This window comes from Bos indicus x Bos taurus, chromosome 19, assembly GCF_003369695.1.
Source record: "Bos indicus x Bos taurus breed Angus x Brahman F1 hybrid chromosome 19, Bos_hybrid_MaternalHap_v2.0, whole genome shotgun sequence".
Taxonomy (NCBI): Eukaryota; Metazoa; Chordata; class Mammalia; order Artiodactyla; family Bovidae; genus Bos; species Bos indicus x Bos taurus.
In genome coordinates this window covers 56,368,299-56,476,156 of record NC_040094.1, presented here as the reverse complement: position 1 = coordinate 56,476,156, position 107,858 = coordinate 56,368,299, and the positions used below count along the sequence as shown (strand labels likewise).

Here is a 107,858-nt window from a genome sequence, read left to right as displayed (position 1 = left end):
GTCAAAGCGTTCTTGGCAGTCTTTGCTCTCGGTCAGAAAAGCCTTTCTCTGTGCCCGTGGCCCTCGAAGACCCACTCACGTGACATCTGCTCCACTGGGTCTTTCTAGATACTTGAGCCACAGTAAGCCACCCTCGCCCGCTGGACGGTACTATGCATGGCACCGTGTATAGTTGCTTCTATTTTAGTTTTGTGAGTGTCTGACTTTCCAACCAGGATGTAAGTACTCTTAGGGAAAGACCCTGTACCAGTTAGTGCTTTTGTCTTTCCCAGTGTCTGGGGCGGTGTTACGAGTTCCAGAGGCACACAATCCATCCCTGTCAATTAAGATCCAAGAAGAAAGTTAAAGGATGAGGAAACATTTGAGTCACTGTTTATCAGTTGCCCCGGGATTGGGGAGGAAGGCTGATCTCCTGTTTCTTCTTATTCTGAGGACTCTCCCTGTTGTGACATTAAGCCTGAGGGAGCAGTTGATAGTGCTTCTCGTGAAGCCTCCCAAGCCTCAAGCTTCAAGATTTGGAAACTTAACTGCCCCAGGGCCTGTTAGCAGCCTGACCCACATTCCAGCTGCCTCTGCAGAATTACTGACACATTTTTCTCTTCTTTTTTTTAAGCAATATATATTTGTAAATATTTATTTTGGCTGCACTGAGTCACAGTTGCACACTTGGGATCTTTAGTTGTGGCATGCGAACTCTTAGCTGAGGCATGTGGGATCAAGTTCTCTGACCCTGGAGTGAACCCAGGCCCCCTGTATTGGGAGTGTGGAGTCTTAGCCACTGGACCAGCAGGGAAGTCCCTCAGGTCATGCTGCTAAGTCGCTTCAGTTGTGTCCGACTCTGTTCGACCCCAGAGACGGCAGCCCACCAGGCTCCCCCGTCCCTGGGATTCTCCAGGCAAGAACACTGGAGTGGGGTGCCATTTCCTTCTCCAATGCATGAAAGTGAAAAGTGAAAGTGAAGTCGCTCAGTTGTGTCCAACTCCTAGCGACCCCATGGACTGCAGCCTACCAGGCTCCTCCGTCCATGGGATTTTCCAGGCAAGAGTACTGGAGTGGGGTGCCATCGCATATCTATCTATTTATATCTCCCCTCAAACCTCAAACTAAACCCATCTTTATTTTCTTGATTCTCTCCAAACTGACCTGCTCCTCTCTTCCTTCTGTGAGTAAACATAACATGAGGTTCCCAGTCAATAAAGCTCCAGAGAAGCCTCCACATTTTCCTTTCCTTCACTTTCTATATCCATTTATCCATATATTAACATTGACTGACCATCTGCTGTTTGCCAGGCCCATTTTAAGTAGTTTGGGATTCTTTAGAGATAAAAAAAAAAAGACAAAAATTCCTACCCTGGAGAGGAACATCTCTCAGGGGGAGAGAAATTGAAAAGTAAACATAATAATTGAGTAAATTATATAGTATGTTAGAAGTTGTATTTATTTCCTATTGCAGCGGTAATAAATTACCACAAAGGGGCTTAAAAGTAAAACAGTAAAGTGTCAGTCACTCAGTTGTGTCCGACTCTGCAACCCCATAGACTCTAGCCCACCAGGCTCCTCTGTTCATGGGATTTTCCAGGCAGGAATACTGGAGTGGGTTGTCATTCCCTTCTCCAGGGGATCTTCTCAACCCAGGGATCAAACCCGGGTCTCCTGCACTGCAGGTGGATTCTTTACCATCTGAGCCATGAAGTGGCTTAAAATGACACAAACTTACACAATCTTACAGTTCTGGAGGTCAAAGGTCCTACAATGGAGGTGTTGGCAAGCTGATTTCCTTCTGAAGGTTCTGGAAGAAAATGCATTTCCTTGCCTTTTCCACTCTCTAGAGACCACTTCTCTCCTTGGCTAGTGGTCCCCATCTTCAAAACCAACAACCTATCTTCTTCAAATCTCTCTCTTTCATCTTTGCTTCCATTCACATATCTTTACCCACTCTGACATCCCTGCCCCCATCTTATGGACTTTTGTGATGACATTGCATCCAATTGGAGAATCCAGTAAAACGTCCCCATGTCAAGGATCTAATCTCTCATCTGTGAAGTCACTTGTACTGTGTAAGTAATCGACTCGCTGGTTCGGGATGATAAATTTTCACATATTGAGGTATGGGAAGTCATTCTGGCTTATACATGAGTTAACTTGAATTTTATACTAACTATAACAGTCTGTTAGTGGCTTATGAAAATTACAGTGTACATCTGTTTTAATTATTAAGGAAAAGGGCACACTGACCAGAAGTAAAGAATGAAAGTAAAAGTGTTAGTCGCTCAGTCGTGTCCGACTTTTTTCGACCCCATAGACTGTAGCCAGCCAGGCTCCTGTCCATAGGGTTCTCCAGGCAAGAATACTGGAGTGGGTTGCCATTTCCTTCTCCAGGGGCTCTTCTGGAACCAGGGATCGAACCCGGGCCTCCCACGGTGCAGATTCTTTATCGGGGCAAAGTAAAGAATGTACACGTTAAAAATAAAGATTGAATGCCTCCCTCTGGGAAGCCACTGTTGCTTACTCTCAATGATAAGACTCCCTTCCCAGGCACAAGGCCGTGAGTCACTGTGTTCCTGCTGATCTGTTTTGTTTTTGTTTTTTTTTTCAATTTTGAAAGAATGTCTTGATGACTTGTTTAATGTTCTTTGTCCTCAGTTCAGTTCAGTTCAGTCGCTCAGTCGTGTCCGACTCTTTGCGACCCCGTGAATCGCAGCACGCCAGGCCTCCCTGTCCATCACCAACTCCCGGAGTTCACTCAGACTCAAGTCCATCGAGTCAGTGATGCCATCCAGCCATCTCATCCTCTGTCATCCCCTTCTCCTCCTGCCTCCAATCCCTCCCAGCATCAGAATCTTTTCCAATAAGTCAACTCTTCACATGAGGTGGCCAAAGTACTGGAGTTTCAGCTTCAGCATCATTCCCTCCAAAGAAATCCCAGGGCTGATCTCCTTAAGAATGGACTGGTTGGATCTCCTTGCAGTCCAAGGGACTCTCAAGAGTCTACTCCAACACCACAGTTCAAAAGCGTCAATTCTTTGGCACTCTTTGTCCTAATAAGACATAAAACTGTGCTGAAAACCATGCTTCTCTGGAGCAGTTCCTCAGAGTTATCTGGGAGGCTGTCTTCCAGCCTACGCTGCTGCTAAGTCACTTCAGTCGTGTCCGACTCTGTGCAACCCCATAGACAGCAGCCCACCAGGCTCCCCCCGTCCCTGGGATTCTCCAGGCAAGAACACTGGAGTGGGTTGCCATTTCCTTCTCCAATGCATGAAAGTGAAAAGTGAAATCGAAAGTGCTCAGTCGTGTCTGACCCTCAGTGACCCCATGGACTGCAGCCCACCAGGCTCCTCCATCCATGGGACTTTCCAGGCAAGAGTACTGGAGTGGGGTGCCATTGCCTATAGTTTGTCTCAAATAATACTATTTTCTTTTCCTATTTTTTTCTTTCTTTTTTTTCTTTTCTTTTCCTATTACAGTTTTTTGTTGTTGTTTTGTTTTGTTCCGAGGCATATGGAACTTCCCTGACCAGGGATCAAACCGCTGTGGAAATGCAGAGTCTTAAACACTGGATCACCAGGAAAGTCCCTTAGATTGTTTATTGATTGTTTTCATCGACAAGGGGATCCAGATGTCAACATCTTTGGAGGATTGTTATCCTTGCTACCACAGAAGAAAAAAATAGGAAAAAGAGCAGAAGAAGAGGGTTCTGGAGTGGGGTACCAACCAAGTTTTGTGTTTTCTACTTTCCAAAACTTCTGGAAGCCCTCCCACCTTCTTAGCCCTGTGATAGGTGTCTCACTAGGGTAGCCAGCTCCTCCCTACTTGGTTCCATTCATAATGACCTCTTCTTTACATTCACCTGTTCTCCACATAAGCCAGCCTGGGATTTACATATACAGATCTGATAGTGACTCCTCCCAAAAGGTATCAGAGGTTCCCTGTCACTTTTAGAATAAAGCCAAAGCTTAAGGTCTGATCCCTGCCTGTGTCTTCAGTTTCATGCCTTGTATTCTTCCCTTTGGCATCAGTAGTAGATATAATGGTCATCTGAGTTAAATTCACCCATTCTAGTCCATCTTAGTTCGCTAATTCCTAGACTGTCCACATTCATTCTTGCCGTCTCCTATTTGACCACTTCCAATTTGCCTTGATTCATGGACCTAACATTCCAGGTTCCTATGCAATATTGCTCTTTACAGCATTGGACCTTGCTTCTATCACCAGTCACATCCACAGCTGGGTGTTGTTTTTGCTTTGGTTCTGTCCTGTCATTCTTCCTGCTTTACTGACTATGCCAAAGCCTTTGACTGTGTGGATCACAATAAACTGTGGAAAATTCTTAAAGAAATGGGAATACCAGACCACCTGACCTGCCTCTTGAGAAATCTGTATGCAGGTCAGGAAGAAACAGTTAGAACTGGACATGGAACAACAGACTGGTTCCAAATAGGAAAAGGAGTACATCGAGGCTGTATATTGTCACCCTGCTTATTTAACTTATATGCACAGTACATCATGAGAAACACTGGGCTGGATGAAGCACAAGCTGGAATCAAGATTGCTGGGAGAAATACCAATAACCTCAGATATGCAGATGATACCACCCTTATGGCAGAACATGAAGAGGAACTAAAGAGCTTCTTGATGAAAGTAAAAGAGGAGAGTGAAAAAGTTGGCTTAAAGTTCAACATTCAGAAAACTAAGATCATGGCACCCCGTCCCATCACTTCATGGCAAATAGATGGGGAAACAGTGGAAAAAGTGGCTGACTTTATTTGGGGGAGCTCCAAAATCACTGCAGATGGTGATTACAGCCATGAAATCAAAAGACACTTACTCCTTAGAAGGAAGTTTATGATCAAACTAGACAGCATATTAAAAAGCAGAGACATTACTTTGTCAACAAAGGTCTCTCTAGTCAAGGCTATGGTTTTTCCAGTAGTCATGTATGGATGTGAGAGTTGGACTATAAAGAAAGCTGAGCACAGAAGAATTGATACTTTTGAACTGTGGTGTTGAAGACTCTTGAGAGTCCCTTGGACTGCACGGAGATCCAACCAGTCCATCCTGAAGGAGATCAGTCCTGGGCGTTCATTGGAAGGACTGATGTTGAAGCTGAAACTCCCAATACTTTGGCCACCTGATGCGAAGAGCTGACTCATTTGAAAAGACCCTGATGCTGGGAAAGATTGAGGGCGGGAGGAGAAGGGGACAACAGAAGATGAGATGGTTGGATGGCATCACCAACTCAATGGACATGAGTTTGGGTAGACTCCAGAAGTTGATGATGGACAAGGAAGCCTGGCGTGCTGTGGTTCATGGGGTCACAAAGAGTTGGTCACGACTGAGCAACTGAACTCACACTCAAAGATGTGTATATTGTGAGGATCACCAATCACGAGATTGTACCCAATCTCCCTTCTTCCTTTCAGTGTTAGAACCAGCCCAGCTAGTGTCAGGTCCCAGCCTCCCTTGCAGCTAGGGTGGCCACGTGAACACATGTGGCCAAGGGAATGAGAATAGAAGTGATGTGTGCAATGTGCAGGCATCTGGTGCCCCTGGTCTGTCATTTCACTACTGGGAAATGACAATCACTGGAGCAAGCCCTGTGGACCTGGAGGTGGAGGCCATGTGTTGAGGACAGCAGCGTCAGCTTATCACCTGAGTTGCTGGGTGACCTCAGGAAGCAGAGCTGCCCTGCCAGTTCCGGACCACCCGCCTCTGCTTGGTCACAGAGGACAGGAGATCCCCATCTATCTGATTTAAAGCACATTATGCTGGGAGCTTTCTCTTAGAGCCTTTTAGCCTGTCCCCACTGGTCCCCATTTTTGGGTGATTATCTCCCCACCAGACTGTTAGCCCCAAAGGTGTGGGTGACTCTGTGTTCTTTCATCCTTGTGTCTCTGGACCAGAGAGACCATGTTTAGCCAGCGCATCTCATGTTTAGAAGTCTCTGATGAAAATAAATGTACAAAATTTGAGATTGGAAGTCCTCATCTTCACAAAACCTCAATGTCTAAATTCCTACAAACTTCTTATTTCTCCAGTGATAGGCTGGAAGGGCCACAACAGATGAATTAGGGGGAATTCCCTGGTGGTCCAGCAGTTAAGACTTCATCTTCCAGCACAGGGGGTATAGGTTCGATCCCTAGTTGGGGTGCTGGGGTTCCACATGCCTCATGGCCAAAAAACCAAGACATGGAGCAGAAGCAGTGTTGTGACAAATTCAGTAAAGACTTTAAAAATGGTCTACACCAAAAACAGACTTCAAAAAAAGAGATGGATTTGTAATAACTATTTGGGGGGCTACTGATGAGAAGCAGCTGCCCTCCCAAACTGCCTCAGGCGTGGAGGGAGGAGGCTGGGCTTTAGGTACAGAATGTCTTTGGAAGTGCCGTCAAGCTAGGCATTTAATCTTAGCCTGGCATCAAGAACTACGTGCTCTGTTTTAATGTGACGCTTCATAAAGAATGAACATTTCGGTTACGCTGCTGGAAGTGTTCCCAGTTAACAATCTGCGTGTGACAATCTACGTGGCGCCAAGACGGTTCACACACTGTGCTTGGAGCAGGGATCGGTAGTGCCTTTCGGGTGCCCGGCACATAGTAAGGGCTCTGCTTGTATATACGGACCTGACCCATGACACGGCAAATAGCTATTGATCTCTGATGTTGGGCAGAGGTCTCGCAGTTGGCCTCATGCTTTCACATTCTGTCCTTCCTTCCCTCCAATGGCTCTAGCCCACCCTCCACACACACAGCAGATTTCCTGGTAAAAAGCCTTCAGGGCTGTCCACTGCCTACAAGGCCGAACTCCCTAGCCGGACAGGGTCTGAGCCTCCCTCCCCATCTCCTGCTTTCCCCTCCCCCTCCCCCCAGAGGCCACGCCCTGGGTCTGTGGCTTTCTCAACTCTTTGCCATTTGCTGACAATGATGTGGTTTTTTTTACGTCTGAGAATCTTTGGAATGTTCACTATGATTTCTTCTTTGTCATGTGAATTGTTAGCAGTATGTTGCTTGATTTTTAAACTTTGAGAAACTTCTAGAGATTTATGACTGATTTCTAATTTAATTCCACTTGGTAAGAGGACACACTCTAAGTGAACTCAGTCTTCTGCCATGTGTTGAGACTCTCTTGGTGGTTCGGCACGTGATCTATGTAGGTAAATGTCCTACCTGCATCCGAAAAGAATAGGTGTTCCATGGTTTGGAAGTGCATGTCCTACATCTGTTGGTTAGATCAAGTTTGTTAGTTGTATTCAAATTCTTTATTACCTTAATTATTTTTCATCTGCTTGTTCTCTGATTGTGGAGTTTTTTTATATTTCCATTTGGTTCTTTAATATTTGCTTTCTAGGGACTTCCCTGGTGGTCTAGTGGCTAGGACTCTGCTCTCCCAATGCAGGGAGCCTGGGTTCGTTCCCTGATCAGGGAACTGTAATAGAGCCCATATGCTGAAACTAAGTCTTGGCCAAGCCAAATAAATAAATATTAAAATTTTTTTTGCTTTTTAGATAGATAGATAATCATATCAATTCTGTTTCTTCTCTGGAGAACCCTGACCAATACAAGGTCTGAACCGAGGGAAAAAATACCTCTGCTCATTTTGTAAATAATTTTTCTTTTTTCTTTTTTTTGCATTTTGAAATGAGACTTTTCTTGCCCCGTTCTTTTTTTTTAAAGTTTTCTCTATAAGAACAGGCTGATCTTCCAGATGTGCTGGACATTTCCTACAAAAACAAAACAAAACAAAAACAGCTTTCTCTGCTCAGTGCAAGAGGACATTTTCCACATTCAACTCAATTTCGGTTTTCAAGTTAAAAAAAAAAAAAAAAAACCTGTTGTTAACTGGGCTGCAGGTTCAGCATAAATTATGGAAACATAATCTCATCTATTCTAAAAACTGGGAGAGAAAGCACAGGTTCAGATTTGACACAAAGAATTGTCCGAGAGAACAAGCAGACAAAGAGGGGTGTGTTTCAAGAGACTCAGCCTTGTCCCCGGGGAATGAACCCTTTGGAAGACAAGGTCAGTCTCTGCGACAAAGGAAAACGTTTTAGGCAGTGATTCAGAAATGTTGCCTCCAGGTCGCACTACTCTGACTTGAACTTTGAAAAAAATATGAGATTTTTCCCTGCTTTCATTTCCTGAACAGGACTAAGCAAGCTGAGACCAAATGATCTTTAGTTCTAAAAATAATACCGATTTGGATCTCTTAGCTGATTCTCTCCATAGGACACCAGAAACCACGCTGGGGACGAGAGCAAAATACTGGGTAGACAGAGCCAAGCGCACCGGGAGTGACCCTTCCCAACTCGAGCAAGGGCAGTGATAGAGAGCAGCTGCCCTGACGGCCACTGGAAAGTCTGAAATGGAATCCAGTGTGGAGTCTCAGTAGGACAGAACCGGTCTGTTGTGAGGTTTCCAGGAACTCTTGGTGAAGGCCTTTGGCGATATGTGCTAAGTAGCTTCGGTCGTGTCCAACTCTCTGTGACCACACGGACTGTAGCCCACCAAGCTCCTCTGTCCATGGGATTTTGCAGGCAAGGATACCGCAGTGGGCTGCCATTTCCTCCTCCAAGCTATCTTCCCCACCCAGGGATCGAACCTGTGAAGATATAAGTGTCTCTTATGTTTCCTGCATTGGTAGGTGGGTTCTTTACCACTAGCTCCACCTGGGAAGTCAGAGACATTTCAGGGCATCACCAATACCCATACTTGCTGAAGACTTTGGTTCAAGGTGAGACCATAGTGCCTTCTAGAGTTCTGCCAAACGAGATGTTTCCTTGCCCATATCTCCAGATTTATAGCAGCACTGGCAAGGGGGTGAGGGAGCTCATAGGGAAAGACATGAAGGGAGGAAAAAGGTCAATAGGGGCTGATAAGATAGAAGATAAACATTAAGGAGACAAGGGACTCTCCTGGTGGTCAATGGCTAAGACTCAGAGCTCCCAGTGCAGGGGACCTGGGTTCAATTCCTGGTCAGGGAACTAGATCCCACATCAATGAAGATTGAAGATCCCATGTTCCAGGACTAAGACCTGGCACAACCAAATAAATAAACAAAAACAACCTTATTAAAAACAAACAAACATTAAGGAGGTTCAGTTCAGTTCAGTCACTCAGCCGTGTCCGACTCTTTGCGACCCCATGAATTACAGCACGCCAGGCCTCCCTGTCCATCACCATCTCCTGGAGTTCACTCACACTCACGTCCATCGAGTCAGTGATGCCATCCAGCCATCTCATCCTCTGTCGTCCCCTTTTCCTGCTGCCCCCAATCCCTCCCAGCATCAGTCTTTTCCAATGAGTCAACTCTTCGCATGAGGTGGCCAAAGGACTGGAGTTTCAGCTTTAGCATCATTCCTTCCAAAGAACACCTAGGGCTGATCTCTTTTAGAATGGACTGGTTGGATCTCCTTGCAGTCCAAGGGACTCTCAAGAGTCTTCTCCAACACCACAGTTCAAAAGCATCAATTCTTCTGTGCTCAGCTTTCTTCACAGTACAACTCTCACATCCATATATGACCACTGGAAAAACCATAGCCTTGACGAGACGGACCTTTGTTGGCAAAGCAATGTCTCTGCTTTTGAATATGCTATCTAGGTTGGTCATAACTTTCCCTTCAAGGAGTAAGCGTCTTTTAATTTCATGGCTGCAATCACCATCTGCAGTGATTTTGGAGCCCCAAAATGATAAAGTCTGACACTGTTTCCACTGTTTTCCCATCTATTTCCCGTGAAGTGACGGGACCAAATGCCATGATCTTCGTTTTCTGAATGTTGAGCTTTAAGCCAACTTTTTCATTCTCCTCTTTCACTTTCATCAAGAGGCTTTTGAGTTCCTCTTCACTTTCTGCCATAAGGGTGGTGTCATCTGCATATCTGAGGTTATTGATATTTCTCCCAGCAATCTTGATTCCAGCTTGTGCTTCTTCCAGCCCAGCGTTTCTCATGATGTACTCTGCATATAAATTAAATAAGCAGGGTGACAATATACAGCCTTGATGTACCCTTTTCCTATTTGGAACCAGTCTGTTGTTCCATGTCCAGTTCTAACTGTTTCTTCCTGACCTGCATACAGATTTCTCAAGAGGCAGGTCAGGTGGTCTGGTATTCCCGTCTCTTTAAGAATTTTCCACAGTTTACTGTGATCCACACGGTCAAAGGCTTTGGCATAGTCAATAAAGCAGAAATAGATGATTTTCTGGAACTCTCTTGCTTTTTCCATGATCCAGCAGATGTTGGCAATTTGATCTCTGGTTCCTCTGCCTTTTTTAAAACCAGCTTGAACATCTGGAAGTTCACGGTTCATGTATTGCTGAAGCCTGGCTTGGAGAATTTTGAGCATTACTTTACTAGCGGGTGGATGAGTGCAATTGTGCGGTAGTTTGAGCATTCTTTGGCATTGCCTTTCTTTCGGATTGGAATGAAAACTGACCTTTTCCAGTCCTGTGGCCACTGTTGAGTTTTCCAAATTTGCTGGCATATTGAGTGCAGCACTTTCACAGCATCATCTTTCAGGATTTGAAATAGCTCAACTGGAATTCCATCACCTCCACTAGCTTTGTTCGTAGTGATGCTTCCTAAGGCCCACTTGACTTCACATTCCAGGATGTCTGGCTCTAGGTCAGTGATCACACCATCGTGATTATCTGGGTCATGAAGATCTTTTTTGTACAGTTCTTCTGTGTATTCTTGCCACCTCTTGTTAATATCTTTTGCTTCTATTAGGTCCATACCATTTCTGTCCTTTATTGAGCCCATCTTTGCATGAAATGTTCCCTTGGTATCTCTAATTTTCTTGAAGAGATCTCTAGTCTTCCCCATTCTGTTGTGTTCCTCTATTTCTTTGCATTGATCCCTGAAGAAGGCTTTCTTATCTCTTCTTGCTATTCTTTGGAACTCTGCATTCAGATGTTTATATCTTTCCTTTTCTCATTTGCTTTTCACTTCTCTTCTTTTCACAGCTATTTGTAAGCCCTCCCCAGGCAGCCATTTTGCTTTTTTGCATTTCTTTTCCATGGGGATGGTCTTGATCCCTGTCTGCTGTACAATGTCACGAACCTCCGTCCATAGTTCATCAGGCACTCTATCTATCAGAGCTGGTCCTTTAAATCTATTTCTCACTTCCACTGTATAATCATAAGGAATTTGATTTAGGTCATAGTTGAATGGTCTAGTGGTTTTCCCTATTTTCTTCAATTTAAGTCTAAATTTGGCAATAAGGAGTTCATGATCTGAGCCACAGTCAGCTCCTGGTCTTGTTTTTGCTGACTGTATAGAGCTTCTCCACCTTTGGCTGCAAAGAATATAATCAATCTGATTTCGGTGTTGACCATCTGGTGATGTCCATGTGTAGAGTCTTCTCTTGTGTTGTTGGAAAAGGGTGTTTGCTATGACCAGTGTGTTCTCTTGGCAAAATTCTATTAGCCTTTGCCCTGCTTCATTCCGTATTCCAAGGCCAAATTTGCCTGTTACCCAGGTGTTTCTTGACTTCCTACTTTTGCATTCCAGTCCCCTATAATGAAAAGGACATCTTTTGGGGGTGTTAGTTCTAAAAGGTCTTGTAGGTCTTCATAGAATCATTCAACTTCAGGTTCTCCAGCATTACTGGTTGGGGCATAGACTTGGATTATTGTGATATTGAATGTTTTGCCTTGGAAACGAACAGAGATCATTCTGTCGTTTTTGAGATTGCATCCAAGTACTGCATTTCAGACTCTTTTGTTGACCATGATGGCTACTCCATTTCTTCTAAGGGATTCCTGCCCGCAGTAGTAGATATAATGGTCATGGTCATCTGAGTTAAATTCACCCATTTCAGTCCATTTTAGTTCGCTGACTCCTAGAATGTCGACGTCCACTCTTGCCATCTCTTGTTTGACCATTTCCAATTTGCCTTGATAAATCCCATGGATGGAGGAGCCTGGTGGGCTGCAGTCCATAGGGTCGCTGAGGGTCAGACACAACTGAGCGACCTCACTTTCACTTTTCACTTTCATGCATTGGAGAAGGAAATGACAACCCACTCCAGTGTTCTTGCCTGGAGACTCCCAGGGACGGAGGAGCCTAGTGGGCTGCCGTCTATGGGGTCACACAGAGTTGGACACGACTGAAGCGACTTAGCAGCAGCAGCAGCAGCAGCAGCAACATGGATCTAATATTCCAGGTTCCTATGCAATATTGCTCTTTACAGCATCAGACCTTGCTTCTATCACCAGTCAATCCACAGCTGGGTATTGTTTTTGCTTTGGCTCCATCCCTTCATTCTTTCTGGAGTTATTTCTCCACTGATCTCCAGTAGCATATTGGGCACTTACTGACCTGGGGAGTTCCTCTTTCAGTATCCTATCATTTTGCCTTTTCATACTGTTCATGGGGTTCTCAAGGCAAGAATACTGAAGTGGTTTGCCATTTCCCTTCTATACAGTCAGCAAAAACAAAACTGGGAGCAGACTGTGGCTCAGATCATAAGCTCCTTATTACCAAATTCAGACTTAAATTGAAGAAAATAGGGAAAACCACTAGACCATTCAGGTATGACCTAAATCAAATCCCTAAGGAGGTAGGTTGCAACAAATCATGGACCAAGTAATTCAGAAAGTTGCAAGATTCCTGGCTCAAGTAAACTAAATTTGTCAGGTTCAAGGTGATGCAGGCTCTCTAATAGCTAAAACCTCCACATGATATAAACATCCAAAAATAGCTCTAGTCCATCCATAAACTGGGAAACCATGTGTTCACTTAATGCCCCAGGGACACCCTGAGAGGGTGCATACATGTGTGCCATCTTGGGCCCAACTCTTACCAGCTGTGTGACCCTGAGCAAATAATTCTGTCTTCCTTTGCCCTTCAGTTTTCTCCCCTGTTGAAGTGGCTGCTGCTGCTAAGTCACTTCAGTCGTGTCCAACTCTGTGTGACCCCATAGACGGCAGCCCACCAGGCTCCCCCGTCCCTGGGATTCTCTAGGCAAGAACAGTGGAGTGGGTTGCCATTTCCTTCTCTGATGCATGAAAGTGAAATTGAAGTCGCTCAGTCGTGTCCAACCCTCAGTGACCCCATGGTCTGCAGCCTTCCAGGCTCTCCCGTCCATGGGATTTTCCAGGCAAGAGTACTGGAGTGGGGTGCCATTGCCTTCTCCGCTGTTGAAGTGGGGATAATAGTAATTGCTGTTTAGAAGGGTTTTGTGAGAGTTAAGTGAGTCCATACATGTCAAGCAGAACAGGGTCTGGCATGTTGGAGATAATTAGGTGAAAAGTGAAGTCTCTCAGTTGTGTCTGACTCTTTGCAACCCCATGGACTGCAGCCCGCCAGGCTCCTCTGTCCATGGGATTCTCCAGGCAAGAATACTGGAGTGGGCTGCCATGCCCTCCTCCAGGGGATCGTCCCAACCCAGGGATCGAACCTGGGTCTCCTGCACTGGTGGATTCTGAGCCCCCAGAGAAGGAAGAGGAGAAATGTTTATACATATTTATTAGTCACGGGCAACCAGGAAAACAAGCACATTCATTATTTTAACAAAGAATTTAGAACACAGAATTGGTTAAATGGGTATTGCAGGACAGAAGCAGCAGAAAGCAGGCTCTGGGGGAAGCACAGGAAGCAGCTACCCTACTCCCTTGGCTGGAGAACCAAGAGGACAGGTCAGGGTTATGGGATCCTTAGAAGCCGGGAAGAAGGGTCCCAGGGAGCTCTGCCGAGGGGTCACTGCCCAGCTGGTGCGGTATCTCTGTGAGGCACAGAGGCTGGTTTTCCGAGCACAGGGACTCTGGAGCCAGGAATCAAACATCAGGGTGATGATGCTCGGGAGCCCGACCAGGGAGCGGACTGGAAGCCACAGCCCTCCCGCTCCGCCGGCCGTGTGGGCCCGGCTAGCGCCCCTGGCGGCAGAGGCTGGAAGGGAGCCGTGGCCGAGGAGAAACGGGGGTTCGCAGAGTCCCGGCAGCATCACGGAGCCGCGTGTGCCCCCCACTGTAAACGCTGCCCCTCCTCCCCCTCCCCACAGCCTCAGGACGGCGGATCGGAGGAGCGAGAGGAGGTGCTCAAGGGTTTAAAGGCAGGCCTGAATGACAGCGCGGCTGCAGGAGGGAGAGAGCAGGACAGCCTGGCACGTGGACTTCAGCCCTGGAGAAGGGCTTGGTGGTCCGGGGGCGGCCGCGAGAGAGTCAAGGCTGAGGTCTGACGCGGATGGGAAGCACTCTAGATCGGAGAGAGATTATGGCAGGCGTCCAGCTCCCAGAACCTAATGTTCTGCATGTTCTCGGAATTGGAGTCAGGAAGATTGAGAGCAGAGGCCAGGGACATCCCAGACGAGGAGTGGGCGACCACAGGGGGAGGGTTCGGGGTGGTGAACCCCGTAGCAGAGGGTCAGGACACGGCTTTGCAGGAGGAAGGGAGGTGTTTTGGAGGCCATGAGGGGAGCTGCCATGACTACAGTGGGGCCAGGGGATAGGGGAGTTCGGGGGAAGCCAGAGCTCAGCTCCTCGTGAGTGGGCAGCTCTGGAGTCAGACAGACCTGGACTCAGTCCTGTTCTACTGGTTCACCTGGGGAGTCTCTCAGCCTGCACCTAGGTTTCTTCACCTGTGGAAGGGTGATCGCAGTAACACCTGCCTAGGGGCAGGGGTGTGGGAGACCCGCTGGACTAAATGAGCTGATGTATATGCGGCAAGATGGAGGTGGGCATCCTGCAGGATCTTTCCTGCTCTCCAAGAATTGCCAGAGCCTACTGCCAAGAGTAAAATGCACCCCACATTGTAAGTTCAGAGAACTAGCAGCCAGGGGCTGGTTGGGATATCCCATGCAGCACTGACTCTGTGAATCCTGTGTGTAACCCAGCATTTGGATGGTCTTTGTCTGGTTCCTGGGAGGCCACCTCTAAATCCTTGGAATTTTCTAAGTGATGGGAGTGTCAGTTATTCACAATGGACTCCTCCAACTCGACCTGTTGGTTTAGGATAAACCATGTGTTATCAGCTCACTTCCCTGGTGGCTCAGACAGTAAAGTATCTGCCTACAATGCGGGAGACCCGGGTTCAATCCCTGGGTTGGGAAGATCTCCTGGAGAAGGAAATGGCAACCCACTCCAGTATTCTTGCCTGGAAAATCCCATGGATGGAGGAACCTGGTGGGCTACAGTCCAAGGGGTCGAAAAGAGTGGGACAGGACTGAGCGACTTCACTTTCACTTTCTGGGGAAGGGAGAGGAACTGGAGATTGAATTCAGTCAATGGTGTACATATATAATGAAACTGCAATAAAAACTCTGGGAAAGACTGAAGGCAAAAGTAGAAGGGAGTAGCAAAGGATGAGATGGTCAGACAGCATCACCAACTCAATGGATATGAATTTGAGCCAAGCCCAGGAGATAGTGAAGGACAGGGGAGCCTGGCATGCTGCAGTCCATGGGGTTTCAGAGTCATATCTGACTTAGGGACTGAACAACAGTAACAGCAACAGCAATAGAAACTCCAGACACTTAAGCTTGGTGAGCTTCCTTGGTTGCCAATGCTCTGCATATTGTCACATACTGATGTGCCAAGACGGAAAAGGCAATGGCACCCACTCCAGTACTCTTGCCTGGAAAATCCCATGGACGGAGGAGCCTGGTAGGCTCCAGTCCATGGGGTCACGAAGAGTCGGACACCACTGAGCGACTTCACTTTCACTTTTCACTTTCATGCACTGGAGAAGGAAATGGCAACCCACTCCAGTGTTCTTGCCTGGAGAATCCCAGGGACAGCGGGGCCTGGTGGGCTGCCGTCTATGGGGTCGCACAGAGTCGGACACGACTGAAGCGACTTAGCAGCAGCAGCAGCAGACGTGCCAAGAGGGTAACATGTCCCTGAGGATGTCAGAAGCTTCAAGTTTGGGACCACCCCACCAGCAGACCTTGCTTGAGACTGGTTCAGCTTTGTATCCTTTTGCTATCATTAAACGGTAATGGCAAGCACACCACTTTTCTGAGAGTCACTCTAGTGAATTATTAAACCTGAGGGAGTAGGTGGAACCCCCAGGTTTGTAGCAAACTGGTAAAAAGTGAGTGTGGCCTGGGGACCCCCCAGACTTGGCGGCTGGTGGCTGAGTGAAGACAGTCTTTCAGAGGACGGAGCCCTTAACCTGTGAAGTTTGGCCCAACCCTGGGTAGTTGGTGCCTCCAGAGGAAAAGGGACGGGGAGGGGTGAGAGGTGGCATGAAGACTTGGCGGGCTTTTCTGGGAAACAGGTGGGAGTGAAGGGGGTTGGGGACACAGTGGAGTCATTGTAAAGTGGGTGGGACACCAGAGAGGAACACCTCGTCTCCCACTGGGTTGGCTACTTGGCCGTGGGCTGGTGGCTCTGTCCTGGGGCTCCTGAAGTTTGGAGAGTGTCCAGGGCAGTCAGCCAGGAGGCAAAGGACTGGGACCATCTCCACCCCCGCTCCCCTACAGCCCCAGAGCTGGATCCAGAGTACGGATGGAATTGCAGAGTCTTGGTGGTTTTTTGAGGCTTTTTAAAATTTTACTTTTTGTTGCACTGGGTCTTCATCGCTGCATGCAGGCTTTCTCTGGTCGCAGCCATCAGGGGCTACGGTTTATTCTGGCGCTCATGCTTGGCCTTCTCATTGCGGTGGCTTCTCTTGTTGCAGAGCCCGGGCTCTAGGCATGAGGGCTCAGTAGTTGTGGCACACAGGCTCTAGAGGGCCTGCTCAGTACTTGCAATCACAGGCTTAGTTGCTCTGTGGCATATGGGATCTTCCCAGACCAGGGATCGAACCCACGTCCCCTGCGTTGGGAGGTGGATTCTTTACCACCAGGGCAGTCTAGAATTGGATCCTGGGGTTTGGGGGCGGGGGAACACCTCAGAGCAATATGGCATGAGGCCAAGGGTCAACAAGAATATGTAACCAGGGGAGCCCCATGGAAGAGAGTCTCTGTCAGTAGGCCCATGGGGCACCCCCTTGGGCACACCAAGTCTAAGGAGCACTGGTTCTCAACCAGGGCATATTGGTAATGGCTGACACATTTCTGGTTGCATAACTTGAGGAGTGGTACAAGACTTAGGGCTGAACAACTGGCGTCCAGTAGCGTGAGGCCAGGGATACTGCCAAACAATGCACAGGACAGGGCCCCACCACAAAGGATGATCCAGCCCTAAACATCAGTAGTGCTGAGGATGAGAAACCCTGCTCCAGAGAATGAGCTGGGTCAGCAGTAAAGACCCAGGACACAGGACAGCCACATCATTGCCCCCAGCTGGTGACCACAGGAAACACCTCTGTTTTCCATTTCTCTCCCCAGTGCCCCAAGTAAGCAGAGAGGAGGGTGGTGTGAGAGGTATGCTTGGTCCCTGCTTCAGTGCTGAAACCTCAGGCCTGTGCTTCGGCAACGATAATTTGAGACAAGCTTGACTTCATTTATTTTTTTGGCCATACCACGTGGCTTTTGGGATCTTAGTTCCCTGACCAGGGATAGAAACTGTGGCCCTGGAAGTGAAAGTGAAGAGTCCTAACCACTGGACCACCAGGGAATTCCCGAGTTTGACTTTTATTTTTAGTCTTTAATTTTTGTTGGAGTATAGCTGCTTTACAATGTTCTGTTAGTTTCTGCAGTACAGCAAAATGCATCAGCTCTAAGTATACGTATGTGCGTGCTCAGTCATTTGGTTGTGTCCCACTCTTTGCAACTCTAAGGACCGTAGCCTTCCAGGCTGCTCTGTCCATGGGATTCTCTAGGCAAGAATACTGGAGTAAGTTGCCATTTCCTACATCAGGGGATCTTCCCGACCCGGCAATTGAACCACATTTCCTTTGTCTCCTGCATTGGCAGCGATTCTTCACCAATGAGCCACCTGGGAAGCTCATGTGTGCTAAGTCTCTTCGGTCCTGTCTGACTCTTTGCGACCATATGGACTGTAGCCCATGACGCTCCTCTGTCCAGGGGATTCTCCAGGCAAGAGTATTGGAGTGGATTGCCATGCCCTGCTCCAGGGGATCTTCCCAACCCAGGGACTGAGCCCGCGTGTCTTATGTCTCCTGCATTGGCAGGTGGGTTGTTTACCACTAGCACCATCTGGGAAGCCCTGGGAAGCTCATACATATACATATATTCCCTCTTTTTTTAGATTTCTTTCAGGTCACCATCATGCATTAAGCAGAGTTCCCTGTGCTAGACAGTAGGTTCGCCTTAGTTACGTTTTATAGCTGGTGTATACATATGTCGATCCCAAGCTCCCAGTTCATCTCCCCCTCCCTCACCTTGGTATCTGTAAGTTTGTTCTCTACATCTGAGTCCCAAGTTTAACTTTTTAAATGGACAAGCCTTAAACTCCCAAGTGGGGCTGCCTTAATAACAACAACAAAAACAAAATGACTGGAGAAGTGAAATCAGATTGAGGTGCCTTAACAGGGAGCCTTACACTCAAGTGACCAAGGGGGTTTGGACAGAACACAGCTGGTGGTAGTTACTGGAAACATACAAGCAAGCAAGCAACTCCTAACAGGCACTTCAACAAGACAAGTCTTCTCAATGGAACGGGTTAAGTGCATGCATTGCTCAGCACAGTCTCTGGCACAAATGAGAGCATGATGAATGTTAGCACTTGTATTAAGAAGGAAGTGGAAAATCAGCAGCTTCCAATGGAGAGAGAGGGCTTAAGGATGAATGCTGTCTGGTTGGGTAGCTGGTTCCAGTTAAAGCACGGACACCCAAGGAAGCTGGGGCTTTGATCAACCAGGCACTGGGGTTTCCTGAAAATACATTTGAAGGAGTCTGTTCTTAAACTGAAAAACAGTTTCCTTCAGGGTGAAGCAGTTCCCTAAATTTGTCCCAGTTCCCACTTCCTGAGATAAGTAACTGAGTCCCTAAATATGGCCTCCATAGACCCCTCCTCCCCCACCGAGGGAGAGGGGCCCTGGCTCCCTTCCCTGGAATCTGCCCTGGCCTTAGTGACTTGCTTGAGCTGTAGAATGTGACGAAAGTGACAGCCTGGAACTTCCAAAGCCAGGGCATGAGACGCCACACAGTTTCTGCTGGGCATCTTGGAATGATGCCCGTGAGACTGTCGCTCTGGGAACCCAGGCTCCATGTCACCTGGAGGGACCATGCAAGAGCTCTGGCTGCTGGCCCCAGCTGAACTAGCTGATAGCCCCCCTCAAGGGTCCCACAGGAGGGACCCATCTCAGATGTTCAGACCACTGACACTGCAACCACATGAGTCCTTAAGTGAGAACCACCCAACTGAGTCCAGTCATCCCTCAGTTCACTTCATTTCAGTCACTCAGTTGTGTCCAACTCTGCAATCCCATGAATTGCAGCACGCCAGGCCTTCCTGTCCATCACCAACTCCTGGAGTTCACTCAAACTCACATCCATCAAGTTGGTGAGGCCATCCAGCCATCTCATCCTCTGTTGTCCCCTTCCCCTCCTGCCCCCAATCCCTCCCAGCATCAGAGTCTTTTCCAATGAGTCAACTCTTTGCATGAGGTGGCCAAAGTACTGGAGTTTCAGCTTTAGCATCAGTCCTTCCAAAGAACACCCAGGACTGATCTCCTTTAGGATGTACTGGTTGGATCTCCTTGCAGTCCAAGGGACTCTCAAGAGTCTTCTCCAACACCACAGTTCAAAAGCATCAATTCTTCAGCACTCAGCTTTCTTCACAGTCCAACTCTCACATCCATACCGAAGCTGCTACTGCTGCTGCTAAGTCGCTTCAGTCGTGTCTGACTCTGTGCGACCCCATAGACAGGAGCCCACCAGGCTCTCCTGTCCCTGGGATTCTCCAGGCAAGAACACTGGAGTGGGTTGCCATTTCCTTCTCCAATGCATGAAAGTGAAAAGTGAAAGTGAAGTCGCTCAGTCGTGTCTGACCCTCAGTGACCCCATGGACTGCAGCCTACCAGGCTCCTCCATCCATGGGATTTTCCAGGCAAGAGTACTGGAGTGGGGTGCCATTGCCTTCTCCGCCATACCGCAGAGGACCCAGCAAATTATTGCTTCAAGCCACTACAGCTTAGGGTGATTTATCACTTGGAAGCAGGTAATTAGAACACTTCCCTAGGGAGTCAAGAACTCTCAGAAACATATGGTGCTTTCTTGGACGAAAAATTAATTGTCTTTCTAGTGACTGTCCAGGAAGGGTTTGCATAAGTGGCATATCCGGGCTGGTGGAAAGATATATGCCAAACACTCTTCCAATCCCAAGTTCTAGCTTAGGCACAGTATCAGCTCATAAGATGGGTAACATGAAAGCATTCCAGCCCTCCACCCCTTGATCTCCCCTTTCTGCCCATTTCTTCCTGCTGTCAAGCTGTTCCCATTCTTCCGTAAATTTTAAACCACTATTCCAAACAACCACTATAGACACACGGTCAGGTTCTTAGAAATCTGACCCATATCATGAAGGTACAGTGTGTCTAGGTGGGAGGAGCAGGAACATCAGAGGTTAACCTCCCCTCCCTCCGCCCCAGTGAGAACCCTCAGGGGTGGGGGGGTTGGAGGAGTTGGGGAGAGTAAGGCAATTTTATCTTCCTTTCAGGGAAAACAGAATCCCACCAGTAATTAAATACCAATTCAATACTAAGAAGGAGCACAGGGAAATAAGGTTTAATTGAGTTGTTTTTTTTTAAAGATATTCACAAGAGCGTCTGCTCGGGCGCCACCTAGTGGGAGTGACTGTAATAACAGCAGAGCCTCCCTTCCCCAGCCCCCTGCCCCCACGCCCCACTCTCCTGGAGCCTGGGTGGCAGCCAGCTTTGTCACTGTTCCCACATTCCCACGCCGGCGTCGGGGAGGATGTGGGGAGAGGCTGTAAGAGTATGTGTCACTTGTGTACTACAGCTGACTCATTTCCAGAAGTGAAATAGTCGCGGGGACCATGACAATTCATGATGCTCTTGAATAAGATGGATTTTTGTGGTAGTCACAGAATCTCTGGGAGGCTTTTGAGTCTGCCCACCTGCTTGGAAGGCAGGCTTCACATCCTCCTTGTAAGCTAAGTCAGTGGTTCCCAAATTTGTCTGTGTATTAGAATCACTCGAGGGCTTTGAAAAATTCTGAAGCCCAGACCAGTCAAATCACCATCTCTGCAGATGGAGCCCAGGCATCTGTAGTCCTGAAGCCCCGCTGTGGGGGGTTGCCAAAGTGCTGCCCAGTTGACCCAGGAAAGCGATGGGGCCATCAGTTGATCCCATGGCTACTGCCAGCTGCCTCCTCCTGCTTTCCCTTGGGAGCAACTTGAGGCCAAACTCACAGTTCTGTCTTTACCATGTCTAAGCCATTTGGAAGATCCTTCACAAATAAACTTCCCTGGTGGCTCAGACGGTAAAGCGTCTGCCTATAATTCGGGAGACCCAGGTTCCATCCCTGGGTTGGGAAGATCTCCTGGAGAAGGAAATAGCAACCCATTCCACTATTCTTGCCTGGAAAATCCCATGGACGGAGGAGCCTGGTAGGCTACAGTCCATGGGGTCACAAAGAGTCGGACACGACCGAGTGACTTCACTCACAAATAAAAAGTGCTGGATTAAAATTTTTTCCATCTCTAATATATTTTTGCTTTGTTTAAATTTAAAGTATTTTTTCCCCAATATAAAAATACACTGCACGAGTAGTTATTGTGGTTGGGGTGGGGAGGAGCTGGGAGGGAGCACCAGGGGTTTCTAGGATGTGTTCTTTTATTGATGCAGTGTGTTGGTTCGTAAATTCATAGTTTATAACATGTACTTTTCTGTACATATTTATACCTCAATAAAAATCCCACATAGCCAAGCGATTTAGTTATACAGATGTGTACATTCTTTAGAAAAAAAAACCCAACCCTGTTGGTCCAGTAGTTAAGACTCTGTGCTTCTGCTGCAGGGGGCACAAGTTTGATCCCTAGTCAGGGGTCTCGAATGCTGCACAGCAGGGGTCCAAAAAACCCTAAAAACTAAAATAAATAAAAACCCCACACATACTTCATAACTATGTAGGGAAATACAGAGAAATGGGAAAAAAAAAAAAAAAAAGAACCAGTGAAAACCAAGGATTGCCTTTTAGGGCCTCCACAAGGTGACACAACTTTTGAGACAAGGTAAGTCCCTCCAAATAAAGCCACCAAAGTGCTGGTGGCCTCCTCTCACCCCTGTGAGGAGAGGGAACGAGCCTCTGGGAGGTTCCATGAAGTTGACATACGGGACTCCATATAATTCAGTGCCAAGGAGCAGGAGTCTCTCTTTGATCTAATCTGGCTCACCTGAGCCCTCTTTTTGACCAGGTCTCAAACCCTGGGCCCTTTTGTCCTTCCATGCAAAGTCCAGTTGTAACAAGAATCTTGATAAGTCAGTTTAGCCTGAACCCCCATCCTCCAGGTCTGGTCACCTTCAAAATGTTTGGCTTCCCCATTGTCCAGCATCCTCAGGTGATGTCTGAGCCTCCTGGCCTGCCTTAGCAAGTTTTTTTTTTTTAATTAATTAATTAATTTGGCTGCACCGGGTCTTAGTTGAGGCATGTGGATTCTTTAGTTGTAGCATGCAAACTCTCAGTTGCGGTATGTGGGATCCAGTTCCTTAAACGGGGATCGAACCCAGTCCCCCTGCACTGGGAGTGTGGCATTCTAGCCACCGGAAATTCTGCCAGGCCGATTTAGTGAGAATCTCCCCTGATCCCTGACGTTTTCTTTTAGTAATCTTCCACCCACTGACCCCTACCCTACTCCTTGGCTTATATTCCCACTTGTCTTTGTATTCACAGTTGAACTCAATCTCTGCTCCCTCCCACCCATCTGCAAGACCCCAAGGTACTGGTCCCTGCCCCTATCACAGAGGTTCTGAATATAGCCCACCTTACCCTTCTTTAACAAGTGCCTGGAATGAATGTTTTCCTTTAACAGCAGTCAAATCATAATTTAAACTGCATCATTAGAAATGGACGTTTTTGTGCATCGCAGAAGAATGATCCTGAAAGGGACATTGCTGGTTCAAGTCCCTCATTAAAAAAAAAAAAAGGGAAGAAATGCATATAACAGGAAATAAACAAGTCAGTTAGCATATTCACGTCGTGCAACAATGAGCTCTGCTGCTGCTGCTAAGTCGATTCAGTAGTGTTCGACTCTGTGCGACCCCACAGATGGCAGCCCACCAGGCTCCGCCATCTCTGGGATCCTCCAGGCATGAACACTGGAGTGGGTTGCCATTTCCTTCTCCAATGCATGAAAGTGAAAAGTCAAAGTGAAGTCGCTCAGTCGTGTCCGACTCTCAGCGACCCCATGGACTGCAGCCTTCCAGGCTCCTCGGTCCATGGGATTTTCCAGGCAAGAGTACTGGAGTGGGGTGCCATTGCCTTCTCTGAGCTCTATCTGGTTTCAAAATAAAACCCGCAATAAAACTATCACCCAAAATAAAATCATCCCAAATAAAACCCATGTCCGTTAAGCACTGTCCTCCTGGCAACCACCAACCTGCTTTCTGTCTTGGTGAATTTATTTATTCTGGAGGTTTCATTTAAATGGAATCACACAATATATGGCCTTTTTGTCTGCCTTCTCTCACTTCTTTCACATGATGTTCTTGAAGTTCATTCACAGGGTAGCACAGATCAGGACTTCATTCCTTGTCATGGACAAACACTATTCCTTAATGTGGATAAGCCATGTTTCTTTTACCCGTTCATCTGCTGATGGACACTTGGGTTCTTTCTGCCTTTTGGGTATTGTAAACAGAGCTACTATAAGCATTCGTGTACAAGGTTTTATGTGGACACATGTTCTCAGTTCTCTTGGGTAAACACCTAGAAGTGAAATTATTGGGTCACATGGTAAATCCATGTCTAATTTTTTGAGGAACCTTGAGTTTCTCTTTTTTTTTTTTTTTGGCCACACTATGTGGCATGTGGGATCTTAGTTCCCTGAAACCCTGTCCCCTGCATTGGCAGTTCAGAATGTTAACCAATGAACTGCCAGGGAAGTCCCAGGTCTCTCCTTTTTAAAAGAGATTTTTTGGGACTTCCCTTGTGGTCCAGTGATTAGGACTCCAGGCTTCCACTGCTGAAGGTCTGGGATCCCATAACCCACCCGGCATGGCCAAAGCGGGGAACAAAGATATTTTTCTTGGGGCAGGGTTGTTGTTGGTCAGTCGCTAAGTTATGTCTGACTCTTGTGAGTCCATGCACTGTAGCCCACCAGGCTCCTCTGTCCATGGGATTTCCCAGGGCAAGAATATTGGAGTGGGTTGCTGTTTCCTTCTCCAGAGGATCTTCCCAACCCAGGGATTGAACCCACATCTCCTATATTGGCAGGTGGGTTCTTTACCACTGAGTCACCAGGGAAGCCCTGGGGCAGGGTGGGGAGGTTAAATCAGGAGCTTGGGATTAACAGATACACACCACTACCACTATATATACACAAAATAAACCTACTGTACAGCACAGGGAAATATATTCAATGTATTATAATAACCTATAATGGAAAAGAATCTGAAAAAGAAAACATGTATATGTATAGCTGAATCACTTTGTTATACACCTGAAACTAACACAGTATTGTAAATCAACTATACTTCAATAAAAACAATTTTAACATATGTTTTCCTCAAGGGCTGGCGGGGACTCCAGATTCGTTCTCCACATCTATTAGTAGTAGTGGTGTTAGTTGCTCAGTTCTATCTGACTCTTTGCAACCCCATGGACTGTAGCCTGCCAGGCTCCTCTGTCCATGGAATCCTCCAGACCAGAGTACTGGAGTGGGTAGCCATTCCCTTCTCCAGGGTTTCTTCTCGACCCGGGGATTGAACTCAGGTCTCCTGCATTGCAGGCAGATTCTTTACCATCTGAGCTACAGGGAAGACCCTGTTCCACATCTGTTAGGACCAGTTTTTCATGGGTGACCAGCCTGTCTTTGTTAAGTACACATAACATCCAAGTCTCAGTTTAGAATTAAAATGATGCTGCTGTTCTTTCATGTAGCTCAATGATAAAGAATCCACCTGCCAATGCAGGAGACACAGGAGGCGCAGGCTCCATTCCTTGGTCAGGAAGGTCCCCAGAGAGGAAATCGAAACCCACTCCAGTTTTCTTGCCTGGAAAATTCCATAGACAGAGGAGCCTGGCGGGCTACTGTCCATGTGGTTGAAAAGAGCCAGATACAACTGACTACAATGAAGCCTGAAGCCTGCGCTTCCACTTAGGGTCCTGCCTGAGACCTTAGTGTCCTAGGGTTTGCCTGACTCCTGGGGGCCAGCCAGCCTGCACCGCTAATGGCTGCAAATCGGGTTAACAGATCCACCCCCAAGGACTCAACATGCTTCTCCCCTTAGGAATAACACTTACTCCTGCCAAGAGATGCAGGTGGCAGATCTGATTCCATGCTAATCCTATTTTACAGTTAGATTGTCTTCCCTTCTTAAGTGCTCCAAGTCCTCAATTTGAGAACCAAGTGGTCACAGATACTTGTCACGTGGCAACTGGAATTCAGCCTAAGATGATAGGATCTTTGCGCTTGTTGGCAAATGCCAAGTTGATGCTGTGGATTTTTCTAGGTCATGCCGAGTCCGGAAGATGGATATGCCCTTTAAACTCTGCATCAGAGCCGTCTGTCTGTCCCTCCCTCCTGGGACCCATCAGCCTGCTGCGCAGAGCCAGGAGGAGGTGGGGTGTTTGACTGTGTCCTTCCTGGGCTCTCTGCATCACTGGAACAGCCACCTGGCGCCCAGATGGGGCTCCCTCCCCTGGATCCTCTGCTGCGGTTGGGAGGGGTCAGCCCACAGCCTTTCTCTCGAGGACTTCTGTGTACAGAACCATGCTTACGGCAGCTCTAGGAAGGAGACAGAAACAGAAAAGAAAGGATACTTTCTTCGTATATGCTTCCCATTATATGCTCCTCCCAAGCCCATTCCATCTTTTGTTTTAAAATTACTTCACTCCTTAGTCTGTAAGCTTTTACAGGTAATCACTCGGCTCCCTTTCTGTTTTGAGACAGGGAGTTTCAGAGGAGGCTGCTAGGATCATCTGATGGTGCCTTGAAGGAGAAATGACAGCTCGACTCATTTTCAAGAAGCTGGTCACGTTGCTGTGGTCAGCACTTTAGGGCAAGGAGCAAAAAGGACAACGAGCCGCTTTTGGAAGTGGCTCTCCTGTCGGATCGGCACAGCATCACTCCCTTGGCAGCACAAAGCTTCGGGGGCACACGTGTGGAATGAGGTTACCGTGTCCCTTGCCCCGGGGCCCCTCTCCTCAGCCCCAGCTGTCCAGCCCATCCTGTGCAATCATTACTTAAATGACCAGGGTTCTGTCTGGAAAGAATCGAAGGGTTTGACCTTCAGGAGGCCAGCCTCCAGGGAAGGGGAATTTCTATTTTCGGGATGTGGATAATGAGTGTCAGGGGCAGGCAAGCCCCACTCCAGGCGCCCATCTTTTTTTGCAGCTTGGCAAAGTAGGGCGCTGGCCCCTCTTTGGCCTCCAGTGAATCGGCTTCTGTGAAGGAGGCCTGAGAGGCGAGAGGGATGCAACCCCAGGTGCCCACCAGGGGCCAGCAGGGTGTCTTGAAAGGGTGTTCCCCATCTCTGGAGGGGGTGAGAGAGGATCTCACCTCTGCTCTGTGGAAGTGGTCCATTCCCAGGTAGGAGGAAACCACCCCAGACCATTAGCGCCAAAACGCTACATCCAGCCTGTTTGCTTTGGGAACAACCCAAGGACGAGGCTTAGCTTTGGAGCGACGTTAAAATGGAAAACACTGCACAACAAAAAACGCCCGGAAAACTGTGTACACACCCATCCCCTTGGCCTGGACGTGGGGACCAAATAAAAGCGGCTCAGCATTCCCGCTGCCTGGCTGCAGAGCGGCCAGGTCTCTCTTCCTGCTTTCCAGAAGCTCTCCTTTTGGGAATCACCCAAAGCAGTTTGACACGGCTGCTGGCTGCTCTTCCCTTGAAGGAGACGACCAGTCGCACAGTGTCTCTCGGAACCAATATGTGAAATGAAGTCGCTTCAGTCGTGTCCCACTCTTTGTGACTCCATGGACTGTAGCCGACCAGGCTCCTCACTCCATGGAATTTTCCAGGCAAGAGTACTGGAGTGGGTTGCCATTTCCTCCTGCAGGGGATCTTCCCGACCCAGGGATTAAACCTGGGTCTCCCTCAATGCAGGCAGATGCTTTACCGTCTGAGCCACCAGGGAAGTCGAACCAGTATAAACCAGTATAAATGAGTAACTGATTTCAAAGCACAGTTGAGGGCTTCCCGGGTGGCTCAGTGGTAAAGAGTCCGTCTGCCAATGCAGGAATCATGGGTTCAATCCCTGATCTGGAAAGACGCCAGATGCTGCGGGGCCCCTAAGCACATGCGCCACAACTATGGCGCCTGTGCTCTGGAGCCTGGGAGCTGTAGCGACTGAACCCACACGCCCAAACTACTGAAGCCAGTGTGTTCTAGAGCCTGTGCTCCACGACGAGAGAAGCCACGGCAATGAGAAGCCTGCACACGACTAGGAGTGGCAACTAGAGAAAGAAGTCCATGCACAGGAATAAAGATCCAGCACATTCAAAAATAAATAAAATTATTTCTTTAAAAAGAAAAACACAGTTGGGTAGGGCAGGGGCTGGCTGCAGCCTCAGAAGGGGACCTTCTCTCCCCTCACTAGTGTTCAGGATGTGGGACTGGGTGCTGGAGACAGGCCAGAGCCCACTGTAGAGAGCCCAAACCGGAGCTGATGTCAGCAAGAACCTATGAAATATTCCTAGCCACCGTTCTCCACGTGGCTGGCCTGGTCCAGCCTCACCACAAAGTATAAAAGTATCTGGACTGTCGGGCTTCATGACAGGAGCTGTGAGGACCACGTCTTTTGTGTGGTACCCAGTGGGCTGGGCCGGTGGCAAGCCCTTCCTGCAGAGTGGGGAATTCTGCCAAACTGGAAATGGATGGGCAGGTCTGTGCCCCACCATTTCCTCAGGTGAAAAGTTATTTGTTATCCTATAATTACTATGTTCAGTAAATATGCCAATTGCTCCTTCTCAGGCAATTTCTTTTTTTCCTCCTGTGCAGTTTTTAAAAATGGAAACCGGTGTTCTTTGCGGGGGCCTCTGTCTGATGAGTCAAAGACCACAAAGTCTACAGAATCACGTGTCAATGACCTCAGCAAGAATGTTTTCGGCCCCACCATGACGAATGCGAATTGAGGGAAACCAAGTTCCTGGTTTGTGTTCAGCTGGTACCACTAAGGAGATGCGGAATGCTAGAAAGAAGGTTCTGGCGCCAAGTAAGGACAGGATTCCCAGACATTCCCTGCCCCACTGTGGCTGGCAGAATAACAGCCCCCCCCAAAGATGTCTGTGTCATAGTTCCATGCGACCCATGACTATGTTACCTTATATGGCAAAAGCAATTTTGCAGTTGTGACTAAATTAAATTAAGGCTTTTGGACGGGGAGCTCAACCTGAGTTAGCCAGGTAGGGTCAATGTCATCACAGACGGGAGAACTTACAAGAGGGAGGCAGGAAGATCGGGGGGTTTCCCTGGTAGCTCAGCTGGTAAGGAATCTGCCTGCAATGCTGGAGACTCCAGTTCGATTCCTGGGTCAGGAAGATCCCCTGGAGCAGGGATAGGCTACCCACTCCAGTATTCTGGCCTGGAGAATTCCATGGACAGAGGAGCCTGGAAGGCTACAGTCCTTAGAGTCGCAAAGAGTCAGACACAACTGAAATGACTTAGCACAGCACAGGAAGGTCAGAGTCAGAGAAGATGTGACAACAGAAGCAAAAGTCAGACGGAGACTTGGAGATGCTAGACTGCCAGCACGGAGGTGAAAGAAGGGATCCGAGGCCAAGGAATGCAGGTGCTTCTAGACGCTAGAACAGGAAGGCAGCTCAGCCCTGCCAATCCATTCTAAACTTGTGACCTCCAGAACTGCAAGATGAGAAATTGGTGCAGCAACGAGAACCCAGGACACTAACACAAAACCCAGCTTTGTTCTTCTAAGGACTGTGGAAGAAACCCATCTGCTCAGAAAACCAGAGACGCCATAAGCCGAGGTGCAGGGTAAGATCGGAAAGTCGGGGGAGCGGGGGTGGTGTGCAAGCCTGGGGAAGGTCCCTCAACAGTGGGAGGCGGGCAGGGCCAGTTCCCGTCCCTTTCCTGTGGCACCCACAGGAGCCTGCACTGTTGTCCTCTCTGGAGACACCTAGGACTGTTCGATTTTTTTTTTTTAGTTTAAAAACTGATACATCCATTCACACTAGAGTCCTCATAACTAACTGGGTTTTCCTCCCAGAGTAATTTGCATTCAAAAAAGAACAGTCCCGCAGAAGATAATGTAGACCCTGAAACAACAAATTTCAGCCAGGTCTTTCACCAGGGAAGAGGGTCATGTGGTGGCCAAGGCAGAGTTGCGTGATGCATGCACAGGTTATGTGTGCATGCTCAGTCTTGTCCAATGTGTGACCCCATGGTCTGTAGCCCGCCAGGCTCCTCTGTCCATGGGATTTCCCAGGCAAGAATACTGGAGTGGGTTGGCATGTCCTCCTCCTGGGGACCTTCCAGACCCAGGGATCGAACCCACATCTCCTGGATTGACAGGTGGATTCTTTACCGTTGAGCCCCCTGGGAAGCCTGCACATACAGGTCAAGGAACACCTGTGGCCAGTCAACCACTAGTAGCTAGGGGAGAAGCCTGGAACAAGACGCTGCCTCACAGGCCTTGAAAGGAACCGACCCTGCTGACATCTTAATCTTGGATTTCTTAAGAACCGTGACACAGTAAATTTCTAAATCACCCAGTCTGTGGTACCTTGTTATGACAACTCAAGGAAACTAACACAGACGCCTTCAGATCCCAGACCAGCAGCTGAAATGAGTGGCAAGGGTGAGGCCTTTTAGGGGAGGCTGTGCTAGTGAACTTTCCTGAAAGGAATGTGTCCCTCTGAGCAGGCCTGCTCAGATGTGGGGTGTGTGGGAGGCAGAGTCCAGAGACCCAGAAGAGATGCTGGCTGGCAGCCTCGGCAAGGACACCTGTGAGGAGGAGGAGGCCACCTCCGAGATAAATCTAGGCTCACCCCACCACACCTGGAGCAGCTGAACCACCACAGAGACAGAAACTTGGAACACCGCCTGCAGGTCAGGAATCTCGTGTGACCAGTCTGGTCTCCTGCATGCCCATGTAGGACACACCTCTCCACCCACAGCCTGCCACCCTCAATGCGTGTCAGGGTCACTGGGATTTCAGAATGGGAAACCACATCTGGGTCCATCCCAGGAGACCAGTCTTAAAAACAGTCAGGCTGGACACCTCCCTTTCCCTGCCCTTGCAGCCTTCCAGGCAGAAAGCCCTTGAGGTCAAGGAAGGCTGCGGGGGTCCTGCAGTTCAGCCTGGGAGCTGGAACCTCAGGAACAGGTGAGATGGCAGGAATGAACAAATCAATGTTAGTTGCTGAGTCGTATCCAACTCTCTGCGACCCCATGGGCTGTCGCCCGCCAGGCTCTTCTGCCCATGGAATTCACTAGGCAAGAATGAATACTGGAGTGGGTAGCCAAGGAGATGGCAGGAAACCTCTCCTAATAAAAGCAAGTCATTTGCCATCTGGCAGCCTTGGCTCCAAGTTTCCAGAGAGCTGGGCCAGGCCCAGTGCATGCCTGCTTGCTTTTTTTTTTTTTGAAAAAGAACAGAAAAGGATCAGGTGTGTCCTGGGGAGGCTACCCTCAAGGAGGAGGGAGGGTGACTGGGGGAATTGGAACAGCAGTCTCTTTCACCTCTGAGACAGATGTACCTGATGGTTGGCGACCGGGACAGATCAAGTCTCATGCCAGGCCTGTGGCCACAGCAGCTAGTTGCTTAATCAGAACCTGGAGGATGAAGCCTGGAGAGGGCTTCCAGATGCTTCCTCTTTCTCAGAGCGATTGAGCAGCGGGGTGGATGAGGCAGCTCTGTGGCAAGCAACACGTGGAGCGGATGGATACTCAAACGCCAGCTAGAAGCCTGGGGTCAGCTGGGCCTCCCGGGCTGGGGGCTGGGATCTGGGTTTGCTTCTCAGCTCTGTAGGGAGCTGGTTCAGTGGCTTAGCTAGGCAAGACCCTTCACCTCTCAGGGTTTCACTTCCCCCAATTATCAAAAGGGGAAAAGCATCTTCCTCTTGCCCAATCCGGTCTCCTGGGCCATGGGTACTGACGAGGATCTCTGGAGATGAAATAACCCTCTTTAGAGAGGGGCTGGGGGCGGGGCGGGCTCGGAGGGAGGGAGGCTGGAGGAAGGAGGTGACGGACGAGAAAGAAGCAGGCGAAGCAGGGACCTTGGGGGTGGGGACGGGGGTTGGGGAGAGGCGGCCGGGAGGACAGAGGAGCCTTTGTGCGGACTGGAACCGGGGCCAGAGGGCTCTGCCCTTCACCTCCCTCCCACTGGGCTCCCGGAGGCCGGATAACAACCCAGCAGGCCGCCCCGCCTCCCTCGCCGCTGGGTTTCCAGTTAACCCCGCCCCCAAGCGGCCGCACGACCCCGGGGGCTCCAGCTAGGGAGGCGGAGGGACCCTGCGGCAGGTGGGCTTTCTCACTAGGCTCGTGTACGGCCACGTCCTCGCTTCCCGGGTCTGAGTCCCACCAGACTCCGAGGTTTAAGCAGCGGCTTCTCAGGACTGATGGAAGCGCTCGTGGGGAGAAGAGGGAGGCCGCCCCTCTCCAAGATCCGAGATCCCCTGGAGCATCACGCCGCGTCCCGCGTCCTCCAGGCGCCCAAAGCCCTGACTTTGACCGTCCTGGCTGGAGGAGCAGGCAGGCGAGGGAGGAGGGGGAGAGGAGAGCCGAGGGATCCAGTCCGGGCTCCCGCAAGGAGCCCCCTCCTCCCGCCGGCGCTGGCTTTCCCGCGTCGCGTGACCGCGGCACTGCGGCTGCAGCGCGGCGCTTGGCTCCTGGCGCTGGATTCCTGGGCGGGGGGTGGGGAGCCTGGAGGTTCAAGATCAGACCTCGGTGGATTCCGATCGCGGCGCTGCTAGAGGGTGATGACGCCCCGCCCCGCTCCCCACTCGGGTTCCTAGTTTCGCAGAGTTTCTCGACCCGTGAAAGCATCGCTGAGTCACCTTCCCGGAACGCGCTCGGGCCGCTCACGACCCAGCCAGGGCTGCCCCCAGAGCTGCGCAGGGCGGAGGTGGACACCACCCGGCCGCGTGCCAGGCCAACGGCCCCGGGACCCACGCGTCCCAGCCTGAGCCTCTCCCCTATCCCGGGCCCCGCCCCGCCAGGTGTTGGGGAACAGGGACGCCTGGGTCCTCTCGCAAAGCGGTACCTCGGAGCCGTGCCGAGACCTGCCTCTTGTCGACTTTCAGGGGCGATGGGAAGCGAGACGTGTGAATGGGTGTTGGGTGGGGGCAGGTGTGGGCGCGTGAGCACCCTGCAGCCGGGGCCTGCACCAGCTAAGCCTCCTACAGCGGTTTGGTCTTTTCTAACTTTGGTTAGGGAGTTAGAAACTTGGTAACTTGACCTTGGCAACTTCCTCCTCTGGGTCGCCGCACACTACCCCACAGGGAGCTTACTCGAGCGGGTCGTGGACACTTTCAGATCGGACACTTACTTGCCGGGGATGTGTTGATCACACCCCATTGACACCCGAGGCCCCGGGCCAGTTTGCAGCTCCCCGCTGAGCCAGCAGGGCGACGGAGGACACGCCCCCATGCTTGGCTCCCCAGTCCGGATGGGGTCGCCTAGGCCTGTTTACACCGCCAAGCTCCTTTCAGGTGGGTAAGGGGCGCGGGGCCTGGAGCGCCCGCTGGTTCAGGCGAGCATCGATGTTGTCCTCTGGGAAAAGCACCCAACTTCTGAGGTTCTTAACAAGGCCCCCTCCTCCGGACCGCGTACCCCCCGCGCTCCGGGCCCTCCCTCCCGGGATGGCTCCTCTGGCTGTCTCAGGCTCCGTGGCCGTGCGGTCCAGGAAGCTAAAAATAACTCTGGGGGAGGATGGGAGCGGCTGCAGAGACACCCCAGCACGAAATGAGGGGTACCTGGCAGGGCCTGGACCTCGAAATCCGGGTGGGATTGGGGGGCGCGGGCAGCGGGGCAGGTTCCGCCAGGAGACTATCCAGTGACAGGCAAGGGTCTAACCAGAGCCCTGAGCCACGCGCGCCCGGAGCCCCACCCGGGGGCCGCTCAGATTTTGTGCGCGGCGGCCTGTGATGCGCGTTCACCCTTGCGCGCCCGGGACGCTGCGCTCGCGGCGCGCCGCTCGTAGCCGGGCCTGGGGCTCCGCGCCTAGCCAGCAGCCTCCACGTCTCCCGCCCGGCCGCGTCGCTCGCCTTCCTACTGGGTCCGAGAGTCCCCGGACCCAGCCAAAGGGCTGAGCGCTTGGCCGAGCCGTGGGCGCGGGCCGGGCTGGGGCGGAGCGGCAAGGCCAGGGTCCCGCTTGCTTGCGCCGTGCGGGGCCTGGGTTCCACCCCTGCGAACGCCTGGGCCGCGGGGCGTGGCCAGGCCGGGAGGCTAGGCACGGCGCCCTCCCCGAAGTTGAGCGAAAAGTTTGAGGCTGGAGGCAGCGAGGCCGCGCAGTCAGCGTTTACTCGGCGCTCCGGTTGCTCCGCAGATGCGAGGCTGAGCCCGGGACTGGCTGTGTTCAGCCCTAGGCGATTGTGGGGAACGGAGGTAGCGCTTCCCCCAGGAAACTGGACCGACTGGGTAGGGCTGGCCGCCTGCCCTCCTCTCTTGCCCTTCTTGGCTTCCTGGGCGGCCGGGGGAGCTGCCGTGCAGCACATGGCCTCCGCGCCCACTCGGCTCTGGCTGAGGGAGGTGGTGGCTGGCGGCCCGGCTCCGGCTCAGCCTTCGCACGACTCCGGCGCCGTTTCCACGAGCGCTGCGCGCGGCGCCGCAGAGCCCGGCCCTTGGAAACGCGCGCGGCGATCCGGGCAGCTCCAGAGCTCGGGGTAGAGGACGCGGCGACCCGGCTGTTTCGGGCCGAGGATCACTCGCCCCGAACTTCGCGCGCGGCGATGGCCACTCACCTTCTGGGATTTTTTTACACAACTGGACTCCCCTCCCCCTGGCGGCCCCCGGGGAGGGGCTTGAAGACCCGATCCCACGGAGAGAGCCGGGGCTCTGACTCATCGTCGGGCCAGAACCCGAGGTCCTAGAAAAGACAGGCTCTCAGGAAAAGACCCTTTCCCCCTGGGGGTGGTGGTGGTGGGAGCTCAGTTCCAGGACCCGAACGCCCTTGGTGGCACTGGACCTCGGCTTTCTGGACCTCTTGGAAAAATAGGCGATGCCGGTGCGCGCGGCTCCCGGAGCGTGGTCCCAGAACCTAATGGGGCGCCCCCTACCTCAGGGGGCCGCTCCAGACTCCACCAGCGCGGTTTCCTCTCCCTCAGATCCGGCAACCGCAGGGAATGACGCGGGTGCCCCCACAGCCCCGGCAACGGGCGGGGAGGGCGAGCCCCATAGCCGTCACCGAGAGGCCCGCCTGGGCAGCACCGATAAGGAGCTGAAGTCAGGAGCCGCCGCGGCGGACAGCGTCCGGACGGCGCCGGGGACCCCTCGGCAGCGGGGCGAGGTCATGGATGCAGGTTTGTGGGGGCCTGGCGGGGAAGGCCTGTAGGGGGATTCCTATTCTCCCTGGTGAGGAAAGTTGGCCGGAGTCAACTGAACAAGAGGGGCTGGGTACCCTGGAGGCGAGCCCTTTTCCCCATGAGACTAGAAGCTGGTGGGAGTCTGAGCCCAGCCAAACTGGCTGGAGTGCCCCGCTGGAGGCCGCTGCCGCTGGCCAGGCTCAGCTGGATCAATTACCCGTGGATTTCAGGCGCCGCGTTTCCACCCGGGTGCCCGAGTTGTGATCCTCAGCCCCTAGTGGCGGTTCCGGTTTGTGTTTACAGCGGGCGGCTCCCGGAACACGCTCCCAAGGCCCTGCCACGTGCTGGTGTTGTTAAATCCGCGCGGGGGCAAGGGCAAAGCCCTGCAGCTCTTCAGGAGCCACGTACAGCCGCTGCTGGCCCAGGCCGACGTCTCCTTCACGCTGATGCTCACTGGTGAGTTTCTTCCCGGGAGCGGGCGTGGGGAGCATCCCCAGCCGGGGGACCCGCGACTCCAACCTCCCACGTTGATAGCCGCGCCCTCTGCACAGAGCGGCGGAACCACGCCCGGGAGCTGGTGCGTGCGGAGGACCTGAGACGCTGGGACGCGCTGGTGGTCATGTCCGGAGATGGGCTGATCCACGAGGTGAGGCCTTCCCAGGGGAGGCTGGGCCTGGGTCTGGGTTGTGGGGGCGCCGTGGCGGGTGGGGGGAGCTTCCCAGGCTGAGGCCTCCTGTGCTCCAACAGGTGGTGAACGGGCTCATGGAGCGGCCTGACTGGGAGACCGCCATCCAGAAGCCCCTGTGTAGCCTCCCGGCAGGCTCTGGCAATGCAGTGGCCGCTTCTTTGAACTATTACGCCGGGTGAGAGCCAGGGTCCAAGCGGGTTTATTTTCCCTCAGGTCCTGCCAGGCTTTCTTTTATGAGTGCCTGCGAGCTACCACTCGTCTCTGGAGCCCTGAGCCTCTGTTCCAGGGTCCTCTCTCTCTCTCTCTCTCAGTGACTCCAGTTGGCTGTCACCCGCTGTCAACTCCCCCAGGGGCTCAAGGTTACTTTGGCCTGCCCCAGCTCCTCATCCGACTCCCTCCCCTGCAGGTACGAGCAGGTGACTAAGGAAGACCTCCTGACCAACTGCACGCAGCTGCTGTGCCGCCGGCTGCTGGCGCCCATGGACCTGCTATCCCTGCAGACCGCCTGCGGGCAGCGCCTCTTCTCTGTGCTCAGCCTGGCGTGGGGTTTCATCGCCGACGTGGATCTGGAGAGCGAGAAGTTTCGGCGCCTGGGCGAGATGCGCTTCACTCTAGGCGCCTGCCTGCGCCTGGTGGCCCTGCGCACCTACCGGGGCAGCCTGGCCTACCTGCCCGCAGAAACGCTGGCTTCCAGGAGGGGCCCCTCCCCGGCTCTGGCCCCGCAGGACCCCGCGGACACCCATGTGGTGCCCCTGGAGCAGCCAGTGCCTCCTCACTGGACGGTGGTGCCGGAGCAGGACTTTGTGCTGGTGTTAGCACTCCTGCATTCCCACCTGGCCAGTGACCTTTTCACCGCCCCCATGGGCCGCTGTTCGGCTGGCGCCATGCATCTGTTCTACGTGCGTGCTGGCGTGTCCCGGGCCATGCTGCTGCGCCTCTTCCTGGCCATGGAGAAAGGCAGGCACATGGAGTGCCACTGCCCCCACCTGGTCTATGTGCCTGTGGTTGCCTTCCGCCTGGAGCCCAAGGATGGGAAGGGTGTGTTTACTGTGGATGGGGAACTGCTGATCAGCGAGGCTGTCCAGGGCCAGGTTCTCCCCAACTACTTCTGGATGGTCAGTGGCTACAGGGAGCCCCCACCCTCTCTGAAACCACAGCCCTCACCCCGCAGGAAGTCTCAGCAGACGCCGCCCCCATCAGAGCGTCCCTGACTCTGTGGGCCTTGCCCCTGCCTTTGTCTACTTGGTTCACTCTGTGCTCAGGCCCCGCCACCCCTCTCTCCCTCCTCCCCCAGGACTGGAGGGCCTGTCCACAGCCCACGTGGTGAGTTGGGAGGAGGAGGAGGAGAAGGAAGACTGGAGAAGGGTGGGAAGGACAGGCTCTGCCCACCGAAGGCCAGATGGAGTGTTGGGGTAGGAGCAGGGAAGCCACCCTTGAATCAGATCTGAATAAAGTGACATTCCCAGCCTGCTGGTCTTATCCTAGAGGGTGCGAAGAGTGGGGTCTTAATTCTGCCCGGGCTCCAGAATTTAACATGATGACCAACCCAGTGGTCCCTCCTGGATGGGGCAGCATGTGGTACCGGCCCCTGGGAAGTCATTTTGGTAGTGGGCACAGGACCAGAGCTGGTCCAGGCTGCTTTTGCAGGGGTTGGGGCCCTGCCCCAGTGATGATTATACCCCATCTGGTCTGGAGCCAACTGCCTCTTAGCACAGGTAGGAAGACTGAGGTTTAGAGCAAGTATGTCTTACCTAGGGCCATACAGCCAGCGCATCTCAGCCAAAAGGGAGATTGTCCCGGAGTTAGGGGCACTGGGGAAAACTGGCAAGGAGCAAGAGGTCAAAATGGCAGAGAGCTGTCCCCTTTTTACAAGGAGTCTGTCTGTCCAGGGCGGGCTCTGGGGCTCCCCTGCCCTCCTCGTCTGTCCTTGTCGGGGAGTGGTGGGCTGGGGTTTAAAAGGAAGCAGTGGTGAGGAGAGGCAGATTCCAGCCATCCAGAGTGGCTTCGAGCCCAGGCCAGCCCCCCCCAGCATCTGGAAGGAGCTGAACGGGTGGACCTGGTCAGAGGCCCCCGGGGAACAGAGCTGCTGCTGCTGCCCTGCTGAAAGGGGGCTCCAGGACCCAGGCCCTGCTCAGAGGCAAGAGCACCCACCCACTGAGCTTCTAGACCCTCACCTCCCGGCCCCGCCAAGTCCTTGACAGGAGATGAAGAGGCTTGGGAGCGGGCTGGGTGGGGAAGGGGCTGCTGCCTTGAGACGCCCCCCACCCCGCCCCAGCCACAGGGATCTTTCCTTCCCCTGGGGAGGGTGTGTGAGGTGCCCCCGAGGGAAAGAAAGGCGACAGAGCCAGATGAATGGCAGAGGCAGGTTTAATGGTGCCACCTTGTCTGTTTTGTACACTGTAATGAGCCAAACCAAAAAAAATGCAAGTAAAAAAAAAAAAAGTTTAATCACACAGCACTTTATACAGATATCTTAAGCAATAGGCATTCACATCTCCACGTGAACAACGCACCGGGAAGCACAGCCCCGCCAGTCACTCTGGGTGATCCTCAAACAAGACCCCGACTCCGGCCTCCAATCGCCGCAGCCCTGGTCTGGCCCCCGTCCTCCCCCGCGCTGCCGCCGGCCGCGTGCTCACGGCGGCCCAGGTGTGGAGCCAGCGTAAGGCGGACAAGACACATCATGCTTTGGCTTCTTATTTTGTCTCTTTTTTTTTCCTAGTAAGAGTTAATATTTTTTGATTTATTCTTTCAATCTTAAATATTACATTACATACACCAAAAATTACATAGCTGCGATGTGCTCAATGGCATCCCCTTCACCTGGAGCTTCACATTATCAAACGCTTAGAAAACTTGTAAACCTCTGGGCCCAGCTCTGCGAGGGAAAACCCTGCTGGCCGCCACTCTGCCACATCGAGCCTGCGGTTTTAAGCGCAGGGCTGACAGGCTGTGTTCTTGTCTGGGGCGGGGAGAGGGCTGGCCCACTCTGAGTTCCATGAGCTGCGTGCCACCCCTGCCGGCGTGAGCACTGGACACAGGAGGGGAGAGGGCCCGAGTCCACGGGAGAGGCCCTCGTCTGTGCTGCTGCTCCCGCCTCCGGGGACCTCAAAGCCAGAGCTGCGATCCCCCTCACCCCGAGGGGCAGGAAGGGCAAGGCACCTATAGCCGTGTCTTCCCAGCAGCAGCTCCCTGTCCTTACCCCGTGGCAGCGTGCGAGGGCCACCACCTCCCGGGCGTCGCCATGCACCCGGCCTGGTGCCCACCTCTCGCAGAGAGCAAGTTCAACAGGCCAGGGCCCAGCCGGGAGTCAGTGGCGGCGGCACCGCTCTGGGGAGGGTGGCCGAGCTGGGGGCGAGGGAAGACCTGGCAGGTGGTGGCGACGGGCGGGCCCGGGACACCAGGAAGCGTCAGCGGGACTCGAGAGGGCAGGCGGGACGGGGCAACCGCCGCGGCAACCCACATTTCATGCAAGGCACGTCCACGTGGCCTGTGTTCTCCTGTGTCAGACCCCAGGGAGAGCCCACCCCTGCCCTGAGGGTGAGACGGCGCGGGAGGAAGCGCAGGGGCACTCTGCCTGGGACTACAAGGGGAAAATCAGCTGCGCGGTTCTGATTTCCTTTGCCACAGGGCACCTGCCTGTTGGAAGATTGCTTCGGAATACAAATGGCAGCATCTCAAGAAACTTCCTGCACGTCAGCAGCAAACTCACCTTGGGAGGAGGGGGCAAAGGGCAGGGGGCGGGGCCTGCACTGGGACAGGGGAGGAGAGGGAAGGGGGGAGGCCTCTCCCTGTGGCCACCTACGTGCCTTCCTCCGGGGCTGCTGGCTACTTGTCCCCCGCGCTCTCGGGCATGCCCGCCTCCGTCAGGGCAGCCCGGAACTGCATCAGGACTCCCCGGATGCTCTTGACGAAGCCCTTGGAGAGCGGGAAGAGGGGGAAGCCGAGGTCAGGGTAGCCGCTCTTCTCGGGCAGGAAGCTCCGGTAGCTCTTTCTCCTCTTCTTTGGCTTGACGCTGGGCGGCACCGAGGCATCGGGCGGGGCCTCCGAGGCCTGCTCCGTGCGGTCCCTGGGGGCTGAGGCCGGGCCCTCCGAGTCTGAGCCCTGGGAGGCCTCCCCGGGGGCCAGCCCCCCGTCCTCAGGTTCCTCTCGGCCGAAGTCTGAGAGCTCGGCCACAGCCGGCGGCTCCGGCGAGCTGCTGTCCTTGGGGAGCCCGTTGGGCAGCGCCTGGGCCCTCTCCAGCAGGGCGTGGGTTTCCAGCCAGGACTCGATGCGGTTCACCAGCCGCCAGCCACCGGTGCTAAAGTGCTGCCGGATCTCCTGCTCAAAGACCTCGGGTGGCCGCCGGACCAGCTGGGTCATGGACTGCACCACGCGGATGAGGGCCATCTCGTTGTAGCAGCGGCTGTTCTCGTAGCCCTCTTGCAGGCCTCGGTCGCTGTCAAAGCCTGCCTCGTTGTAGTACGGTTCGTTCACCAGGATTAGACCTGCAAGAGGGAAGGGGAAGTCCCTCAGGGCTGGCCCAACCTCCACCCCTAGACGGGAGGTCAAGGGGCGCCATGGCCAGAGTGATGGTGCCCTCCAGCCGCACCCCGCCTACCTTGGATGGAGATAAGCACCTGGAGAAGGCTGGATTTGCTCGTCCACCTCTCTGTCCCCTGCAGCACACACACACACACACGGTGCACACTGATCAGTTGTGTCCCAGACGCCTGCCCGGACTGGCCCGCCCCCACCCTCACCGCGAGCCAGCGCTGACCCACCTTTCCAATCCAGGTGCCCAGGAGGCTGACGCACACCTTCCCGTTGTCATACAGGTTGGGGTTCAGGCGGCCACTGCACTGGGAGAGGTAGCAGAAGTGGGGGGGCACGGCCGGGTAGATGTTGGGGAGCTGGATGTCGAACAAGTAGAGGCCGTCCTCGTAGGGGGTGCGAGTGGGGCCCTTGATCAGGGCCGAGAAGAGGTCCTAGAGGGGGGTACAGGGAGAGAGTAGGGAGGTTGATGTGGGCATCGGGCACCCGCACATGGAGCCCACTTCCAGTCTTCCAGGGTGCCGTGCGGCTGCAGAGGGAGCAGGAGCGGCCCCAGGATCCACACACCCGCTGACAGCAACAGAGAAGCTGAATGCAGACAACTCTGTACAGACCCACTTGGCACCTCTTAACTCCTGGCATGAAAGGAATTTTCCAAACTGGTTTTTATCTTACTTTTTTTTTTTTTTTAATAAACTACTACTTGTAAGTTGCATTCCTCAAACACCACTGTGACCTCCCCCCGCACACCCCACCACCCCATGAAGGCAACAACAGTGACAGCCAACAAGAGGAAAGATCATTCCAGGATGGCACGGCTGCACTGGCTTCGAGGGATCTAGAGGGGTGAGAGGATCTGGACTCGAGGACAATGCTCTGTCAGTCATTAAGGAGGCTCTGCACACACATCAGAGACCCAGGCTGAGGGCCGGGGCAGGGGCACCATCACCAGGGCAACGCCACCAGCCGAGAGACCGCCAGGGCTGAGCGGACCGGCGGAGTGCCGGCAGGCCCGTTCCACAGCATCCCTCTTTGCGGTCCCTTTCCCATGGCCCCTTTCTCCAGGGCTGGGCCGGAGGTGAGCCTCCTAAAGTCACTGCCCCTGGGGCTGGGTCAAGGACCGGTCAAAGGATAATACAGCTTTTCCTGTAACGTTCTAATTTTTCAAAAAAAGAGAGAAGTCAAGTAACGTATTACATAATTTTAAACTAAGCTTTAAAAGGGCGGCTGTCTGGTCTAGACACAGCTGTGGGAGATTTGTTGGAGCCTCTCCTGCCCTGTGAGGAGGGGCTGCAGGCGGGCGGCCTTGCGGGTGTCCCCCAGGCCTGCAGGCCCAGGGCCTGAGGCTGCAGCCTCCGGAGTGCCCACCCGGACGCCTGTGCCTGCCCAAGCCCGCCTACTTGCCATTCTGTCCTCGAATGTCTTGACCATGATGCCATCAGGCAGTGAGGTGGCCAGCAGTGCCATCTCCTTCCGCACTGTGCTGAAGAACTTCTTGGCTTCTGGAGGCTGGAACTCAATTTTCTTAAAAGAGTGATTCGCTAGAGGGGGAAAGAGGGTGGTCAGTCCCTCAGGCGAGGCCTGGGAACGCCAACCGGAGGAGCAGCGGCGGCTGAATGTGCTCCCCAGACAGGTGGACAAAGCCCCCGCCTCCCCCGCCGCCCTCTCCTGGCATGGGGACTGGGGCCCACTCCAGGGACACGGCGCCCTGGCCCTGGAGTGAGGCCAGACGAACTCACAGGGTGCGAACTCCAGCACCGAGAAGACCTCGCCCTTGGCGCTGGTGAATGTGACTCCAGGCTTGCCGCCGCACTGCTGGCAGAGCACCGGGGTCTCACTGGGCCACTCGGCCTTCACTGGCGACTGCCCCTCGGGCTTGTCCTCCTTGCGCTCCGTCTCCGGCACCGCCTCCATCTTCTCTTCCTCGGCGATGGCCACATTGTCCAGGGTCTTCTTGAGGTTCTCCTGCAGCTTCTTGATGTCATCTAAGAACTTCTTCTCCCGCGTGGGTTTCTCAGGCTCTGCCGTGGGGGAGGTGGGCGAGCCTGTCAGCAGCTGCTCCACCGTCATGTTCTTGAGGCTCTCCAGGATCTTGATGGCTTCCTTCAGCTCCCGGAAGCTCTTCGGGGGCCCGTCCTTGCCCGCCTTCTCCATCAGCCCGGCCACGGGGGCGGCCATGGCCACGGCCCCCTGGATGGCGGCCGTGGCAGCCTCCTCGCTGATCACCACACCCTTGTCCTCCTCTGGGGCTGCTGGCTGCTCGGCGGTGGGGATGGGGGGCTCCTCTATCTTGGGGTGCTCATCCTCCACCAGCCCATTGTCTGTCTCCCAGCTGTCACTGTCGTCTTCCCACTCGTCTGAGGACGCTCCACTGGTGCTGCCTTCCACTGAGTCGTAGTCCGACTCCTCGATCTCAGACTCGATGTTGTACAGGTGCTGAGGGGAGATGGGGCGCGGGCTGGTCAGAGGCCCTCTGCCAGGGACCCCGAGCCTCAGAGCTGACACTGACCGGGCACCCTGAGGCCTCAGCAGCCCTGCCGCCCTTTCTCCCTTTCCTGCTCTGGCCTCGCGGTTGGGCCTCTGCGCTAGGTGGTCCCTAGGCCTCTGGGAGGCACCCCAGCCCAGCCCCTGGGTCCAGGGTACAGCAAATGCCAGTGCCAGCCTCCTCGTCACTGACCGCACTTGGTCCGCTGGACCGCGGCAGACTCTGTGACTCTGTTCCCATTCCTGGAATGGCCTCCTAGACGAAGGGGGAGCCACTCCTTCGTCCATCCTGTACTGGCACAGGGAGAGGGGAGCTGGGGTGTGAGCATCAGATCAAACGAGGGGCACAGAAATGGAGCTGCGAAAGCCTGTCCATTCCTGCCCCCCGATCTGTGACAGTTTCCTAGAAGTGGTGGGGGAAGGCTGCTTCTTACAGGGCGCAACCTGTGCATTCTCAGCGCAGTGAAATAGGGATCCAGGTAGATCTGTGAGAACCTAGACATGCCTGGCAACCAGGAGCCTGCCAGGTGGGGCGGGACGGTTGGGCCCACTGCAGGCAGCCTCTCTGCTCTCCCGACTCTCATCCGGGGCTCTGGGTGTAACACTGCCCTTCCTTTCCCCAAGACCCTGCTCCCCAAAAGAAGATTCCTTTTCCAGGAAGGCCCTGAGCCCTTGGCCTGGCTGTCACAGTCTGGAGCTGAGCCATGGGCTCCCGGGGGTCTCACCTGGGGCAGGATGATGGTCTTTGAGTTGTCAGCCCACACCACCTCCACTTTGCTGCTGACATCCACGCGGGCTACCTGGCCTACCGATGGCTGCAGTGGAAACAGGACGGGGTCAAGGGCAGCTCTCCGAGAGTGAGGGCACAGGCAGGGCCGTGAGAATGGAAGCGGTGTGGGCGCCGGCCAGAGACCAACGTGAGTACTTGAGAGCACAGCCCTCTGGCTGAAACACCGCCAATACTCGCTGTCCACTGAGCCTGGTCTCTCTGGATGCCCCCTGGATGAGGCTCCAGCCTTGGGGCTCTGGTACCCCTTTCTCCCCTGCCCAGAATCTGCCTGACCTCACCATATGTCCCCACTTGTTCCCTGGGGCCCAGCTCAGAGTCACCTCCCCAGGCCTCTCCTGTGCTCCTACGGCACCTGCCACCACGCTCACAGGACTGAGGACAGGGCTGGGCGCCCCTAAGAAACCACCCGTGGAGCCCGGGGAGCAGCTGTGTAGACCGGCAGGCGGGCCCTACAGGGGGCGGGGCGGGGCGGGGCGGGGCACCTCCTTCGCGGGGCGGGGCGCCCTCTGGCGGCATCGACAGGTACTGCAGCGGCCGTGCAGGACGCCCTACCTCGTCCTCCTTGTGCGGGGCTCCGTCCTCAGCGTTACCGATTCGGATGACGATGTCAGTTGTGCGGAACCGGAAATCAGGGTGATCGGCGATGTCGTAGACGCTCACGTCTTCCTCCTCTCCGATCAGCTAGGGCGGGATGGGCGGTCGTGAGCCTGGGGGCTCTATGCCCAGCTCACCAAAGCCCACCCTGAAGGAGACACGGGGGCGGCGGCCCCTGCTCACCTCCACGTCGTCACCGCTCGGCCGCAGCTTGAACCACTTCACCATGCACGTGCGGCCCACGTGGTCCCCAGACTGCACCACGCCATAGACAGCGGGGTCCGGACAGCTCTGGACTGTGGACCCAGAGCAGGCGAGGAGTGAGCTAAGGCACCCCGTTGGGGCCACCGGCTGCCCCCACAGCCGGCTGCAGGTAAAGCACAGGAGCCCAGGACCCACTGCTTCCCTGGCTTGGTCAGAGAAGGCCAGAAAGGCTGCCCCGTCCATAGCGGGAGCCACCTCCCAGGGGAGGCCTGATGCCAGACCTCCTGACCCTTCCTCCTGAGCCGCGCCCAGCACTACCTCGCTTGTCCACCACGAAGTCTCCGGGGCAGAACTCGTTGTTGTCCAGGTGGTGCACAGGGAAGAGGTCATTGGAGCGGATGTTGCACTCCACGGAGCCGTCCTGCCACATCACGTCCGCCGAGGTCATCGTGGTCACCACCTCCACAGCCACCCTGCAGGCGGGCCAGTGAGCAAAGGCCAGGGATGCTCCCTCCCCACCTGCCCTCCCTGTGGGCTTGGCAACTTGGAACTCAGCTTCAGGCAGGAGGGAGGAAACAGCGCTGCTCCCCTGCAGTCTCCATGCCCAGCATCTTCCAGAGAATCCCTCAACCCTGGTCTCACCCTCTCCCGTTCTCAGATCCTTCCATCCCACCTGGCCGACCCCAGGCACCCCTGAGCCCGCATGGGGCTTCATACCACATGTGCACCCATGAGCCCGCCTGCGTGCAGGTGCCAGGGAACGGTCTCGGGCTAGACACCCAGCCAGGAAAGAGGGTGCCCCTGAGTCTACCTGTCCCCCGGCTTGAAGTCGCGTGTGATTTTATTCTTCTTCCTCTTGTGTTTCCTCTTTAAATTCTTTATTGACAAGGGGATGCTCTTCTTGCGACTCGTGCCGCTGCCGCTCTGGGAGGAGGTGGTGGAGCTGGCGGAGGAGGTCACCGAGCTGGTGTCGTCTGTGTCGTCGGCGGCCTCATCGTCCGCGTCCTGCTCGGCCGAGTGCAGCCTGTCGTCCCCACCCTCCTTCAGCAGGAAGGGGGGCAGCTGCTCACCCGCCTCGTGGGCCTCCTCTGGGCCCTCGTCCTGCATCTCCACTGGGCTGGAGGACCCATCGGGCGTCTCCTCGGGGCTGGCGGAGCCCGTTTCGCTCTTGGCTTTGGCCGCCCCCTTCTTGCCTGCGTCCTCCATGGAATGGTCCCTGGAGCACTGGACGTCCGGGGAGCAAGATGTGATCCTCACAAGCTGTTTCTTCAGGAGGCGCTTCACCTGCCGGCAGAGCGGGAGGGCGGGCGCCATGGAGAGCTGACTCCAGGCAGCTCGGTCGAGGGGTGACGGCTGTATACACCTAACTGGCCTGCAAGGGTCATCAGGGCTGCCCCCCAAGGCCTAAGGCACAGACCTTCCTGCTGTGGAAATGGCTCAAGGCCAGTTCCTCAAACGCCCGCCAAGCCCCAACCCCGAGGACATACCTTCTTGGCCACAGAGCCCTCCCCCTGGGCGCAGTGTTTTTCTGGACATTCACAGGCAATCTTGGCCGGCTCTACCTTGGCTGGGAAGACATACAGACAGCGCTCCCCAAGCTGCCGCTGAGCATGGTCAAAGCATCCGAGACGCTTCACCCTGGGAGGCGAGAGGGAGAGGGGAAAGGCAGACGCTGGGCGAGGGGGTCCTCGGCAACACCCCCGGCATCTGTGCCTGTGGCCCAGAGACTTGCTTGGGGACCACCTCTGGGGCTGCTGGAGCAGGCAGGGGGCGTGCTGGGGCCGCTCACCTGCCTAGGTTTTCCTGGGTGATGACAGAGGGTGGGGGGCTGACGCTGTCCGTGCCCCCTGGACAGAAGCTCTTGGTGATCCAGGTGACCTTCAGCTCTACAACCTGCACCTGGGGAGGCGGGCGGACAGGCCCGGTCAGCAGACTAATGCCGCTCGCTCCCGCAGCCGTCCTCCAGAGCGGGAGGCAGGTCTACATCGTAGTTCAGACCCTCCCAGAGGTCACGGAGGCCTCCTCCCTCCAGAAGGGCCCAGCGGACCTGCCACTGGCCACCTCCTTCCTTCGCTCAGCCCGGGCTCCCCGTCCTCAGAGCAGCCCCCTTCCAGGCGAGGCAGGCTGGGCAGGAGTGCCCGGGCCTCACTCCCTGCCACGCCTCCTCCTTACCTCTTCGACCACCACGCGGAACTTGCTCTTGGTGCTGAGCACCGGCTTGACGCCCGACAGCCACTGGACGCTGGAGAAGATCTTGGCAGGGCCAATGAGCACCTGGCCCGGGTAGAAGCCATAGGAATCATCGAAGAAGAGACCCTGCAGGATTGGGGGCCAGAGGAGGGTCCCTGTGAGTGCTGCCTCTTAGGGGGCGGGGGCAGCAGTGTCCACACCTGCCGTCCACCCCAGGCCTCCATGCTCCACACCACCTAAGACTGCAGAGTAGCACCTCTCAGACCTCAGATGCACACAAACCGCCAGGGGTTTTACTCACTAAAAGGCACGGCTGGCCCATCCTGCTTATAACAAGCTCTCGGGCCACAACAATGCTGCTGGTCTGGGGGGACAAAGCTCTAAGAGCAGGGGTCCCCAAACCTGCTTGATCACACACACTCTCCTAGTATTACTTAAAAACTGTCATTTACCACTGCTCTAAAATGTCACATCACAGTAAAATACTGTGTACACTCCAAGAAAAAGGGAGATTTTAAAAGGATGAGATAAAAACAAAACGCAAAGAAAGTTCTATGCTTCCTGCAAACACCCAAGCTTTTACACCTTCTGATACACACCCCCTCCTTCCAGGAAAGCACTGGCTGAGACCACTGGTCGCCCCGGGCCAGACCCTGGCTCTCTGCCGAGAAGCCCCTAAGCTCCCTCCTGCAGAGCCCAGGGCTGAGGAACAGGAGACGCGCCCCCCACCCGCGGCCCCCCAGGCTCCTGGGGTGGAGCCAACGTACAGAGTCGCTGACGTGCGGGCAGACGTCGTAGAGCTTGGCGCCATCCTCCGTGTTCATGGAGCACCTGCAATAGGGGGCGGGGGCTTGGTGGGCACCGGACCCAGTCCCTGAGTCTCAGGGGAGGCGAGGCAGCCAGGACCCCGGAAGGAGCTGGTCAGTGTCTACAGGACTTGTGTGGAGGCGTCAGTGCCTCTGCAGGCCTTAAAATGGGTAATTCACCCTCCACCCACACCTTAGTCCCTGCACTGGAACAAGGAACTCTCTAAAACAAACAGGACTCAGCCAGCAGATTTCAGCGTTCACCCCCTTAAAGTGCCTAAAGGAGAGCATCAGCCCCTCTTGGGGGTCCTATGTGATGACGAGGGTCTCCCCAAGCCAGGGTAGAGCGAAGACCAGGAACTGAGCCGGAGAATCCAGCCAGGCTGACAAGGAGACCAGCCCAGGGTCGGGCCCTGAGACGCAAGGCCCGCAGCCCCTGGCATGGCCCTCGGGGGACCTAGGACGCACCCCTGCCCCTTCCCCAGCGGCCCCGCCCTGCGAGGGCTCCTGTGTGGTGGGGAGACCGCACCTGGCGCCGTTGGACAGTTTCAGGATGATCTGGTTCTTCAGGTCGTAGACCTTGCCCAGCCAGCAGTCGTAGGCGATGTAGTCCCCGTACATGAAGGGCTGCAGACCAGACAGACAGGCGGTGAGAGACGACGGAGGACTCTGGTGTCCAGAACCCTCGTTCCTCTTGGCCCCACAGACGGCAGGAAGGCTCCATGTGGGTCGGACCTAGTAACTGTGCAGCAAGCTTCCCCCAAGAGTCCCCAGCTGCTCGCCCCCACAGGGGCAGAGGCTGGACGGCCTTCTGAGGACACAGGACACGTGAGTGGGAGTGAGCTGGGGTGGGTGGTTACACAGTAAAGTGATTTAAATAAACAGATAACTATATGGAGGATATCAAGAGCCAAGTCTCCCTGCTGGGGACAGCAGCCACTAACACAGGAAGGGGAAGAGGGAGGAGCTGGACTGGGGTCAGAGGGATCAAGACGGGCTCACACATCTGAATACGTACACAAGATGGGCACAGGCACATTTAGACGTGCATGCTTATCCACCTACATACACATATAGATGTGTGCACTTATCCACCTAGATACACATACGTGGATTCCCTAGCGCTGCCCTGAATGGGGCCCAGGAGCAATCAGCACACCCAGTTTGCACTGAGATCATGGCTTTTGAAAGAAACTAGGGCTCGCTGAAGAAACGGCTGATTCTAGTCTGGATCAGAAATCAAACAATATGGAAAGTAAAGTGTTTTTTAAAAAAATGGTGGAGACATGTCAAAAGAGCACAGATGCCAGCTTGAAGGGGTTCCTACTGGCCAAATCTGGGTGGGATCACTGAAGCAACAGAACAAGTAACGGATTACAACCAATGAATAAAACAGGAGTCTCTGCATCTGATGTAAAAAATGAGGAAATAAATGGGACAGAAAGTACAGCTCTTCCATATGGTAGAATGCCAAACTCATAATAAAGCAGGCAGTGATGGTGTCATGAAATCACCATTTAGCAGCCATCAGGCTGCTGGCTGGGTCAGGTGGGAATTGTTAATGGAGGCTAAGGCTGGTGGATGGGAGTTGAGAACCACCAGTTTATTGACACAATCCCGGAATATCTCCCCACAAAACCAATATGATCGCTGGCCAAGGGGTGAAATCTGAGTTTGTTGGGAGGCAGCTCAGCAGAGCTCAACACGACTGGGGAGCAAAGAGAACGTCCCCACACTGCAGCCGAGGCACGTTCCAGGGCCAGGGAAGAGCTGAGCGGTATTTCTGGGGCAGTTCTGCCAGAAGCGCGGGGCCCGAGGCTGTCACGGGCACTGTCGGACGGCCCCATGCTCGGGGTCACCCAGGACAGGGAGACAAAGCAGGACTGGGAACTGCTCCAGCCTGGGGAGGTCAAAGCACTGACGACTGAGCGTGCGCTCCTGATGGAGGCCGGGTCAGAAGGGGAAAACGGAGATTGATGGAACAACTGAGTGGGTCTGTGGATGGACAGTAACGGGTCAAGGTCCCAATCTAGGGATTTGAATGGTGGTTAAATAGGAGAGTGTTTCTGTTTTGGGAAAATATACACTTAGTACTCGGGGGCAGATAGAATCATATCTGTAGCTTGCTTTCAGAAGTTTCAGAAAAGCAGGGACTTCCCTGGCCGTGCAGTTAACACGTGGCCAAGGCAGGGAGGGGGGTACGGGATCGTTCCCTAGTCAGGGAACTAAGATCCCACACGCTGCATGGTGTGGCCAAAAAAAAAAAAAGGTTAAAAACAAAGTTTCAGAAAAGAGGAGAAAAGAGAGGCGGGGAGAGAGGGGTGGGTAAGAGGGAGAACAGGCAGGAGCCAGTGCTGACACGGCACCAGGTGTGGCTCCCGAGGCTGCGGGAGACACGGCACCTACAACCTTCAGCAAGCTTGGAATCGGAAATGCATAAACTACTGGAAAAAATTGTTTCAAAAACGACGACACAAAGTCTTAGAAGAGAAAGGAAACCAGCCTTGTCTGCCAGAGACATAAAGCGCCACCTGACCTCAAGTCCGGATGGCTGACACGTGAGAAGCGCCACAGGCTGCAAGGAGAGGCTGAGCACTGGGCTTGGCCGCTCGACCTGGAAGATGCTTCGGAGAGAAGCAGAGCCCCGTGGGGGGAGGCCGGCAGGGGGCTCACCCAGATGTGCTGCAGGTCCTTGCTGTTGACGGGGTAGACGATGCAGTTGGTGCCGATGAGCTTGACGGCGCAGTCAATGTTCACGTCGATCACGGTGCCGCACTGGCTGTCCTGCGGGCGAGAAGGCATCCAGGCCCAGGGAAGGTGCCCTGGGGGCCACCCCAGACCTGCCCCGACCTGCCCCAGGGCCATGCCCGCCGGGTGGGACGGGGACTCACAGTGGAGCGCATGTGCCGGACCACATCGCGGGGCACCACGGAGCGGTCCTCGAGCTTCAGCTGGAACAGAGAGCAGAGAGTGAGAGCTCGGCCTCCAGTCACAGGGGGTACGGCCTCCTCCCAGCTACCAGCTCCTTAGTGCAGCAGCGCTTCACTACGTGCAGCCAAGCGCAAAAACCCCGAGTTCCCCGGGGCTTTCCCAAATCCCACACGCCCTTCCCCGGCACCTGGATCTGGGGACAGGACCGCACTCTGATCAGGGACAGACCAGGGGCAGCCTCCCCGGTCCACGGTGAAAGTCGGGCTCACTGGAGGGAACTGATCACACCGGAAAGGGTGGCTAAGCGACAGACCGTGGAAAGCCTCACTTAAATGAGAGCAAAACATTCTGCTACGAGCGGAGTCCTGCCTCCGCCTCTGCCTGCCCTGCGCCCCTGCCGCTGAGTGCTGGGGAGGGTGGGCTGGAGGAGGAGCATGACGCAGGGCTGGAGGGCACCCCGAGGCAGCTATCAGCCGCACCACCTTCTAATCTGGGCTATCCTGCCCAGCCAGCTGGAGCCTGCTCCTTATCGACAGTCCTGCGGAGCACTGTAGGCTGATGAGTAACTCAGGACGCCAACCTCTGTGCACAGCAAGTGCTGACCCCTTCCCTCCATGACTGTCCCCCCACCTGCCCCTGGGCACAGGATCCCCACAACAGCCCGATGGTTCTCCACTGAGCCAGCCCACCTTCTGCACTGGCCCCCCAAGCCTGGGGAGGCTCCTCTGGGGTTCTTCACTGTATCCTGGGAACAGGGGGGCTCTGGGACTGCCCACCTCCCTAGCGCAGAACCTCCAAGACCCCAAACGAGGAGGGGGGAGGAGCTGTTCCCACAGACACCCAGCTGAAGACCCTCAGGGTTACTCTCGCCACTGCAGAACCTGGGGCCTGGAAAGGCGACCTCCATGAGGTGGCCTGAGGTACTGAAAAGGGAGACACTCAAGGTCACCGAAACCCCTGCATCCGTGCAATGTGACTTATGAAACAAGGAAAGCGGAAGCAACGGGCCTGCCACCAACAGGCGACCGAGATGCTCCCACAGGGAGCGAGCCCCGGGTTAGGCACAGCGGACCTTCGCCGGAGACGAGACGGCGCAGCAGCCCTCGGGGGCGCAGAAGGTTCACAAGGCGGTGAAAGCACAGACGGCCCCCGGGCGCCTGGCTCACGGTCAGCGCTCAGCCAGTGCCCACTGGCTGGTGACCCCAAGTTCAGGCTCCGAGACCCCAGGAGGCTTCCAGGGGCCATGTGGAACTCTGCCAAGAAGGTACTGGAATGACGGTGCCGTTTTGCTAACTCAACCAACCTCCTGTCCTCTAACCCTCTGGGTCCAAATCCCCAGGTAGGACATGGTATTTTCAGTGTGCTGTCCCGCTCTATCTCAAACCTCTGCTCCCATTTTAGACTTCAAAAAGCCACAACTACAGGTCTTTCCAACTTGCCATGGAAACCAGGAGTTGCAGCGAGGGGAAGCCCTCTAGGAGAGGGGCTGTGCTGCGAGGGGTGGGAGGCGACCCTGCATCTGGCCGTGAGGTACAGCAGCCCCACCTCACGTTGGGGTCGGTCCCTGAGAGCGTCCTGGGGAAAGGATGGGAGCGGCCCGGGGCGGACCCTGAGTCGGTACAGTCCCGGCAGGGACACGGCCCAGCCCTGCTGCCCCCGTGGGCGGAGGGGATGCTGAGGCTGTTGCTCGGAGGCCCAAGAAAGAATGCCACAGCTCATGAAAGCTGGCATCGTGGCCAGGCCAGGGGTGGGCTTTCTCCTTCCTCCCCTTGCGCAAGTGCTGCCAGGATGTGGGACAGGCAGGTCACAGAGCTCCCGGGGGGTGGAGGGCGGGTGCTGGGGAGCCAATGTGTCCACGGGTGGGGCTCTCCTGACCTGCACTCGGCCTCCTGCCAGAGCCAGACTCCCTTCCACCGTGAAGCCAGGTCTCCAGATTCTAATGCTGCAGGACAATGACAATGACACAGTGCGTGCCGAGTGGGAGTGGCAGGGATGGCAGGGAGGAGCGAGGGGCGCCGGGGCCACGATTCTGTCCACGTGCCCTCCCCTGGGAATCCCAGAAGAAGAGCACAAAACGCCCGGGAGGGCAGGATGACTCGCCAGGCTCTCCTCTCCGCTCCACAGCGTTGCCTCCTGGGCGCCCGTGTGCCCCCACACCAGGCACGGCTCTCTGCACGTCTGCTGGGCGCCGCCCACGGACCAGGCCTTCCCCTCGCCCTCCTCACCTCTGCCTGCCCGGGGCACGAGCTCCCGGCATCTCACAGTCTCTGGAAGGAACCCCTGTTCTGGAGGCCTCTCCTCACAGCGACAGCACACCTGGTGTGTGTCACGCTCCACACGCACGCGGTCTTCAAGCAGTTCACGTGTTTCAACCTGAGAAATCCTCCACAACTTCGTGGAACCAGTACACCATCCTGGCCTTCAGAAAAGGAGACTGGGATGAAGAGCAGATGAAGTCACGTGGGCAGGGGCACACAGCTCCTAAGTGATGCAGCCTGGACTTGAACTCAGGCAGTCCAGCTCAAGTCCATTCTCTTAACCACAGAAAAAGCTCCTCCCTTCCCAGAGCTGTAGAGACAAGAACGGAGCAGACCACATTTCTGGCAGCTCCATGCACTCTGCAAGACAGCAATCCTTGTCCTGGTTGTAAAAGCAGTAACTGCTCTGTTCATTTCTGGAGCACATGGCAGGCAGCTGTCGTGGCTTCAGCTGGCGGACGTCATGAGGGCCCCCGAGCACCCGCCAAGGCCAAGGCCACAGGTGGGAGAAGCCTCCTGGTCTCTCTCAGCAGAGCACCCTCTGCTCCTCCCGCCCTCCAGAGATCCAGTACCCAGACCACAGGTGCTGGACACGGGGCCGACACCAGGGGGGCACTGCGCCTGCTCCAGGAAATGGCCAGGTTCACAGGGAGACTAAGCCAGACACAGTCTCATTCTTTGTTGGGTGCACTCTGATGTAGTTTTTATCATGATCAGCTTTAGAATTCTGAACAAGCTCTGAGGTGGTCAACTATGGTTTAACATTTCTGGAGGAGAATTGTAGCTGTCGGAGGTTTCTGAACAGAAAAAAAAAGACAACACAACACACCAAAATAACACAGTGTCTGAGTGAAGAGGGGCTACCGGTGGTTTCTAAAACGAACGTGCATTACTTTGGAAAGACTGAGGGGCAGGAGGAGAAGACAGCGACAGAGGATGAGATGGCTGGATGGCACCACCAATTCAATGGACATGAACTTGGGCAAACTCCAGGAGATGGTGGGGGCCAGGAAGGCCTGGCGCGCTGCAGTCCATGGGGTTGCAAAGGGTCGGCTACAACTTGGCGACTGAACAACCGTAACAGCAGCTGGTTTACAATCCTGTGTTAGTTTCAAGTGTATAGCATGAAGATTTGTTTCTGTGAGTTTTTTTCTTGGTACATTATTATAGCTTATTATAAGATCCTGGGTATAATAATTAATTCCCTGTGCTTAGACACTTTTGGGACATGTCTGAGGGATGTGCCTGGTGGGATCCAAGAACACATGTCCTTTGCCTCCACTGCCTCCTCTGGAAACGAGTAGCAAACAACATGCCCACCACCCATGGGGAGCGGGGAATTCCTGCACCTTTGGGGGTGGGGGAGCCAGGCTTCAGGAGAACAGGCACTGCTGAGACAGGTCCTGCTCTGACTCAGCTTCCATTCAGTGAAGCACAAGAAGAATTACTCGCACGCGCACACACACACACCCACCCACCCACACACACACACCCACCCACACACACCCACCCACCCACACACACACACACCCACCCACCAGGTAGTGCCATAGGCCGTACAGAAAATCAAGGCACTACCAGGCAATGTATGCGGGAGTGACTGGAAGTGGGAGGTGAGCACGAGTGAGTTATTTTAAGTGGGTGCTCAGGAAAGGCCATTCCAAAGTGACATGTGACCAGAGGTCTGGGTGTATTAAGGGAGGGAGCTTGCCAAGCAGACAAGAGAGCCGCCCCAAAGACCCGGGAGCCTGTGCCTGGAGTGTTCAATGGCCAGCAGAGGCTGTGACAGCAGCAGTGAGCAGGAGGCGAGGCCGGGTGTCTCAGGCCTCAGAGAAAGCACCGGGGAAGGACCCGAGAGTCCACCCTGAGTGAGGCGGAAGCTCCTGCAGCTCTCTGTGGCGGGGCATGCTGGGAGAATCACCTGGCGATTGGGCAGAGAAGATGCTGCAGAGCAGGCACTGGGACCAGGCAGCCCAGAGTTCTCAACTGCGCAACTGCGCCCCCAAGAGGACACATGCAATGTCTGTGGACACCTGGCTGTCAAGGCTGGGGGAAGGGGCTCCTGGTGGGTGGAGGCCAGGGATGCTGTTAAAACATCCAACAAACCACAGGACAGCCCACGGCGGAGAATGATCAGCCAAAGCATCACCGGTGTGGAGGCTGAGGAGCCCCGAGGCTGCTCCCAGGTGAGCCCAGTGGTGTGGACACCAGAGGTGGGTTAAGGGATCGCCCTCTGGCTGCTTCCTGAGATCAGAACTGACGGGGAGCTTCAAGCCGGAAAGCAATGTAGCGGCACAGGAGGGAGTGGGGACCCCGCGTGGGGGACGGCCACCTGCAGGGAGGCTGCACACGTCCATCCCGCCCCTTTCTAGGCTCCCAAGGGCTCTGCCCCTTGCCCCACGGGCCGCCCAAGGCGCACACAGCTCCCCTGCGCTGCGGCTCTGATGCTGGGCACTGATGGTGCCGCAGCTCAGGGTCTAGACCCTCAATCACAACACTGCTCCTGGCTGACCTGGGAGAACCTAAATCACTGAATAAAAATGTTCTAAGGAGAGAAAAAGACAAACTAAGGCTGATCAACTGGTTGAAAACACAAGGAAGCTGAAACAAGATGCTCCTTTCCAGTGGATCTGAACATCACATCCTGTAGGACTGGGTGGCCCTATGGGTTAGCATGCTCCGTGGGGGCCAAGCACATGCCCGAGGGATACAAGGGGCCTTTGTGCCTGGTCCCTAAGATCAGGACCCACTAACAAGGCCCCTAGCATGCGCGGGGAAGCAGTAGGAAGTTGGACAACAGGCAGAGGATGGCCCTGAAAGGAGCCTGAACGTCTGTGTTGAGGCTGGAAGCCACCCACCCACCACTGTCCTGTCAAACTCTGGAGGTCAAAACATGGGAGAGGAGGGGCCTGTGTCCTTCAGACCCAGAGCAAGAGAACCACGTGGGCTTCTCCGAGGGTTAGTGATATGGACCGCACCAGATCCTCAACTGATAATGGGAGGAGCTTCAAACTCGGGGCTCAAGGACCAGCTGTCTGCCAGCCCTACAAGGCACCCTTGGCGAGTGAGTGAAGACGTGGAAGACGGTGTGTGTGTTGGGGGGGGATGGGCCCTCTGTGACCCTGGTTGGGGTAGGGTGGTGTGGGGAAGTGGCAGGTCCAGCAGACACACTCAGACGATGAGGCTGTTTACCTAGGCCAGGACTCAAAGAACGATTCCTCAAAGAAATATGATGAGGTCAGACCAATGCTGGAAATTTCTAAAGGCCTGCTATTCCCAAGGGGTACAAACAATCGGAGAAACACGATCCCTCCTGCCCCTCGAGCCAGCACAGTGATCACTGCGGGGTGGGGGTGGGGTCGGGTGGGGGGACTTCGGGTCCCCTAACCAGTTCCCCTCGCTCCCTCAGCCGAGGTCACAGAGGCTGCAGTAGGTCCCAGTTCTGCTGCCCTTGAGTCCACTTGGCTCTGAGAACCCGGACTCACTGCGGAGGCTGCCCTGTGCACTGCAGAGCGAGACGGGGGCGGGGGCACGCTGGCCACTGGCTGAGAAGCCCAGCTCAGTTTGGGGGGTGAGACTAGAGGAAAACTATTCAATAGGAACTTCGCTAAAACCTAGGACTGAGGTAAGTGAAATTCTTTTTAGTGTTCCTACGGATTCAAGGCTTGATAAGATTACAAACTGCGAAACAAGGAATGTATACAGTCTTTTAAAAGGATGTAGAAGGATCTGGTGCAGAGATGGGTGGGGAAAGAAGGGCAGGCCCAGGGATACTGACCACCTCCTTCCAATACACATGCAGTCTGGAGGCCAGAGGAGCCGTGCTGGCAGGCTGGCAAGTTTACGCCTTGGTGCAGAATTCCGGAAAAGCCTTGCGAATCCTAGAATGGATGCTCCCTAGAGCAGAGATTTTTTTTTCTTTTGCCATGCAGTTTCGCCTGTGCCATCCCCATTCCTGAACCAGGCCCTTGGCAGTCAACGTGGGGAGTCCTAACCACTGGACCGCCAGGGAATTCCTGAGCAACACTGTTTCCAACCGAGGGCTCAGACCTGTTAGTGGGTTATGAAATCAATTTAGTGGGTCATGGCCAACACTGGGCTTATCACATACAGGAAGGGTGAGTACTATCTCCAGAAAACTTTTCCAGTTGCATAAATAACATACATGAGTTCTGGGTCACGACGTAAAAGGTGTAGTCAATGGTGGGTCACTTTCAAGGTGTCTGAGAGCCCCCACCCCACCCAGCTGCTCCACGGATCCTCTCTGGCTGGTCCTTTCTGGCTTGGGTTTCAGCCGGTTATATCAAGTGGAGGGAGACATTCTTCTAGTCAGAAGCTCGTCTAGAGCCAGAACCAAGCAAACGATCAAAAATCCTAGGATCCAAACGTTTACACGTAGACACCGTGGGTGGGGTTGGGGAAACTCTTAACTCTTTCTGACCTTACTTAAAATGTCAGTATGCTGGCTTTCAGAACAGTCCCACTGGGCGTGGCAGGAAACGGTACTAACTATGGGCTGGAGCTGGGCTCCTCTGTCAGCTTTCAGTTCTGAATGGATCTGGGGACCTGACTGGCCAGTGAGCCTAGTGAATGCCAGAGTAATGACTTTCTCACAGCAGTTGACCATCATGTGACTGAAAGTCCCTAAAAATCCAGCCATCAGCAAGCTGCCCACCTGAGGATCGAAGGTTTCACTAGCAAACACAAATGGCTGGAGGGCCTCACGTGCCTGCGGGAGAAGAGCTGGAAACGGCTGGGCAGTGGGAGAACAGACCAACGCTGGTGCCCCTCGCTGGAAAATTCTGTCAATCCCATGCTACAGAAACCACTCAACAGAAGCTCCGCTGAATTTGAAGACTGAGGTCAATCAATTCAATAGTTTTTTAGTGTTTTCTATAGATTTCAGAACGAGATAAGAGTACAAATACGAAGGTATGTGTCCCGGCTTTACAAAACTTAACATTTAGTTGGGGGGAGACAAAATGAAAATACCTGAAAACACTCACACGAGTAAATAACACAAAAACTTCTGTTGCCAAAGGGCAGGTGGGAAGGGCCAGGCTGCAGAGGAACACCCCCCCCACACACACACCCTTTCAGATGAAAGCTGTGCTGGCCAGGCGTCTACACTCTCACCCCCCAGGGTGGTGGCCCTGTCCCCAGGGCCCCCTTGCTCCGATGGCATGCCGCAGACCAGAAGCCTGCAATCAGGGCCAGGCAATACAGCATGGCTGCATCACTGCCTGGAAACTGCAGCTGCGGCCTGCCAGCTTGCAGAGACGGCCCAAGACTCAGCATGCCCAAGGGGACAGAAAGGGGACCGCGTCCCACTGCCTAAGTGGGAGGGAGGGCCGGGCAGCTGTGCCTGGCAGTGGACCAGCGGAAGCCCAGGCAGCAGAGCTGGGTCTGCAGACGCTACAGCGCTCAGGGGGAGGGCAGCGCCCGCCTTCAGGAACTCTGCACTGCACCCAGTGTCTGGCCCCAGCCTGATCAGCCTGGCTCCAAAAAGGACAAAAGAGCCCAGGATTCCTGGATTCGGAAGGAGGGTACGAGACGGGAAGCTTCAGAGTGAGAAGAACTCCCTCCTCAAGAGATAAAGGAGAAGTCAACAGTGTGGTTTCAGGCCTGTCCTTATGGCTGGGCTGCTGGGCATCCCTGAGTAGGCAGAGAGCAGGCCCAGAGAGGGCTCGGGGCTGCTCTCCAGACCCCTCCCTCTCCCCCACGAGTCTGATGTCAGCTTAGCTCGCAGAACGATGACCCAGGCTGGGAACCCCGCAGGCAGACCTTCACAGAGCTCACACTGTGCAGGAACAAGCCCTGCGTGGAGAGGTCGGAGGTACTGCTGTAGTCTCTCTCGCCCTACAGAGCAGGCTGGAGGCTCAGAGAGGTGAGGGGCCTGCCCCAGACCACCGGCACCAGGACTCCAGGGCCCTGGATCTGCTATCTCCTTCCTCATTTGGCAGGAGTGGCCCTCGTCATGGCCCTCGTCATCTTCCTGGATCTCACTGGAAATGCAGGCTCGGAGGCCCCCGCCAGCCCGGCCACCTTAGAGCCCACGGGGTAACAAGGTCTCCGGGTGACACATGGGCACATCACCATGTTCTCACTCAACAGCGGCTCAACAGAGGGGCCTCGGGGTGGAAGGAGGGACCCAGCCCAGGCTCCCTGCCCAGTCGGTCCCCTGGATGGTAATCTGAAAGCAGGCATTCTGAAGAGGTTCCTAATGCGATTGTGATACGTAGCCGCAAATCCTGGCTCTTCTGACTGGCATTTTAAAGGCAGCAGAGAGGAGGAGAAACAGCTAAAGGGGTCTGCGTCTGAGTCCAGCGGGGCAGCCAAGCCCTCCCTCAAGCGTCAGGACCCCACGTGGAGGAAGCACAGCCTCCCGGGATGTACACCAACCTCCGTCTGTGCCTCAGACACCTGCCGTCACTATTTCAAGGCGTGGAAGGGATACCCACCCTAGGGCACCGGGTGTCACTCAGGCACCAAGTGGCCTGATGACCCTGGCAGAGACTGAATGGCTCCTGGGGGCTGCTGTTAACCTCTTGGTTTGATTTTTAAGTCCTAAAACCCTGACTGACCTCAAAAGAGCAGACTCCCTGTAGCGGGGAGGAAGTGTCCCTCCAGCCTCGTTGGCACAGGGAGCGAGGTTGCCGTTGGCCACGCTGAGAGCCAGGGCCACGGAGGCCACAGCACCGCCACACCCCGGCTGCGGGGCTAACTAAGTCCCGACACCTCCCTGGGCTGTCCCGGGATGGGCAGCCCCTTCCAGAGGTCGTCCCCTCAGTGCCTGGGAGCCCTGGGGTCTACCTGCCCAGCTCCTGCCCTTGCTGAGGGGCCAGGTGGGGAGTCCATTGGGAATGTGCACCCCCAAAGCCCGCCCCCATCCCCCCGCCCCCGCCGGCCTGAGAAGGCCCTGTGACGGGAGCGCCAAGGCAGAGCGTGGACTGCACCCCTGAAGGTTTCTCCCCAGGAACTCAACCTCAGCTGGAGGAAACAAATACACGAAACTAACATCTACAAAGACAGAAACAGAAGCAAAAATTAACATACAGGTGCATCTTGATTTAGAAGGCATTTCTAAAAAGTCTTGTGTAAACTGAAAGGATCTCAGTATCAGGGAGCTCTTTCAAAGAAAATCCCAGGAAATCTTGGAGTCTGCCAGTCACCACCTTCTTGTTTATACGGTCACAATTCTCCTCCCCTTTTAATGAGAGCAGACACACCCACTTCCATGACCAAGAGTGAGGTGTATCATGAGACTCGGCCAAGAATGAATCAGAGCGCGCGGGAGATGGAGCGCTCAGCTGGTGGCACGGCGGCACTGAGGTGCCTACCCTGGGAGAGGTGTGATCCAGGGACCCGGTGAGGAGAAGATAGCACCGGGCCAGGGGTCAGCATGGGTGCTCTCAGGTCCGGGGGAGTGAGGTTGGGGGTGGGGGGGAAAGGAGTCCTCACGGCCCGCTCAGCAGCAAGGGCCTGGAGACGGCATGCAGGGGGTGGTCCCAGAGCTGGCACTCATGGAGCGAGCCTCGCCCCCGGCCCCCACCAGGACCAGGAGCCTTGAAGCCTCACGAAGCCCTTGTGCTGTCGGAGGAGAAGGGGTGACCAGTGAGCAGAGTCCAGCACACGAGACCCTGGCCTGATTTTCTGTCTGACTAAGCACGAAACTTCTTTCCTCTGAGCTCCTCTAGGTCTCACACAGGAAGAAGGACGTCTCAGCCAGAATTCATATTATCACAGGTCTGAAGGAGGACATGATTCTGAGAGTGAGGGATTCAAAATGCATCTCAACCACTGGACACCCACCTGCAGACGCCAAGCCCTAAAATCAGCAACAGCAAGGCAGTGTTTTGGCTGAACACCCACCACTGTGTTTGATCTCTGAAGGGCAACTGGTGGAAACGAACCAATGGCCCCATAAAAACAGAGTGGAGAAGGCTAGATATATTTAACCTAGCTGTGCTGAAATAGCAAAAGATTATGAAGAAAAACGGACGCCACCTCGGCAGGTCCCTTGGGAGGAGGACTAAGGTTTAAAGCAACTATCAGAATCCTCAGGGCGCTGTCAAAAATACAGATTCATGTATATATATAAAATCCCAAACCTACTGAATGAATCTCTAGGTGAAACCAGCAATCTATTTCTTAATGTTCCCTGGGTGAGTCTGATTACCAGCCTGGTTAAAATAGCTCTACTTTCTTCTAAAACAAAAGAGGGCCCTGACTACTCAGGGACATTTGTTTTTAATTTTTTTTTTGGCCGCACGCCATGGCCTGAGCAGGATCAAACCCTTGTTCCCTGTAGTTAACCCCTGGACCATCAGGGAGGTCCCTGTTATTAATTAAAAAAATTTTTTTAAAGATGAAAAACCTGGGGATCAAGATGCAAAAGTGAGGTGGATTACAATAACTAGCAAAGCAAGGCTGGGCTCACACCCGCCCCGCCCAAGTATACCTGACACACTCCAGCGGGTCAGCCCTTGAGCACACATAGGGACCAGGTTCTCTAAACGATGTGGCCCCAACTCTGACCTCTGTTCAGGTGGTCCAGACTCTGGCCTCCATCAGCTTCCAGACAGACGCCAAGAACAAAGCCCCAGACCCTGGGGGCCAAGAGTCCTGGGACCTGACCCAGGCGGGCTGCTGCCTAGGTGGCAAAGAGCAGAACTTGCCAGCACACGTCCCTGGACACCCGGGCGACTCGGTTTTCCCATGGTGGAGACCTCCAGGCAGGAAGGCAGCTCTGGGCCCCACACTGCGGCCACAAGAACCGCAGGGATTTTAGAGCTCGGTGGCCGGACGGGCAGGAGCTGGTGCATCGAACGCGGCTCTCCTTACGGGTAAGAACCCCGAGTCTGAGAAAGAACCACCCTGGCAGGAAGCTCAGTCTCTGCCTGGTCCAGTTCTCAGGGACGACCACTGGGACCTCGGCTCCCAAACGCTCCTGCTCCCTCCTCTTCACCTCCCCTCTTTCAAACCCGCAGAAAAGTGACATCACCTTCAAGATGACGTCATCGCTGGCCGGCAGAGCTGGGCCTGTTCCCGCAGTGGCAGGCTGGGGACGCCTCTCCCCAGGAGAGCCCACAGCTCCTGCAGTCCACACTCCAAAACGCTGAGAATTGCTGCTGATCAACAGCCATACTCCCTGCGAAATGCACCCTACCTTCTACAGCAGACTCAGACTGACAGGGATTCACTCAGCATTGCTATTTTTAAAAATGCAGATATGGGAGGAAAAGGCAGTAAAAATACACACCAGAGCCCTGGTCCAAGGCGGAGTCCTTCCTCCAGGGCCAGGTTCTCACTGAGGTGGGCTGGGCGGTGGAGTGGGGGTGGGGCTGACCTCCTGGGCAGTTCTGTCTTCACCATCCGTGAGGGCTCTGTGCCCCCATCCCACCCACCCCGAGCTGCCCCGTGGGCCGGTAAGGCGGATCCACACCGGGGGGGCAGGAGCTTCCAGGACTCACCCCGGAATAACTGTCATCCTCTGCTTTCCTCAATTACAAAACTCCATCTTTCTAACACAAACTGGGTGGGGGGCTGCAAACATGTCCTCTCCCCACCCCCTGCCCAGGAAGCAAGAGCTTTGGCCAAGGCACAGACAGGAGAGGAGGAAGCAAGGTGAGCACCTCCAGGATGGAAAGCGAGCCAGGGCCTCACATCCCTGAGCAACGGTCCTACAGCCAGCTGCTCCCAAAATGCTGATGGCCTTCTGAACCGGCCTGATGCCCTCGGTCCGCGGCACAGCCACCTGGAGCCCCACAGACAGGCTGGCCCCGCGGGGAGCAACTGACTGGCCTCACTACTCACCAGCGCCCACCTCGACAGTCACGTCTTCCTTTCTCAGCTACCCCATGTCACCAGAATTAGACCAGGGGAGGATCAGGTAGCCTGCCCTCTGAGCAAAAGATTTCTAACAGAACGAAGCACAAATGCTTACTGAGCAGCTGGCTTCTAGGCTGAGCGTGTGGTAACTGGCGTGGCTGGGAACAAGGAAAGGACTCGCCACCACCCACTGGAGAGAGGTGAGGAGAAAACACCTATAGGTACCAGAGACCCAGCTCAGTCCTGCAAGCTCACAACTCCTCCAAAGACAGAAAGGCCAGAGTCATTGTCATCTGAGCCTTCAAGGCATAGAAGGTGACTATCTTCTGTTCTCTAAAGGACCGTAGCAATCAGCATCGATGAAAATGCATTAACACATTTCGACGAACGCCCTGGAGCATCAGCACCCCTGCCTGAGAAGGGCTGGAGACGTATCGGGTACACGGTATATACCTTTTACGAGAAACATTTCAGCCTTGCTATCTCTCCAACCTGCACGCATGCTAAGTTGCTCAGGTGTGTCCAACTCTTTGCCCTCCCATGGACTGTACCCTGCCAGGCTCCTCTGTTCCATGGGATTTCCCAGGCAAGAATACCAGAGGAGGTTGCCATTTCCATCTCCAGAGGATCTTGCTGACCCAGGGATCGAACCCGCCATCTCCTGCATTGGCAGGATTCTTCATCACTGTGCCACCAGAAAAGCCCATCCCTCCGACCGGGGCTGGCCGTATTTCTCTTAATCTCTGGGCCCTCAGCACTGGCCAACAGGCTGCGGGACCGGAAGTGTGAAGAAGAACCAGAAGATGACCCCAGGCTGGCGTCTGAAGAATCCTCCCCACCTCCCGCAGGCGGCATCCAGCAGCCCCCATCAATCTAAGTGGAAGAAGACGGGACAAGCACTCTGCCACAATCCTTTCAAGGTCCAACTGAGTCACATGAGGGTGATGGCAGGTGGCAGGTCTGTGATGGTTCTGAGATGGAAGCCCCCAGGACATGAGTGGCATGTGGCGAGTAATAGAAATGGAATTCTCTTGCCCACCCCTGCTTATGCTCTGCCAACGACTGGAGGGCTTACTTCACTGGTCAGTTTGAACTGCCCTGAAACGGGAGGTGAAGCACAGAGCTGTGCAGTGAACCACACAGGGAGAGGGTGCGACGGGGCACCCAGCGTGAACCCCGCTTCCCTCGGGCCTGGGCTCCAGATCCGCCTCTCCTCTCCCAGCGGCCAGGCAGGGACAGAGCCTGCCCTGCAGAAGCCTGGGTTGGCTTCCCTTGACATCTGTCACAGGCTGCTCACGCGACTGTGGACCATCCATCCATCTATCCACACACTCACACGACAATCTGCACACCCACGAGGATGCCAGACGCTGCGTGTGCCTGGTGTTAATGAAACATCAGGCTGGGAAGAGCCGGGAGGAGGCGGGGGCACGGAAGTGCAATGAGCAGTCACACACGAGGTGCCGCCACGGTGACAATCACGGCTTTTACACGTGCCCAGACAGCTGACTCCAGTCTTTGCTTGGGCGTCATCCCATCAGGAAGGCCTCCTCTGACCGCCCCGCTTCCTTCTCCCGCAGCACCTGCCCTGCCTGGAAGCAGATGGCTTTGGGGGAACCCGTGGGAACTGGGCTGGGGACAGAGGCAGTGGTCAGCAGAACCCCCACCAGAGAGCCACTGGCCCCCCAAGGAAGCAGGCAGTGGAGGGTGGCAGCTCCTTCGGGAACTAGGCTGGAAGGAGGGACCAGGGAGGGGACATCGGCTGGGGAAGGGCCTCTCTTTAACATTTCGAAGACAGGTCTGATAGGAGCTGCCCAGGGAGGCTCTCAAGAGTGCGGCCTGTAAGGTAAGCAGGGCGGCGCCTCCGGTCTGGCCACCTCTACGAGGCTGGCGTCCTACAGGCCAGCCGAGCCTTGTGCCAGCTCGGGCAGGCTGCAGGGCTCGGCTTCAGCCTCATAAATGTCATGCATGGCCAGTGAGAGACCCTCTGATGGCTGCCACCTCTGAACATGTGAGTTGCTCCTCCAACTAGAACAGCCGCTGCTCAAGGGCAGGGTCCCGTCACACGTGGACTGCGGTCGTTGGCCCGGCCCAGGGGTCAGCCCTCCACCCCACCCTGGGGGGCCCGGTCTAACAGGACGGCTCTGGTCTTGCCCCTCTCTCTCCTGCAGCCTCCAGCCCCTCTGCAATGCCTGCCTGGGTGGGATCTCATGGCCTGGATCCCAGGACACCCCCTGGTCTAGGTGCAGCCCACCTCCCACCAGCTTCCGGAGGAAGGTCCGCGGGAGCACGTGCCTCCAGTCCTCGCGGGCCGGGCAGAAACGTCTGCCAGGCGACTGGCTGGTTGTGATGCTCTCACAGAGCGTCGAGGGCTCTGCTCGTCCAAACTGAGGGCCTCTAGTGTTACCTGGCGCTGTTGCTCCGATTATTCACTGTGATCCGTGTGGATTTCCTTCCATTTCCTTCCATTACCTGTCTTTCTGTCTACCACACTTTTTCTTTCCTCTTTTTTTCCAGTGAAATGACCTAGTTTTTATAATGCTGAACATTCTCCCTCTATTGGCTTGAAACCTTTCAATCCTGTTTCTACCGTGAACGTTTTAATGTGTCCAACTGACTCAGAAAGTCTAGAGGAAACCAGCTGCCCTCCCACTCTTCCCTAACAGTTCAAAGATCTTCATGTTGACTCCCATGACCCTCTCCCTCATCTCCACTGACCGTTTGTCAGCATTTTAGTTTCTAACCCTCCTCAAGTCAGTAACGACTCCAGTTTTACACGCTGGCCACGATTCAGCTTGACCACAAGTTTTTGCTGTCTCTGACCTGGGTTTAGTTTCCTTCTTCCTCAAGTCCGTGAAGAGTCTGTGAGTGAATAAACTTGGGTTTCTATTTCTGTGAAAATGCTTATATATTTTAAAAGTTAATTTATTTTTAACTGGAGGATAGTTGCTTTACAATGTTGTGTTGGTTTCTGCCGTACACCAACACGAATCGGCCGCAGGCATACACACGTCCCCTCTCTCCTGAACCTCGCTCCCACCCAGTACCTGTGCTCTGTTCTCGCGATAGAATGATATGCTGGTCTTATCGTCCTCGTGAAGATTTTCTTCCACCGTGGTCTGACCTCCCTATTACTATGTAGACACTTGCTGGGCTTCACTGTTGAGCCTTGGGAGCAATCTCTGTTTTCCTCTCAAGCTGCTTTTAAGATGCGCCCGAGCCCTCTGGGTACTCCACCAGAGCCGGCCTGGGTCCTCCTCACGCCCTCCCCTCTGCACCATCTCTCTGGATCTCTGTGCTAAGTCTACGTAACTTCTTCAGATCTCTTTTCTGGCTCATGCATAATTCTCTCCTGGGATGTGTCTATTTTGCCGGTTAACATCTCTATTGGGTTTTATATGCAACGGCTAGAGTTTTTATCGTAGAGATTGTATGTGGTCCTTAAAAAAAAACAGCTTCTTTAAATGTACTGTATCCTATTCTGTTCTTGATTTCTAATCTTTCTTTAACCCTCCGATCACCTTAAACATTATATTAAGATCTCTATCATCTGAAGTTGTAAAATGTTGGAAATCCTCCTGTTTTGTTGTGACACCTGATTCTTGCTTATGATTTCTATATGTTTAATAATTTATTGGCACGGGCTCGTAATTTGTAGAAATTGTAGGATTCCAGGTGGCCTGAGCTGTGCAAGGGTCATTCTACAAACTTTTTGCTTTTCTTTCTGCAAGTGGCTCCAGGAGTATCACCAGCCTGGTGCTGGCTTGGGGATTCCTAAAACACATAGGGATTATAATACAGACCTCAAACTCAAGATGTTTTGATCGCTCACAGGAGACTTCCCCCAGCACCTGAGTGCAGGATAGTGATAAACTTCTTCATCATTTCTCTGGCTCCATGGGGGAGATTTTCTCATGTCTGTTTTTTCCCGTTTTACCAGTTAATAGCCCTTTAATGGGGATTTCTATTTCAATTCTATATGTTTTTAAAAGAATCCCAAGTTATATTATTGTTGGGCCTGTTTCAGAGCCCAGTAAATATCCCCGGGGCTTTCCTGATGGCTCATGGGTAAAGAATCTGCCTGCAATGCAGGAGACACAGGAGATGTGGGTTCAATCTCTGGGTAAGGAAGGTCCCCTAGAGTAGGAACTGCCAATGAAGGTCCCTACAAGTCAAAGCTATGGCTTTTCCAGTAGTCATGTACAGATGTGAAAGTTGGATCATAAAGAAATCTGAGCACTGAAGATACTGATGCTTTTGAACTGTGGTGCTGGAGAAGACTCTCAAGAGTTCCTTGGACAGGAAGGCAATCAAACAAGTCAATCCTGAAGGAAATCAACCCTGAATATTCATTGGAAGGCCTGATGCTGAAGCTCCAATATTTTGGCCACCTGATGTGAAGAACTGAGTCACTGGAAAAGACCCTGATGCTGGGAAAGACTGAAAGCAGGAGAAGGGGATGACAGAGGATGAGATGGTTGGATGGTGTCACCAATTTGATGGACATGAGTTTGAGCAAGTTGGGAGTTGGTGATGGACAGGGAAGCCTGGTGTGCTGCAGTCCATGGGGTCACAAAGAGTCAGTCAGACACTACTAAGCAACTGAACTGAACTGACTGAGGAAATGGCAACGCAACGCCAGTATCCTTGCCTGGAAAAATTCCATGGACAGAGTAACCTGGCAGGCTATGGTCCATGGGGTCTCAAAGAGTCGGATGCGACTGAGCAACACACACACACACACCCCCCTCCACCAGAGCTGCCAGGACACTAGCAGCCTCCTCTGGTTTTAGGTTCCCTCTTTGATTCTGTGTCTTGTTATTTCATTTCTTTCTCATTTGTTCAGTTATATTTAACATCTTTGTTGTATTTCACATAGCACTTCTAAATGATCGCACTTAAGAGTGGTTCTATTGTGCACTAGCTTAATCTACCACGTCACACTGGAAATCTACTCCATGGCCTTCTGGCTTCCCATCAAGTTGAGAACTCGATGCATCTTCATTCCCAGACTTGTTTAGTGACTGTTTGGTCGCTTTGGAAGCTTTATCCCCAGTGTTCTGGAATTATACGAATGTGCCAGTTAGGACTTTTCCCATTCACCACCCTGGAACCTTGTGATCATCAATTCTGGAAACATTTCTCATTTCTTTGATACATTTCTGCCCTTTGTTTTCCCTCTCTTTAGATTGCCTAGATGTCAGATAATCTATTTCCTGGGAGTCTTTGTCAATGCTTTTTTTCCTTCTAATGTTGTGTTTTTAATTTCTAAGAATTATTTCCTCTTCTGACTTTTATAGCATCCTGTTTTATTTCATTGACAAAATCCTGACTCTTATTTCTCTGAGGCTATTCGCTATGTGTTTTGAGGGTTTTTCTGTTTGCAGTTATCAGCTGTTTCCTCTGATATATCATTGTCTTTGCTTGTTCTGGCCACGAAGGGTTGGGAAACAGGCAGTGATCCTTGCTGTCCATCCCTATTTTTAAATGAGTCATCAGGGAATTCTTTGTGATGATGGAACAGGCCTGTACTTTGACCGCTGTGGTGGTTACGTGAAGCTACATACACAAGCATCCGGGACATGTCAACTTCCTGGTTTTGTCCGGGTTACGTACGGTGTGACCGCCGGGGCAACCTGGGTGAAGGTGCAGGGCGCCTCTCTGGACCATTTTTTGCAACTTCTTAGGAATCTACCTTTATTTCAAAATAAAAAAATTGGAAAGCTGAGGCAATAAAAAGATGATGGAAGCTTTGTGCACACAAGCAAGCCTCTGGACTCACACTGAGCGTATTAGCTGAAGCATCCAGCTTCTGCTTTGAGGGCCTGCCCAACGCTAGCAACCACAGGTCTGTCTCTGACACCGTTTCTTCTTCCAGAGGGGAGTCCTCCAATCCCGGGCCCTGCCTGGACTCAGGCTTTGGGATTTCCCCTCAACTGGACAGACTTCCCTGAATCCCCTCTCAGGGTTTGGCTGCCCACTTTGCTCCACCTGAGGTGCCTCGTCCAGAGTGTCTGGTTTGAGGATTTCTCCAGAGCATCAGCCTCTGCTCTTGTGGGCAGAGGAGATAAGTATTCTCTGGTTGGTACAAGCAGACAGGTAACTCAGGGAAATGCATTTCCTCCCACGGAGACTCTCAGCGAATCGCCCCATCTTCAGGCCCAGACGGAGTCCCGGCACTGAGGGACCCCAGGCTTCCATACCGCTCCCCCGGGCAGGTCGCTGCGGCACCAACACTTCAGCTCCTGCTCTGCCGCCTTCCACCGACCACGTTCCACAGCTCAAAGCCTCCTGTCTATCGTCTTCTCTCCTATTCTCGGTCCTCGTGGGTTTAGACATTTTAAAAATTCCTTTCCTGTCATTTTAGAAGGGTTTCTGGAGGAAGCGGAAATAAATGAATGTGTTCAATCACCCGTGTGAACCCAAGCACCCTACGTCAACCAGAGCTCCTGAACTTGAACTCTGTGAAGTATTTACACACAACCACAGCCCTAAAGGGCCTTCCTGGTGGTTCAGATGGTAAACAGTCTGCCTGCAATGGGGGAGGCCCAGGGTTGATCCCTGGGCTGAGAAGATCTCCTGGAGAAGGGAATGGCTACTCACTCCAGTATTATTGCCTGGAGAATTTCATGGACAGAAGAGCCTGGCAAGCTACAGTCCATGGGGTCTCAAAGAGTTGGACACAACTGAGTGACTAACACTTTCACTTTTATAGTCCTAAAGAAATGAACCCTGAATATTCATTGGAAGGACTGATGCTGAAGTTGAAGCTCCAATACTTTGGCCACCTGATGCAAAGAACTGACTCATTGGAAAGGACCCTGATGCTAGAAAAGATTGAGGGCAGGAGGAGAAGAGGGTGACAGAGGATGAGATGGTTAGATGGCATCACCGACTCAACGGACACAAGGTTGAGCAAACTCTGGGAGAGAGTGAAGGACAGGGAGACCCGGCGTGCTGCAGTTCGTGGGGTCACAGAGTCAGACACGCCTTAGCGACTGAACGACGACAACAACAACGGGACATGTGTGCAGATGGGAGAGATGCTAACATGTCAGCAAAAACAAGAAATCACCAACTCAAATGAGAAATCTTCGGTTTCGACACTCGGCTACAAGTACGCGCACACTATCTGCTAGACATCAGGCGTCTGACGGGCTCTTCCAGTAATGGCAACTCCAAGATTTGAGATGGGGGACAGGAAGAGAAGCACAACTCCACTCCAAACTCCGTCAATGCTCTCAAAGGGCCACCTGTCTGCTCCTACAAATGGCTTTTGTTTCAAAGGTCAAAGAAACTTTAAATTCCATAGATGGCTGTGATTTCCAATCAGGACTGATACAGGACAAAGCTGGGCTCTGGGAGGGAGGGACCTGCGGTCATTGTCAGGCAACAGGCACGGGGAAAAAACACTTCACACACTTACAAAATGAGACCAGACTCTTACATGCTAACCTCAAAACAACCACTGAGAAAGTCGCAGGGCATGAATAGCAGCACATGTGCCCCTCGGCAGCTGGCCATGCTGCTTGAGGAGGGTGGATCTGTGAAGCGGCGGCAGCCAAGACACACTCGGAAAGCCCAGGGCCTCGCAGACAAAGCCCCGCGTCACACACAGGCATCCTTGCACCGTCTCAGCACGGCCACCTGCCAAACGGCTCCAGAAACGACGGTGACCAAAGCACACTCATGTCAAGCAACGAGCACTTCATCCCCACTGTTGTTACTGTTTAGTCGCTCAGTCGTGTCCAACTCTTTGTGACCCCAGGGACTGTAGCCCACCAGACTCCTCTGTCCATGGCATTCTCCAGGCAAGAAGACTGGAGTGGGCTGCCATTTCCTTCTCCAGGAGATCTTCCCAATGCAGGGATCAAACCTGCGTCTCCTGAATTGGCAGATGGATTCTTTACCCAGAGAACCCCATTTCATCACCTACCGCATAAGAAATATTACAATCTGTACTATGAGAGAGTCAAGGAGGAAAAAAGATGATACAGTCTATGCCTTTGAAAACCTTCAATTGTAAATGGCATACCATGCATATTTTAAGCAACTGGAACGTATGTGCAAGGTTGCCCCGCTGTCCAAGAAGCCCCATTCAACAACCTCATTCTCATTCTAGAGTGACTGTGCAGCGTCAGAGGTACAACAATCAGAACTTTGTTCTTAGAAAGATGTAGAACCTAAAGGTCTTTGAGACCCTTTAATAAGGGTCTCAAATCCCCTAAAGCTATAACAGGAAAGGGAGTTAGATCCCAGTGTAAAGCAAGACACCTCGCACAGACCCCAGGGACACAGACAGGGCCCACCTGCCAGGGTCTAAAGGATAGACAAGACCCAAATGCAGGGTCTCAGAGGCAAGTCAACACATCACCCGATCTAAAAAACGGGCAAAGGATGTATCTCAATAGACATGTCTCCCAAGAAAATACATCTATGGCGATCAAGGAGATGAAAAGACACTCAGCATCATTAGTCATAATGCACATGGCATCATAATGTGATACCACTGCACACCCACCAGGATGGCTATCATCCAAAGACTGATAAAAACAAGCCACCAGGGAAGCCCACAGTGGATGACTACCTGGCTGTAAATAGGAATGAAGCACTGCTCTGTGCTGTTTCCGGTGGCTCAGTGCTAAGGAATCTGCCTGCCAGTGCAGGAGATGTGGGTTTGATCCCTACGTCAGGAAGACCCCCTGGAGAAGGAAATGGCAACCCACTCTTAGTATTCCCGCCTGGAGAATCCCACGGACAGAGAAGCCTGGCAGGCTGCAGCCCATGGGGTTGTCAAGAGTCAGACGTGACTGAGCACGCACGCACTGTCATATGCTACAACGTGAAGGAAATTCGGAAACAGGCTAAGGGAGAGCAGTCAGACACAGAGGGCCACAGAGACATAGGAGGCCGACTCTTCATGTTCCCAACTATAGGAAACGTGCAGAACAAGCAAACCCAGGACGACACAAAGTGCTTACTCCCATCGGTTGATAGGAGTGGGGGATGTGGTGTAACTGCTGATGGGTTTAGGGTTTCTTTCTTGGGGGGTAATCAAAGTGTTCTAAATTTAGACCGTAATGGTGGGTGTACAAACCTCTGAATATACTAACAACCATTTGAACTGTCTTCCTTAAGAGAGTGAATTTTATGGTATGTGAGCTAAGTCGCTTGCTTCATCATATCCAACTCCCTGCGACCCCGTGGACTGCAGCCCGCCAGGCTTCTCTGTCCATGGGATTCTCCAGGCAAGAATACTGGAGTGGGTTGCCATGCCTTCCTCCAGGGGATCTTTCCAACCCAGGGATCAAACCCACATCTCTTATGTCTCCTGCATTGGCAGGCGGGTTCTTTACCACTAGTGCCACGTGGGCATATGAGTTATATCTCAATAAAGCTGGTGGCTGTTGCTGTTTTTTTTCCCCCAAGCTCAGGTTAAGCTGCCTGGTTGTATGTTCTTGAGTAGAAAGTTTTCTTGGAATATGTCTCTTGAGTCATGGTGTAAATCCCCTAAATCCTCTGTACTATAGATTTTCTTTTCCAAGTCAAAAACCAGAAACTGTCTCCACTACAATTAAAATCACCAGAAAACTAAAATCAACACCACTGACCCCCTCGACTTCTACTCAGAATTAGATGGGCGCCTCCCGTGGACTCCTCTGTCCTAAGGCTTAGTGTCGGGGTTCATTTGTAGCTTCCATCAACCTTAATCTCAACCACTTAGCCCCTCGGGGTCTTAGTTCCCCGATTACAAAATTAAGGAGTCAAACCAGATCTAATCACCCCCTCCAGTCCCTTCCCTGCTACCATGGACCTCGACACCCTAAAACATGGGATGCAGCCAATATCAACCATCTCCGGGCCTCAGCCGAAGACCTACCTGCACTGATCACGCCCTTATGGTCCAGGGTCACCAACACAGAAAAGGGGAACCTAAGGTGTGAGTGTCCATGGGAGGCGGGGAAGCTGGAAGCCCCTCTATGGAGGAAACACACGCCAACCTTGGGAACTACTGCCAAGGACACAGTCCCAGTGCTTCTGTGAGCTGCGCCACCTGGGAAGTGTCTCACTGGAGCCACAGGGAAGAGAGTCTGAGCGCTAGGTTCACGCCTGCCCTGGAGAAAGCAAGCAGCCCACTGCCCATGGCACAGTCTGCTCTGGGGCTGTGGAGGGTCCCCTCAAGAGTTTATTTAGCCTTGGCTTCTGGAAGGATTTCTGGGGTGGCCCCAGCCTGAACCTTCACGCCTCGTGAGCAAAATGCCAAGAGTGGGCACAAAAGGCACTAGGAAGTTTCTGGGAATGCTTTTTCGTTTAAACTTGAAAACAAACGAACAAACCAAACCACAACTGCCATTCCCCTCCCCGCTCCGCACCCACCCATCCTGGGCTCCACCACGGGTCTTTTGATTCAAGGACCGCCAACAGCCCCCACTCACATCAGTGGCACCTCTGGCTACTGAGAAGACCCTAGACAGAGGGCTTGGGGGCAGGTGCCAAGAGAAAATAAACGCTGGTCCTGCTGCCCCCAACAGCACAGTGGTCTCTCCCTATGTGGTACCCAACTCAACATGGCACACTGCCCGCGCAGAGAGGAGAAAGTGGGGAAGGACAGGCCAGGGACGGGACACTCTAAGTGCATCACTCAACGTCGCAAAGCTAACAGAGAGGGCAAAGCCCACCCAGGCCGGCCTGGAGTATGACCTGGCGAGTGCAGACAGCTGTCCAGAAAGCCATGGTATTAAAAAAAGGGGGGGAGGCGGAGGACAATATACACACGTGCAGTCAGAACAGGCAGAGAACAGCGGAGACCGTTTTGAAATGTACAAAAATACTGAAGCAGCACGCTGTGCACCAGGAACAGCGCCGCAGGTGAAACACACCTCAAAGACACACTCGCACAGACACAGGTCAGGTCTGCGGTTCCCAGGGGCAACACACCTCAAAGACACACTCGCACAGACACAGGTCAGGTCTGCGGTTCCCAGGGGCAACACACCTCAAAGACACACTCGCACAGACACAGGTCAGGTCTGCGGTTCCCAGGGGCAACCCGGAGGGGACTGGAGGAAGGCGGTCAAAGGTACAAACTTCCAGTTAAAAGTAAGTACTGTGGACGTGATGTACACCGTGACAGATGGGATTAACACGCCGTATGTTATATATGAGAGTTGAGAGTGAATCCTAAGGGTTCTCACCACAAGGAAAAGAATTTTCTTGTTTTATTTTGTATCTATGAGACTATGGATATTCACTAAATTTATTCTGGTCATCATGTCATGATATATTTAACTCAAACCATTATGCTGTATACCTTCAACTTATACAAAGCTGCACATCAATCGAATCTCAATAAAACGCAGGAGCAGGGAGAAAAAAAGTAGCAAATAGTTTTAAAAATCTAATTAGGGACCTCCAGTAGACCTTAGGTGGTCCAGTGGCTAAGATTCCACGCTCCCAATGTAGGGGGCCTGGGTTCAATCCCTGGTCAGGTAACTTTTTTATCCAAATGCTGCAACTAAGACCCCACTAAGACCCCACATAGCCAAATAAATACATATTGAAAAAAGAAAAAAAAAATCTAATTAATTCAGTCTTGCTGCAGAACCATCACAGAGACATTCTCAGCGGGGTGTTAATATATGCCTAGTCTTGTTAAATATATATGCTTAGAACAGACTAAGTCTGGTCATAGTGATGGTCTCTGGGGAGAAGAAATGTTAGAAAGGAAACAAACATTTCATGACATCCTCTTTAAGCCTTTTGAATGTTGTTCCATCTGCATATATTATCTATTTAAACACACACACAGGAGCATTAAGATTTCAATTTAAAGGGCAGACAAGCTAATTAGCAATATCCCCCCTTGGACCTGCAATCATATTTACTGTGTGGGCTCCCAAACATGACCAGGAAACTGAAGCAGAGCTAAATGACTCCCTGGCAGCGGCAGCTGCCAGCCAGCGCTATGCTGAGTGGTGCTCAGGGTGATCTCGTCCAGTCCCAGAAACCGTCCAAGATTCTGTCTACGGGGCGAGCTGTGGACGCGGAGCCATCACAGGTCTCCATGCCGACTCCAAGCCCCAGGGAGCACTTCCTGCACCCTCGTCTTACTCACGGCCCCCTCGTCCAGCCCTCTGCCTGCGGAAAATGCTCGCCGTGAGCTGAAGGCACGACAGACTGGCCCGCCCGGCCTGCAGAGCTCAGGGCCAACCGCTGGCACAAGAAGGGCTTATTTCTTGGCAACCGGGGCACAGTCAGCTGACTTGCGCTCTAGTCCCCTAGATGCTGCCAACTAGCCGGGTGCTCCTGCCTCAGTCACAAAAGGCTTCAGCATCGTGCTGGCAAACAGGCGTTCTAAGATGAAGTGTAAGTGGAGACCACTTGGGGGGAGGACAGTGTAGTAAAGTCAATCAAGTCTTAAAAATGTATTCCTACCCCTTGACCTGTAATTTCATTCAGGGATTTAACCTAAGAAACTTACAGAAATAGACAAAGATAGAGAAAAAGTATAAGATGTCAGTCCCATCATTTAAAACTGAAAACCTGGCAACAATTTAGCTGGTTGAAAGAGACGGATCAGAGAAACAGGTTCATCCATCGGATGGAATTACAGACATTAAGAATCATGTTATCAAAAATTTTTTGTGAAATGAAAATGTTACCAAAAAGAAACATATCTGCCTCTGAACACCCAACTTGGGAGACTATGAAGGCCCCAAGGTATGGGTGACAATTCTAATAGAGAGAATGCAGAAAAAGCAGGGGGAACTGCATCTGAATGTAGTTTATGGGATGAGCGATCAACAGAGGAGAGGACCCTGAAGGGCTGAACAAGCCCCTGTGAGGCGCCCACAGCGCACCAGCGTGACCGTGGGTTCCGCAGAAGGTTCGGAACTGAGACCCCAAGGCTGAAGCAAGGTAAAAGTGGCCAAAGTTTCTGTCACTGGTGGTGTTTCTAAAATACAATCTGGGGACTATCTTGGTGGCTCAGTGGATAGGAATCCGGCCTGCCGATGCTGGGGACACGGGTTTGGTCTCTGATGCAGGAAGATCCCACATGCTGTGAGGCAACGAAGCCCGTGAGCCACAAGTACCGAGTCCACGCATCTAGAGCCCCGCGCTCTGCAGCAAGAAGCCCCGCAGAGCCACTAGCGAGTAGCCCCCCTTGCTGCAACTGGAGAAAAGCCCACGTACAGCGAAAAGACCCAGGGCGGCGAAAAATAAAATAACTAAATAAATTTTAAAAATTCACTTCATAGAATACAACCTGGGAGTAAGTCTTTAGGTTCGAGCCCAAGAGAATCAGTGCACATCAAACGAAGCAGGTGGGGTAGCCCGCCCAGCAACAAACGTGACCGGGCTTCCACGCAGATGATACTGCCTGTCGTGGGAACGGTGTGTTCCAGAACACTAACCAGCAAAGAGAAGACGATTCTCTGGGTTTAAAGCTTCCACTGTTCGGTGGAAATACACAAGTACTGCAAACTTGGAACTCCCCTGGACATGTGCAAATGGTCCATTTACACGGTCCATTTTAAGTTTGTTAAGTGGTGTGGGGGCAGGATTAAGCACGGTATGTACTTTTGTAAACAAATACTGATACGCTGATAATAGACTAGAATAACCATCCACTGCAGTGATAAGCAGTAGTTATACCTGAGTGGTGGAATTATAGGTGACTTTTCTTAAACCAATTTTTCTATGTTCTTGCAACTGTGTACTAAGTGTGTATAAGTAACTCAAAATAACTTGAGCAATCAGAAAAAAGCAAAAAACAAACTACCATCTAAGACAAATAAGAGAATAATCCCACCGATTTTCTTCAGGGATGATCACAGAGACTGACAAGAGGCCACTGAGCCTGCGTCTTCCCCGCACACCTGACCTGGATGCTGCACTCCCACGCCCTTGCATTCACCTGTCCACCCCCTGCTGCCCTCTGCTCTCCTCCGGCGCCCTCCACGATTCGTGTGGCTCCCAACTGTCTCTTTCTAGAGAGCTTGACCCCTTCTCTCCAGCATCAAAAGCTGTTGAGCAAAATTCTTCAGTACAATGACTCTTAGGGCAAAGGATGGAGTGTGGATTAGATAAAGAGCAAGAGCAATTAGAACGGTTTTTCCAACATTCAAAAGGCAATTATGCTAAGTGCACTGTGGAGTCGTAGATTTGGATCCTGGAACAAAAGGAGGACATGAGTGGAAAACCAATCCAAACACAAGTGTGTGTTTCAGTTAATGGTGTGGAACCAGGACTAAGTTCTTGCTTTTGACAAATGTACCATATTACATAAAGATGTCAACCTTGGGGGAAGCTGGGAGAAGGGTATACCGTGGTCCTTACAACTTTCCTATAAACCTCAAGAGAGTTTATACTGCAGATATGAAATAGGACAATGATGAGAATAAAAGAAAGATGGGGGACAGGCTGAATACGCTTTTCCACGGCGGGTATCTCTCTTCATGTGGCTGCTTCCAGGCACCCGCGACACAGCACAACCAAGACTGAATGTCCTCACCCTCTGTCCCTGGTGCTATTACGGGAGGGGCATCACCTGCTTGAGCCCTTGGGAAACCCAGGTCTCTGCCACTTTAGGGAAAGAGAAAGATGACACGTTCAAAGCAACCATGATGCTGCCTGGCACAGAGCCAGCGAGCCATGGATACGGGCTGGACACAAGACGGCAATTTCAGCCCTTTTCCTCCTAGACTGGTTGCATTCTATTCATAACAACTGTCATGTATTTTCACCCTTAAAAGAAATTAAATCCAACGACACGTCTTGGAGACAGCTGCATATAAATACCGGTCAGTAGGCAAAAGGGAGTATGTCTGTGCTTAGTCACTCAGTTGGGTCTGACTCTTTGAGACCCAGGGACTGCAGCCCGCCAGGCTCTTCTGTCCATGTGATTCTCCAGGCAAGAATACTGGAGTGGTTTACCATTCCCTTCTCCAGGGGATCTTCCCGAATGCAGGGATCAAACCCAGGTCTCCTGAGTTGGCTGGCAGATTCTTTACCGTCTGAGGTACCAGGGAAGCCCAGGCAAAAGGGTAAAGGGGAAGAAAACAGGTTTTTCTGCTACTAGGACCCTTAAGCACTGCCTGCTTATCGAGGGCAACTCAATGTCCCTTCCCTCCTGTGGCCCATCTTTGGCCAATCTCTGGCATTAACACTGTTACTAGAAGACTAAGCAGAGGGGAGACAAGAACCCTAAATCAGATCTATGTGTGTATATATATATACACACACTTACAACTTGGGGTGCGGGGTAGATTAAAAACCTGAATCTACAACAACAGGGTTTTAAGCACCTATATATGTCAGTCCAACTCAAAGGGTAGTTAGTTCCAACCAGCAGACTCTGCATCACAGGGAGGACATTCCCCTCCAGGTCCTCGGGCCCGCCCACCCCAGTCTGACTGTGTCAGAAGAACCTGCGTTAACAGCAGCCAGCAGATTCCACGCCATCGGGTTTCGCAGGTGTGACTGGGGATCATTTACCATGCTCTCCCCGCTCCCCCTAGCCCCACAGGTAAACAGGGTGGTTAGATCCATTTTTAATTGAAGGAGTTACTCCTCCATGTGAGTCATTCGGAACGTAAGCTTTCACAGAAAGCCCTGTTTCTCAAGAAGCACCCCACGGAGAGAACACGGGGTGTGAGACGCAGGGAACAGCACAGGTGACCTGGGGTTCAAGTGAAGGGGCAGAGAGTAGGTGAGGAGCCCCGAAGACACGCAAAGGCAGGGCCGGAGGCTGGGGGTGGGGCGCTCGCCCGGGAGCTCAGCCTACCTGCTGGGCTGAAAAGGGGTCCGGAGGCCAGGAGGCAGTCCGGGCTGGGGCAGTCAGAGCCGGAACCAGTGCAGGAGCGAGGACATGCAGGGCAAGCAAGGGGCGTTTCCAACAAAGATCTGAAGACAGACGAGTCGGGGCCTGGCACCAAAGGCACAGGCAACAGAAGCAAACAAAACAGACAGTTGGGGCTTCAGGAAAATGAAAACAGTTTTATGCATCCAAAGACTGCCAGGAGAGTAAAGCGCAACACCCACGAAGGAGAAAATACCTGCAATCAGGTATCTGACAAAGGACTAACATCCAGAACAGACAGTGGTGGTTTAGTCGCTAAGTCGTGTCCGACTCTCTGCGACACCGTGGACTGTAGCCCACCAGGCTCCCTCTGTCCATGGGATTTCCCAGGCAAGAATACTGGAATGGGTTGCCACTTCCTTCTCCAGGGGATCTTCCTGACCCAGGGATCGAACCCAGGTCTCCCAAATTGCAGGCAGATTCTTCACTGACTGAGCTACCAGGGAATATAGAGAGAACTCCTAAATATAGAGAGAACTCCTAAAACTCAATAACAATAGAGAACAATTCAAGTCAAAGACGGGCAGATGATCTGAATAAATGTTTCTTCAAAGAAGACACACAAGTGATCAATAAGCACATGAAAAGATGCCCAACACCGCTAATCTAATCGTTAGGGAAATGCAAATCATAACTACAATGAGGTATCATCTCACACTCAGCGCGATGGCTACTATCAAAAAATAAATAAATAAGAATTACAAATGTAGGGTGTGGAGAAATTGGAACCCTTGTGACCTGTTGGTGGGAATGTAAAATGGTATCGCTGCAATGGAAAAACAGTTCGGCAGCTCTTCAAGAAAGTAAAAATAGAATTACCATATGATCCAGCAATCCCACTTCTGGGTGTATACCCAAAAGAACTGAAAAACAGGATCTCAAAGAGATATCTGTACACCCATTTTCCTAGCAGCATTATTTATAACAGGGAAAAAGGGTCAGAATGGGAGCCCAAAAAGGAGAATTTTAAGTGATCCTAAACGTTCTGATGTTTAGAAGATGTACACTTGAGTACTTGGAGGTGAGCGTCATGTCTGCTCCTGACTCACCAGGGGCTCTGGAGGAGCGTATTTACATACTCTTACAGACACAGATAAAGCAAACTTGGCACGAGGACGAGGTTAACTACTGACTCATGCTGGCTGGTAATTAGTAATCACTGGCCTAGTCGTTCAACTTCTCTCTGTTTAAAACTGTCTCATAATAAAAAGTTGGGAAAAGAAATGTTTACAATTCCACAGACTTGCAGGTGGAGAGGGCAGTTAACACTCGCAAAGTTGGAGGTTCTAGATGACAGGATGGAGCCATCAAGGAAGCAGCTGGGAATGTGCGAGTAAGGACGAACATGCAGGTACCAGCAGCCCTTCCCTGGTGGCTCAGTCTGCATTGTGGGAGACCTGGGTTCGATCCCTGGTTCGGGAAGATCCACTAGAGGAGGGCATGGCAACCCACTCCAGTATTCTTGCCTGGAGAATCCCCATGGACAGAGGAGCCTGGTGGGCTGCAGTCCAAGGGGCACCAGAGTTGAACACGACAAGCAACTAAGCACCGCACACAGCACAGCAGGCTGAAGAAAAGCCCAGAGGAGAGGGGAATCTTCAAAATTTCCTAAGAGGAAAGAAGGTAAGAGAGAGAAAAATTCACTACAGCCAGAAGAGTTGTAACTCAATGGAATAGAGTTTCCATTAAGAGGGTGATTGATGGACCATACTGACAAGGCTGGAGGGTCAACAGGGCAGGGACTGAGAAAAAGCTCTAAGTACCATGACCAGGAATTCCCTAGGCCTTTGTGACCTTCGGAAGAGCTGTTCACACCCTTCAGTGGGAGGCCAGAAGGAGAAAGGCTTTGGGGTGCTCCGGGCACGGGGAAATGGAGGCAAACAGCCCTTCTCACCCAGGGGTGGTGGGTGCCCCCAAAGCACGCTGGGGGAGGGTGAGACGCTTTTTCTCCCTTGTCCTGAAGATGACATCATCAGCCTTCAGGGCCCTCAAACTCCCTCAAGTAATTAAACAGTCAGAGCTGCTTTCAGCCCCGAGTATGTCAGGTCCTGATGCTCCTGGAAGCCACACACGAGACACAGATGTGTGTGTCTGTCTTCCTTCCCACCTGCACTTAGGGGGCCAGTAAGTATAGTCCCGTGGACACGCCTGTCAAGGCAGCTCCTCCAGCCCTCATCACAGCAGCATCTCCCACAAAAAAGGATTAAAATTAAAGCTAGGAGGAAGAACCTCATCAGAACTGCTGAGTGTGAAGGACCAGCTCTCACTTGCAGGATGCAAATGAAGAACGCTCTTCAGACTGCAGGAAATCTCTCCAGGAGCTGGGGGTTTTCATTTTATTGTTGAATAGGATTGACTGCAGTTTTTTTTTTTTAAAGCACTACTCAGTATCTTGAATTTTTTAAATTGCTCAGATTGCCATAGTCCGAATGAATTTTTACCAGATATAGCTATGCCATCAACTTAAACCATAAGTGATCCAGTGTCTAGTTCCTTTCATCTTGCTGCAGAAAATAAGATGTTTCAGTCTTTCAAAATATGCAAACACACCAAAAACCCCTCAACGAGTCAACTGGATTTAAAGGACACGCATCCCAGGACTTACTGCCCCAGGACTTACTGCCGAGCTGAACCCCTCTGAACAGCAGGGGTTTGCCTCAATGTTTAAATCGTAAGACCTTTTTCACAATCCTGCTTCAGAAGAACACAGCGGACCTGCAGACCCAGTGGACCAAGAGATCCATTCAGTCAGCCTGGGTCGAAGGACACGAAACCCTCAACCGCAGGGAGTAGCCGAAGAGCAAAACACGGGCAAATAACCTTGGAGTGGATACATTCAGAGGGCCATCCACTAACGTGATTCAGTTCTATTCTGAACTACAAAAAATTCCAGTAAGCGTTTTGCTCTTCGCTGTTGGCAACCACACGTGTCAGGTGGCTCCTAACAGAGCCCCCTGAGGCTGGCAGAAATGTCAGCGAGAGAAGCAATTCTGAACGTGTGTTCCAGCTCAGTCAGAGTTGCCACTGTGGGCTCAGGAGCATGAAAACCTCGTCCTTCTCAGGGCTTGGCATCCAGCCGCCGGGCCGCTGGAGCCTCAGGGAGGAGCTACGGTTAAAAACACCAAACTGCTAGTCAATGTGAGTGACAGCATCGTGTAAAGCGAAAAGCACTCTGGAAACGTCCTGCTGGCCATTTCTCCCGCTTGAGCATCTTCCCACTCCGATCTGGGCAGCAAACTCCGAAAAGCTTCTTTCAATCAGAACAGGAGCACAGATTGTGTCTTCCAAGGGTTAAGGCTCTTTAAAAGAGAACCCGCTCATCACCGAAATCACCGTAAATTCAACTCGGAGGGGACCACAGGGTCAGCTGCACTGGTCATGGGTCCAGTGTTGTAGTGATGGCAATGCACATCGCACACTGCACCCACATCCCTTTTGTAAAGCGAGGGCCCCATGGATATTCCACCGGAGTCCATGAGGCCCGTGGGTAAAGTTATAAAAAAGAAAAAGTTCCTCTTGATAGAACAGGAAAATGACAAACAGAAAGGCAGGACTGCCGGGGACACGGGGTGGGGAAAGCACCAGAGGACCTCAGTGTCCTAAAGCAATAACAGGTGGGGAGTGGAGGCAGCCTGATGGGGAGGGGCTGGGCCCGGGAGAGGGGACTGAAGGAGCCCACCTGAACCCAGCTCGGGACTCAGCATTCCCAGCGGGAGGGTGACGATGGCAGCAAGACTGGGCAGGAGGTCAAGACTGGGCAGGAGGTCACGCTGGATTTCCTGACATCACCCTCGTCTAAGACAACACAGGAAGGCCGGTTACCTGCAGGCAGGGAATCAGACTTGCACAGGTTTCTTTCACTCAACATCTAGAGGTATTCACAGGTTCTCTAGAAATAAAGTGTCTTCTGACAGTTGTTTGGATAATGACCAAGGGGCTAGGGAATGAATGACAAAAGTAGGCTGGAAGCAGCCTGCAGTGCAAACAGGGTGTTTCCCCCACACTTCTTCTGCTCTTGTCCAAGACGGCCTCCCTTGTGGCCACTGGTCCAACTTCCACCCATCCCAACACCCTGCCCTTTCTCCTCGCCTGTGGTTCCCTCCCAGTCCACTGGGACATCCAAGTGTGAAAAGACTGGATAATTAATGCCAACCACAGGGCTAGTGACTCATGTTTGATGGGGGTACTCAATTCTAGTTAACGACCTATGAAACCTCAGGTGACGGCAAACTATATTTACTTCCACTTTATTTGGGTTCCTCCACTATTATCAGTGTGACTGGATAAGTTACACAACTACTCTGTTCCTCGGGTTCCTTCTCTAAAACAGTAATAATAGTACCTAATTCCCAGGGGTGTTGTACACATAAGTGAGCCAAACGCATAAAGTACTTACCGAGTGTCCAGCACATAATAACACAGTAAGAAGAAGAACAAGCATTATGTAATCTTTAAACACAAAAGCAATACTCTGCCATCCTTGTAATTCACAATCTCATTTTCTGTCTTTTGGGAATTTCAAAAGATGCCCCTAGATTCTGGAAGATATATATACCTACATACACACATTCATTCCGTCCCCTCCTGGAGGCTGGTAGACTTTGCCAGGTGTTACTTTAAATGTCCATTACTGTTTTCTTATAAAGTAACAGGAGTGAAGATCATGAGTATTTATAGACGAGGCTTAAAGAAGAAGTCAAAGGTATAATCCACCAGGTCATAAGCTGCAGCATCATCAAACAGGAATGCCTACATCACCGAAACAGAGCGCACCTTCTGGCTTCCCTGTGGAGGAGCACCACCTGCGACACATGGATGCGCCCTCCTGAAGGGGCGCGGCTGGCCCTGTCTGATGGACATCAGGACAGTGTCTGCCAACAGCCAAGAGGTTGCTCTGGGCACCACCCAGCTAAGCTGCTGGTTATTCCACCTATGCAGGCTCAGTTCAGTGGCTAGAAAGACAGACCTCGTATTTTATTGCAGACAGAGAAAAGGAGGCAGTGACGAGGCCAAGGTCATTCAGAGCAGGTGACAGCCAGCAAGAGCACCCAAGGGTTTTTACTTCCAATCACAGGACGCAAACACACGTCCCTCATTGGGTGAAAGTGCCCTTGAGTTAGGCAGAGGGCCAGACAGAGAAGCCAGGAAGACACTGAGGCCTACAAGTTAGAAACCAGAAGCCAAGGGACAAAGATTAAAATCACAGAATAGTGGTGAGATGCCACCGCGCTGTGATCCTACCTGAATAGAATGCAATCAGATGCGCTCAGCCCTGCACCCTGGTTAACCTTACGTAAATTCTTCCTATTACATCACTGAGAACAATTGCTTTTAATGGGCCCAGCACTGGACCAGCGAGGCAAGCAAACCTCACACGCTATGATGCTACACCTAAATAGCTTTCCCCGTGGAAATGCTGGCCTGAGTAGGAGCCAAAAATAAACCCAAAAGCCAATTCCAGAGGGACCTGTCACCAGGAATGCCACACACACACACACAAAAACACACACCACCTCACAAAAGGAGGGTGATCGTTGAGAGACAGACCGTGAAAACTGTGGCAACTGAGAGCAAGAGACAACGCACGAGAGACGGGAAAGCAAACGAGTGTAAACACGAAGGCCCTAAAGCTGCTCAAACAGCAGCTGGCGCTCTTCCTTACAGGGGCTGCCTGTCCAACCACGACAGGTGGAGATCAGGACGACCCACCATGTTTAGCCAACGCTCAAGAAGGGCAAGAGGCTGTCAGCACTCGGCTTCATTCCAAAAATCTACTCAAAGGATGACCACTGATGGGAAGGCCGAAGTCTCCACACAGGAGACCCATGGCCGAACGGGACAAGCCTCAAGTGGATAAATCAGCTATCACACTGAAGGGGTCAGGAGCTCAAGGAAAGGAAGGAGCACAGACTGGGTGCCTCTTTTTTAGTCCTAAAGAGGCTTATAACTTTCGCTGCTTGAAGCCTCAGGAGTTAGACCATAAATCCTGCAGTTTCCAGAAGAACGACTTATTTTTCTGTTGATAACTTTCACGGTAGTGGCCAGGAGGGGATAGGACTTGCTGACTGTCCTCTTCATCTCTCTTTCTCAATTTGCTCATTAAAAACTTAAAAGAAATTAAGAAAGTAAGAGTACTCACAGTCTGCCATATTAACATGAAAACTACAAAAAACACTCCACAGCCTACCAAACAATTCACATTAAAAGGACACTATTTATAAAATGGCAATAGGTGGCAGCTTTAAAAAGAAAAGTTTCCCAAGACTGGCACTGCTTTATCCTATCAATAACTGGGTTCTCAGGTCTCATAACCAGATTAGTGATGGAGTGGGAATCACTCTCGGTCTAATGGTCTTCACAGCACACTGTCCCTTCAATGGGTATACAAGGAGTGGGAAGTGAGAGGGAAAGTCTTCCTAAACCATAATGTCACACGGTCCCAGGCCCCAGCCCACCACCCCAGTGGGTGCTCAGGAACAAAACCTCAGGAGCAGAACTGGTCAGGGTCATCTGTGCCTGTGGTTTGCGGTAACAGAGAGCTACCTACCAGGTATAAACTCCCTTCCTTCCCGCCAATAAAACCATTCTCAAGTCCTGACGGAAGCACTAGCTCCTGCCATCTACTCATGGGCACTACGTGTCACCCCATCCCAGGATCCCTATGTCCCTGAGGTTTTGCCAAGCTCAGAAGCGGCAGAAACTACGATAGCAAAGAACACATCACCGCTGGAGCCACGATGGACTTCACCGAATTCCAAGCAAGTCACAAGAGGGCAGCTTCAAGATATATCCAACCTGGGGCCTTAAACTTATTTTCTATTTAGTTCCAAAATAGATTATTTTAAGTCAAACTTCATAGAATTACACATTGTGTGAGGAGACAGACTGAGCATAACTGTAAACAAAGTTAACCACCAAAGTCGAGACGAACAGGAACAACAACTGAGAAACACTGCAGCTCCCAGCAGCGAGCCGGGCCTGCCTCCCTGAGTCCCCGGGCAGCAGGCCCTGGCAGAGGCCAGCGAGCTCCATCCCAGAAGTCACAAACCTCTAGAGGAGATGGTTAGAAAAAACGTTTTTTAAGAACCAGTGGAAAGATGCCGGCAACCCTTCACCAGTGACACAACCTTCGCTAGTGTAACAACACACAAATGCAGTGCATAGGGCAAAAACTCCTGTCTTCCCAACAATACTGGCAGTAATTTTTAACCAGCATTCTGCAGCAAAAGGTCATCTATTCCACATACTTTTGCGTGAACTTATCATTTTCTCTCCGACTCAGAGAAGCTACCGCCTGATCTGTATTTTTCTGAGGGGAAGCCAGGGGTCCTGTGCAGGGATTTCTGTGCCCGTGGATGCACATGTACTGGCTAGGAAAAAGACCCTGCTGGTATCAGTGGTGACTTCTGCCACTAGGAAATGGATCACAGGCTCTTCCGGAGAGTGGGGACTTCTTCCCAGCCAGACCAGTCATCACAGAATCCTGTGCAGGTCGCCTTCGTCTCCCAGATTAACTTCTAAAGTGCCCTCCCCTGAAATCAGACCACTCAACACCCCGGGCAGCTAAAACAGTCCAGGCCTGATTCTCGCCAAGAAATGTTTTCTTGAAGGAGAGGAGGAGGAGGAGATGAAATAGGGGTGAAAGATACAAGAGGCGTGTGTGTCTGTGAATTACTGATAGGAGTTCACACTGGGGGAAAACAAGATGTGAAAAGCCACCAAACCAACCCTGGTTCACGGTTTAAGTTTTATGATGATGAACGGGGGAGTCTGCTATTTGCTTAATGGCCTCAGGTAAGACAAATCCTTCAGGTTTCCAAATGGGTGGCTCCTCTCCATCCAGGGTTCTATAGAATTTTTTTTTTTTCCCCCAAGGAGTCCATCTGTACTTAAGAGAGTCATCAATTCCAGTTAGTAGCTGCCACATCCCTCCCTGCACCCTCAGGGCTATTAATATCAGGGTTCCGATTGTTAATGATTTTACTCAAAGTTCCCTGCAGCAGTTAAAACCAGGCAACAAGCTAAAACACCAAGGGGCTGCTTTTCTTCACCCATGATAACGCATTCTGCAATCCAGTGAACTTCCTGGGGTTTCATGTCTGCCGAGATTTTCACCTCTATCTTTTGTTTTGGAATGCCCATAAACCCTCCCTGCACGGACCGGCACGGCCTTCCTTTCTGGATGCATAATGCAGTAGGTAGCTGCTCTGGGGGTCAGCAGAACGCCGCTCTGGTGTAAAGCCGAGAGCGTGCCTGCCCCAGGAGTTCCCCCACCGGACTGGGTTCACATACAGGATCTTAAGGCCGACACCGCAGCAGCCTGGCACGGGCTTGCCAGTTCGCCAGTCTTTAGCGTGGGAGAAGCCCGGGGCCCGGTGGCCCAAGGCTGGTGCAATGACTTTGCACCGGAGCGTCCCCGCCGCGGAGGCTTGTCCTCCCATCTCGGCCCCACTGCAGTGTGGCACCACTACCGGGCAGCGCCCTGCACGCCTCCCCTCTCGGCCCAGGGCTCGAGCGGCCGACTCGGTCCCCCGCCGGCCCCCCGGCCCGGCCCCCGCCCGCCGGCCCGCCGCACCTTGGTCTCCTTCACGTGCTGCTTGACGCCCTCCGGGTACCACTGGACGCGCACGTAGCCGCGGCGCAGCGGGCTGGCCCGGCCCTCCTCGTGGCCCGCGCCCCCAGCCTCCGAGCAGCCCGAGCTCCCACGGCCCTCCTCTTCGCCCTCCGAGTCCGAGTCCTCGCCGTGGATGAGGCGCACCAGCCCGAAGTGCACCGAGCCGCGGTAACGGCCCGACACCAGGTCGTGGGAGAAGAGCAACCGCTGCGAGCCGGCTTCGGGGCCAGAGTCCGAGGATGGCCCGGAGCCCGAGTCCGCCGCGGACGCCGGCGCCGGGGCCGAGGCGGGGGCTGCGTCCGGGCTCGGGGGCACGTCCGGGACCTGGGCGGGAGCCGGGGCTGCGGGCGCTGACGCTGCGGGATCCGCCATAACTGCGCTGCGCGAGTCTCGGGCGGCGGCGGTGGCGGCGGTGGCGGTGGCGGCGGCGGCGGCAGCAGCGGCGGCGAAAAAGGCACGGGGAGGCGGGGCCTGCCGGCGCCGAGGGGCGGGGCCACGGCGCGCTGACGTGGCTGCGTGCCGCCGTCGTCAGGGAACCGAGATGCGGTTGCTAGGGGCTACTGCCTGGTCGCTAGGGGACGCTGGAGATTCTGCCGCTGGCGAGGGGCGGGGTGGGGAGGGATGGACTGCATGAGGGCGGGGCGGGGTGGGGAGGGATGGACTGCATGAGGGCGGGGCGGGGCCAGAGGGAGTGAAAGGACGGAGAGAGGAGGCAGGGGTGGGGACCCGGGGGCGGGAAGTGGAGTGCTCACCGAGAAAGAGGGGAGGAGTCGAGATAGGATGGAGGACGGTCCGGAGACCGTCCACAACACTTAATGAGCTCCCTGGACGTCTCCAGTCTAGTTCTAGGCACTGGGAGGGATACAGAAGGAACAAGATACAGCCTCTAGGTGTTTACAATCTAGTTGGAAAGACGAAACACACACATTAAATAGCTTAAAGGCAACTCCAAGGCAGCTTGTAAGCAAGGCTAAATATAGAGTGTATCTACAGTGTACTGCATTAGGGAATTCCTTGCAAAGCCTGGAAGGTCATGACCCCTTAGGGACTGGTCAAGAAGTTGGTGAAGGAGTCCCAGAGAAAGATTGGAAACGTAAGCAAGTGTTAGTGGCCCCTATGGTTTGGCTTTAAACTCTTGCCTGGAAAATCCCATGGACGGAGGAGCCTGGTGGGCTGCAGTCCATGGGGTCGCTAGGAGTCGGATACGACTGAGCGACTTCACTTTGACTTTTCACTTTCATGCATTGGAGAAGGAAATGGCAACCCACTCCAGTGTTCTTGCCTGGAGAATCCCAGAGACGGCGGAGCCTGGTGGGCTGCCGACTATGGGGTCACACAGAGTCGGACACGACTGAAATGACAGCAGCAGCAGCAGCAGATAACTTCAAAGCTCCCTGAGGCTTATGCGTTGCAAGAAGGAGGAGAGAGGGGTAATTAAGGGTGTAAGCCGTCGATTCCAAATTTTGGGCATAGACACTTACTAACCTTATGAAGTTGGCAAGCTGATAAACTTCTTTTCACCTTAATTTTCTCATCTGTAAAATTGGGGAGGTAATAGCAGTACCTCTGTCATCTGGCAGTTGACAGGATTAAGTGAAATAGAACAGTGCCTGGCATATAGTTCCCCAATAAAGGAATTTTTTATATATTTCATTATTATAATATTTCAAACCCCCTGCCTAGACTAACATTCTAGACTGGCAGAATTCTTAGACTTACAATCTGCTCCAGATTGCCATTTTAAAATATTAAAAGTAATTATAAAACAGAAGTAATTATACTGATGTGTCTCTCCTAAGTAACTTCCAAAAGATTTAGATACATTCTCAGAGGACAGAGTCATACTGGGTTGTTGAAAGGAAATTAGGAATACTCAAGATATGGCCCTCCTCACCTTTCTCAGTTAAAATCATTTTTTTTCACAATTTTCTGCAAGACCATGAGTGGTAAATTAGCAAGATAAGTCAATATTTCAGTATTTAGGTTCTTCAAAAAAGGCATTGGGTAGTTTATAGACTACCGAGGATATAGAACTATACTTGTGGAAAAGTTATGAGCATTCATGAAAGGAAAAACATTTTTTTTAATTAAAACACACATGGAGTGCAGATGGCAACCTGAGTACTTGAGATGCCCTGAGTTAAGTACTTACAGAGTGTTGATATATTACTGGGTGTGGGGTGGTTGTCAGTGGACTTGTATCTTGGAAAATTCACATACTAAGGTATAGGAAAAAAAAGACTTAAGGGGAGATGAGGATGTGATGGAGAGACAAAGCTTGATTCCCAAATCATGGCCTTCCTGTCCCAGACCACAGTGCAGAATGTCCATCTGAAATTATTGCTGAAAAGACGCAGTACCCTACTCCTTTCTCCATAAAGACTTGGGAGGCTTAGTAGCAGTGACATAGTAGCTTCTGTTCCATCTACCATGTCCCTTTAGCTCTGTCTCCTTGGCCCCTGATCACCTAACATTTATCAATAACTTATTATTGACCCGCACAGTGGCAGACACATTCACATGATCTTATTTGTTATCACAATTCTGGATACAGGTGTAATTAACTTTATTTTACCAGTAAGAAACAGGGTCCAAGGAATTCAGTGCCTTAAGGGCATAAGGTAGGAACTGGTAGAGTCAGGTTGGAACCCAGGTTTCCTGACTCAAGTTAAGGGTCTTGTGTTTTTTTTGGCCAGGCCTCCAGGCTTGTGGAATGTTAGTTCCCCAGCCAGGGATTGAACATTGGCCCTCGGCAGTGAAAGCTCAGGGTCCTAACTGCTGGACTGCCAGGGAATTCCTTCAGGTATCCATCAAGGGATGGGGGGTGAGCAAGACCTTAGAAGGGGCAGGGCAGGTCTTTGTTTGATGTCAAAAATCTAAGTGAGTTTTGCATTCTTCTCCAGCTTATGCCAGTGTTTGTTTTAATGTAATAAGAAAGTCCTTTCCTCCCTAATCTTGAGTAAAATTAGCACTCCAGGAAGATGTGCCATGTTTATTCTGCAGCTTCTTATAATAATGGCTAATAATAGCTACCCTGTATTGAGCTGTAACTTAATGCCAGGTACTGTGATAAGTGTTTTACATAGATTACCCATCTTTACATAGATTTAACCTGTGCGGGAGGAAGTATCAGCCCCACTTCATGAAGCACCGCCCCAGAGGGTGCTGTCCCCCCACCCCCACCACTACCAGGAACATGCTAGGTTGTAGGCAAGAGCCCTTGATTTCAAATGCTGATCCCTCCCTTGCTAAACCTGTTTCAAGCTGGTGGATCCTCGCACTAATATGTGTAACCTGGTGCCTAGTAAGCACTGGCACTCAGTAAGGGTACCATCTTGGTGGGTACATCAAAGGTCTGAGGTTCCAAACTTCCATCGGGCCAGTTTCCCACTGTCTCCTCCATATACCCGAGGAGTTGAAGCTGGGGTGGGGAGAGCAGCCCTCTCTGGCCCCTGCCGGCCCGTGCTACCTCAAAGCCCTGTCTATCGCCCCCAGTTTGAACTGCATCTGAGCCCTTTTCCAAAGAGAAGCTCAGTACATTCCTTCCTACCTCCTAGTGACCTTCAGTGACCTCACTCAGCCCTGAGATGCTCCAGGCAAAGTGTGAGACTTAACTCCTTCCCAAACCCCAAGCCCCCAGCCACAGTCTCTTGCACTTCCAGGCTGGCTAGTGGGGGTGACCCTGGATGGAAGTGACTGCCTGATTTTTATTTTCATAACTGTTGAATGGGGAAAAAATAAAATAAAACAGACCTGTATTCCCCAGCGGAAAATCACCGTTCTCTCATGGGCTCAATACTTAGCTCTTCGTGGAGAATAGAGATACTTCTTGGGAGAATTTTGCTTATTTACAAATGTGCCTGCCAGAAACGGAGCCAGCCTGGCCACTCCCCTTGCTAAGGGGCTGACTGGGTGCAGGAGGCAGCAGACCTGGCAGCCAAGTGAACAGATCCCCGTGAAGCAGGCTGTGTCTTTCCCTGCCTTAACTGGCCACAACCGCCTCTCCAGAACCTTCAAGTGAACATGAGCCCCACGCTGCCCCCTACTGGAACCCTACCCTGCTTGGCCTCTCCAAACCTCTGAGTAGGAGGAAATCCAGATGGGCCCAGAGAGGTCCCTTTCGCCTTGCAGTGAATGTTTGGGAGCTCTAGGCTGCCTGCAGCACTGGGGTCTTTGGTTGGGAAAGGGGGGCAGGAAGGGTGTGGCCCTGGGGAGCCCTCCCACACCCTCAGTGGCTGGCTGGAGAAATGCCTTTGAGGTCCACCACTGGCTTGCTCTAGAATCATGGGCTCTTGGGATTTCCCTGGTGGCCCAGTGGTTAAGAATTTGCCTTCCAATGCAAGGGACATGGGTTCAATCCCTGTTCAGGGAACTAAGATCCCACACACTGCAGGGCAACTAAGCTTTCATGCTGCAACAAAGTCAAAAAAATTTTTTTTAATTTATTTTTAATTGAAGGATAATTGCTTTGCAGTATTGTGTTGGTTTCTGCCATGCATCAGCATGCATCAGCCATAAGTATTCATATGTCCCCTCCCTCTTGAGTCTCCTTCCCACCTCCCACCCCATCCCACCCCTCTAGGTTGTCACCGAACCCGTTTGAGTTCCCTGCGTCATACATTTAATTCCCACTGGCTATCTATTTTGCGTTTGGTAGTGTTAATGCTTCCTGTTACTCTCTCCATCCGTCCCACCCTCTCCTTCCCCGGCTGTGTCCACAAGTCTGTTGTCTATATCTGCATCTCCACTGCTGCCCTGCAAACAGGTTCCTCAGTGTGCACGCGCGCGTGTGTGTTAGTCGCTCAGTTGTGTCCGACTCTGCAGCCCGTCAGGCTCCTCTGTCCATGGAATTCTCCAGGCAAGAACACTGGAGTGGGTTACCATTTCCTCCTCCAGAGGTTCATCAGTACCATCATTAACAAAATTTTTAAAGGATCTTCTTGTTCCTGGAGCCTCACTCCTCCTTGCTTTGATGCCCTGGGTGAACTAACCGCGGGACGTGCCCAAGGTCACCCCGCAGTACAATCAGAATGAAGACCCGGAGCAGCTGGTCTTTGGCTGGCCACTCACTCCTGACCATGAGGATGGGTTGCAGTCCACAGGGTGAAACCCTTTGTGCTGGGGGTGACAGTGGAAAGGGTGAGCTGTGAGTGAGAGCCCAGGATGGGCAGGCTCATCCTGCTTCGCTCCTTCCTGAGGATTCAGGGCCCAAGGACAGCAAATCTGCCAGACCAGCTTGCAGAACAGGAACAGGGCTGCTGGGGCTTAACCATGCCATACTCTTCACCACCACTGCCCCACCACCAAAGCATGGGCTCTTCCTGGATGACCAGCCATGGGAGCAAAGTGGCATCTTCTCCCTAAAACCCCTGCCTTCTCCCAGAGTCTTCATCCAGGTAGATGGCAGGGACACTTACCTAGGTACCAAGTTGGCCACCTGAGGGTCAGCCTTTGATATGGAGCTCTGTAAGTCAGCTAAGCCCAGAACCTGGTCCCTCCACCTCCCTTTTCACACGCAAATAGCCCCTGCCTGCTTCACTGGAAGGGTCCAATGGGGCTGGGGTGATGGGATGGTGCAGTGGTTAAGGCTGAGTTTCTGGAGTTAAATGAACTTGGGTTTGAAGCTTGTGTTGCCACTGACTCACTAGGTGACCTTGACTTATTTTACTTCTCTGAGCTTTGGTTTCCTTCGGGAATGATAGCAATACCTACTAGCTAAGGCTGTTAGAATTTAACTGACATTAAGGATCAGAGATGCTTTGCTGGTGCCTGGACACTGTAGGAGCCTGATCAATGTTAGCTGCTGCTATTAGTTCATCTCCGCCCCTCACCACCTTGTTCCTGGAAGACTGACGTATAAACACCACCATCCGACTTCTCAGCTTAGTGTCTTTTCGTGGTTCTCCATGGTCCATCAGAGCGTGGTGCTCGGGGCCCTTCAGGAATTCCTTCGTTAATCCCTCCCAGCTGCCTCCTGTCACGCCTCCACCGCTGCATCCTGTTCACACCCTCCCTGCTGCAGCCTCAGCTGCTCATGCCAGGATCCTGACTCTCCAGTGCCTCTGTGCTTTTGCTTGGCATTTTTCATTCCTCTACTTCAACCCATGGTTTTGCGTAAAGAACTCCTTTTCATCTTATGACGTCTTCCAAGAGCCCCATTGTGCCCACTGATTCCTCCACTTGCCTAGTCATACCTGCCTGATTGCATTTATTTCACTCTATTAGGACCATTTGTTGGCATGCCTGTCTCTCCTGTGGGACTGTGTCTTCTTTGTACCTTTGTATTCCCAAATCTAGCACAGGTCTGATTCATAGTAGGTGCTCAAAAGAGTTTTGGTACCAAACAGACTCACAGACATAGAGAATGAATAGACTTTAGGTTGCTTAGGGGCAGGAGGATGGATTGGGAGTTTGGGGTCAGCAGATGCAAACTCTTACATATAGAATGGATAAAAAACAGGGTCCTACTGTAGAGCCTAGGGAACTATATTCGATACCCTGTAATAAACCATAATGGAAAAGAATATGAAAAAGAGTGTATATCTATGTATAACTGAATCAGTTTGCTGTACAGCGGAAGTGGACACGACATTGTAAATCAACTATACTTCAGTTAAAAAAATTATTTATGTTAAATGATTGTGCAAAACAAGCCAGCCTCTCTCAAAGGTCCCGAATATGCCAACAGGTCACTGGACACCTCTGTCTTTGCTCAGGTCCCCAGTTCTCCATTTTTCCTGGACACACACCCCACTCAGGCACACTCACCGTACACACACATACATACATACGCACATGTGTACACACACACACACACATACGTGCTGCCCCTTCCCCAAGACTTTGCTGTCTCATTAAACTTTAGTCTCTAGATCGGGGCTGCCCTCTGCAGGAGCCCCTAAGCACATGTGGCTCTTGAGCACTTGAAATGTGGCTGATCTTGGGCTTCCCTGGTGGTCCAGTGGCTAAGACTCGGTGCCCCCAATTCAGGTGACCTGGGTTCAGTCCCCGGTCAGGGAACTAGATCCCACATGCCACAACTAAGAGTCCCCATGCTGCAGCTAAAACTTGGTGAAGCCAAATAAATAAATGTTATAAATAAATAAAGTTATTTAGGCATCATTTAAAAATGTGGCTGGTCTGAACTGACATGTGCTGTAAATGTAAAATACACACGACTTTTTTGTCATCCTTCATCTGTATTTTGTATTTATTCTATAATAAATATATAATTATATACTATAGAAATGATAATTTTTTTTAAAACAAAAGGGTCCTCAAGTATAGATTCACATATAATTGGCACCACACCATACCATAAATTTGTACTATGTACTCTTTTTTTTAAGATTCAAGATAGTTTTATTACATCAAGCTACAGACTCAGTATAAAAAGGAAAAAAAACAGAATATGAAATATGTGTAATAATTTTATATCAGTTATTTGTTGAAATGACAATACTCCTTATCTACTGGGTTAAATACAAGATCTTATTAAAATCGAGTTAGCCTGTTTCTTTTGGCATCTTCTCATGTGGTTACTAGAAAACTGAATATCATGTGTGGGGCTCCCAGGATCTTTCTGTTGCACAGCTGAGCTCCAGATCCTTAGGGCGCTGTAGGTCCCTTCTTTCTCCAGGAGGTGGCGATCTCTCCCTGCTTTTGACACCTCCGTTCCAGAAAGGTCTGGAAGGTTCCTGAGGAACCTGTGTACCATGGCAGATACTGAAAACCCTAAATAAGGACGAGACCACATTCAGTCTATCTATCCAAAGGAGGCTTCAATGGAAATCCACGGAAAGTCAAGGAGCTAAGTGTCATCCTCACCAGCAGAAGAATCAACACCTAGCTGATAGAATCCTTGTCTATGTATCTAGCTCGCTGCCACATGTTCAATGCAATCTCTGTTTTCGAGAGGTTTATAAGCTGCTGGGAGCTTGCTGGGTGAACCTCCTGCACACAATTCTCCATCTCAATCCCCATCCCCTGGAGAATCTGCTAGTGACAGATTAAGGTTGGAAAGGTCAATTTTTGCTCAGTCGCTTAGTCGTGCCCGACCCTTTACAACCCCATGGGCTGTAACCCTCCAGGCTTCTCTGTTCATGGGATTCTCCAGGCAAGAAGACTGGAGCGGGTAGCCATTTCCTCTTCCAGGGGATCTTCCTGACCCAGGGATTGAACCCGCCTCTCCTGCATCGGCAGGCGGATTCTTTACCACAGCGCCACCTGGGAAGGCTGGAAAGGTAAATATGATTAGGCAAACTGTGCTCTGTGCACTCTGTTCAGGGCAGATCTTAAGTGCGGGGGAAGAATGAGAGAAGGATGCTGCCCTCAAAACCACCAAAAAACGCAACTCTTACAGTTTCACGAGTGCCTGAACTGAGCGCTGCCTTCCTTGCCTGCCTGGGCCGTTCAGTTGCTCTGTTGGGAAAACTGGGGTCTCGGAGGCGTCACTGGAGTTTTTCGTGGGGTCCACCTTTCAGTTTCCCCCAGGTGGATTCCCTGGGGTCCTACAGCGGGAGCCCAGCAGCAGTCACACGGTGGCAGCCCGCCCCACCCCGGTTCCAGGCCCTCCAGGTGCAGCTGAGCTGCAGCAGGCTCTGTGCTGGGGGTGGGGTGGACTGGCATCTTTCGTCAGTGCCCTCTGCCCTGCTGCGGCCTCTGCTTTGTCACCATAAAGTGGCTCTTCTGCATCTGTCCCCCACCCTCCCCCACCCCTCTCTCCTGGAAGGACTCGTAAAGTCCATGGTGGGTGTCCTTGTTAGGAGACTCTGAGCTCCTGTCTCCACGCTTGGCTGCAGGAGATGCTGCTGATTGTCCAGTACTTGGGTTCTGGGATGTGTCCTGATCCAGGGCTTGCTCGTCTCCTCACCTTTCTTCCTGTTAATGGCTCATCCTGCCCACGGCTCCACCCAGAGAGAACATCCCCCAGCTCAGCCCCAGCATCCCTGTGGGGACACACAGCCCCTAGAATGTCCTTTCTATATTGAGACTCTGATGTCCACTCCGTCATGGGACAGCCAAATCTGTTCTGGTCATCTCACTGCTACAGAGCATTAGTGGGGTGGGGGCTCAGCCAGGTCAGAGGGAGGCTCTGCTGGGCAGGTGGGCAGTCAGGTCCCATGGTCCTCTGGGGTTCTCCGTGTGGCCTGGACAACCCGGCTCCACTGTCATAGAATGTCCTGGAGCAGGAGCCCACCATTGCCCAGGATCTGCCTGGGACCACAGAGCCTGTGGGAGAGACCTGGTGGGCAGCCACAGCTGGCACCCAGATGTGTGTAGCCCTGTCTTGTAGGCTGGGGGGCCCAGAGGAGAGCTGGTGGATGAGGTGACAATGGGACCCCTGAAGGGGAGCAACTGGGGAGAAGAAGCGAGAGGTGAGCTGAGTCAGAGCCGGGGGAGCTGTGGTCTTGGGACCCTCTCAAGGGGGCTGGTGCTGGAGGGAGTCCGTGGCATAGAGAGTGGAACTCCATCATCAGGGGTCTGGGATGCAGCCCCCGAGCCAGAGTCCCCACATGGAGACATCAAATGACGTTGACTTTGCATCCCATACTCAGCCTTGGTCTCTTGCCTCTGGTTCTGCAGTTCTGATTAGCCACTGAGCAAGTCCTCTAAATGATGACACGCTTGGGCTGCCAGAGCTGGGAGGACCCTCAGAAGCGGGCTTGCCTAGGGGACAGAGCATGAACACCTGTGCCAGTCAGTTGGCGCCAGGACACGGATTAGACTGGACCCACGAGGCTTAGCCCCGTGCTCATTCCCTCAAACCCTGGGGCCTCAGCCAGCCACTGTAATCCTCCACATCCACGTGCCATCTGAGGTTTCAGCCTCAGCCAGCAGGGACAGGGCTCGGCGTGGGGGGTGGGGGGACAGAGCCCTGCTGGCTACATCTGCCTGTAACGTGGGGGTGGGGCAGGCAGGGGATTAGAAATCTCTGAGATCAACATCACAAGTGTCTGGACTTTTCTGGTCCTGAGGCTGTGGACAGCCCCCAGAGTGGTGGCTCTGTGGGGGGAACATTAGAGCTCCTGCAACACAGGAGTCCTGGTAAGTGGAACCCTGGACCCTGGGCTCCTAGAATTTGAGAGCAGGAGTCCCCTGCCTAGGGCTTGGGGACGGGGGAGAGAAGGAGGCAGAGGGCGGGAAGGGGAATGTGCGGCTCACAGGCTTTGTAAGGGAGGGACGGCCGCCCCTAAGAACTGCACATCAACAGGACATCAGCGAGTGAGAAAGGGGCCCAGGGAGCCAGAGCAGGCACAGGGCAGGAGGAATTGATGCTCTAGCCCCTAGACTCCCCGCTCCAGGTCCCCTACAAGAGAGGCAAGAGGCGCCATCGCCCTGGACGGCCCCCTGGGAGATGAGGACCAGCCCCCTGACCATCACCCCTCTCCAGCAGGTGTGGAGGGACCCTCCTTGTCACACAGGCCCTTTCTGAAGTTGGGGACCCCTTGGGTGGCAGCCGCACCCAGGATGTCCACGCCGAGCATCCACTGCCTGAAACCCTCGCCTCTGCACCTGCCGTCTGGGATCCCAGGGTCCCCAGGCCGCCAGCGGCGCCACACACTCCCCGCCAACGAGTTCCGCTGCCTCACCCCAGAGGACGCTGCCGGCGTGTTTGAGATTGAGCGAGAGGGTGAGCAGCTCCCTGGCCCCCCAGGGTCAAGGATTCTGGGGAACTCTGCTGCTGTTGCCCTTGGGGGAAGACCCTGGAGTCCCCTGTCCTTGGCAGATGGGCCCCCAGAGTGTCTGACGGTGTGTTTTGTGCATGTACAGGAGCACACGCGTGTTTCAGGAGAGTGGGGGGAAGAGCAGCCCTGAATCCCATGCTTTCCCAGGGGAGGCCTGGGGACCCGGGGAGCCCACCCAGCATCCGAGCAGATGCTCAGTGGACAGGGGGTCACCCACTCGTGCTTCCTGACGCAGCCTTCATCTCTGTCTCTGGCAACTGCCCCCTGAATCTGGACGAGGTCCAGCACTTCCTGACCCTGTGTCCCGAGCTGTCCCTGGGCTGGTTCGTGGAGGGCCGCCTCGTGGCCTTCATCATCGGCTCCCTGTGGGACGAGGAGAGACTTACTCAGGTGAGGATGGGGGTGACCTGCCCAGTCCTGGGAAGGCCTCAGGAAAGGAGGCCACCACCTCCCGTGGAGGCAGAATGTGGGGAAGGAGCGGGAGCCTGGGATCCAACACAGGAGCTCACGGTGTGTCCTCTCCCGGCAAGAGAGCCCAGTCCTCTGGGGCTCAAGGCTCTGATGAAGGGGCCCACAAACGGGCGGGGTCATAGCTCCTAACTTGGGTAGCAGGGGGCTGACTGGGGACTCGCGGGGCAGCTGCTCTTGGCCCAGCGGGGGTGGTTTTGGGGTGCACAGAGGCGACCCTGACTCGTGTCCGCCTCTCGCCCCAGGAGTCGCTGACGCTGCACAGGCCCGGGGGCCACACCGCCCACCTGCACGCGCTGGCCGTGCACCGCAGCTTCCGGCAGCAGGGCAAGGGCTCCGTGCTGCTGTGGCGCTACCTGCAGCACGCGGGCGGCCAGCCGGCCGTGCGCCGGGCCGTGCTCATGTGCGAGGACGCGCTGGTGCCCTTCTACCAGAGGTTCGGCTTCCATCCCGCGGGCCCGTGTGCCGTCGTCGTGGGCTCACTGACCTTCACGGAGATGCACTGCTCCCTGCGGGGCCACGCCGCCCTGCGCCGGAACAGTGACCGCTGAGCCCCTGGGGAGCCCACAGTCGGGGGCTCCTACCCTGTCCCCAGTTGGTCCCCTTCTCTGTCCTGCCGTCCCCCAACTCTGCTTGGTCTGAAGGGAGACGGTGATTCCCAGGGGATGGTGGAACGGAGAGAATGGGTGAAATAAAGAGAGAGCAGGGCGGCTGCTCCCAGCCCAGGTGCCCTCCTGGGGCGCAAGTACTGTGTGCTCCTCTGTCCATGCCAGGCCCTCCAGACCCCCTGCATCCATACTGCGCCCACACGTGCTGGGTCCGTGAACTGGGGACAGTGGGAGGCATCCTGCAGCCTTGCTTCTGCGTCTCACCAAAGGAGCCCCTATGTCCCCCGGACCCACGGCTGCCCCTTCTGGGCCTCATCCCTGGAGTGCGGGCAGCCGGCGGGAGGGGAGGGCAGGGGCCACCTCCCTGCTTGCCCACCACCCCAGGTGCCCTGGGTCCTCTGCCCACAGTAACTTCCATCCCATCGGGTGGGGGGTGAAGGACTGAGGGGAGGTGCCGCTTCCTGCACAGCAGGTGAGATAGACCTGAAACGGGGGTGAGCACGTAATGAAAAGATAGACACATATAATTTGGCCAGCGGGGAGTCAGGGAGCCCTCCCGCTCTCCATGGCAGGAACACAAAATGGCTCCTTCCAGCCCGCACTTTTATTGGCAGAAGTCACATGAGATCATTAGGGAATAGCTATACAGGGGAGTTGGATTAGCTTACCGTAAAGAGGGAGTAAAGTTAAGGCTCTGCTGTTGATCAGGAATATCTTGTTTGTTTCCGTGGGGACGGACGCTGGGGTAGGCAGTGAAGCGGGGCAGAGAGCACGTGCCGCTCCAAGAATGTCCGCTGGGCATGCTTCCTGGGACAATCACGGGTGTGCAGTGTGCCGCACCCTTGAGTCCCGGGGCAGGTTCTGGTCTCTGCTACCCTAGGCTGCAACAGGGAGGCACTGTGAGTGACTGAGTGCTGTATCCCCACCCCAGCATTGCTTCGGCCCGGCCAGCCCTCCCCTCTGCCCAGCAGACCCCGATTCTGCTATGGGGAGGGGCCAGAAGCAGAGGGCCATGGCCAGGCAGGGCTGAGAACGCGGCGGGAACCCAGCCTCGTCCCCAGGAGGGGCGCACTCACAGTAACGGGGAGGGGTCTGTACCAGCAGAGCCGGAGGTAGGGGCCGAGCAGCAGCCCAGGACCCTGGAAGAAAGGAGCCCACCCCCAGAAGGGCTCCCGATGGCAGGGCAGCACAGGGGCTGTCAGGGCCTCAGCCCCGAGTTGCAGAGACGCACAGGCTCTGAGTGTCCCCCACCCTGGGCCTGAGGAAGGGGGGCCTCGGTCTCCCAAGGAGCCCCCCTTCAAGAGCATCTCCTCTCAGATTCAGCCTCTCCTGGGGGAGGGAGCTCCTGGCGGGCAGGGAGCTCCTGGGAGCAGGGCCGGCCCCATGGGGTCTCTGGGATGTGTGTGGGGTGCGTTGTGCAGGCCGACAACCCGGTCCAGACAGTCCCTGCGTCCTCCAAGCTGGGTGGGAGCAGCCGTGCTGGCCCCGCCAGGCAGGTGGTCAGTGTAGCTCCTGGTCCAGCTTGTACTTCTCTGCAGAAGCAGCTGGTGAAGGGTAGGCCGGTGAGGCCAGGGGTAGACCTATAGCCAGATGATGAGCAGGGTGGGTGGGTGCGTGGGGAGGGCACAGGGTCACTTCCAGGTGCCAGCTGGAAGCTTGCGGGGAGGACCGGGCATATCCAGGCGTGAACTCTGGGACCTGGGTCACCCTATGTGTCATCCCCTCCCAGGGTGGGGACCCTAAAGCTGAGAGCCTCGGGGTACGGGGAGGTGCCGCTGGAGCTGCCAGAACATGGCTGGACTCCTCCCTCCCCCGCTTCCTGCAAACACTGAGCACCGACTGTGTGCACGCCCAGGGCAGTAAGCAGGACAGGCAGCCTGCTCCAGGTGGCGTGCGTGGGAAGCACAGACACTGAGCAAGCCCACAGCCTGAGGAGGAACTGATCAACAAACTGCTGACTCTTAGGGTCAAGAAGGGTCACAGTAGGCTGACTTCATTTGGCCTAATTCGTAGCTGTGGGATATGCTGGCAGGCGGTGGTCAAGGTCACGGAGCAAAAGCAGAGAAGAGGCGGAGTGAAGGGCGGGGTCCCAGCAAGGAGGTGACCTCGGAGCATGAATCAGGGGTTCGGCTGTTCCCTCTCATCCAGGGATTAAGGAATCAGCAGTGGGAACCTCGCAGCTGTCACGCGAAAGAGGAGAGGGAGCAGGTGGGGCCCCGTTTGAGAAGCTCCCTGGGACCCTAACACTGACGCGGCCCTTGCTCGCCTGGTCCAGATCAGTGGTCAGTGCCACCCTGTGCCAGGCCACCTCGGTGCCTCTGAGCTACCGCTGGCTCTGTGCTGGAGGCAAGGTGGGGTGGGGAGACTTCTCCAGGCCTTGGCCACGCTGGTGGGTCAGTATACCTTTCACTGATGTCCTCTGCCTGTTGCTACCTCTGCTTTGTCACCTGGAGGAGCCCTGGTGCCTCTGGCCCCTACCCGCCCCCACCCCTCTCTCCTGGAAGGATGCCCAGCGGCCATCAGGGTGAAGCTGAGCTCTTCTCTACACTCTTGGCTGCAGGAGATGCTACTGGCCACTCCTCCTCGGGTTCTGTGATGCTCCTGATTCTGGATCTGCTCATCTCCTCGCCTTTCTTCTGGTTATTGGCTCATCTTGCCCACCCTCGGCCCCGAGAGAACATCCCCCAGCTCAGCCTCCACTTTCCCTGTGGGGACATGCAGCCCTTCAGAACGTCCTTCCCATACTGAAACTCCAATGTCCTCTCCTCCGTGAGGACAGCCAAGTCTGTCTGGTCATCTCACCGCTACAGAGCGTTAATAGGGTGGGGGCTCAGCCGGGTTAGAGGGAGGCTCTGCTGGGCAGGTGGGCAGTCAGGTCCCATGGCCCTCTGGGGTTCTCCGTGTGGCCTGGACAACCCGGCTCCACTGTCATAGAATGTCCTGGAGCAGGAGCCCACCATCGCCCAGGATCTGCCTGGGACCACAGAGCCTGTGGGAGAGACCTGGTGGGCAGCCACAGCTGGCACCCAGATGTGTGTAGCCCTGTCTTGTAGGCTGGGGAACCCAGAGGAGAGCTGGTGGATGAGGTGACAATGGGACCCCTGAAGAGGAGCAACTGGGGAGAAGAAGCGAGAGGTGAGCTGAGTCAGAGCCGGGGGAGCCGTGGTCTTGGGACCCTCTCAAGGGGGCTGGTGCTGCAGGGAGTCCGTGACATAGAGAGTGGAACTCCATCATCAGGGGCCTGGGACGCAGCCCCTGAGCCAGAGTCCCCACTCGGACACATCTGTTGGCGTTGACTTTGCATCCCACACCCAGCCTTGTCCTCTCGCCTCTACACTGGTGACAGTGGTGTCACCTGTGACCGCCTTGCAGGTAGGTGGCATTTTTCTCCTGCCCCCTCAGCCCCCAGGCTGGGCAGAGCCTCAGAAGGCCTCTGAACAGCCACGGGCAGTGGAGTGGGCACAAGAGATAAATATTATGACCAGGAAGGGAAAGCGTACAGGGTGGGGTTTCCAAGGGCCCAGGGGGCTGAACTGTGGGTCTAGGCCTCTGTGGGAATTCCATTTCACTCCAGGATCCCTGTGGGGGCCCTCATCATGCCCCCCATTATTCTAGCAGGGTCCTCTGGGGAACCTTACATATTCCCAGCAGTTCTGTGGAGTCCTGCCCCAAGGCCATAGAAGCAGAGTCCAGAACCACGGTCACCTCCAAAGCAGACTGAACCCTTTTGTAACCGTTGCCAAAAGCCCCCTGATCATCACCAACCAGGTTCCTGACCCCAGATGAGTCAAGAGAGCCAGTGCTTACCCTATAGCGCTCTAACCAATCACCTAATGTCAGCTCTCCAGCAGGAACTTTCTTTGTCTTGAGGCTTTAAAAATTGTCTCCACAGGAGACCCTGATGCTGGGAAAGATTGAAGACAAAAGAAGGGGACGACAGAGGAGGAGATGGTCAGATAGCATCATCGACTCAATGAACATCAGTGTGAGCAAACTCCTGGAGATAGTGAAGGACAGGGGAGCCTGGCGTGTTGCAGTCCAGGGGGTCCCAGAGAGTTGGACACGACTTAGTGACTGGACAACAATGACAACCCACAAAAAACGTCATCCCTCCCTTGAGCATGCCTGCTGTTCTAATGGCATCTCCCAGTAATAAACTCTATTCTCCCTCCGTCCGCTCTCCCTGGCCTGTCAGGAGGTGTCTGCCTGCTGCGCTCTCAGTGCCCACATTATCTCTGCTCTTGGTTCTTAATAAACTCACTCCTTTCTGCAACACCCTAGGTCTGGAAATTCTCTTTCAACCCACATGCGGACTGCCATAAGTTCCAGCCAGGAAACTCTTGGTCCGTCTATACTCTCGCCCACTGCCACAGACTCCACTGGAAGTGATGGCTGGGGCTACAGAGGTTTGAAACTCCCGGGCTCTGTGCACACAGCGGGCTGGGTACCTCTGTTGGGTGACCCACATTCTTTCCCCACAGGAAGACAAGCAGGTTGCAAAGTCATGACTAAAAGGCTGTTGGGAGAACATGAGCTTTGAGTAGTGGTTTTGAGGCCAGGCTGCACAGGAGAATCCCCTGGGGGAAGGTACACAGGCCTGGAGTCCCATTCTAGGATGTCAATATCACAGTCTCGGAGGATGAGACAGCTATTGAAATATTTTTAAAGCTCCCGTGGGATTCCAATGGACAGCCAGGTATGAGGACCACGGTTCTGAAGCAGGGAAAGCTGGACAGGTGCCAGTCATGGCCGGGGGCATCAAACCAAGGTGTACATTACAGGTTTCTCCCACTGTCGGGAAGTAGGGAGTTCTCATGAAAACTTTTGTAAGCTGAAAGGCCGTGAAGCGAAGAAGCGATTACCATTAAGTTATATGGAAACACTTTTGAGTGTTCCCAGACCCCCCAAATAACCTTCCAAATCATACCAAATAACACATAAAACCTAAAATAACACTAACATATAGGGAAGGCAGGAATAATAAGATAATCATACAGCATTTATCAAATAGAAATAACATACGACAGTTAGACTCAGTTACCAGAATGGGGAAGATAGAACACACTGGGAGGCCGAGAGGTGGTCATGACGGTGGGTTAGGGTCGGTCTTGGTGGCGGCGGGGGAGGAAGACTGAGACTGGCGTGCAGGACCGAGAGGAAGCAGTTCATCTAATAACATCTCACCGCGTCTGAATCCATCAGGGCAGGCAGGTCACTGACAGCTGTGTCTTCTAGGTCTGCTTGCCTCGAAGTCAAAGGTCAGGGTCGCTGTCTGCTGTACCTGATGTCGCTGATGTGGCTGGCGTGGCTGGTGAGGAAGGCTGGGAATAGGACAGTAAGCTTGACTGCTTAGACTCACATGTTGTTCTATCATAGAACCCTCAGTAGGCAGTCAACGTGCAAAGCTGCCCTAAACCTACATGCTGTTTCAAAATTAGTCCTGTTTTCCTGTAATCATTGTAGCCCTGGCAATCACAGTGAAAACCTCAGTCAACGGCTTCTCCGGTTCCTGGACGTCTTCCCTCGGGCGTTTTGCTGTTGCATTCAGTTTGTTCACTGCCAAACGATCCCCCAATGCTGTTTTCGATTTTCACCTCTTTTCATGGAATAGCGAAAATCCTCTTCAGATTTCTTTTGGTTAGTGAAAACAGGTATTAATGTAAGCCTTTCATAAAAGCAAAATGGCAGAATGTGGACTTTTGAAAAGAAGGTGATAACTGTATGAGGTTTGGTAACCAAAGGGTCCAGCCAGCCCAAGGCTCAGATAGGCGCTGCCCTATGCCCTGCGCCTGGTGCAGACCTGCGATTCTCCCCGGCTCCCTCACGGCCCTTTACCGGCCCAGGCTGACCACTTCCCTTCTCATACCTCACAAACAGGGTTGCCAGACAAAATTCAAGACCTCTGGTGAAATTGAAATTTGAGATAAACTCCTTTTTTAGTATAAAAATGTTCTACATATCACATGTATGCGTGTGTGCTAACTCACTTCAGTTGTGTCCGACTTTTTGTGACCCTGTGGACTGTAGCCTTCCAGGCTCCTCTGTCCATGGGGATTCTCCAGGCAAGAACACTGGAGTGGGTTGCCATGCCCTCCTCCCGGGGATCTTCCCCACCCAGGGATGGAACTCACATCTTTTAGTTTACTTGCACTGGGAGGCGGGTTCTTTATCACTAGGCGCCACCTGGGAATCATTCATTCTTTAAAAAGTATTTGTTGTATACCTGGGTCAAATTTCACCAGGTGTCCTGCATTTTTATTTGCTAAATTGGACAGACTTAACTGATGTCACCTGAGGCTACTCCCTTGGTTGACGGATTCAATTACAGCCCAGGGGAGGGGGAGGACACATCTCTAGCGAGTCTGCTGCTGCTGCTAAATCGCTTCAGTCGTGTCCGACTCTGTGCCATCCCATAGACGGCAGCCCACCAGGCTCCCCAATCCCTGGGATTCTCCAGGCAAGAACACTGGAGTGGGTTGCCATTTCCTTCTCCAATGCATGAAAGTGAAAAGTGAAAGTGAAGTTGCTCAGCCATGTCCGACTCTTAGGTACCCCATGGACTGCAGCCCACCAGGCTCCTCCATCCCTGGGATTTTCCAGGCAAGAGTACTGGAGCGGGGTGCCATCGCCTTCTCTGACTAGCGAGTCTAGTGGTCTGAAATGCCTTGGTAGGGAATTTCCTGGCAGCCCAGTGGTTAAGACTCTGCGTTTCCACTTCAGGGGACTTGGGTTCAATACCTGGTCAGGGGATTAAGAACCTGCATGCTTTGGGGCTAAGCAAAAAAAAACCTCAGCAGATTTTTACTCTGGCTGGTGCCAGGCACTATTGCTGTCACTCTTGATGTTGATTTCACTGCAGAGGGCACCCTTATCTTTGTTCCCATCACTCTCTCCCTGTAATGGGGTATTGTCGTTTTCTTCCTGTTGACCGGGAGAGAGGCCTTGTGATCAGCCTTCCCTGCCCTTTCCTGCCCACCATGGGAGCCATGCACCAGTTTAGCTGTGTTTTGTATCCTGCTGGTCTTGTTCTCTGAGGATCCATGTGCCTAGACGGGTTTTCCAGAAAGCACAGGCCATATGGTGTCCAAACAAAAGAGGTGCATTCAACAGTGGGCATTTCTTCACAGCTCCAGGCTGTTGGGATCAGCCACCAGAGGGCGAGGTGGAGCCACAGGATCTAAGAAGAGCTTTGTTGTTCAGTGGCTAAGAGGTTTCTGACTCTGCAACCCCATGGGTTGTATCCCGTGAGGCTTCTCTGTCCCTGGAATTCTCCAGGCAAGAATACTGGAGTGGGTTGCCATTTCCTTCTCCAGGGGATCTTCCCAACCCAGGGACAGAACGCACGTCTTCTTGCTTGGCAGGCAGATTCTTTAGCCACTGAGCCACCTGGGAAGCCCCTATCAGAGGAGGCCTTTTCTGGGACCCCAGGTTGGAGGTGGGGGTGCCCAACTCAGGTCCTGGACATGTTCCTCCCAGCAGGTGTGAAGGCCAAACCTGAGGAAGTCTTCTGGTCAGTCCTGAAAAGTCAGTCGTGGGTTCCCAGAAGGGGAAAGACAGGAAGTAGCTCAGTGGCAGGTGGGGTAAGCAGGGGTCATGTGAGCTCTGGAGGTTCTGCTGGGCCTCAGACAGCAGAGGGGCCCTGGGTGAAAGGGTGTGGGGGCACCTGGGCTGATCTGAGGTTACTCCAGCGTCAGGGCCAGGTGGGCCCAGCAGCACCTGGCCGGGCCAGCACTGGAGTGCCTCCCGGGTCCTGGTGACAGCAGGGGCTCCTTCCATGGTGTGTGGACAGGGGTCAGCTCTGCTGTGCGGGAGTAGAAGCCAAGGGCCGATAGGGCAGGCGGTGTGTGTCAATGAAGGACAGGGCTGGGTGCTGGCTAGGGAAGGGCTGAGAGCTGCAGGAGGGGTGTGAGTTGGGGGTAGAAAGGGAAGCCAGGGGCCATCTGCTGGCCTGAAGAGGGGCTGGGGTAGTGGCATAGGAGAAGGGAGCAGGAGGCAGTTTGCTGAGACTCTAGATTCAGGAGGGAAAGCTCACATCAGATACTAAGACCAGAGGGCAGCCCTGGGCATGGGATGAAGCCAAGGTAGACCAGGAGCCCATGGGGTGAAGCCAAGGTGAACCGGAAGCCCATGAGGTGAAGCTAAGGTAGACCAGGAGCCCATGGGGTGAAGCCAAGGTGGACCAGGAGCCAAGGTAGACCAGAGGGCAGCCCTGGGCATGGGATGAAGCCAAGATAGACCAGGAGCCCATGGGGTGAAGCCAAGGTGGACCAGGAACTCTGGAGTGGACCTTATAGGCAAAGCAGTCTTCTGGATATTTAAGTAAACAAGTAGAACAAATATGCACAAAATCACACAAGCTAAATTTAAGAACGTAATGTACCATTTCCAGCACCTCCCCAAAAGCTCCCTTTGAGGGGACTTCCCTGGTGGTCCAGTGGTTAATACTCTGAACTTCCACTGCAGGGGGGGCGTAGGTTCCATCCCTGATCAGGGAACTAAGACCCTGCATGCAGCTGGGATTTTTAAAAAGCCCGGCCCCCAGACAGGCACTGATCCTCTGAGGTGGCCAAAGAACACACCTGCCAATGCAGGAGACCCGAGAGACCTGGGCTCCATCCCTGGGTCGGAAAGATCCCCTGGAGAAGGGCATGGCCACCCGCTCCAGTATTCTTGCCTGGAGAATCCCATGGACAGAGGAGCCTGGTGGGCTACAGTCCACGGGGTCACACAGAGTCAGGCACGACTGAAGTGACTTAGCACACACACCCTGCCTTTGGAGATCTTCCCCAAAGCGCTCAGAAAGAGGTGCACGTGCAGAACCAGACTTTGGTTACCTACACCACGGAGGAGGTAATGTATGCGGAAGGACCTCCAGGGTCAGTCAGCGATGGAGCCCCTTCAGAGGCTTGTCCCTGTGGACACAGCAAGGTCTGAATTGCACAGTTGCAGCCATGTGTGTGTCTCCAGGCTCACTGGTCCCACCTGCCCATCTGGGAACCAGATTTGAGCTGACAGGTGGCTCACTAGCTCCCTTTGCTTGGTAGACCCTGACTGGAGGACACTGATGACCGCGAGGAGAGATGCGAAGATGTGAACTGGTCATTTGGAAAATCGATGGGGCCTAGCAGCCCTGGGGGTAACATACAGCTCACCTCACCTCTCTGAGTTTCAGTTTCCCTCTCTTTGACATGGGGTTCATACTCACTGGGCGGAGCTGTCATGTGGATTAAAGGAGACTCTGATCCAGGGTTCAGCAGGTATCAAGTGCTATAAATGCAGCAATCTTGGGCTGCCAGGGCTGGAAGGACCCTCAGAGGAGGGTGCGCCCAGGTCCCCAGGGGACAGAGGGTGATGCCCCAGCCAACCAGTGAACACCAGAGCAGAGGTTAGAGCCTGACCCCTGAGGCTTAACACTGTTTAGAAATCAATGACAAGCCCAAAATGGAGTCCCTAGTGCTAAGCGGCACCAAACTGAGGTTTTAATATCTAACCTCTTGGCAGCTTCTGCCTCGCTCAGGTCTGGAATGCTAAACCAGTCAATCTGGAATTTCCTGGTCAGCATTAGTGACGTACTCTTCCTGATAGACCTCATCTGCTCTTTCATTATAAAAAAAAAATCATTTTTATTTTTGGGCTGCACCATTTGGTTTGCTGGATCTTAGTTCCTCGACCAGGGATTGAAGCTGAGGCCCCAGCAGTGAAAGAGCCGAGACTCAACCACTGGACCATCAAGGAATTCCTCATCAGTTCTCTCCTCGTTCCTGGCCCCTTCAGCCTTTGAAGGCATTCAATTTCGTACAACTCTTTGGAACCCCTTTCTAAATATTTAGTTGCTTCTTCATGACTGTGCTTG

At 53.3% G+C, this 107,858-nt stretch overlaps 3 protein-coding genes across 12 annotated transcripts; 2 read left to right on the top strand and 1 right to left on the bottom strand.

Moving 5' to 3' along the window:
• Positions 1-31,247: 31,247 nt before the first annotated feature.
• On the top strand, positions 31,248-36,612 carry SPHK1 (sphingosine kinase 1). Of its 7 annotated transcripts, none has more exons than XM_027518620.1 (6): positions 31,248-31,454; positions 34,259-34,453; positions 34,687-34,912; positions 34,991-35,102; positions 35,204-35,319; positions 35,551-36,612. In XM_027518620.1, the coding sequence occupies exons 2-6, from the start codon at positions 34,444-34,446 to the stop codon at positions 36,353-36,355; spliced, it is 1,269 nt and encodes a 422-aa protein (XP_027374421.1). In that variant the 5' UTR covers positions 31,248-31,454; positions 34,259-34,443; the 3' UTR covers positions 36,356-36,612. The 7 variants fall into 7 exon arrangements, with proteins under 7 accessions (XP_027374421.1, XP_027374418.1, XP_027374420.1 ...); XM_027518617.1 differs by lacking the exon at positions 31,248-31,454 and adding an exon at positions 31,465-32,644; XM_027518619.1 differs by lacking the exon at positions 31,248-31,454 and adding an exon at positions 33,177-33,572.
• Positions 36,613-37,493: 881 nt separating this feature from the next.
• Positions 37,494-86,692, bottom strand: UBE2O (ubiquitin conjugating enzyme E2 O). 3 transcript variants are annotated; one of them, XM_027518612.1, is made up of 18 exons: positions 86,203-86,692; positions 49,637-49,696; positions 49,419-49,529; positions 47,275-47,372; positions 46,707-46,770; positions 45,922-46,065; positions 45,539-45,648; positions 45,237-45,387; positions 44,561-45,033; positions 44,068-44,222; positions 43,729-43,841; positions 43,504-43,632; positions 42,887-42,976; positions 41,417-42,113; positions 41,082-41,218; positions 39,908-40,111; positions 39,745-39,802; positions 37,494-39,631 (listed from the first exon to the last, which is right to left on the bottom strand). In XM_027518612.1, the coding sequence occupies exons 1-18, from the start codon at positions 86,611-86,613 to the stop codon at positions 38,973-38,975; spliced, it is 3,864 nt and encodes a 1,287-aa protein (XP_027374413.1). In that variant the 5' UTR covers positions 86,614-86,692; the 3' UTR covers positions 37,494-38,972. The 3 variants fall into 3 exon arrangements, with proteins under 3 accessions (XP_027374413.1, XP_027374414.1, XP_027374415.1); XM_027518613.1 differs by having other exon boundaries at positions 45,312-45,387; positions 86,203-86,671; XM_027518614.1 differs by lacking the exon at positions 86,203-86,692 and adding an exon at positions 49,864-50,232.
• Positions 86,693-95,797: 9,105 nt separating this feature from the next.
• On the top strand, positions 95,798-98,142 carry LOC113878288 (serotonin N-acetyltransferase). 2 transcript variants are annotated; one of them, XM_027519311.1, is made up of 4 exons: positions 95,798-96,288; positions 96,635-96,874; positions 97,165-97,319; positions 97,643-98,142. In XM_027519311.1, the coding sequence occupies exons 2-4, from the start codon at positions 96,712-96,714 to the stop codon at positions 97,946-97,948; spliced, it is 624 nt and encodes a 207-aa protein (XP_027375112.1). In that variant the 5' UTR covers positions 95,798-96,288; positions 96,635-96,711; the 3' UTR covers positions 97,949-98,142. The 2 variants fall into 2 exon arrangements, with proteins under 2 accessions (XP_027375112.1, XP_027375111.1); XM_027519310.1 differs by having other exon boundaries at positions 95,799-96,288; positions 96,638-96,874.
• Positions 98,143-107,858: the final 9,716 nt, after the last annotated feature.

What these genes read in the sequence shown, in the direction of transcription:
- SPHK1 (XM_027518615.1), top strand. Translation starts at nt 34,153, where the DNA reads ATGCCGGTGCGCGCGGCTCCCGGAGCGTGGTCCCAGAACCTAATGGGG. An exon ending in GAGATGGGCTGATCCACGAG is followed by an intron (nt 35,103 to 35,203) that starts GTGAGGCCTTCC and finishes GTGCTCCAACAG; the next exon opens with GTGGTGAACGGGCTCATGGA. An exon ending in TCTTTGAACTATTACGCCGG is followed by an intron (nt 35,320 to 35,550) that starts GTGAGAGCCAGG and finishes CCTCCCCTGCAG; the next exon opens with GTACGAGCAGGTGACTAAGG.
- UBE2O (XM_027518612.1), bottom strand. Translation starts at nt 86,613, where the DNA reads ATGGCGGATCCCGCAGCGTCAGCGCCCGCAGCCCCGGCTCCCGCCCAG. An exon ending in GCCCGCACGTCAGCGACTCT is followed by an intron (nt 46,066 to 46,706) that starts GTACGTTGGCTC and finishes CCAATCCTGCAG; the next exon opens with GGTCTCTTCTTCGATGATTC. An exon ending in GACTTCAAGCCGGGGGACAG is followed by an intron (nt 44,223 to 44,560) that starts GTAGACTCAGGG and finishes GCCCGCCTGCAG; the next exon opens with GGTGGCTGTGGAGGTGGTGA.
- LOC113878288 (XM_027519311.1), top strand. Translation starts at nt 96,712, where the DNA reads ATGTCCACGCCGAGCATCCACTGCCTGAAACCCTCGCCTCTGCACCTG. An exon ending in GTTTGAGATTGAGCGAGAGG is followed by an intron (nt 96,875 to 97,164) that starts GTGAGCAGCTCC and finishes TTCCTGACGCAG; the next exon opens with CCTTCATCTCTGTCTCTGGC. An exon ending in ACGAGGAGAGACTTACTCAG is followed by an intron (nt 97,320 to 97,642) that starts GTGAGGATGGGG and finishes CTCTCGCCCCAG; the next exon opens with GAGTCGCTGACGCTGCACAG.